General features: G+C 26.8%; 11 protein-coding genes across 14 annotated transcripts in view; 5 read left to right on the forward strand and 6 right to left on the reverse strand.

Annotated features, from left to right (window-relative positions):
- Positions 1-3,728: 3,728 nt before the first annotated feature.
- Positions 3,729-46,840, reverse strand: LOC134835250 (leishmanolysin-like peptidase). Its single transcript, XM_063850120.1, has 6 exons — positions 46,703-46,840; positions 9,068-9,199; positions 6,777-7,583; positions 5,627-5,814; positions 5,266-5,558; positions 3,729-4,674 (listed from the first exon to the last, which is right to left on the reverse strand). Exons 1-6 carry the CDS (start codon positions 46,838-46,840, stop codon positions 4,229-4,231), a joined length of 2,004 nt encoding a protein of 667 aa, XP_063706190.1. The 3' UTR covers positions 3,729-4,228.
- A 556-nt stretch (positions 46,841-47,396) lies between these two features.
- On the forward strand, positions 47,397-49,153 carry LOC134834341 (uncharacterized). The gene is made up of 2 exons (XM_063848973.1): positions 47,397-47,586; positions 47,652-49,153. Exons 1-2 carry the CDS (start codon positions 47,489-47,491, stop codon positions 48,883-48,885), a joined length of 1,332 nt encoding a protein of 443 aa, XP_063705043.1. The 5' UTR covers positions 47,397-47,488; the 3' UTR covers positions 48,886-49,153.
- A 560-nt stretch (positions 49,154-49,713) lies between these two features.
- Positions 49,714-51,080, reverse strand: LOC134834298 (probable electron transfer flavoprotein subunit alpha, mitochondrial). The gene is made up of 3 exons (XM_063848920.1): positions 50,886-51,080; positions 50,676-50,819; positions 49,714-50,619 (listed from the first exon to the last, which is right to left on the reverse strand). The coding sequence occupies exons 1-3, from the start codon at positions 50,931-50,933 to the stop codon at positions 49,813-49,815; spliced, it is 999 nt and encodes a 332-aa protein (XP_063704990.1). The 5' UTR covers positions 50,934-51,080; the 3' UTR covers positions 49,714-49,812.
- Positions 51,081-51,503: 423 nt separating this feature from the next.
- Positions 51,504-81,907, forward strand: LOC134834125 (ubiquitin-like protein 3). Its single transcript, XM_063848675.1, has 4 exons — positions 51,504-52,415; positions 75,993-76,101; positions 81,081-81,245; positions 81,691-81,907. Exons 1-4 carry the CDS (start codon positions 52,386-52,388, stop codon positions 81,753-81,755), a joined length of 369 nt encoding a protein of 122 aa, XP_063704745.1. The 5' UTR covers positions 51,504-52,385; the 3' UTR covers positions 81,756-81,907.
- Positions 81,908-84,511: 2,604 nt separating this feature from the next.
- On the reverse strand, positions 84,512-86,035 carry LOC134835251 (slit homolog 2 protein-like). Its single transcript, XM_063850122.1, has 2 exons — positions 86,030-86,035; positions 84,512-85,540 (listed from the first exon to the last, which is right to left on the reverse strand). Exons 1-2 carry the CDS (start codon positions 86,033-86,035, stop codon positions 84,512-84,514), a joined length of 1,035 nt encoding a protein of 344 aa, XP_063706192.1.
- A 4,185-nt stretch (positions 86,036-90,220) lies between these two features.
- LOC134835944 (filamin-A) lies at positions 90,221-130,076 on the reverse strand. Of its 3 annotated transcripts, XM_063850979.1 has the most exons (22): positions 129,840-130,076; positions 125,917-126,122; positions 122,635-122,956; positions 119,931-120,408; positions 119,838-119,861; positions 119,556-119,647; positions 117,206-118,649; positions 115,819-116,057; positions 113,006-113,976; positions 112,234-112,383; positions 111,818-112,119; positions 110,864-110,999; positions 103,528-103,692; positions 103,328-103,475; positions 95,749-96,059; positions 93,797-94,471; positions 93,461-93,734; positions 92,665-92,904; positions 92,161-92,354; positions 91,653-92,100; positions 90,919-91,122; positions 90,221-90,855 (listed from the first exon to the last, which is right to left on the reverse strand). In XM_063850979.1, the coding sequence occupies exons 2-22, from the start codon at positions 126,100-126,102 to the stop codon at positions 90,671-90,673; spliced, it is 7,188 nt and encodes a 2,395-aa protein (XP_063707049.1). In that variant the 5' UTR covers positions 126,103-126,122; positions 129,840-130,076; the 3' UTR covers positions 90,221-90,670. The 3 variants fall into 3 exon arrangements, with proteins under 3 accessions (XP_063707049.1, XP_063707050.1, XP_063707051.1); XM_063850980.1 differs by lacking the exon at positions 119,838-119,861; XM_063850981.1 differs by lacking the exon at positions 112,234-112,383.
- Positions 123,174-125,869, forward strand: LOC134833337 (uncharacterized). The gene is made up of 5 exons (XM_063847630.1): positions 123,174-123,256; positions 123,318-123,442; positions 124,989-125,062; positions 125,125-125,215; positions 125,278-125,869. The coding sequence occupies exons 1-5, from the start codon at positions 123,174-123,176 to the stop codon at positions 125,433-125,435; spliced, it is 531 nt and encodes a 176-aa protein (XP_063703700.1). The 3' UTR covers positions 125,436-125,869.
- Positions 130,077-135,326: 5,250 nt separating the features above from the next.
- Positions 135,327-136,491, forward strand: LOC134834734 (charged multivesicular body protein 3-like). Its single transcript, XM_063849490.1, has 2 exons — positions 135,327-135,460; positions 135,543-136,491. The coding sequence occupies exons 1-2, from the start codon at positions 135,416-135,418 to the stop codon at positions 136,161-136,163; spliced, it is 666 nt and encodes a 221-aa protein (XP_063705560.1). The 5' UTR covers positions 135,327-135,415; the 3' UTR covers positions 136,164-136,491.
- Positions 136,492-137,324: 833 nt separating this feature from the next.
- Positions 137,325-139,920, reverse strand: LOC134834111 (deoxynucleoside kinase). 2 transcript variants are annotated; one of them, XM_063848660.1, is made up of 4 exons: positions 139,649-139,920; positions 138,474-138,950; positions 137,810-137,961; positions 137,325-137,747 (listed from the first exon to the last, which is right to left on the reverse strand). In XM_063848660.1, exons 1-4 carry the CDS (start codon positions 139,674-139,676, stop codon positions 137,592-137,594), a joined length of 813 nt encoding a protein of 270 aa, XP_063704730.1. In that variant the 5' UTR covers positions 139,677-139,920; the 3' UTR covers positions 137,325-137,591. The 2 variants fall into 2 exon arrangements, with proteins under 2 accessions (XP_063704730.1, XP_063704731.1); XM_063848661.1 differs by lacking the exon at positions 139,649-139,920 and adding an exon at positions 139,250-139,443 and having other exon boundaries at positions 137,328-137,747.
- A 72-nt stretch (positions 139,921-139,992) lies between these two features.
- On the forward strand, positions 139,993-140,718 carry LOC134834113 (U1 small nuclear ribonucleoprotein C). The gene is made up of 2 exons (XM_063848662.1): positions 139,993-140,165; positions 140,232-140,718. The coding sequence occupies exon 2, from the start codon at positions 140,233-140,235 to the stop codon at positions 140,629-140,631; it is 399 nt and encodes a 132-aa protein (XP_063704732.1). The 5' UTR covers positions 139,993-140,165; position 140,232; the 3' UTR covers positions 140,632-140,718.
- Positions 140,719-143,855: 3,137 nt separating this feature from the next.
- LOC134835252 (uncharacterized) overlaps positions 143,856-144,179 on the reverse strand; it is a 64,925-nt gene continuing 64,601 nt past the window's right edge. Inside the window, exon 9 of the mRNA XM_063850123.1 lies at positions 143,856-144,179. This exon is cut by the window's right edge and continues 1,136 nt beyond it. Within this exon, the coding sequence (XP_063706193.1) occupies positions 143,856-144,179 (324 nt within the window).

Consider the following 144,179-nt stretch of genomic DNA (forward strand, 5'->3'; position numbering starts at 1 on the left):
GAAAAATTTCCTATTTAATTTTTTCCCTTTTTAAATTTTTTAAAAATAATAATTAATAATTATTTATTTAAAATTTTGAAAAAAAAAAATAATTTTTATTAAATATTTTTAATTAATTTTTATTTAAATAATTATTTAAATTAATTCAAATAATTTAAAAATTAATTAAATAAATAATTTTAATAATAATTAATAAAATTTTAATTATTTGATTTTTTATTTGAATTATTTTTAATAATTTTTTAATTATATAATTATTTAAAATAATTTAAAAAATAATTAATTAATTTAAAATTATTTTTATTATTATTATTAATAATTTTTTAAAAAAAATTAATTAAAAATATTTAATAAAAATTATTTAAAAATTAATGATTTATTATAATAATTAATTATTATTATTAATATTTGCACTTTTATTTTTTTCCTTTTTAAAAAATGCCACAATTGCCTTAAAAAATCTAGTAAAATTGGATCCCTTATTGCTCAATCCCTTTATTTAATTTATTTTTTAACTTTCAATAATAATTAATAAAGACAATGCTCAAAAAAACATACAAAATGAAACATATTACGTTTAAGACTCATCATCCATTTTGTAAATATTAAAAAAAAATCTTATAGTCTCGTATAGGTTGAAAAAAAAATGTTTAATTAGCATAAAAATATTTAAGAAAAATTTCCCCTTTTTTAAAAAAAAATCGTTATTGAATGCTGACAGTTTACGAAAAGTAGGCTTTGGGGTTCTTTTCTTCTTATTTTTTTTTTGTTGTAGTTTATTATTATTATAAAATATTTTAGTACGTCAGGTTGATTTCCGTCCAATTTTTGTCAATAAACAATAATTTTGGACAAAGTAAAAAATAATCATGTAAATAAATGGCACACAATATTATTTTACAATTTTTTCTTGAAAAATTTAAAATAAAATAAAATAAAAAAAATCAGCAACTCAGGTAACAACTTTTCAGAAGAAAAACAAAATAAATCAAAATTGAACGGAAATTTTTGTAAATATTTAAAAAAAAAATAAAAATATGTTTGTAAATTTATGCAATAATAATTTTTTTACAATAAAACTAATTTTTTGTAAAAAACTTCGTGAATAGAAAAAAATGAGAAAAAATGTTGAAAAGTTATAAAAATATTATTATATTAATACTATTTGAAAAAAATTTATTATAATTATACATTTGCAAAGAAAACCAACTTTTCAAAGACTTTATTTAGCTAAAAATAAATGATCGTGCAATTTGAACCAAAATCAGTTCGAAAAAAAATTATAAATAAAGTTTTTGAAGACTTTTCTGCAACAAAGCACAATCTAGTTATTTTTCCGGTAGTTAGAGAATTATATATGTTTATTATTAAAAAAAATATGTAAATATTGTAGCTAAGAAAATGAAAAAAAAAATTGTATGAATGCGTTTCAAATTTATATAACTTGTATTTCCTGGGAACTCTTTTGGTCTAAATAAATAAAAAATTATAATTTTTTCCTTTTCATTTAATAAAATCATACAAAAAAAAAATCAGTAAGTAAGTCCGTTTTAGCCATACTTACGAAAGCAAATTCACAAGGGCCAGCCATCTTTTTTTAAAATAAAAAAAAAGTTACCAGAGCTTTGATTTTCATCAAAATTTTGTTTTTCCTGTCTATCGTATTTTATTTGAACAAAAAAAAAAGAATAAAATAAAATTATTAATAGTATGAGAAGAATAAAGGATGAAAAATAAATAAATTCACACGAGATGCCTTAAAACTGAGAAAATAAATAAAATAAAAAATTGAGAGAGAATTGTTAATGTTAAAAAAAAAAAAAAAAAATGGAAAGTCTGTAGAAAACACACTTGCAGAATAAAAAAAGAAAAATCAACGAAGAATAAGAATTATTTAAAAGAAAAGAAATTTAATAATAAAAAATGAAAGAAAGGACGTTATCATGAAGCAAATATAAAAGAAAAAAAAATAATGGTAAAAAATAAAATAATTATTAATATAATATACTGTATATTGTTTTTGATAAAATATATGAAGAAAAGAGAATAAAATTTGAATTTTATTATTTTTCTTTGAAGACTGAAAAAAATGTTAATCTTAGAAAAAAGGTGTGAAGTAAGTTTTTGTACGAAAGCACTTGAAGTGTTTGATATAAAAGGTAAGTTTTAAAGAAAATTTAAAGATAAAATTTAAATTTAAAAAAATCATTTAGAATAATTTCTATATTTCTAAATAACTCATTGAAATAGCAAATATAAAATTGAAAAAAAAATCAAAGTTCTTTAGATTTAAAAATTAATATTATGATGTGATTTTTACCGCATTTTGAAGAAAAAATGCGATATTAAACTCGATTTTTTTTAAATATTTTCTCACATTCATAATTAAGTAGTAAAAAATTTTAAAAATTAATAAAAAAAAAATAATTAATTATTTTAAATAAAAATGTATGAAAAATGGCAAAATAAAACTTACAACAGAAACACATTGTAGTTATTTCTTAATCATTAATTCATTAATTTCTTAATGAATAAGTTTAATATTTCCATTTTTTGTCAAAAAAAAAAAATAAAAAAAAAAAAAATAGCGGGAAAAAAAAGAGTTAAAAATAAACTGAGAATTTTTTTCACATTAAATAAAAAAAAACATGAAAAATTAAAGTTTTTAAATCATAGAAAAAAGTAATTTAGAAATAAATATAAATATATTTAAAAAAAATATCAATATTAAACTTTTTTGCAATGGTCTCTAAACCGCGGTCTTTAAAGAGTTCTATTGTACTTTCAAAGGGTTTTTTAAAATGGTTTTTGAGCACGATTGAAGCTAGAATTTTTTTCATGATTTCGAGTCTTGAACGAATTAGGTTTTTTCAAATTAAAAGTATTAATGTGCTATATTTTTAATAAATAAATGTTATACAAATTAAGATCAAAAAGGAATGTTTTTTAAGACATTTTTAACTCAAGTACGTAGAAGTTTAAATAAATATTTTAAAAAAATTCTAGAAATTAATTATTTTAAATTGAGTATATGGAATTATGGATGGTTCTGGTGCTGTTCATTAAATGAAGAAATATACGGGTCGCTAAAGTACATCGATCTGTTAAAACAATCTAAAATCTAATGTTCGCAGGAACCTTGTTAAGCATGAGCCAAAAACTGTTTTCTAAAATATTTATGCATGGCTTCCTGTCCATCCTCACTGAAATACATGATAGGAAGTAGAAGTAAAGAAGCAATCTTAGTTTCGTGCTCCAACATTAGATGGAGTGTTGGACTTGTACGAACCCAAGGGTAAAGGTCTTCTGTAAATGGCTTTACAAAGCTGGTCTAATAGTTCCATATTTTGCTGGTTTTTGCTCCTGAATATTATAAGCATATCTGCAATCATTGTTACTAGTTCTTCGTCGATACCAAGACATTTCGCAATAATCTTCGAATAGGTATTTGATGTTCCGTACCCAAGATCGTACACGATCGATAAAATCATCAAACACTTGACGCAATTTTTTCTTCACATTTAATTTGTGTTATTGGAAACTAAAATGATTGTATTTTTTAGTTTATTTCTATTAATTTTCAATTAAGATTTCAAGAATGAATTTAAAAAAAAGTGAAATTTTCGCAAATTTATTTTTAAAACGAATTTAAAAAAAAAAATCATTTAATTCAATATTATTTTTATTCAAATATTTTTTTTTTATAATTTTTACAATATTTTTTTATATTTATTTATTAGATGAAAAAATGACTGTCACAATTAACACAACTTTGCTATTCACAAAACTTCCTTAAACTCACTACCTACGAGTAAACCTTAATCCTAAATGTCAATTTATTAATTTTCTGAGTGATTTGTTGTCATTTTCCTTTTTTGTTTTTTTTCACTTTTTAATTTTTTTTTAACTTAAAAATAGACTTAACACAATAATTTGCTTTGGCAGTTTTAACAAGTGTAGTATCCTTTTTTTGTTTGTCAAACCATTTCTGATCCTTTGTTCACTGATATGAGAAGTTTTTAACTTTAAAACAAGGAACTAAATGGGTTTTATGGCTTTTTCGTGTTTTTTTGTAACTTGGTCACTGGGAATGTTTAACGAAGATTTTGAATTTTGCGTTTAACAGCGTTTCAATCGCCGTTTTTTGCTTTGACCGTTTTTTTTTCTTTGTTGTTCAAGGAATTAAAATATATCACAAACAGGTAGAGATGAGACCGCCTTCGAATGATTATCTCAGAACCAAAGATGTGAGGGAGATAAAGGTGACGAGTAACGACAAAATTGCTCGTGTCCCGCTCGAACATTTCAATTCGTCGCGATGATAGTGATTGGCGGGCGGCGCTTCTTCAGGGGCTCGGCACGTTTCGTTTCGCGCGGCAAATGTTTCGCCGCAAATTTCCGAGCAATGAGGACACACGAGACTGCCACGATGGAGCCAGCCATTTTTGTAGATGCGAATGTGGATTTCCTGGCCCGGGAAGAAACATTCGAACGAGTAATTTGCTACGATGATGTGCAAGTGACCGTTGGCGCATTTGTAGTCGTAGCATCCGGAGCCCCAGTGCTGCCATTCGCGCGTTTGTTTGCACGAACGTTCCTCCCACATTTGGTTCGTGTGATCGAAGCATTTGGAATGTGAGCCGTACTTTTCGAGGGCAAAGTTTTTCTCCGATTCTGGAATGAAATAGAAAAAAAAAATTAAATTTTTTATGAAAAATTTTAATTTGTTTGACAAACAAAAACTATTTTTTTTATTAAAAATTTATTATTTCTAGAATTTTTTTTTATTAAAAAAAAACAATTATAAAATTATTTTTTAATATTATTATTAATTTTTTAAAGGATTTTTATATGAGAAAAAAATATTTTTTATAAAAAGTTTTGATTTTTAAAGACAAAAAAAATTTTATAAATTATTTTTTGTTTCTATAATAAATATCTCTATTTTCTGTTATGTGAAAAATTTTTTTAAAAAAAATTTTTTTAATTTTTTTTTATTTTAAAAACTTTAAATAATTTTAAAAATTTATATTTTTTTAAAAATTTATTCAAAATTTTAGTTTTGTTTAATTTTAATTTCTTTTTGTCATGAAAAAAATTATTTTAAAACAAAAATCAGATGAAAAATTTTTTTTCTGTTAAAAAATTAGTTATTTCTATATATTTTTTTTAAAATAATTTTTTATTTTTTATAAATATATTTTTTTAATTTTTTTCATTCGTAAGAAATATTTTTTATGATTTTTATGTAAAAAAAATTCTTACTTGGATTATTATCCTCAAACTGACACTGCGACCCGCGAACGACGACATTTTTGCTGCGCCACGTAAACTCCTGAATATACGGACAATGATCAGCCAACGACACCGAACCGCCATAATGGTCCTCATGACCCGATTGAACGTGACTCAGCTTATCAAAGTTCTGATATTGCAACGGAAGAGGATGCTCGTGCTTCACGAGATTACAAAGAGCAACGGAATTTCTGTCTTCCGTGCATTCCGTTTGCAACGGATCCGTTTTTACTTTCGAACAGAATGGATGACTGGACTTTCCTCTGCAAAAAGACAACAAAAATTACTTTTTATCACTTTACAGAAAAATAAAAATTTAAAAGCTTCCTACTTTTTGTGATTCAAGTGAATCCAATCCTTACAACTGCGCATCGCGAAATCGCATCCAAGGTTCTTGCCCCAAGATAAATCGGATGCCATGTCGTAGTTTGCTTTGTACCAACCGGAATCTTCCATGAGAGCCAACGTTATACGCGAAAAGACGGGATTTTGTGTGTGGGTGCCCGTCATTGCTTCGTTCTAAAAATAAAAAAAAATGATTTTTATATTATTAAAGAGAAATTCCAAGAAAATAATGTCAAATCAATAATAAATGATTTTTTATATTTCCTCTTAATTAAAGATTTTAGGAAATTCGTAGGAGGCATATTTACTATTGAGTATCTTAAATTTAAGAAAATGTTAAAATTTGGTACATTTTTATCTAATTTTTTTTTTAAATTAATTTTTACTAACTAGTTTTTTTTTTTTGAAAAAGATAAAAATTTTGAATTCATAAAAATTAAAAAAATTAATTTTAAAATTAATAAAAATTAAAAAATTAATTTAAAAATTAATAAAAATTAAAAAAATAATTTAAAAGTTAATAAAAATTAAAAATTTAATATAAAAATTTTAGAAGTTATTTTCTTAAATTTTAATTTTTTTTTAATATTTTATTAGAATATTTCTTTTGAAAATTAATAATTTTTCTCTAAAAATTTGAAAATGTATAAAAATATTGAATTTTGAACTAATTTTTCCCAAAGCATTATTTACCTAATGGTAATTTATTTTTAATTTAATTTTTCTTTACATTTTGAGCTTTTTAGTTTTTTTTTTTGAAAAATCTTATTAAAATCATTTAAAAATTCAAAAAAAAAAATGATTTTGTTTAAATGACTTTTTTAATAAATTTAAAAAAATATAAGAATGATTAAAAAATTTTTTCGAATAATTTTTCTTTTTTGGAAATCTTGTTAAAAAAAATTTTTTAAAAAATGATTAAAAAAATTAAAAAAAAAATAAATGAATAAATAAAAATTTTCCAATTTTTTTTTCTTTAAACATCAGACAAAAAATCAAATTTTATAATTTTATCGCCCTAAAAAAAATTTTAAATTTTTAAATTAATTAAATAACTAATTAAATTTAAAAAAAAAAATTTTTTTTAAATTTCTAAATTAAATAAAATTTTTAAATTAAATTAAATTAAAAATTACCTCTAAAATGCGTTTTTCCCAATGCGTCAAAGCAGTTCCTTCGCCTCCTTGATCCTCCAATTCAGCACCTTCCAGTTTCGAACAATTAAAATGTCTTCTTGCCTCTTCCCGCACTTTCGGTGTCACCATCATATTAATTGTCCGATTAATGTATCCCGATCGCACAGACCACTTTTCCCGCACAATTGTCTTGATCGTCGTTTCGTCCCACTGATGGATCTGCGATTGCTCGTTCAATTTCGGCTTGCCCGTGTCACTTTTCCTCTTGGTCCGCGGATTGCCTTTCTCGTCGCGGAAAAACGCATACAAACTCACACTAAATCCCAGCGCATGCAAAATCTCGTGTTTTACCGTCGAAAGCAACGTTTGCAACTCTTGCGGCTTCGTACTGATGCTATCGGGACACAAATTCGCATGACCGGCAATTGGTCGATCCATCGCCGCTTCTTGTTGACAATGAGCCGCATAGGCAACCGTTAAGCCGGTGCGACACCGATCCGTGGGATTGGCAGACACGTAAAACACGAAATCGGCATTTTCGACGCCGGGACCGCGTTTTGTGGTGCCGTCTTCGCCGCAACTTTGTCCGGTGCTGTTGCACGTGCGACACACGTCGAGATGCTCTTCGGGCACGCGAACTTCGCCGCACATCGTTTCCGCTTTGCACGAGTCGATGCAAAAGGTGCGATTGTGCTTCACGAAGACCTGTGTGCTGTTGCACTTGCGATTCAGTCTTATCACGTTCTCGGTTTTGCGCACCATCAGTGCTTGTTCCCAGAAACGAACGGCTTCCGGTAAGATTGTGTTCTGTGGAAAAATCATCAAAAATATCGAGGTCAGTAAAATTAAGTAAGAAAAATTTCAAAAAAATGTTTCACATTTTATAATAATTATTTCTGGGATTCTTTTCTGAAAAAATAAAAAATTTACATTGAATTTTATCTTTTTTTAACATTTTTTACCACAAAAAAATTGAAAATTTTGTAAATTTTTATAAATTAAATTTAAAAAAAAATTTTTTTCAAAAAAGATATTTTACTTATTTATTGATTTACTTTTGATCAATTTCTATAAAAAAATTGAAAATTTTCTTAATTTTTTTTTGCTGAAATTAGATAAAAAAAATTATTAAAATTTTATAAAAATTATTCAACACAATTTTTGATAAATTTCGACGAAAAATCGAAACATTTTTAAATCGAAAAATTGTCTTCTTAAAAATATTAAAAGTTAACATTAATTTATTAACTAATTATTTTTAAATTAATTTTTAATATTTTAAAGAAAATAATCTGGATAACTTTTTTTAAAAAATATTTCAATTTTTTATTGTCAAAATTATACAAAAAATTTTAAAAATTTTATAATAATTATTTTTTTGGGAATTTTTTTCTGCAAAAATTAAAATTTACGTTGAATTTTATCTTTTTTGACACTTTCTACCACAAAAAATTGAAAATTTTATATATTTTTAAAATTGAATATAATTTTTTTTTTCAAAAAAGACGTTTTATTATTTTACTTTTGATCAATTTCTACACAAAAATCTAAAATTTTATTATTTAAAAATATTATTAAAAAATTAAATTAAAAAACATTTTGATTTTCTTCGCCAACATTAGATAAAAAAAATTATGATATTTAAAAAAAAATTATTAAAATTTTATCATATCAGACAATTTTTGATAAATTTATACAAAAATTCGAAGCATTTTTAAATTTGAAATTTTTCTTTTTAAAAAAGTTAAAAGTTAACATTAATTAATTATTTTTTAATATTAGTCAATTAATTAATTTTTAATATTTTTTTATTTAAAGAAAATAATGTCGATAATTTTATTTTAAAAATATTTCTTTTTTTTGTCAAAATTAAACAAAAAATTGTTGAAAATGATATGCATTGATTTTTTTAACATAATTTTTTTTAAATTTATTTTTTTTTTATTTTCTGTATGGAAATCTCGAAAATATAGAAATTTTACAAGTTATTATTTTTTTTTGTATGTGTTAATTTTCTTAAAGGAATTATTTAATACATAAAAATATTTAAAGTTTAAGTATAAAAATTTCTATAAATTTTTTGACATGAGGTACCTAATAACTCAAAAATGATCTGAATTAGCAAATTTGACATATAGATCAAATTAGTTTATTTTCGCCTGGAGAAGAATTTTTTTGCCTTTACATTAAAAATTAATTAATTTTTAAGAATTATCATTGTTTTTAGGTCTTAAATATTGTGAAACATTTAAAAAAAAATGACTTTTTACAGAAAATTAAAAAATACTCACATTGATTAATTCAAATTTATCCTCATCTAGTCTATACACTGATTCATCATAATACAACAGTATCCTAAGTGGCTGGTCTATACTACGTTTCTTAATTATGTGTGCTGGCTCGATATGTACTCCATGTATCACCTGCAAAGAAAAAAAAGATAAAAATAAATAATATTTCCATTAATTCAAATCAAGCATAAAATCTGCGTCTCGAGACACTCTTTTGGAACTAATTAATTAATTAAATAAATATAATTAATTGATTAATTAGAACAGAAATAATTCGTCTGAACAACAACTCGTAATATTTATTTAATTCAAGGAGACGTGTTTGGAACAAAGAAAAGTTCTTTAATTACGCAAGAATAAATCGCAATAAATCTCCCAGATTATCGCATAAACTAAAGGAAAACTTTGTTAATTGACGCAAAAGTTGCACCAATTAGGTACAAACGTCAATCAAATTATTGCGAAATTGAGATTAGAAATATTTGAATAGAAAAAGTTTTCCGTTCATATCTTTTGTGCTCAATTCCTGGTGAATGAACAAGTTTTATAAGCGCATCAAATGATTCTGAGAAGGCACAATAATTTGGGATTTTCGATATTGTCGCATTTGTTAGTTTAGATGGATTCTATATTTAGTACTTAAGTTTATGAAGAGTACATGATATTGAGGGGTTTTGAGCAATCAAAAATGTATTGAATTTCAGACCTTCTTAAAAATATGAAGTAAGTATATTTAATAAATTTTAAGAGCTTTAGACATCTATTCAATCATAATTAAGATAATTTTTTTTGACATAGATAAAAAAATCTCTTTTTAAAATGTTGGGAAAATTTCATTTAAAATATCTTTAGATGAAAGAAAAAAATATGAAACAAATTAAAAAGGAAGACTTTCATATTTTTCTAGATTCGACTACTTTCATAGATTTTTCTAAGTCCAATGGGCGAAAAACGGGTTAGATTGATTCCTTAAGGGATCACTTTGACCCCTTAGGAGTCAAATTGATCCATAAAGGGAGTTTTTTGATCCCTTAAGGGATCAATTTGTTCCATTAAGGGAAAAATCTGACCCGTTTTTCGTCCATAAGGAGAACAAAAAAAAAAACAGGTCAGTTCAACTCCTGAGGAATTTATTGAACCCTTCAAGTGAATTTTTTAACCCATTATTAACCTTGAGAGATTAATTTTTCTCGTTAAGGAGTTAATTTGACACCTTAAGACATTGATTTAATCCCCTTAAGGAGTGGTTAGATCAATTTATCAAAAATCAACTTCTTGGGGGGTCAAATTAACCATTAAAGGGACAATTTATCTTCTTAAGAAATTAACGTCTTAAACCTAAGGGGTTCAATTAATTCCTTGAGAAGATGAGTTAATCCTGTTGGTAAAAACAGGCGGATCCAGAAGGGGATGGCAAGGGGTTTAATTGCACTAAAAGCACTAAATATGACCGTAAAATTACACAAATTTTACAAAAATAAGATGATTTTTGAAAAATTTTGCACCCCTCCCCTTCATGGTCTTCTGAGAGCCCTCTGGATTCATCCCTATGTTAAAATTCACTTTAAGGTTCAATTTAACTCTCGAGGGGTCAATTTGAGCCATTTTTATTGATGATTTTAAGAAAAAAAATTAGCTTTAATTAAAGAGCTCCTGTTGACCTTGATGAAGGTCAACATTAAATAGCCCCCTTTCATGTATCGAAAACTCTACCCTATGGGCGAAAAACGGGTCAGATTGATCCCTTAAGTGATCAGGTTGATCCCTCAGGAGTCATTTTGTTCCATTAAGGGTTTAATCTGATCCCTTAAGAGATCAACCTGACCTCTTTCGAGTTGGTAAACCTCAGACCCAAACAGTGGAACCCCCCAAAGAGATCATTTTAATCCCTTAAGAGATCAATATGAACACTTAAGAGGTCAACTTGATTCCTTCAAGAGGTCAAATTAACCTCTTAAAGGTTCATATTGATCTCTTAAGGGATCAGATTAAACCCTTAATGGAACAAATAATTCCCTAAAGAGTTCAAATTGACTCCTGAGGGGTATATCTGATCTCTTAAGGGATCAATCTGACCCGTTTTTCGCCCATAGAGTAGAAAATATAGAAATTCAATAAGCTATCATTAGTTTGATTGTAAAGATCGGGTCTTACTTTACTTTTAAACTGAAATAAGTTCAATACTTTGACATTTGCCTCATTTATACAGTTTCTAAACCCAAATGACGCGGCCAAATCTCGTGACATTTACCAATCGTGCATTACTGCCAATTTCTAATCAATATGGAAATATTTTAATTGCGCCACAAATTCACCATTTAATGATTGACATTTTTATTGCGCCAACACTATTTTTCAAAGCAACTACTGTTTCAATTTTGTTTGCATTTCCAAAGCCAAACTATTTCCTTTCACATGTCACTTTTTATATTTTTCAAGCATTTCTAGCTAATCAAATATTATTTTATTATTAACATTAATGTATTTATTAAATTGTATGATGCTCGCTTGACGAAGACGAAAACGTGCGATCGATGCACGTTTGTGAGGTGCTTATGAGTTTTATTTTTCTTTTCATCTTTGAAAAGAGTTTGAACACTTTGCACCGAACATACGAGTATTCAATTACCGAGAAATATCTTCACAATATGTACATTTTATGACATTTTCTTTTTTTTCTCTCGACTCGTACTTTTTGCACATTCATCATAACAAAATTGAATGAAATGTGGATAGTAAATATTGTTTAACGATATAATGTTAATAATTGTTAATTGTTACGTAATTGCTCACTTTCTTAGAGATTATTCACAATTTTTTTGTAATTTATTTTTTTTAAATTGCATCCGTTAAACATTTTATCGATTTTTTAAAATCTTTTGAAATATTAATATAAAACATTATGCTATAGAAATTTGATCTGTCATCACATCATGCGGTCCATCATCATCATTATTTATTAATATTAAAATATAAAACAAACGAAACATCCCCAGATTCTTATCTTAGATGCTTAATTACGGTTCCTTTCTTTCGTTTTCATTTTTTTTATTGTTTTCATGACACAACACTCATCAACATACATATTCATAAATTATATCTTTATACATTCATCCATAAAATTGTGTATTTTATAATATTCATAATAATTATAAAATATAATGTTGCATAACGAATATGTACAAAAAAATATTTTCATTAATAAATTTTGTGAACATTAATAATTACGATGAAGACGACTACTCAGCTTGAAAAATAAAATTAAAGAAGAAGAAGAGAGCAAAGGGTTCATGTTTACAATATGTTATACTACACAACCTTTTATACATTATGCTTTCACCAAATACGCATAAAATGAGCGTTGGCTGAACTCGAACAGCTGTCATGTAATTATTGTCTCTTTTTAAAGTTTTTGGCAGTGTACAAACAATTTTTATTTATATCGTAATTTTTTTTGGACATATATCTATTTTTTTCTTTTCGATTAATATCATTATTTTTAGTAGTTATTATCATTAAATCACGTTTATGTTTAAATTTACATTTAAACCGGTTATCAGAGTCTGTTTATTATTATATCATAGCTTGGCTTAAAAAATTTATTGGAAATTTGATTAAATGATTTTATTGGAATTGAAACAAAAGACGGTGAAACCGGTATTTAATTAATATATATAAAATTGAAATTTAAAGTCCAAACAATTTTTGAAATGAAATAACTCAAATTTTGATTTACGAATTTTTTAGAGAAAATATTTGCCCCAATTTTAATTTTAATTTTAATTTTAATTTTAATTTTTTTAATTTTATTTTAATTTTAATTTTAATTTTAATTTTAATTTTAATTTTAATTTTATTTTTAATTTTAATTTTAATTTTAATTTTAATTTTAATTTTAATTTTAATTTTAATTTTAATTTTAATTTTAATTTTAATTTTAATTTTAATTTTAATTTTAATTTTAATTTTAATTTTAATTTTAATTTTAATTTTAATTTTAATTTTAATTTTAATTTTAATTTTAATTTTAATTTTAATTTTAATTTTAATTTTAATTTTAATTTTAATTTTAATTTTAATTTTAATTTTAATTTTAATTTTAATTTTAATTTTAATTTTAATTTTAATTTTAATTTTAATTTTAATTTTAATTTTAATTTTAATTTTAATTTTAATTTTAATTTTAATTTTAATTTTAATTTTAATTTTAATTTTTTTTTTAATTTTAATTTTTTAAATTTTAAATTAAATTTTAATTTTAATTTTAATTTTAATTTTAAATCAACATTTAAAACCAATTTTAATAATTTTAAAATTTTAATTTTAAAACTTTTAATAATTTTAATAATCGTAATAAATAAAATAAAATAAAATAAAATAAAATAAAATAAAATAAAATTAATTGATCGATTTTTTTTAAATAATTAATTATTAATATTTACTTTTTTTTAATAAAATGTTATATTTTTAAACTTTATTTATTATCCAGGTCAATGTTGATTTGAAATCTGGACCAATGCAGTTTCGGATTATTATCTAATCCATCAATCACTCTCAAGTCGAAAATTTATGAGGATTAAGACAAGGGTGAGTAACGGTCAATATTTTATAACAAAAACTTTTTTTTTGCAATTTTAGCAAATGAAGCATGAACTTTACACGTCATAAATTTTCCGGAAGCTTTTAACAAGTATTGTACATTAAGAACATTTAAGGTAAGAAGAGAGAATGTGACCTGATTTATAAAAAAAAATATATATAAAATAAAAACTGTCCATAATTTAATAATAATGGAATTATGTGGGAGTCACACATTTTATTATTTTTATATTTACAAAAATTTAATGTCATGTCACGCTTCTTTTGTACTTTAATCTAAAACGATCAGATTTATTTTTTATATTTTTTGAAAAGAAAGCAAACGAAGAAGATTATCAATTAATTTTGGAAGTGACACAATGTTCCGTTATTATATTATATACATTTTTTTTGCATTCAATAACGAGAAGCAGTAGCATCAGTAGCCAAAAAAATCATCATTATTTTTTATCTGAATACATAATTCATTCATTTTTTCATCGCGTATCGTGTATTCTATCAAGTTATTTATATATAATGCGATACCATTTTATTTTTATTATTATAAACGATTTTTAACGCAAACTAAAAAAGAAAGAAAATTCAATTTAAAAACACTCACACACCCACCACACCTAACACAACACACAATATAACATGATGTATTTTCAATTCGCCAGAGTTCACAAAAGATAAATCATGTCCTATATATTTATTGCTATTATTATTAAAAAGCAGCGAATATTGTTAGCGGGCTTTGTGTTGTTGTTTTGTCCAGTAATGCAAAAACTTTTTAACGTTAATTTTGAGTGTACTTGCGGCGAGTAGCGTGACACGGCACATGGCGTAGCTGAACAATGGAAGAAAATAAGATCATAAAAGGTGGTGAGGATTTGAAACATTTGAGCGCATTTTATTATTTATTAATGATCAAAAACTTGTCAACTGACAAAATGGCTATTTTTAAGGCATGGGTAAAAATCTTTAATAGGAAATCTATATTGGAAATGTTGAGCAAAAGAGACTTTGGATTTGGATACATTCGAAAAGGGAAACGAAGACAAGCAATGGAACATAACAATCTTTTTGACGACCAATACCTTTGAACTAACGATAAGAATAGGTAAGAATTTTTATCGAATCTGTGTACTATTCTGCGTAATGAGCATTTGATAAAAAGAAAATTCAAAGTCAAGTAACAATCCATAAAAATTGTTAAAAATAATTGGCTTCAGGCTTGCAGAAAAAAATACAACGCTAAAGAAAAATGTTTTGTTAACCTATCCCTTGGAAGAATCAAATAGATGACCGAAAATTATTTACAATTTTGTCTTCTTCAGTGCAGAACACCTACCTTACCCAACACTTACAGCACCTTTTGACAGTCTCAAAATCATCACTGTAAAAGAACTGATAAACTACAATTTTGCCATGAACAACGGATTTATGAACACATTATGAGTCCTTTACATATTTTAATTCCAAGCTCCAAAAAAAGGTCCAGAACAAATCATAGCCGCAATAGTATTCTTCATGAAGGAACTGATTTAATTCTTTACCTGCACCAAACCTTTACCAGCTCACCAAAAGGGACATTTACATATTCCAAATCCAAGCTCCAGAATAAATCATAGTCGCAATAGTATTCTTCATGAATGAATCAACTGTTTTAGCTCTATATCTTCATCAAACCTTAAACAGCTCACCAAATGGCGCAAAAGACTTCGAAAAATTTACATCATATTTATCTACTTTCAAGCTTCTCTATCTAATTAAAGTCTCTATAATGCTACTGCAAATTTTTTCCTCATGGGCAGAGGACAACCAGCGCTTAACGACTCCTTCCATGTCAGTTACATTTTCTCCTCTCTTTTTTTTTCTTATTTACCAAAGCAACCCATCTGTTCCGAAAATCATTACATCAGCTTCCTCATAAACTTTGACATCATCTTTAATCATAAAAGTTTGAATTTGCAGCCATATAGGCTGAGAATATCTTTCTTCTGAATTATCCTTGAATGATTTTCAGAACTGTAGTAATTTTTTCAATGTTTGAATGCTTTTGAATGAAAAAGTACAGACAGACAGACTGACATCAAATACATTTTCTCAATAGAAACGCGTTAATATTTTAGATGATTTTGAACTTTTTGAAAACTTTATTCAATCACGAAGTTATCAAGGAGGCAATATTTAATAACAGTTGATAATGCTGCAAAAATAATAATAAATAAAACATAATTTTCGGGGTGAGATCTCATTTAATATTTTTTTCCTTTCCACCGTTAAACTTAAGGTGCAATTTTGATTAAAAACATTAAAATTAAACAAGTATGGCGCAATAACCGTTGCTCTCATAACCTTTATAACTTATTCAAAATAGCTTTAAACTAGAGCTCACGCCATCCGTTCTCACCTCACAAACATGTGTGTGCAACATTTGTCACGACGATAATCATTTATATTATTATTTTAATAATTATTTCACACTCAATTTATTTAACAAAAATGTACAAAAAAAATATTTCAGCACCACTCTTTTTTAGCATGTTCAACTCACATATTGTTCAATTTTTTTTGCAGTAAAATTCAAGACTGAGTCAACCATTATCTTCAACAAAGCATAACAATCTTAAACTGCTCCGTAACATACATAAAAAAAAATTATTCACCGAAAAAAGACAAAATGTAAAGCTTTTAAAGTTGTTAAAGTGACTGTTGTCGAGCCGGAATCAGACAAGTAGAAAAAAATTGCAGTTTTTAGTCAAAAGTTGTATCATAATCTTTTGAAAATGTAACACTATAAAAGTTTGTAACATTTTTTTTTTGTTTAATTATCTCGAAAAATTGTGTTATGATTGTCTTTATTGTATTTTAATTTTTTAATGTGTGTCTTATCTATTCTATAGGTTTCATGTAGTATGAATAAATAATATACAAAAGGTTTAATGTCATAATAATATTAAATTTAAACTGATCTGTCTGGCAAGATAGGTGTTATTAAAGTTGTCTAGTTAAAGTTCAGTCGCGCATTTCCTATATTTGTTTGATGGGAATTTTATGATAATTTTTGTTAAAATATCTTACGTGTTAATTCTGAAGAATTCTATTTTTTTTAAATAAGTAAAAAATTAAATTAAATTTAATTAATTAAAAAAATAATATAAAATTTTATTTCGTTAAAAAAAATTAAAATTGAAAAAAAAATTCAAATATAAAAAAAGAATTAATTTTTATTTTAATAAATAATTTTATTTATATAAAAATATTTAAAAAATTAAAAATATTGGGACGTTTTCAAAAAAAAGTCTTGGGACTTTATTGGCTAAATTTTGTTCTATAGCATGTCTTTGGGTCAATTCTTTGTTGTCTGAGAGTTTTTCAAAAATAAAGCTTTAATGAATGGAATGTGTTAATTTAAATCAGCTTGAAAATTTGTACAAAGATGATTATCAATAAAAGGCAATAAAATAACGAATTTTATGGTCAGATTAGTTGCATAAATTTGCATTTACTGACCGATATTGTAATGTGAGCTCTTATTTTTTTTAAACAACACAAAATATTTTGAAGCAGTGACAAATTGTTTTATAAAAGAATGGCTTGAAAACTGTTTTGGTAAATTTTAAGTCAAAACACGGTTTTTTTATTAAAAAATTTTTTTTTTAGATTTTCAACAAAATTTTCGATTTTTGTAATTTTTTTTAATTATTTAAAATTTAAATAAAATAAAAAAAATAAATTAAATTAAATAAAAATAAAATAATTATTTTTTTTTATTTAATTAAAATTTAATTTAATTTTTTAACCAATTTTCAATTGAGTTTATAAATTTTGAATTGCTAAATAATTAAATAATAAAAAAAATAAAAAAAATTTATAATAAATTTTAATATGTATTTTTAAAAATAATTATCAAGTTTAAAAAAAAAATAAATTTAGTACAAAAACTTGAAGTCAATTAAAATTATTCTTCTTTGTTTGACCATAAACACCAAATCGTAAATATCAAAGCAATTCCATCACTGAAAAAGTTCCAGATTCAGTTTATTACAATTTTGCATATAACTTGCATACAATAAATTTGCAACAATAATCATTATTATTTTATTTTTAAAGTTCAACCAAACCTGTTTTTATTAAAATATATTTTTTCACATGCAATGATTTTTTTAACTATGTTAAATATTGTCACGCCAGCACCACATCAACGTTAATAATAATGTCGTTCATCTTTTATGATTATTATTTATCAACAACAATAAAAATAAAAACTGCATTGCACAAATTCCCCTTTTTTTTTAAATGTTTTGGTTAAAATTAACCCACAAGCTATTCATAACCGTATTAAATCAAAAAGTTTATGAGTGTGACAGTTTTATCTCGCACTCTCGCGTTTACTTATTTATCATGTGACACAATTCGCTAGCGACCTTGACAAATAAGGCAACAACATTATTACATATTATATTGCCATTATCTCTTTTTATACACACAAAAAAAAATATAAATATATAATAAAACAAAGCACGAGAAAAATAAAATGAAGTGAAAAGAAAAGTATAACATGACATAAATATAATCTTGACGTGACATGGGACGAAATTGACACTTTTTTGATGAGTATTTGGGTGTTTTATTGATTTAATTTAATTTTTTTTTTGTAATTAAAGGTTATTAACATCGGTGAAGGTGTAAATTAATTATTTTTTTTACAATGTCATTAAATAAAATTAGCGCAGGTACCAATTAAATATTTCAAGTGCGATTTGATTGACTTTAAATTTAAATAAATACATTCAAAAAATGATTGAAGGTTAAATCCCCGCAAATTCTCAAATTTGATGGTTTCCGAATATTTGATACTCCTCGTTTAATCATAACAATAATCGAAATCATGAATAAACGATTGAGAAAAAAAACCTTTTTTTCCGTGTGTGAGCAAAATTGTTCCGGCTTTCGTCATAAATATACGAAAAAAACAATAAAAAATGTCAGGAAATTTATTTGTTTTATGAATATGTCTAAATCAAGTAACCGTACATTTGTTCAAAATGTAACGCTTTGAATATATTTGTATATTCAGATGTTGAAAAGGATAACAACATATCAAAATAAGAAGAAAATGATAAATATGCGAATGTTGTTTTATTTATTTTTGCGAGAATATTTATTTATTTATGCGATTATTTTTCGTATTTGAGTCTCTATCTAATTTTTTTATGATCAGAGGTGGGAATGGAACAAAAAAACTGAAAGGGCAATGAACTTTTATAATTTAAATTTTAAAATTTTGTTTTGTTTTAAAAATGAGAAAAAATTCATTTTAATTTAAATAAAATTTTAAATAAATAATATTAAATAATTTTTTTGAACTTTTTTTTTTAATTTTGAAAAGAAAAATTATTAAATTTTGTATTTTTTTTAAATTTAAAATTCAATTAATTATTTTATTTTTATAGCATTTTGCAATTTACGAATTTTTATTGATTATTTTTTTTAAATAAATTATTTTTTAAGAATTTAATTATTTTATTATAAATTTAAATTATTTAATAATTAAATAAATAATGTATGTATTTATAAAATTTTTTAAAAAAAATATTGAAAATTATCTAAATTATTGCTAAAATTATATTTAAAAAATTTATTTGATTTTTTAAAATTTAATTTATTTATTTTAAAATAAAATTTAATTTAAATGAATTAATTATTTTAGTTTTCAAACAATTTATAATTAAATTAATATTGTTTTTGATTAATATTTTTAAATTTTTACAAAAAAAAAATTAAATTTCAATTTTTATAAAATTAAATATTTTTAATTTTTAAATGCATTTTAAATTAAATTTTTTAAAATTAATTTTAAATTTAATTAAAAAAAATTATATTAAAAATGTTAATTTTTAAATTTTTAGACAATTTCTTAATTTTTATTAATTATGGACAACTAATAATTTTAATTATTTTTTTTTAAATAAAAATTAAACGCATTTAATTTTTTTTAAACAATTTTAATTTAATTAAATTTTTTTTTCTAAATATTTTTAAATTTTTACAAAAAAAAATTATTTTTTAAAATTAAACTAGCCCTAAAATTAAGCTCAAACCCATCTCTGTCAGTTCCCCCTTGCTCTACATTACTCTACACTCCTACTACGATACAGCAGGTGTGCGTCTATATATGTCACATTTGGTTTGCCTGCTCCATTTCCGCACTTTTTTCCTCTGTTATAATTGACGCAATAAATTTTTGTCGGAATTCGAGATTAAATTCTTGTTTGTTTGTTTGTCTGTCAGTACTACTACTCTTTTTTGCCAAATACAGCTAGTTTTGTATCGCGCTGTCTAAGTATCTATATTTTATTGCAACAACCCGCAAATAGACAGCGAGGAAGCTCTTACCAAAATCAAATAAATTTGGGTAGGTTTGACAAATATTTGGTACGAAAATTGAGATAAAAGTGAACGGATGCATCGCCAGTCGTCTCCACTTGACACGCCTTCGCACAAGGAAATTTTAATAATGATCGCTGTTAAAAAACGACTCATGGAACCGGAAACTTTAATTTTTTTTTCGCTTTTTTTCACAAAAAAAAAAAATGATAATGATGATGCAGCTGGCACTCAGGGAACAGCAGCAGTGGGTTACTAACATTGAAAACACATATTCCATCATCATCAAAAAAATTATATTTTATGAACAATGTGACGTGATGCAATATTGTATGCAATAATTTGTGTATTAAACAACAGCAGTTTGCAGCAAGAACATTTTTTCAGGCACAAAAGAGGCACGTTCAGCATGACAAGGCGACATTTTATAACAAAGTGCATATTTTCTTGTGAAATTTTGTTGAACAATACGAAATTTGAAAACTATAGAAGGAGACAAAAATTTGTAACAGAAGGGGATAAATTTTATAGAAAACGAGATGATGAGTACTTTTTTATTTTTTGTCATTTAAAAAAGTGTGAAGGAGCATTTTATTATAGAAAGAAAATATTTTAAGCAAAATTTCAAGCATTTTTTTAAGTTTTTTTTTTATTTTTTTCCTTTCAGTTATTTTATTTATTATTTTTTTTGTCAATTTTTAAATTTATTAATAAAATTAATTTATTGATAAATGTATTATTTAAAAAAAATTAAACGATTTTAATATTTTATAATTTATTTAAATTAAATAATTGATTATTTTCAATTTATTTTTCTTTCGTTAAAAATATTATTTAATAATTCCTTAAATTATATATTTTTTACAATTTTTGTTTTTTTTTAAATTTTTCACAAATATTTTTCATTTTTTTTTTTAATAATACAAATATTTTTTTGTATTTAAATTATTTTTTTACCTACATTCATTTTTTAATTAAAAAAAAATTATAGAATTTAAAAAAAAAATTAATAATTAAAACATTTCTATAGAGAAAGTGTCTCTTAATTTTCTTATAGAAAAACAATGAGCAGGAAAACGCACATTTAACTATAAAAAAAAGTCTAATTCGGTTTCAATTCAATTCAAATCAAACCAAATCAATTTTTCTCCCAATTTTATGGTTGATCTTAAATAATAAAACAATAAAAAGTGGCTTATTTATTGGTGAACGTGTTCCGGTCGACTAATGTTGATTAAATAATATAACATGTAGTTTTTTTCTGCACAATCCGATTATTCGTTAGAGACAATAAAAAATGCATTACGTTGAGTGGATTCAAATGTCAAGTGCATTCACTGGATCTGTCGATTCTTTTTTTGTGTGTTAATATTATTTAATTATTTTTTGCCTTTTTTTACGTAAGAGACTTCTAAATAAAATCAGTTCCGCAGTTTTTCTCGCGATTTGCGATGTTGATAGTTTTTTTTTGTTGATTTATGGCATTTTTTTGTTTTTTTTTTTATTTGTAAAAAAATATTTGTTGAAAGCGGATCAGATAAGAACCTTCAAGCGAACATTAGGAGTGCTCTGCCAACGATTTTTTTTTTTATTTTTATTTGTTGTTAAATCAAAACAGGTCCAGTTGTTTTTTTTTCAAAGGAAACAACAAAAAAATACGTGAACTTCTTTCATTTAGTTAGAGGCAACAATTGTGGAGGTCAGCTTTGCGTTGGCTTTACAAAAGACCGCAACTTTGTTTCAACTCGTCTCGCTCTCTTTGCAACTAAAGGTTAAATTTTTGTCATATTATAATTGAATTCTTTGTTATTCGATATTTTACTTTGTTTTGCATTTTCCATCATCCGCTGCGATCATCGTCGTTCATCGTTCATTATGTTAATTTTGTTACTTTTTTTGCATGAAAAAGTAGGTAAAGTGCCTCGAGAGTATTTTTTGAAGTTGAATTTAATTAAATTGAAGTTTATGTTTTTATTTAAGGGATTGTTTTATTGACAGATTCAATTTGTATTGAGAAACACTTTAAAATAATTGTTACAATTTTTTAATGGTTTTGAAGGAAAAAAAAAGGTTTTGGGTGTGTTACTGGTCTGTCATCGTTTGTTTTATCGGAACATCTATTTTATGTTGTGGACGAATAAAATGAAGCTTGAATTGAAAAAAAAAACGTGAAATAAATATTATTTTATTTTTTTTAAGACGAAAAAAAAATATTAAAAATATTATTAAATAAAATAAAAATTAATAAAAAATAAAGCAAAATAATATTTTAAAAATATTATCAGTTTCAATATATATATTAAATTATAAATTTAAAACGTATAAATAAAATATAAATATAATTTGAATAGTTATTATATATATAAATATAAATATAAATATAAATATAAATATAAATATTTAATTGTCATAAATATAAATATAAATATAAATATAAATATAAATATAAATATAAATATAAATATAAATATAAATATAAATATAAATATAAATATAAATATAAATATAAATATAAATATAAATATAAATATAAATATAAATATAAATATAAATATAAATATAAATATAAATATAAATATAAATATAAATATAAATATAAATATAAATATAAATATAAATATAAATATAAATATAAATATAAATATAAATATAAATATAAATATAAATATAAATATAAATATAAATATAAATATAAATATAAATATAAATATAAATATAAATATAAATATAAATATAAATATAAATATAAATATAAATATAAATATAAATATAAATATAAATATAAATATAAATATAAATATAAATATAAATATAAATATAAATATAAATATAAATATAAATATAAATATAAATATAAATATAAATATAAATATAAATATAAATATAAATATAAATATAAATATAATATAAATATAAATATAAATATAAATATAAATATAAATATAAATATAAATATAAATATAAATATAAATATAAATATAAATATAAATATAAATATAAATATAAATATAAATATAAATATAAATATAAATATAAATATAAATATAAATATAAATATAAATATAAATATAAATATAAATATAAATATAAATATAAATATAAATATAAATATAAATATAAATATAAATATAAATATAAATATAAATATAAATATAAATATAAATATAAATATAAATATAAATATAAATATAAATATAAATATAAATATAAATATAAATATAAATATAAATATAAATATAAATATAAATATAAATATAAATATAAATATAAATATAAATATATTAATTAATTTTTATTAATTATTTATCGTCGAGTAGTGTCATTTGCATATTTTCTTTCGTCACTTTTCATCATAAATTTGATTAAAATGGATGAAAAATAATTAAATATATAACAAGCACAACAGCTTGTTGACCCAAATTTTTAACATTTATTTTTTATTATTATTTGTTATCTTTTTTAGCGAACTAATTTTATTTTAAATTTTTTATGTAGCAAAATACAAAAAAAAAATAATCATTTTTCATCATCTTGCTCTGCTTTTGTGTAATATTTACTTTTTAAACTTTTTTTTTTAAAATACTTCAGACGAAGTGTCAGACACAACAAAACATTTGAATTAATTGTTAAAAGAAAAGAAAAAAAATGCAAATAATTTCCACTCCCAACATAAACATTGAACAAAACAAACAAATAACTAACTAAATGAAACAATTTAAAACTCGTGCATAAAAAAATTTGTAATATTTTTTTTTTGAATTTTTCAAATAAATCAGTAATTAAGTATGATTCATTTTTTTTAAAAATATTTTTAAAATTAATCATAAAAAAATATTTTATTATATAATACGTGATCGTATTAAATAATAATTAAATCATTTAAAAAAAAGACGAAATTTTGTCATCACTTTAAAACATATTTCATCATTTATGTAAAAAAATATTTTACCTGCGTTCGATTTAACATGAATATTATTATTAAATGATAAGCAAATTTAATCATTAAATATGTATCATTTGGATCAATCAATATTTTTCGTTCGTCTAGTGATTCATATTACGCGCCCATACCAAAAATGGGAGAAAAATTTAAAATTGCCTCAATTTTCGTTTAAATTTATTATTAATATTTATTTTATATAAAAAAAAAGTTAAACTATGTAATTGAATCATTTTTTCTTCGTTTTTATCGTTTCTTCTGTTTCGTTTTTTATATAAAAATAAATTTAATAATAACTTTTTTGCTTCGATATTTCTCGCTTCTTACTTGTGTCGAACACGAAAAAGAAATTGAAAATTAATAAATCACGCACGTGGTGCTGATGATATAAAAAAGTGATACTCAGAAGTGAAAACATTATTAACAATTTTGTTTACAATCATAATTAATATGCAGAGCGACTTGTGTTGCGGATTGTTATGCAATTTGTTTGTTTTTGACACATAAATATGAATTAACACATCCAAAGCAGCAAAAATTACGCAGACGATGCTATCGAACTGATTGATTGATGAAACTTTTGTGCAAAAAATATTTGATTTTTTTTATGACCTGAATCTCAAATTGAGACATTATGCAGCATAACAAAGTTTAACGGTTCATTTTTTGCCATGGAAATTTGTATGCAGTTGTCGCCTTTTATTGCATGCCGAAGACAAAAGCTGTGCAAAAATTCCTTGATTTCTTCATTTAATTTATCGTCTATCCGGGTATAACTTTGAAAAACGTTTATTACCTTAACCGTTAAGTTTGGATTTGTTGTCATGTTAAACCTTTTTTGTTCAATTTTTGTTCGTTCGAGAGTTTATTAACAAACATAACGGTAAGTAATAATTGATCACGGCACGGCCAAGTAATAATATAATAATAATAATGAGTTTTATGCTTACTAATGATTGCTAATAATATTATTTTTGTATACTTTATATTTGTTTTATACATAAATCACTTTGTAATACATATTTAAGAAACGTGAAAAATAAATATCAAAGTGCATTGGTTCAGTGGCGACCTTGAATCTCGTCAGTGAGTTCAATCGTCATCCGCTTGAAATTCGAAAATTGCATAAAACAAAAAAAAAATTATTATTTATTAAAATTTTATTTAAATGAAAAAACAATTGTTTTATGTTTGAATAGGAAAAAAATCATGTTTCGCCAGCAAAACTATTTTTTTAGAAGCAATTGTACCTAATTTTTTAAATGCTTTAAAAAATAAATTAATAAAAAAATATAATAATTTAAATAAATAATTAAAAAGTAGAATAAAATAAATAATTTTTATTAAACAATAAATAAATTAAATTAAATTAAATTAAAAAATTGAATTAATTAATTAAATTAAATTTTTAAAATCAAATAAAAAATAAAATAAAAAAAAAAAAATAATTAGTTTATTAATTTAAAAAATGTAATAAAATAATTAATTAAATTGTTTTTTAATTTAGAAAAAAAAAAATTAACTAAAAAATTTAATTATTAAAAATAAATTAAAATTATAAAAAATTATTATAAAAATTATAATAATTTAAATAAATAATTTAAAAAATAGAATAAAATAAATAATAAATAAATAAAATTAAACATTTTAAAAATATAAAAAATTATAAAAAAATATAAAATATTAAAAAAAATAATTAGTTAATAATTTTAAAATCATAAAAAAAAATCAATTAAATTATATTTTAAAAAAAATTAAATTGAATTGTTAAAAATTAATTAAATTAAACATTTATAAAAATATAATTAAGTAATTTAAAAAAAAATTAGTAAATTAATTTAAAAAATTTAATTAAATAATTAATTAAATAATTTTTTTAAATTAGAAAATAAAAAAAAATAAAAAAATAATTTAGCTAAAAAATAATTTTTTTAATCGATTTTCCAGTTCAGTTTTTCTATTATTTAAACAAACAGAAAAACGTGTCAATTCTCTATAGAACTGTTGAAAACTTTATTCAAAACATATAACATTAAAAAACAAATAAAACGGACATATAATTATTATTCATACTCCAAATTATTGTCAAATTCATAGCATTTTAAATATTAACAATAATGAGAACATTTGTGTCTGCGTTGGTGCATTTATTTTTTTCAACTATTATTATTATATTTGTAATTATTCACTCCCATCTGGTTTGGTCAATTATAGCAAAATAAATACACAAAACTTGTGGGATTATATTCATAAGGTACTAATATCATTATTATTAACATACATAATGTTAACACAAATAAAATAATAAAATTAAACATTAAAGAGCCGCATCCTGTTAATTTATTTAAAAAATATTTTCGTTTATGGAATTCGGGATCGTGATTGTTGAAAAAAATCATCATTATTATTTATTATGTTTCAGAGTTGATTACATTACAGGTGTGTCGGTATGTTCTAACTCACAATATTTGTTTAACTAATAACAAAAAATTACATGACATCAAATAAATTACAAAATGACAAAGATTCACGATTTCTTGAAAAAAATGTTAAAAAGATTGTTAAGACAAAGATTTCTTGTTTATAATGAAGAACAAAGTTAACAATGATAATCCAATCACTTTACAAGTCTCGACTTTGGCCATAATCGGCAAATGTTTTGTTTTTTTTTTCATTGACATATCTCACAATCTTTTCTCGACAAATAATGAGTACCATCGATTCATGACATCGTTCAGCGTTCAAGTGTAGTTTAAAGTAGTGAATATTGTAATTATGATACTTGCCTAAAGGTGTGAATTAATTTATTTATTGCTGTTTATGACACCGTGCGTGACATGCAAAATTTTTAGACAAAAATTTTTAAGTGTTGATTTAGAACTTGTGAATGCAATTAGATGGAAATTTGAATGCTCGAGAGGTAAGAATAAATGCAAGTTTTAGAATAGAGGTGAATCTAACTTTAATTTGAAAATTTTAAAAGTTTATTTGGTAAGTTTTAACATTCTAATTTGGATTATTTTCAATAAAAGTTTTAAACATCAAATTTTAGGGTTCAATGACATCTGTCAATGTTAAAAAAAAATAAAATTGATCATCTACGTTTAACCAATGAAAGAGAAAGACTACAGAATTCAATGAGGATAAGATTTAACCATCAGGATCAAAGGACATTACTCTTTACAGCAACTGGTGAGTTTTTCAAAAGTCACAGTCAAAAGAAAATTTAAACATAAAAATTAATTAGAGGTAATCCAACTGAACTTTCTGTCAAACTTGAAACTTGTCTCTAACATATCACCCGATTTCATCATTTGATTGAAAAAAAATGTGGTATGAGGTTTTTAATGGTTTCGTGTAAGTTGAAGTAGTCGAAAAAAACTAGATACAAAATTTTGGAAAAAGCTTTAGTTTTTTTAGGTATTTTTAGTATGGTTTGGTATTCCAAAGAGGTATACCAAATCCACTAAGAAATGTCTTAAACCTCAAAATTTCTTTCCAGAATTTTGAACTTAGATTTTTTATCGATTACTTTATTAGGTCTAACTAACACTAAACCATCCAAAAATCTCATGTCATATTTTTTTATGAAATCGGATGATTTTATATCAAGTTTGCTATCTACAAGACACTCATAAAGCCATTCGAATTCTACGAGTCTAAAACTGAGCCAACAAACAAGAGCATTGAAGTCCTGCTTCTCTTTTTTGAACTCAAAGTGGTTACATAGATAGATTGTCAGAAGAGTAAATTCACCCGAGCCTCATACGTTGGGCTCATTGTGGGCCTGTTGCTAGAAAAATCCGTAAAAAAGCAAAATTAAGAAGTAGATACAATTTCCAACTTCAGGAACCTTTCGAACTTAAGCTTTGTGGAAAATGTTAGGTCTTCGGACCGCGGTGATGCATCCTCAAACCTAACTTTAGCTAGTGACTTAGTACGAAAGGACTTACTCACATATTAAAAAGCTATATATGCAAATTCAAAAATTGATCCTTAAGCTTGAACTTACATAGGTTAGGTTAGGTTTGAGGATGCATCACCGCGGTCTGAAGACCTATTGTGATCGCTATGACAAAATGTCATAGCATGCTCAGGTGTAGATCTTACGAGCTACACCTGTCCTTATACCTTAATCAGTCAGTCCAATTTCATTCAAAAACTTATAAATTTTTCTAAGCCGATGTCCTTCAAGTTCAGGTGGATCCAAGAAATAGTTCAGCAAGATTTCTTTCCTTTTGCCACAGAGTCTATACGAACTTACATAATTAAAAATATAAAAGTATTTCTATGGTTCGAAGAATTGATTTTAGGGATGTTTGTATTCAATTTCCAAATTAGTTAAAATCGATTTTCAATTGTTGAATATTTAAAGCATTAAATTCCAAAAACTACCTTCACCAAAGTTGAAAAAATTTCGAGCTCTTTATTAGAATAACTCGAGCTTTAATCTACCAAACTTCAAACCATTCAGAACAAATTTCAAATCCATTTCAAGGTCCAACATGTATTAGAAAATTTATTAACGCACCTTCGCCAAAAACAAAAAGTTTCAACAGTTTATTGTGTCAACTTGTCTCGCATGTTAGTCCAAAACCACCCAAATACCACAAAAGTGTTACACTACGTGTGGATGTTCCCATAATAGAGAAACAGCAAAAAAAAAAAAACAATGAACCTGCTGACTGGTCATTATTAGTGTCATAATACGATTACAACATGTTGTATACACGCGAGTTTTGCCGGAAAAGTACTCCTACACTCCGACAGCAGCATTGTCATCATCATTCACATGAACATTATTTTATTACGATTAGACAGGTAACACGATATGACAACGGATGGGAAAGCAAAGAAGATGATGATGATGATGATGATGAACAAGCATCAAATCAAAGTGTAAATAAATAAAATTAAATGAGATTGAAATTCTGTCATGATATTGCCTTCTAGGTACATGTGACATGGATTTGCTTGCCTTTCATTGCATTTCATTTCACTTTCATTTGTACGCTGAGAAATTATTCGTGGGTAGACAAGACACTCACGACGACCTATATATGTAAAAATGTAATTTATTATTTTTGAGATAAAAAAAAAATTATTTTTTTTTACACACATTTGTTTACATTACACTATTAAATAGGTAACAACTACTACAACTCACTATAAAGTAGTAAAAGTAATTATTTTTTTCACATTTAATCATTTTTTATTTTCTTTCGTTATGCAATCGTAAGTAAGGCAATTATTTGTGTAACTCTCATGACGATAAGATTTACATTTCGTTCAACTTTTTATTACGGTCATTACTGTCAATTCACGTACTAACAAGGAATCCTGCAATAAATGCAATGAATGGGCGAAGGAAGTCATGAGCTTAAAGCCGTTATGTCAATCAATCATGCAAAATCTCGTAATTTGCCTTAAAAGTGTCTTAAATGGGTAACAAATGACTCTTTTCATTCATTTCAGCTTTTTGAAAAAGAAAATGTGTAAAAAATGTGTATAAAAGTAAATTAAGGTGAAATAATTAAATGGCGGAAATAAATAAATGAAGTATGAGTGTAAATAAAGTGTTGAAGCAGCAAATCATACAAATTAGAGCCAACATGTTGTTAGTACTCATTTGGTAAGTAAACTTCCATTTTTTTTTCTTTTCGTAAAAATAAGGTACGGAAAGTGTCACCTCATCACGCATGGCATGCCAAAAGCAATCATTTGCACGAAATATTTATGTTTTATTTTCTCTCAGTTTTCGTGAAAAAATAACAAGTACAAAAAAAAATTTTTTTTTTTGTGAAGAATTTTCGTTTCTCAGAAGATGGAAAAATTTGAAAAAAAATAAAATTAGGTTAATTTTCAGGTAAGTTTAAAACATTCTTAATTAATCTTAGTTTTTTATTTTAATTCAATTAATTTTTAAGTTGCTAAAATTTTTATATTTCTCAATTAGATTTATTTTTTTAACATTAAAGTAAAAATTTTTTTTCAAAAATTTTGTTTCTTAAAAATTTTAAATTATAATTTTTTTGAATTAAAATATTTTTTTTAAATTTTCAAATTAATTTTAAATGTATGTAAACTTAAAAAAATTATCTAAATTAGGCATTTAAAATTTTTTAAATTTTTGGCTTTTGTATGAAAAAAAAAAATAAAAATTTCAAAATTTTTCTTTTTTTGTCTTTTTCCAAAAAATTTTTGGAAAAAATTATTTTTTCAAAAATTTTTTAAAAATTTTTTTTCTTTTGGGAAAAAAAAAAAAAATTAATTTAGTTTAAAAAATTTTTTAAATTTTTTAAAAAAGACGAAAAATTATGAGAAACACTATTTTTTCACAATTATAATTGCACATAAATGCGTAGTCACCAACAGCATTGTGGGAACCATATTCTACAATTTCTTTAACATTTCATGCAAATTTCTTGTTTTATGGGTGTGACAAGATCACCGGACAAGAGAAATTCACGATACCTTTTTTCACAGGTCAATTTTCGAATCAATCATTTTTAATGATAATAATTGAATCAACTACAATAAAAAAAACTGAAATTTGTAAACACACACGTTTCATTATTATATCATTATAACATCATATTTCCAAGTCATGTCTTCATCGGCAAGCAACACTACACAAATTTTGCACATCAATAGATCATGTAATCAATACATTTTTTTGCGACATGACCACCATAATGTTGACTCGTATGTCGTCTCGTGTGATGTTTACTGGTTTTGTTTGGTGAGTAACGAGCATGTTTGACTTTTGTACCTTGCTATACGTTTCATTAATGCTTTTTTTAGCGTCACGTTTGTTCTTTTCACTTATTGACTCGGATCGAGACGTGAATTTATCATTTTTCTGCCAGTTTTTCCGCATTTTGTTTACTTTTGGATTTATTATCCAATATTCATGTAATTTTATTGGAAAAAAAAGTGCCTACGCCAAATGCCGCGACGTGATACAATGTTGTCGTTTCGTTCGCGAAGTTGTGATCTGAGATAATTATCTGATCAGAAAATTTATGATGATGATTTGAATTGGACTAACGATCCAATTGAAGCAGACAATTATATTTTAACACACAAGAAACTTAATCAATCATTTTTTTGGCACTCGAAATGAGAACACAGAAAAATTTGAAACTTGACGGAAAGGAATTTGATGTTATGGCTTGAGCGCTTTTTCCTCATATAAGGTAAGAATGTATTTTTTATTTTACAAGTTTAATTAAAAAATTTATTTTAATGATCAAAATTTTTAGATTTTAGATTAACGACGATAATGATGAAAAGGAATTATTTCTGATATTCTAGAATTGTAAAGAAAAAATTGATCCGTATTGGAATGAGAAACCATCAAAATTGTGCTATATTATTATACTGAGAACAGAAACTTCAAGCAAAACGGAAACTACATCTTTAGTGCTTTTTATTACTATATTTGTCAACATAGTTTGATGAACAAACCTTATGTCAAGTTCTTTCTTTGGAAAATCTAAAAGCAGTCGAACATGATCACGTTATTCCTGAAGCAATAATTTTTATTAGCTCTCAAAGATTTAGTTCGGATCATCCTTCTTGCCGATGAATTCATTAAAGAGATGTCAAAAAACTGGACGATATAATATTTGCTTTCGAACTTTATAAAGTCATTCAGAGACATTCATAGGGTCTGGATATTTTCGATGAGTTAAAACGACACTTCGACTGAGAAACAAAAGATTCTTCGAACTTGAACTGTTATTATAGTGAGTTTCGTGCCTCATAAATTATAAGTGTGAACATATAGTGTTAATATATAACGAAAGAAAGTAAATTGAGTGCATCTCTCGAGCTATACGGATAATAAAGAACACAACCTTCTTAAATGAGTTCAAAATTAAACAGACAGACAACCATTCCAGAGCAAATTCAAAAATCAAAAACACTTTTAAAAAAATATACAATCAATAATACCACAAAAAATTGGTGCTGAGTCAGAATTCTTGCTGCGAGCTGCTTGCTTGCTCGCTCGCCAGATTGAAGTGTATCATGTTCTTTTGTTAAAATCTTTGTCTGCGTTTGTAATAACAATCGATCCACGTTATACATTATTTTTTATTATTAATATTTGTTTGACCGAATTTTATTTTGTTCGATTCCAATCTCAATACAGAAGTATTTTTATATCAAAAAAATATTTTGAATTGCTAGAATTCGTCTGACATCACTTCACACTAAGTTATATTTTATAGCAAAAAATTCCATCTCTATTTTATTCGTTTTTAAGAAGATTACGGCTGTAACGATGACCCATCTTCACGAGACTATAAAACAGCAAAAAAATAACGAAAGCTAGCTAAGCGAGATACAGACACATTGAGAGAAAGGTTAAATAGCTGATAATGACACCATTATTTGTCCACATTCATTTTTAATGTTAGTCACTCTGAAAGGTGTTTTTTTGTTATCTTGACAGTTGTATCTTGATGATGTCTTGCTTCAAACGGTTTGATGAGAAGTCTTTACTGAGAAATCAGGTGTAACTTGCTTCCAAGAAGGACTGATTTGCAGACATTTTAATCTGATTATTTATTCACATCTCAAATCATTTTACAATCTTTTACTCCTTTTCATAGCATATTTGAAAAAAAATTGTAAGGATTTCGTCCTTGATGTTAAGTGTTGCGAAAATTTTATGGAGATCTAACGTATAATCAGAGATTTTTTTTGCATTTCACGAAAAAATTCAAAATCAAAATATAAAAATAAGAAATAAATAAAAAAAACAGTTCAAAAAAAATTTAAAAAAATTATATAAAAAAAAAAAAAAAATAAAAATATTTTTAAATTAATTGAAAAAAAAAGAAAAATTTACAAAAAACATGAAAAATTTAATTTAAAAAAAAATAGGAAATTTTAATTATTGAACTTATTAAAAATTATTATTTAAACTATTTTTTTTATTTAACTTTTAAATTAAATATAAAATTATTTTTTAAATTGATCTGAAAAAATTATAAAAATTAAAAAAAATTCCTTTAAAGAAGAACGACAATTATTGTCATTTCTTACTTGAAAAAGTACAAAATCTGTTCTACGCTCTTCATTTTATCGCATTTTATACACAAAAAATACAACAATAACCACTCACTTAAAGGAAAAAAAGAAAGAAAAGAGATTTTTCAAAGTTATCTGGTTAAACTCGTTCGTGTGCGTTTTGCGAAGAGAAGTGCATCCATTCTTCCATCCACGTTCGTTATTGTTGTATCCTATTTTTTACCGCATTTTTTTTTTTGTATTATTAGTATTATTATTGTATATTTTGTACATATATGCCTGTTATTTTATTTTATAGTTTCGAGAGACACGATAATGTAAAATATATGCGAAACTAGAGGCGACCGTAGGCGTAAATGATAAAAAAGAGCCATTTATTTTATTTCATATTCTTGCGTTGTTCAACTTTTGTTGCAAACGATAATGATTGATTGTCTTTTTTTCCTCATTTATTTTCTAGTTTAACGAATCTCGTTACAAAACAACATTTTTTGTCAAAAAAAAAAGCATCAGTGGGTCATCAACACGCGTTAGCAATTATGTTAAAGTACTCTCCAAACACTGCAACTAAAATAAAAACTAAAAGCACTCTTATAAAATGATTATATTTTCGCTTTTTTGTTGTTCACTTTGGAAACAAGTTTAAAATAAAATATATTTATAGCGAGTGCGCGTTTATTTTTGTATGTTTATTCGCAAATAAAGTAAACATTAAAAATATCAACATAAAAGTAGTTACAAGCAATATCTAGTTTACATTTATTTCATACTTTTAGAAAACGACGACGACGACGACAAATGCACTTTTCATATAAATACAAAAGAGGCACACAAAGGAAAGTAAAAAAAGATCCAACAGAGGATATTTTTAAAAGCAACTTTTTTTCACCTATTTTATGTGAGTTTCGTATGAGTTGGAGATAGTCGCATAACGTGGTGGTTGGCAGCATGCATTCCGTACAAAGCCACGAAACAAAACTTGTTTTAAAAGCATCGCATTGGTCGTGTACGTTTGCGTTTTGTTTTTGCGGGTTTTGAGTTTAGTTTAGTAAACTAGACTTTAGGTCAAGTATATAGAAATTGAGAAATTAATTTTGTGTAATTTTAGTTTTTTTTTGTTGTTTGTTTGGAAGGTAAATGGAAAACAAAAAAAAAGTGCGAGAGAGATAATAATAATCTTGCTTGTCTAATTAATCTATACCATTAAAAATTGCCTTGGGCTGGAGAAAAAGATAAAATGTGGAAAATTATCTTGTCTGCAAGAACAAACATTTTAATTTACACTTGAACTTCAAGTCAACTTTTGAACTTTTGCGTCGACGTCGTTGTTTGTAGAGCAAGGTTGGTGTATTAAAAGTTATTTGTTGGGAAAGTAAGTGGGATAAGTATTCGAGAATATTTTGTTAGTAGAAAAAATATTCGAATAGAAATTTTAGTAAGAAAAATATTTTAAGTTTAAGGATTTTTCAAAGTTTTTAATTGATCTTGAAAAATTAAGCGAAAATTAGACAAAAATCTGCAATTATTTTTTTTTACATAAAATATTTTTCCGAATAATTTACTTTAATTTAAACTAAAAAAATACAAGACTTAGTCTTGAACTTAAATAATCTAAAAAATGTCTTAAAAAATAATTTTTTAACTCAAAATTAGTGAAATATTGAATATAAATTATTTTAATTGATTTATTAATAAATTTTAATTTATTTTATTTAATTTAAATTATTTATTCGTCTAATAAATGATACTTTCATCCTTAAAAAAAGTTCTGGGCCCACTAAATATTTCATATTTTCTCATTTGTACTTAAGTCTAAGAATGCTTTTCAATTCGTTCTTAATTTCAATTCTTTTCTGAAGTCCATTGAAGTCGACAAGATTGGTGAAATCATTGTAGATTTCGATGCAGATTTATTTTTAAAAAAATATTTAAATTAATTAAAAAAATTAAATTTAAATTATTTATTTAATTTTTATTTTTTTAATTTTTATTTAATTATTTATAAATTATTTATTTTTTATTAAATTTATTTAATTAAATAAATTAAATAAAAATTTTTTTAAATTTAAAAAAGAAATCGCCACAAAAAGAAGAATAAAATTTAAGTAAAATTAAACGAAATTTAAAATTATCAATTTAATATTTTTTTTAATAAAATTTTTTATTCACAAAAACCTTTCAATGAACCAACAAAAAAAAACTTGTTGCTGAGTGCCACTTGACAAAAATTCATCTTCTCCATTTAGTGCGTCTGCCAATTTTGAGTCAACGACCAGTTAATCATATTAGCATAAAATAAGAGTGCTAACAAGACTCTTCGTGTAAATTGCATAATTAACAGACGTCTTCTTCTGTCTCCTTTTTCAAGAATAAAAATGTCGTTTACGGAAAAATCTCATGAATGAACATTTTCTGAGGATGACATTTCAACAGGAGAAGAAAAATATCATTAATTAATTAAAATTGTCTTTCCGAGCTAATGTTTTTCTTTCCTCTATTACAGAGGTGGATGGACAAATTTTTCAGAGGTAAAAAAATAAAGTTAGGAATTTAAATTAAAATTTAATTAATTCATAATTATTTAAAAAAAATATTATTATTCAATAAATTCAATTATTATTTAATAATTTTTTTTTAATAGATTTAATTATTTTTTTTTAATAAATTTTATTTAATTTGATTTATTCATCTAAAATTTTTTTTTTTAAATAAAAATATTTTTTTTTATTTATTTAATTTAATTTAATATATTTTTTTTAATTTAGTAAATTTTTTAAAAATAAATTTTATTTATTTTTTTAATTATTTTTTTTATAAATTTTATTTAAATATATTTTTTTATTATAATATTTATAATATATTTTTTTTATTATTTTTTTAAATTTAATTTAATTTTATGTTATTAATTTTTTTTAAATTTAATTTAATTAAAAATAATTTTTCCTAAAATTTTTTGATGGAAAAATTTTTGTAAATTAAAAGTTATTTACCACTTGTTCACAATTAAGGGAACACTGACAAAAATTGAATTAAAAATACAATAAATTCTTCAATTTCGTAAAAAACTTTGATTGAATCATAAAATTTGGACATTTTCCTTGACAATTAACTTAACTTTTGGTCTAAAATATGGGATTTTCCTTATTAAATAAAGAAATTAAAAAACTCTATTTCTGTGACAGTATGTGAACAAGTTATACATTAAGTGAACACCACTGAGCAGTTTGTGAACACAACTGATTTCGAACAAAAAATTGATGAAAATGCTTCGAAATCGGCTTAAAAATGCTTTTTGAGCAATTATTTACAATTATTTTACTAAAAAAAATAATTTTGTTTGATATTTTTTATTTGTTTATCAGAAATATCGCAATTTTCGGTTTCAGTCTAATTTCTTGTATTTGAAGCAAATGTTACATTATTTTTTATTTAAAATGACGTTTTTTACTTTTTTTTAACTATTTTCTTGCAATATTTGCTCAAAAAAATGATTAAATTAATAAAAATATTTTTTACGTCACAAAAATTCAGAGATTTTCACAAACTGCTAAATTGCGTTTATTGCTTTTAAAGAATTTCTCACAATAAATTTTTTGTCAAGAAACCTTGGAAAATTCATTAAATTATTTTTTATAAGATTTTTCAATAAAAAGTCAAAATTTATTTATTTTAAAATTAGATTGAAATAAGCAAAAACTAAAAATTTTGTTCGATTTTCATTTTGATAATTTTTATTTAGAAAAATTGAAAAATTTTTCAAGGAATTTAATTTAATGTAACCAAAGTTAAGAAAACATTTTTTTTTCTGAATTTTGTTTCAATGAAAAATTTTTTTCATATATTTTTTCACTAACTGGACACCATCCGCCCCAAATTAACTCTTCCGCCACTTGTTACTCTCCACTCCACTTGACATCATGATGAAATTTTAATAAAACGCTCCGTTAAATATTTCAATTATGAGAATTAAATACATTTTCATCGTCACACACTCGAAAAATCACCCGTAGATTATTTATCGCGTTAACTACACCGAAAAAAGTACCGAGTGTTAAACTGATAGATAGATTATCATAACATTGCCGCATCATGTTCAAATTCAATTTTCCAACGTAATTTAAGTAGATTCAGTTTGAACGGAAACCGCTCTTGCACTAAATTAAATTGTTTTGCGCGCAGCGATAAAAATAGTGTAACTTTTATGAGCTTCACTCATCATCATCAATCATCGTTATGCTATTCGTGAATTGTTTGTTGCTAAAGAGCTCTCTTGTTTTAACTTTCATGCATCATATGGGACCCTCCCATATAAGCCCATATAGCAAAAATCACAAAATCGACCATTTACCATTGTTGTTACGCTTCTTCTTTTGTTCATAAATGCTGTTGATTGTTTATGGAAATTGTTTCACATCCATGAAATAACAAAGATTACAATGCACTTTTTTTTTCGTAAATTTCAAGATCAAATTTTTATTGATAAAATTTTTTTTTAATTGAATTAAATTAAATATTGACAACGTTCAATGACATTTTCTTGAAAAAAAAAAAAAATATAAAAATTACAAATTAAATTAAAAATTCCATTAAATTCACTTTCTTTTGTTATTTTTTTCGTTAATAAATAAATTCAAATCATGCACATGTTTTTTTAAAAAAAGGGAGAGTTTTTTGCTCTAGTTTTTTTTTCGCTGAATAATAAAACATAATTTAATCATAAAAGCAAGTTAATTAAAATTTTTGCTAACATGAACTTGACAGACTGTGATAAGAGAAAAAAAAACGAAATAAATTTTCATCTCACACTTGGTTGATCACTTTTTCTAGTTTATGAGCTCAAAGCTACTTATAAGTTGTAATTATATCAAGTGTGAGATTATAAATACAGTTTCATTATCGTCGTCATTGTGCAAATAATAACGAGTTTCATGACAATTTAATCCTGAACAAAATTGTGTCTTTCATTGTCCATGGATGAGGAATTGCGGTGAAATTTTAGCTCAATTAAATGTGATTATTTTGTGGAAAAGAAAAAATAATAAAATTAAATAAAAGTAAAAATAAATCAAACGAAAGTTGCTTGTTTTGTAAATCATTAAATAAACATACTTTTACACACAAAATTAGACGAGCAGTGTAAGTGACTTTTTAAATGCGATGTATTTAATTGCAATGACAGGAAATTTTATTGAGCATGCCTAATTTGTTCAATTTGTTTGACAAGTTGTCGAGAAATTTTGCGATGATTTATTTAATGGGTTTTCGTTAGTTTACTTGTTTTTTAAATTATTTTTTATTGTTTGAATTTTTTAAGATTTTTTTATTTAATTTTTATAAATTTTTTTCAATAATTTTGTCCCAAAAAAAGATTTTTTTTCAAAATAAGGGGCAAAATAAAAAAGTTTTGAAATACATTTTCATACTCACAAATTTGTGCCCTTTTTAATTTTTAAGTAGTTTTTTTTGTATTTACATTGAGATTTGAAAGTTTAAAATTTATCTCAAAGTATTTCAAGTTAAGAACTTAAAAAAAATTTTTCATAAAAATAATTGTCAATAAATTTTGAAAAATAAATTTTTGAAAATATTTTTACAGAAGAAGATTCATGTAAAATTTTGTTTTTTTTTTATACAAAAATTCTTAAAAATTAAAAATTTTTTGAATTTTTTTTTTAAATAATGGAAAAAGATCGAAAAACGGTCAATTTTGATAAATTTTTATTTTTTTTTTTATTTTGCTCAATTTTAATTTCGGCTTTTGAAATGGAGCATAAGACAAAATCATAAAAAATTTTAGAGCGGCCTTAAATAAAAAAAAATTATTAATCATTTAAAAAATAATTAATTAAATTTTAAAACCTTTTTATTTATTTTTTTTAATAATTTTTTTTAATTTATAAAAAAAATAATTTATCAATTATTTATTTTGTTATATAAAATTTAATTGTTTTATTAATTATTTAACTCAAATTATTTATTAAATTATTTTTATTAAATTAGTTTGATTATAAGCTACTCATTCCCTAAATAAAATATCTTGACTTTTTTGTGATCATAAACTTGATTTTTGCTTCATTGATTCCCTTTTATTGATCATTAGTTTTATTTTTGTATAATTTTAGCTTCTTTAATGAATGCATCAAACCTAACAACTTGTTTTTCTACATTTTTCATAATTTCCCATGAATTTTTCTCTAAATTTATAGAACATAAACCTTCTTCGAGTGTATAAGAATATTTTACATTAAACCGCAAATTAATTCAAAAATCTGAATTTAAGTTATTGCGTTACAAAGTTTTTATTGAAATAAAATTTAAATTAATTTTTAATATTTAATTAAGAGAACATAAATTTATAGTTTTTGCCTCGGTTTTTGCAAAAAAAATGAGTTAAAAAAATTAAATTAATTTGTATTAAAAAAAAACAGTTAAAAAAACTTTTTAGAGCAAACTGATAAAATAACCATAAAATATGATTTACAAACATAATAAAACTCAAAATGTTGCAAAGTTTTGCAAAAATGCAAACAAAAGCATCTATTATCGCCTTTTAAATGCAACAAATGTTGCGAAAATTATATTCAAGATTTACTTCTGATATCTTTTCATCATCAGTTTTGCTGTATTTCTACTTCGTTTTGTATATGCGAAACAAACATTCGAGCATCCACAACAATAACTTTTACAACCTATATTTTTTGCACAAAATTTGCATATAATGATGCAAATATTCCGAATGTGGCAACAAATTGTTCCAATATCTCTGTTTTTTCGGTATCACTGCGGTGGGAATTCATGATAATAGGGAACTTTATATTAAATGCAAATCCTCGTTAAGAATCTGGGAAGTAAACGACTTCTAATAATAGTAAAAATACAGGAATTTACTTATTGTGCAAAAGACCGGTGAACCATTTAATTCTAGGTAAAAATAACTTTGCAATAAATTTTCGTGATTCTTGGTCACGTTAACATTTTTTCTCCGCTATTATTTGCTTGAGTTACTTGAACTTATGGATTTTCTAACGAGAGACGCAGATGTAGCGGCACCCCTGCTACTCTAACAACAAAATGCTCCGAATCCATATTGTACACATTTATTGTTGCAATAAACCGGCAATGGGCTTGGTTCAGCAGCAAAGTAAAGTAAAGTAAGTCAGATAAGTTTCGTTTGAGGTTCATTAAAATATGTACGAGCTAGAACTTTTATGAACACGGAATATCTGTCATGGGACATTCCTGCGTGTGTGAATGACGAACGAGCTAAAATAAGGTGTTCAAGGCAAATAACTTTTCTATCTACATGCGTTATGGGAATGGAATGAGAAACATTGAGATGATACAAATTTCCTATTTTATTTGCCTTTTACAATTTGTTATATTACGGAAATTTGTCAATTCAAACATTTTGTCTTTGAAGGACTTTCGGGGGACCAATTAGTTTTATGATAATGACAATTAATTAAAAATAGAAAAATTTTAATTAAATTAAGAAGAAATCTCTCTCTTTTTGCTCTCTCGTTTAATTAACTTGTTGTGACAAGAAATAATTAATGAAGAAAAATGTTGTGAAAAATTTGTTTCCATTATTTTTGTTTGAATTTAACTTTATTTCCGCGATGATGAATAATTTTTTGTTTACTTTTTATTTGAAATTTTAATAAAGGCTTGTTCGTGTTCGAGAAAGATATTAGAAGGTCAAGTTTTCAGTTATTTTTAGATTTCATTTGATAATAAAAATTATGCTAAGAATGGAATTTTTGCATATATTTGAATAATATTTTATTGCAGTGTTTAAAGATCTATTTTTACTGGAAAATTTGTAATTTAAAATAAAAATAGAAAAATCCAGAAAATTATGGAAATTGAAGTGAGTTCGAGAAACTACTTTAAGATTTTTTCATATTTTTTTTAATTTTTTATATTTAATTTTCTATTTAAATATATTTAATTATGACGAAGGCATTTAATAATATAATTAATTAAATTAAATTAAAAATTCATAAAATGAGACAATATTAAAATTTTTAAATGTAAAAATAGTTTTTTTTATTTAATTAAATAATTTTTTACTGCTTATATTTTTTTATATTTTCGTTTTATTATTTTTTTTTATATTTAATTAAAATGTTTAAATATAAAAAAAATATAAAATGAAAGTATAGAAAAATTATAAATAATATATATATAAAAAAAATAATCCAATTTGACACAAAAAAATATTTTTTTTAATTTAAAAATTAAAATACCTCATTTTATAAATTTTTAATTTTTTTAAATTAAACCTTAACTTGTAATTTTAGAAAAAATTGCAATTTTTTTTTAACGTGTTTTGTTGAGTCTAAAAAATTTTCCTATTTTTCCTTCTAACCCCCTGAAGTATCGCAAAATATTCATAAGGATTCCACCAAAACATAAAAGCAAAATGAAATTTTGTTCGATAGCTTCTAGCTTGAGCTAATAATACACACGGTTCAATAATAAAAGACGAAATAAATGATGATGAAAGTCATTTTGAGAGCAGAAAGTATAACTAGTAACATAACACTACTATGCATCTGCAATATTTCCAATATCACGAATATTTAAACAAAGCAACCAATTTAGGTTTTTCTCCTTCTTTTCGCTACATTTTGTGATCGCTGAACGCTATGTGTGTGTATTATTATTAAAATGATGAACAAAACTGGATGGATAATACATGTTGCATAAAATAATAATAACAATAACAAACAACCAGCAATGTTCATCTTCTATCTGCCTACTTTCTTTTTTTTCCTTATGAATTTCGTACGTTCGAATTCTTCTCTTCTTCTTAATATTATAATAATATAATAACAAAAGACATTTTTTTTTCGTGTGTGTGGTTTGGTAAGCAAATGTGTGGATGATACCAATCGAAAACCGAAGCAAAAGATGACGAAGGTGTTCGAAAAAAAAAATTGACACGAACTTTTTTTTTTGTTACTTCTGGGAATCAAATTTGTGTTTCTGTGTTACTTTTTTATCATCATGAATCATATAATGAGAAACAAGTTCTCTTGATTAAATTTTGTCAATTTTCTGATAAGAAGTTAATTTGTACGTGACACATACGCATCTGCACCTCTAGGCATCAAGGCAACAAAAAAGGTGTATGAACTTTTAATGACAATCTATTTTTCATGATCTATAGGTGAATGTCTCGAGATACATAAACCTTTTTGCAATAATCCGAATAATGCAATGAGAGAGAAAAATACCATAAGTCATATTTAAATGTCAATTTTTTTTACCTAGTACCCTTATTTTTACATTACAGTTACTTTTTAAAAGTAAATTTTGTGAATACTACGGTCTATTGGAGTTTTTTTATTGTTTCTACATTAACACCCGTACAATATTGTACGTTTTTATACAATTATTGTGATTTACCATTATTATTATTAATGCTCAAATTAGTTCAAATGGTGCAACATTTTTATACGGGTGTGTGGCTAGCTGCAGTAATAACTTACTTGTAAGCTCATATTACTATTTTTTTTTTATAAAAAAGTAATAAGTTTTTTTTTTCGAAAAAAAAATATAATAATAATGTTAAAATAAACATCGCAGAGAAATTATGTAAAAAGTGCGAGTGAGTAGTAAATTGAATTCAAACCGTCATCATTATTATTATTATTTTTTTCATAATTTTTCAGACGATTTGTACGGAATGTGGTGAACAGCATATTTTGACTTTTATTTGATGTTTGTTCCTGCTTTATTGATTGAATATTTATCGACATTCATTGAACTGGGAAAAGGTGAAATATAAAATTAATGTTGACATCAAAGGAGATGACATGAGTTGTGATCAAATCTTTAATTCAGTGGAAAAAAGGGTTGTTATTTGATTTTTATTGGCATAAAGACAATCTTTTGAAATTGCTTGATTCTAAGAAAAAATTTGTTTATGGATTTTATGACTTTTACTTGTGCAATAGTTTTGAAGTTGAATTAGGTCAGTTATTCAAAAGTAAGTTATATGATGACTTACAATGGTTAAAACGACGATTAAAAAGTTCAAAATTGTATCAAAATAAGGTTTCTTGACTCGTGGAGAAGCAGGCTTTTATAATCTAGATCAAAATAAAAAAAAGATTTGATCTTTTTCGAGGTGATAGATCAGATTATGATTTGATTTTTGATCTGATTTGCAAATCTAATCAAAAAATTTTTAACCCTCAACTTTTTTGATTTGATCTGATCTAAAAATTGGTTGAAATCAAAATTAGATCAGATCAAATCAAAAAAAATTGAAGGTAAAAAAATTTTTTAATAGATTTGCAAATCAGATCAAAAATCAAATCTTTTGTGATTTGATCTAAAGCATGCAGCATCGTGATATGATTTTTGATTTGATTCTTAGGTCATTGATCTAGATCGTCAATATGATTTTTGATGAATGAATCTTGTCATTACTTAATTGTCTTCGATATGTGAAAATTTAATTTAGTCTTTGTCCTAACTTTCATTAAATAACATGGGGCAAGCTTCACATATTTGTTTTATGTTCTGGACAGTTTCACCACACTCGCAAAAAGGTGAATCAGCCTTTCCCCATTTATGAATTAAATGATTGCATTTGCCTTGGTTGCATCTAATTTTATTTAGTTTTGACCAACAATGTCTTGGCCAGTTAAAACCGTTGAGCTTTTTTGATGGGTCAACAATAAGATGATAATTTATTGGGGTAATGTTGTTCCATAAGTCCATCCAAGCACTCATCCAAGACCCATGGCGGTATATGGTTATAGATCTCCCGGTTTATTGATATTAGATTCTACGGGGTCCTATAGTTACTTCAGAACATCTCCATGCCGAAAAATTATTTTTTTTATTGATCTTATTCATGGTATTCTTTTGAAAGATTTGAAACTAAAAAGTTTTTTTTACAATGGATATGATGAGTGATGACAAAATGGGTGATGATTCCAAAAAAACCAGATTGAACCTGATTGAATGTAGAAATAATTTTAGAATTAAATGTTGAAGTCCCAAAGTTTCTGTCTTTTTATGTACCTAATATTGAGAAATATTAAGAAATACGTCTTAATTTGTCTGTTGTTTCTCTCAAAGTGAGGAATTCTCGTTCAAATTGTGACTTTTTAACATTCTTGAAATTCTTTAAATGCTACTAGGGAAAATACAAGCAGTTATTTCTTGTTCATGCAATTTAAAAAATAAGTTAATTCTTTTTTCCTTTTATTTCATATAGGAAAGATATTTTTAAGAATTTTCTTTTTAAATTTAAAAAACGAAGAAAATTTAAGTTTTCAAATATAAATAACCACAATTCAGTCAGATTTCATAAACAAAAAAAAAATCATTTCATGTGCTGTCTATCACTTTGACCACCGTCGCGATCTATAAGTCCATTTTTCGTTTGCTTTTATATCGCTTATGAATTCACAACATTATACCTGCGCGATTTTTTTATTTCGTAAAATTATTATTATTATTTTTTGTCTGTCTTTCATTTCTTTTAGTGCTTTTTTTCGTACGGTATTTTTTTTTTTTTGTTGTTATTATGAGATAAGAGTTGGACAAGAAAAATTAAGGGCAGTAGTGTCAGATGTTAACAATGTACATTATGCAACATTATAATAATAATGTTTATAAAGAAAATAACGAACAAAAAAAGTTTTGACACAGTTAGTTAAATATAAACATTAATAATAAATAATATCAAAAAATTATCGGAAAAAAAAGTTCTTAGACTTGTGGGCGACGTAGCAAATGTAAAATTGACCGAAGGTCATTTCTATGTGTTCTCTGCGCATTAGCTGTATCTAAGCACTGTTTTTATATATTACATTAGAGGAAAGAAGTGTGTTAAGTGTTTTCTTTTGCTCCACTGTTCTTATGTGAGTATAAATAATAAATTCTACCGCTGGTGTTTTTTTTTGCACATTTAAATAAAATATAGAGACGTAATAAGGTAAGTGGCTCATAACTCGTTTTATCATTGTAGCGCAAGGTAATGTGACAAAGACGATGAAAACTTGAAGGAAATCCTTTTAACGGGAAATTTATATTAAGATTGACAGAAATGTCTTTTGTGATAAAATAATAAAATGTTATACATTGTCTACTTTATTTATTTTATAAAACAATAAGTCTCATTTAATAAAATGAAAATTATTTTCATTCTTAGAAATTTGTAAGAAAGTTTGTGTAGGTGAACGAAGTTTCTTGAATACTTTTTAGTAAAAGTATTTTTCTTTAGATTTCTCATGAAATCTATATTTTTAACTTAATTCAAATTTTAGTATATAAGACCTCTAAGTACTGTGTTTTAATTTTTTAATAATCTTAACCTTCAAATTTCAATTTGAAAAAATTAAAAATAAAATAAAGTTTTTAAAATCAGATTTAAAAAAAATAAAAATTAATTAATTTAAATAAAAAATTAATTTATTTAAAAAATAAATTTAATATATATAAACAAATAAATAAAAAAAATAATTAAATTAATTTAAATTTTTTTTTATTTAAAATTTTATTATCGAAAAAAAAAAATATATAAAAAATAAATATAAATTAATAATAATAATAATGTCTTTATTGGCGTATTCTATTTCTTTTTTTTCAATCATAATTTATCGCGGAGGGCATTCAACTAATTTCATTAATTTTTCATTTTTCAGGAAAAGCTCTATTTCTAACATTTTAATTAAATTAATGTAAAATTGAAATAAAAAAATTATTTGAAATTATTTTTTTTTTAATTTATATTATTTTATCAAAAATAAATAAATAAAAAATAATATAAAAAAATAAAATTAAATAAAAATTAAAGAACAAATTTTGACGAATTAAAAAAAATATTTAATAAAAAAAATTAAGTAAAATTGAAAAATAAATGAAGACAAAAATCATTTTTAAAAAATTTTTAAAATCAAAATCAATTTAATTATTTTTTTATTTATTTGTTTATATATATTAAATTAATTTTTTTTATTTAAATTAATTAATTTTTATTTTTTTAAATCTGATTTTAAAATTATTTTTTTTTTAAATTAAAATTATTTTATCAAAAAAAAAAAAAATAATAATAATAATAATAAATAATATATAAAATAAAATAAATTAAAATTAACGAATAAATTTTGACGAATTAAAAAAAAATTAATAAAAAAAAAAATAAATATTTATTTTAAAATATTTCAAAATTTAAAAAAAAAATTAATAAAATTTCTATTGGGAAAAAAATTATTTATAAAATTTTTTTTTCTTTAAATTGAATTGCATTTAAATTTTAGCACGTTGTAATATTTGTAATATTTTCAAAAAATCTTAAAAAATTAAGTTCTTTAAAACTCTTTAAAAAACCTCAACAATTGTAACAACCATGTAATTAATATATCCGCACAAAAGATATCACAACACCGAGATCAATTAAAAAATTTATTACGATTATTATGCATGCACGTTCAATATTTCAGCATTCAAGGTAAGCAAGTACCAGACAGTTACTTTGATTTTAAACCATTTTTTATGTACGGTTCTGTTAATTATTCACTTTCAGAAGCACTTGTCGCCGCCATCAGTAGCGGTGAATGTGTGCGTGGGTGAACAACATCCTTTGATACTTTTATAGGATTCTAATAAGAATTTTTTTTTCTTAAATTTAATTAATGCAAAACTGTACAAACCTCGTCCGCCTTTGCATATCGATGTTCGCATTGCTGATGTGAATTAACACTTTGCACAATTGTCGTTGTGATAATAAATATTATTACGGCTAATTTATACATATTTTTTGTTGGTGTCGCAAATTCACTTGTCGTCATATGTTTTTTATTATTAAACATTTTTTATTTTTATCTGTTATCACTTTTCTTTTTTTATGTTTTTTTTTTTATTTTTTTTTACAGGGCTCTGTGGTAAAAATGCCCAGTCACTGTGTCCTGATGACTTATTTTATCATATCCGTTACTGGATTGATTTTTTTTCCAGACAGCCGGAACAGGATTCGATATCCTCCCTTTTATCGATTGGAATTCTCAGGATGGTCCTTGTCAATTTTTGTTGGAATGATTTTTGGTCCTTAATTGATATATTTACCAAGGAAAAGGAGCGAAAAGCCTCGAAAAAAGCCTTCGTGAGCCCAAAAACGAATAAATTCACGTCTGCTTCGGATGAAAACTAAAACGAGACTGAGACTGATTTTTATTTTTGCGACAGTATTGGCGACATTTCTTGTTCAAGTCGGTTGTTATCAATTTCATACGACTCATTTTAGCTCTAATTCATGCCGCATTTCCGTTTTGGTGGCGCCAAACCGGAAATGATTTATCATTTTCATTCGTCTCACAATTGAATCAGCAGGGGAACTATTTAAAACACTTTTCATAACAAAAACAGCGTCCTGTGGTCCTTTTAGTCCTGTTTTCGGGGCAATTTTGACGAAATAAAGGAAAAATCCGAGACGCCACACGATGGGAGGTTGTCGCTGTACCTTCCGCGGATGTGACAACGCCTCAAATAATCGTCCTGGCATGCATTTCTTCCATTTTCCCACGAAAGATGCTGAGCGGTAATTTTTTAAAAAATATTTTTTCAATGAAAATTCCTTTTAAAAAATCAAAAAATTTCTTTTAGTTGCGAGAAATGGATAATTTTTTCCAACAACCTGGATTATCGGGACATGGACGAGAAAAAACTGCGAAATCGTAATGTCTGCGAGGAACATTTTCGAATAAGGATGTTCATGAATATCAAAAAGGAACGTTTAGTAAGATTTGCTTATCCGACTCTCCTGAAGACGAAAATTAACGGAAAAGTTTATGACTTGGAAAAATTCCAAGATGCCAAATTTCCGATCGAAGATATGAACATTGAGAGTGAGATGGATGAAGAATTCGATCAATTTTTGGTTGATGATGCGGAAAATCCTTTACTTCATGAGGTCTCGAGAAATGACACAAAAGCCGTACCTGAAAATGAGCAAAATTTCAGCTTGAACGAGGACAATATTGGCGACATTCCAATCGAATTTGAGGAAAATGCGAAAATTTCACCGAAGAAAATTGTTTTGACTCCCGTGAAATTTACAGCGAAAAAGAGAACTTTGCCAGTTGAGAAAGAAAAAGTGGTTATGACACCAGTTATGATCAAAAAACCAAAACCTAGTCCTGCGACTGCGGTTAAAATCCTAAATAGCACAAATTTGATCAAACAAGTCCCGGTTGAGCCAATCGAGATAATTCAAAGCAGTATTACTGAACCTCCTGTAAAAAGTGAGCGAAGTCCCCCGGTGAAAAAACCAGTGAGAGTTGAATCTAAACCTGAAGATCTTGAAAAAATCAAAAAACTCACAGAAGAACGCGATAAAGCCCTAAAAACGCAACAAAATTTAAAACTAGAAGTACGCGACGCGCATTCGCAAATAAATGTCCTCGAACAAAAAGTAAAAATGCTTCAAAATCAACTTAGTTTAGCGAAAGAAGCTGCTAAGCCGAAGTCACCAGTGAAGAAAGTTACGGGAACAATTGCGACTCAAACTGATCCCGAAAAGAAAGAAACGCCAAAAGTTAAAGAGTCTCCAGTTGCGAATTCGGGCAAACCAGCTCCTCTGACGAAACCTCAGCTCTTTAATGGGATCAAGAGATACGTTTCGAATGCCATGGCAACTTTGCTGAAGATGGAAATGTTCGGAAATAGTGAGAGAGAATGGAAAGCAGATGAAAAGAAAATCTCGTGTGAAGTCATGCGACTCGGAAAAGATGTTTATGAATATTTCACAGATGAATGGCGACTAAGGTTACCATCGAAATCTGACGTTAGTACTTGGTTACAGGACAATGCCGACGAAGATGACGACGATTTGTTCTGAGTTTTCTGTGTTTTGTCAATAAAATTTTTCATTTTATTGTGAATTAGTGGACCTGTAACTCGGTTCTACTTGTCGAAAGTTTTTTTTCGTTCAAAAAAGTGAAGTTTTGCTGTGTTTAGGCAATTGCACCCCCCTTTTAAGCTTAAAAAGCATTAAAAATCACAAAAATGACACAAAATTTAACAAAAAAGGTGATTTTATATAGATTTGCACCTACCTTTGTGGTCCGCCCTTGTATTTAGGAAACTTTGCGCTCCAAAACCTTCTTTAAGCCATTCTTGATGAACTACAAAAAATCCCAAAGAGATTCGTGAAGCAGAATTTGAGTTATTGCGTTACAAAATTATTTTTGAACTTTTAAGTTCAACTCCAATTCTTAAAATTTTGGCTCCAAAACCTTCTTTGAGCCATTCTTGATAAATTACAAAAAAATCCAAAGAGATTCGTGAAGCAGAATTTGAGTTATTGCGTTACAAAATAATTTTTGAACTTTTAAGTTCAACTCCAATTCTTCAATTTTTGGCTCCAAAACCTTCTCTAAGCTAATCCTGATGAACTACATGGATGGCAAAAAATTGCCAAAAAGTTATTCATGAATTTTTTTCGAAGAACTTTCTTAGAAGGCTCCAAAACCTTCTTTGAGTTATTGATAAATTACAAAAAAATTTATGAAGATTTGAAGCAGAATTTGAGTTAACAAAATTTTTTTGAACTTTTATCTTCAATTTTTGGCTCCAAAACCTTCTCTAAGCTAATCCTGATGAACTACAAAAAATCCCAAAGAGATTCGTGAAGCAGAATTTGAGTTATTGCGTTACAAAAGTCCAATTACGTATTGCAAATTTTTATTTTTTCCTTAGGAAACGTACCAAAAATTCGGAAGAGCTATTTCGTGATTAAAAAAAATTTTAAAAAAATCTCATTTTCTTAAACCTTCGATGTGAGTTCGGGCACAGCTTTGAACAAATCCGCAACCAATCCATAATCCGAAACCTGGAAAATTGGCGCCTCCGGATCTTTGTTGATGGCAACAATAACTTTGGAGTCTTTCATGCCAGCCAAATGCTGAATCGCTCCCGAAATGCCAACAGCAATGTAAAGATCTGGTGCGACAATTTTTCCCGTTTGTCCAATTTGCAAGTCATTTGGCACATATCCAGCATCGACAGCAGCCCGTGATGCCCCCACCGCTGCTCCAAACTTATCTGCCAAGTCGTACAACAATTTAAAGTTGTCGCCAGACTTCAAGCCACGTCCCCCGGAAATGATGACTTTGGCAGCTGTCAAACTGGGGCGTTCGGATTTTGTGAGTTCCTGTCCCACGAATTCCGTCAAGTCTGTCTTGTAATCGCCTTCGGGGGCTTTTTCGATGGCAGCGTTGCCACCTTCTTTGGCTGCCTCGAAATTTGTGCCGCGAACCGTGAGAACTTTGACGGGATCCTTTGCCTTCAACTTGAGAATGGCGTTTCCGGCGTAAATTGTACGGACAAAGGTGTCTTCGGAAGCGACATCTATGACCTCGGAAATGGGCGAAACGTCTAATTTGGCGGCGAAGCGTGGTAAGACGGCTTTTCCGAAGGCAGTTGCACCGGCAACGATGTGTGTGAATTTGTACTGATTTTGGGTGGCAACTAACAAGGCTGTCATTGCTTCGGCTGTGAATCCATTGAAAGCGGGATTTTCAGCTACCAAGACTTTCGAGACACCTTCCAACTTGGCAGCAGCTTCAGATGCCTTGAAAAAAAAAATTATTAAAAAAAAACCAAAAAATTGATAAGAAAAAAACTCACCGGTCCACATTTTGTTCCAGCAACAAGAACTGTGATATCGCCAGCGCCGCATTTCTTCGCTGCAGTCACCGCATTCGCCGTAATTGGGTTCAATGCTTCGTTATTGTGCTCAGCTAGCACCAAGGTACTCTTCAAGCGTCTTATCTGCAAGTCAAATCAAGAAGATCGGGTTATCATTTTCAAGGACGTGAACCTTGGACCCTTCGTTACCTGTTGAGTGAGGACCGAAGATGAGAATTTCACGCGATTCATGAACATTTTGACGAGTTTTTTTGTTAAAATATTCCCTCAAACGTGGATTTTTCGAAGAATTTCGTGTGAATTGGCAACTAACGACACAAAATCGTCCAAAAATGCGGAGAAAAACAAGAGCAAAAGTGTTGTCGTGTTATTCCGAGCAACCAAATGACGTTTATGAAATTTTCTGTCACCTGGAGATAATTTGTTTTAGTTTAAAAAAAACTTTAATTCGAAAAAATTTTACTCAAAATTAATTTAAAAGCAATTTTTCATACGAATTTTCTCGTTTTTAAAGAAAATCAAAGAAAATTTTCAAAAAAATCGAAAAATCAAGTAAAATTCTTATCAGTAACGAACTTTTTAAAATAACCCTAATGCAAATTTTCACATTTCCGTACTCCTCAATCAGCTGTTATTTCATGAGGAGTACAAAAATGTAATTCAACTTCAAAACCGAGGCGTACTAAATTGATAAAATTGACTGTAGCGCCCCCTACTTCAGTCAAAAATGCAATTTGGGGAAATTTAGTACTTTGCAACCTGGCCATTCATTTCCTAGCTCACAAAGCATTCAGTATTGAAAAGTCCACAAAAGTGCTCGGTCGAGAAAATCACTTTTCCTCCGTCGATCCAAGGTTTAAATCGGGATCAGCTGCCAACGAGGGTCAAATTGAGCTCAAAAATAGTCGATTTTCTTGCTGATCGTCGTCCGTGTCCCATTTTCGTTCTCCAATAGCTCCGTTCCTTGGCTCATGGAACGATAATTGAGCTCGTTTCGTGTTGCATGAACAAAGCCAACATTCACATATAAGCACAAAAAAAAATAAAAATACAAAAAATCAGGAATTTGGCCCTTTCGAGAGACTAATTTTGGAGAAAATGGCTCTGGAGTTGCCTCGAAGCGTGTCCTGATATTGTCGCAGTTGTTTAGTGCTCAAAAATCGCAGTGAAAGTTTCTAAAATTTAAAGAAAAAAAAAATTGAAGGAAAAAAAAACAACTCACTCGCACATACATAAAAAAAATATATAAATACGTCGTAAAAATAAATGCAGAAAAATTGCAAAAGTGAATCGTTGGAAGCAGAAGGAGGAAAAATAAAATTAAAAATAAAATAGAAAAGGAATAAAAAAAAATTAGGTCGAGCCCGAGTGCTTTGTTTTTGTCTTTTATGTTTTTAATTGTTACAAAATAAAACAAAACAAATAAAAAAAAATCTAAAGGGCCAACAAGAGAGAGAAAAAAAAATAAATGGCAGGAATTGCATCATAATTGTGTGTGGAGATATTTTTAAAGCAAGCACAAGTGGAATTAAACGCCTACTGCTTACTACAAAGTGGTGCAATATTAAATTTTAAGTGAAATCCGTTCTAAAAAAAAATAAGAAAAATACAAAAATCGGATTATTTTCAACAATTCAACACACAAAAAAAGGATAAATTACTAAGGATTACAAAAATAAACCATCAAAAATGTCTTCAAAGCACATCCCGTCTGATAAGGTGAGTATTTTTCGTTTTTCTCCCAAAAACAAAAAAAAAACTTCAAAGTCCAAGAGAAGACGAAGAAGAGATGACTGACCTTCAAAGAGAGATTACAAAAAAAAAATTCGACTGTTGCTGTGTTTGTTTCGCTCGATTGATTGCTCGATGCACTTGGATTTATTATTAAAATACACGCGCGCGCCGCGATTAACGAAGGAATTGAATTGAGCGACCTTCCTTCGATCACTTTTTTTTTATTTTGTGTGTTTGCGTAATTTTTATTTGATAGCAATTTGTGATCAAAACACTCGAGCTGCTGACAGAATGTGTGTTTGTCAATGTCATTGGATTACATTCGCATCAAAAAAAGGACAAAAAAGGATGTTAATGGCCCATAAAAAGAGCATCAATGCTGATTGTTTATGCGTGGCTGGCGAGCCAAATGTCGACCAAAGGCCGAGTTGTGTTTTTTTTCTGGTGGGTTAACGGGATGAGAAATTTTTTTACGAGTTTTTGAAGAGATTTAAAAGGGAATTTTCAATTGAGTGTGGAATTTTATTGAGATTTTGGTATCAAGGACTTGTTAAAGTTAAAGGAAGAATTTTGACATTAAATAAAATTCTTTTAAGATTTAAAAAAATCTTGAAGAAATTAAATAAAAATCCACTTTTGAGGGACTTTTTTTTTAATTTCATCAATTTTTTTTAATTTTTTTTTTTAATTTTATTTGACGTCAAAGAACATTTTTTCAACTTTCATCTTTTCAAAAACTTTATAAATTTCTTTTCAGATATTTTATAAAATTAAAAAAAAATTAATTAAATTTTATAATTTAAATTAAATTAAATTTTCAAAGATTTTATAAAAAACTTTATAAAATCTTTGAAAATTGCATAAAAGCCTTGAAAAATATTTTTAAAAATTGGGTTAGTGACTCAATAAAAAGCTTCAAGGTCATTCAAAACTTAATGTTCGACCACAATTCCAAATTTAGAACACGGAACATAATTTTTTAAGATCATAAACTGAGATTTCACTACTCAAATAGGGACCAAAAAATTTAAAAAAAAAATTTTATAGTTAATCCACATGGATTAAAAATTGATTTAAGAAAATTTTAATTAAAATTGAAAAAAATCAATATCGGGAAAAATAACTTCAAAATTTTTTTTGAAAAAAAAACATATTTTTCATGAAAATTATTTTTTTAAAGTAAAATTTTCTGGAAAATTTTTGAATAATTACTAAAAATTAAAAACTTTCTTGAAAATTTCTTAAAAAATTATGTATAAAATTGACTTAATTTATTATTTTTTTAATATCTTGGAATAAATATAATTTTGGGAAATTAATTTGGATCCCGGGAAAAAATAAACTTTTTCCATGTCTGGACCAAAAGTTAAATTATTGCACATTTTTCTAATATTTGAAGCTCTTTATGAATCGTGTCTTAACAATAATTTTTTAAAAAATCTTTTTTAAAAGTTTTTTTTGTCGTTCAAATTATTCTTTAAAAATCCAAAAATACTTCAAAAAGTTCTTTAGCTTCAATTTTTTTTAACTCATCAATATGCCAAAGAACCAACAAAAAGGTATTTTTTCTTTATATTCATATTCGATTCATAACTAAAGTTTTGTTAAACAACCTTCAAGCCTCCTTGACTCCATATTTGCCAAATAATCGCCTCAATTGCATTCACAAAAAGTATCAAAGCTCATCGTTTTTGTGCTTAAAATTTATTGTTTTGCAATAATCCTGTCTCTCAATGTCTAGACAATGCCGCGCTGCTGCTGCTGCAGGAGCAAAACCTGTTATTGACGATTATCCATATTGGAATTGGTGTATATTATACATACCACTTCATTGGCTCTGAATCCATTCTTCGTGTTTTTTTTCTCCTCTCTTCGCTCTCAATACTAATCCAATTCACAACTTTTTTTTTTATTTGATTTCCTCTTTTGTTGATGCACTTTTGCTTCATTTTTTTTTTCGTGTTGTTCGTATAAAAAGAACGAACCGACAAACGAAGCAAACGAAGAATCACCAAATAAACTTTTGTTTATTTATTTATTTTTATTCTTTTTTTTTTCAGTGAGAGAGTGTTTTATTTAACTCAGCTCGATTTGCTACAAAAAACAGTCGAGTAACTCATGGACGTATTTATATCAAATTAAGTTTTTTTTTCGTAGTATTGATTTTCAATGAAATTATTTATTTATAATTAATTATCTAGGCATTCGACCATTCACAAAATGAATTGATTGCATTGACGTGCTGCTAGTTGCACACTCAGTATTGATTTTGTGTTTGAAAGTCCTGAAAGATAGACAAAAACAAAAGTTTAGTTTTGAAGTTGTCTGTTGAGACTTTTTACTAACGAGCATCAAAAGAAAAATTTCTTATATCCGTCACTTTTTGACAAACTCCCATATTTTCTTCCTTTTCATTTTGCTTTTCTTTATTCTCAGTGGGAGAATTTGTTTTTTGGTACGCAGGAAATTGATAAAGTTTACAGAAAATTGTGCTAAATTTTGTACGGTAAATTTTTAGAGAAAGAAAACATCTCGTTTCATCTTTTTCTCTACTTGGGTAGTCAAGGATCCAAACATGTAATTTTGTACTATTTGTTTACTAAGAGCAAGGGCGGATCCAGAGGGCTCTCCGAAACCTATGAAGATTTGCCTCCTTGTCATTTCTGTGAATTTTCAGGTCTTTTTTGTAATTCTTAGTACATTTTGAACTGAAAATGAGGGCGGGGGCAAATGCCCTAATGCCCTCCCCCTGGATCTACCCTTGACTAAGAGGCTAATTGATTCGTGATGATTTTAAGGATTAAGGAACCGTGCCCCTAATCCTCTTCATTTGTGATCATATGTAATAGAGCCTTCCATATCCCATCCTCATGATCAGCTAAACCCTTCTCTTCGTCTCTGAATTTTCCTTAAAATACCTCATATTGAACTTAAACTCGCAAAGGTGCTGTGGAAACTTTGTAAAGAGCAGTTGAATATGAGGGAGTCTAAGGCGCCATCCATTTACGGCGTCGGAAGTTTGAGGGGGGGTGGGGGTCTATGAGTTTCCGATGGATTTCGACGAAGGGGGAGGGGGGTTAAAAGGAAAATACGACGTCGCATAAATTCTCTATAGTTAAGATTTTTTGTTCAATTTGTCAGTAATATTTAAGTGCTTCAAAATTTTTTGATCTGTTTTTCAACTTACTGAGTAAACATGTACAATTTTTCACAAATTTCCATATAAATTTGAGCTAATTTTTAACAATTTTTCTTGAAAAGGGGGGGGGGTATTTTTCTAAAAAGTACATCGTAAATTAGGGGGGGGTCTTTAAATTCCGACGGTTTCCGATTATAGGGGGGGTGGGGGTCAAAAAATGTCCCTTTTTATCCGACGCCGTAAATGGATGGCGCCTAAGGAAAATTTAGAGATGGAGAAAAGTGGCAAGAAAATCATGAGAACAGGTTATGGGAGGCTCTACTACAGACGATCGCAAAGGAAGAGGATTGGGGGCACGGTTTCTTAATCCTTAAAATCATCACGAATCAATTAGCTGCCCACCGTTGTTCTAAAAGTTAACAGTACCGAGCTCCTAGTCTACCCTGTAACACTAAAAATTTATTATTATTCGTGGAAATTGTTTTTCTTGTTGCAATATGATGGAAGGAAATGTGTTTTTACGTCAACTATAATAAAGTAATATTCAGATGTTGCACGCGGCTGTCCATACACCTTTAAAGGGGGTAATAAATCGAGGAGTTTACGACGCACGTTTCGTGTCGTCTCGTCTCGTTCTGGGATGAACAGGAGAAAAAAAAAAAGAAAAAAATTATATCGCTTAACTTAATTCATGGATTCCCAAGAGTTCCATAAAAGACATTTAACTCGACTTATTGCATTTTTTTGTCCGTTTGCCCCAAATGTAGACTGCTGCCACGATTGAATAGAGACGACCAAGCGCTTCTTTGTGTAACTAATTTTAATTAAGATAAACTTTTTCTTGCTTTTGGTTTTTCCGTTCAGCTCGTTCATCCAGGAACTAAAACTTCACTTATGTAATTTAGTGTGTAGACGGAGAGTAATTGAGTTTCGTCCGAATTTTGTTCCCCTTGTTTTTTTTTCCTTGTGTGGATGTTGTACTGGTACATCACATGAGTGACACATCCATTCCATTCACAAAAATTAAATTATTAATAAAATAACATTCACTCGTTCGTTGGTACGTTTCATTTGCTTTCTTGTGTGACTTTCTTCTTTATACCAATTTTAGCTTGGATGCTGTGTTTACTTTTCTTTTGTAACTTTTTGGTTCTTCATCTTCTTCAACGTCGTCGTCGTCGCCAGTTAAGATTCGAGACCCAAGATAGAAAGAAGGGAAACCGAATGAAAGAAAAGAACCACATAAATAAAGTCTGTACATTTTATTTTTCTTTCATGTCGTGTGGAAATCAAGAGTGACAGAGTACACCTTTCTTCGAGCGTGCATTCGGTAGCAGCAAAAACGAACGAAAATTAGGATAAATGTCACATTACTGTGTCATTTGTCCCTTGCTGCTATATTAGTTTAGTATGACGACGACGACGAAAAAAAAGAAACGAAAGAAAGATGTCAGGTCTTTTTGTGTGATTTTTGCGGGGTAGTAGGGGGAATTGCTGTTCGTGTTAAAGAGATGTGATGGTGTGTCTCGGATCCCCTTTAATCGTTTTATCATCTCGGATGATAGTGAACTGTAAATGGCTTTAATTTAATTTTTGAAGAGGGATGCAATAGAGTAATGATTGTAATTGAAAAAGATAGCACTTGAACCTTTTTTCTGTCGTGTTTGTCAACTTGTTACGGTGATGATTTTTTTTGTTTGGAAATGCAATTGTTTTGGGATGAAATTTAAGATTTTGTTTAACTGAAAACTATCTTGAATGTTTTTGGGTAAAAAAAAATCAGTTTTTAAGGTTTAAAGGCAGTCAATTCTTCTTTACATTGTCATGTATGGATGATGATTAGATTTTTCATGCCTGTGGTATTGATATAGTTTTTCAGGGTGTAAAAAATTTGTTATTTACCCTATGGGCGATAAACGGGTTAGATTGATCCCTTAAGGGATCAGGTTGACCCCTTAGGAGCCAATTTGATCCCTTAAGGGAATTTTTTGATCTCTTGAGAGATCAATCTGTTCCATTAAGGGATCCATCTGACAAGTTTTTCGCCCATAGTGTACTTCTCCAAACTTAATGCTAGAACTTGGGTTTGGTCTGTTGAAGAATATTGTCCTATTCAGATCGATTTTGAGCTACAGTTGTTTAGTTTCTCACATTCAGTGCATTCAGATAGGCTTTTCATCACATCACCCGAACGAGCCTCAGTGTTTCTATGCATTTTTAGTGAGATCGGGTATGTCAAAGAGGTACTTGAATATAACCAAATGCACTAAAAAGATCTAAAATCCGTTTGGTTCGTTCCAGAATTTTAAATTTAGGTTTTTTGGACTAGTTTAGAACTAACTAATACAAAACCATCAAAAAATTCATGCCATTTATTTTTCGATGAAATGCTGATAACGGGTTTTGTTCTTAAAAAGCTAAAAACTACCAAAAATGGGTCAAAATTGTACATGAGACTTTTTTTCGGCTTGTAGACAATGTTTGGTTGCTCTGACTAGAACTATATCCTGGCAACCTGAAAATCCAACATGAATCCAATTATAGTTCATCTTTCAATAAGCTACCTAAACAAAGGATGAAAACGAAAAGTTGTTAAAAGAACTGACCTACTTACCTTACTTTTGAAACATTGTAGATAAATGAAAGATAAACCAATTTATTTGTTGAGGTTTATAATTGATTTAAGGTACCATCCGCTTTCAGAGACAGTTTTCAGCCACCTTGGTTCTTTGACATCCTATCAAAGTACAAAAAGTATTAAAATTTAATAAATTTTAAGCTATGGTTGATAAATTTTCTCACCTAAATGTCTACCAAACTCTAAAAAACTTGAAGCACAAAACATCCCACATTTCAAGTAAATTACATCTCATTCACCGCAATTCTCGACACAATAGTTCCAATAACATCATCATCGTGTCGTCAGAGAATCATTCGAGAATTGGTTTTCACCTTCAATGAATCGAAAATCCATAAATTTACTTTTGTCAATAACATTTGCTTACTCTGTGGCATATACCTTGTTTGTATTTCATCAAATACACAAACACAATAGCAGCTACTACAGCACGAACCCGAGAGATGAATTTCGGTCTGAAAACTTTATGTACAAACAATAAACAATGGAAACCATATGTTTGCCATTTTAATCAGAATTTCCGAAAATGCACATAAAAAATAATAATTTATGTTATTTTCGATTGTTTTTAATTCAATTACAACATGATTCATATGTCATATTTATGTGAAATCTATCCATCATTTACAGTCACAACAAATTAAAATTTTACGTATTGAGTATGCTGAAAAAACAGATCAATTGATTGCAATTGGTTTCGCTCAGAGGTATGCTCAAAGGTTGCCAGCTAACTGCAGATATTTTAAAATAATAATCATAAAAACTGATTGATTGGCTGGTATTAGAACCCGCATTTGTTTTATGTATGTATGGAACAGACAATTTCGATAAATCTCGATAATTGAATGGAACAAGGAAGGTCAATAACATTCAAAAACTAAAAAGAGCATTAGAAGAGACGTGATTTATTTTTATGGATATATGGGAATGTTGGCAGTGGTATTACGACAGGACAGAAGACTTGTTCAATTTAAAATGGAATATTCATTCAATTTGTGTCGTAAAGGGAAGTGAATGACTAATCTAGGAAATTATTCATGTTTTAAGAGGCGTAATAACATTTTTACGTCTTTCGTTTATGGATTTAAAAGTGAGAAGTTTTATAAAGTTTTTGCTTGGTTTGGATTAACTAATAAAATAATTTAGATTTTATGGAAGCTCTGAAAGAAAATCAGTTTAATACTTCCAGTCAGCATATCTGACTGATGAGCTTTCGAAATCATGAAAAACTTTTCTGATTCCAATCGTGCTTAAAATTTACTGAGATCTTTTAGAACCCCTTTAAGACCATCTGGGAGAGTTGAATGAATTTTGAAGGTTCTTCTACTGAGGAAGCTTCCGATTTCATAGTATGAAGTACAATCTGTCATCTGCTGATAGACGACCTGGCATCTGAACTACAACAAGCAGGAATCGACAAAAACATCCCCATATGTGACATTCTTGGATACAGGACGTTCAACGCCCTCCCGATAATTGCCAGCTTTTTGAAGAAGAACAGAAAAATTATTTAAATGTCGTCCCTAAAAATTTTATTTGTCTCCGTCCTTTCACTAGACCAAGTATGCCATAAGCGATAAGTCAAATTGATGTAAAACATCCTTAATTCTAATAAATTAAGAGGAGAAAAAAATATGAAGTACAATAGGAATCTTTAAAAACTTCGGTGCGAGTGACTACAGACCTCAGCCAACCCGAGGCTCAGATCAGTCTTGAAAAGACTCCCTGTTTGGATCACCTGCAAAAAATGAATAATCGAAGGTTGTTAGCCTCGTGTCAAAGAAATTACATACTTACAGATCTATAAAAGGCACGAAATGCATTCACCAATCATTTTTGGATATTTTTTATGAGCATCGTTATCCAAATTTGGCCTTTTAATCACGTATCCGCGTATTTTTTTCCAGTCTGTTGCGATGATTCAATCATCGCCGCGTCTTTGTTTGTAGCAAGTCAGTTGCTGCTCATTTATTTTGCTCTTTTTCGCTTTGTTCGAACATCATCATCATCATCACAAAGAACCAACAACTCGTCATCGTTGTTGTTAGTGAAACTGCACAAACCACTTTCTAATAAACGCGCCAAATGAGTGCCTCTTGCCTACACACATATCGCGAGCAATCGAACGGAATGAATGAATAATAAAATAATAATAACAAAAAGTCTTTGCCGACAACTCGTCGGGTATAAACTTACACGAAAACAAAAAAATTGCACTTCGTATCAACTTTAGCAATTTGCGCGATGATTGCATTAATGTTTATGACCCTAAAAATCGTATCGCTGGCTGGCTGGCTGTTTGTGGTGGTGGTGAGGAGTGTTTCTTAATCTATCTGTATCTGTTTTATTTTTCGTTGTTGAAATCCAGCCGGTTTCTGTTGTAAAAAACTTCGTTCGTTGTTGTTGTTGTTGTTGTTATTTGGTAAATTAACGCAACAATAAACCTTGAAATGGTTTTGCCCCTTTTTTTCGTTGCTATTCATGTGTCGGTGTGTTAATTTTTCTTACAAATGCTAATAAACGGAGGTGAAACTGTGATTGAAGCTGAAGTTTACCACAGAAAATGCTTTGGGTTTTGTAATAAAAGCAAAAACAAAAAACAAGCAAAAAAATTAATGTAATAACGACGTGAGTGAATGACGTCGTCGATTACGGCAATAAAAATAAAAGGAAATATTTTATTGACCTTTAATATGTTTTTTGTTTGTTTGATGATTTTAATTGGGTTTTGAGACAAGAAAGACATGATCAACGATTTTCGTGACATTTCAGCGAGTTTTGGTGCGTGTTGTGCGTAATTTAGGTCGCAAGAAAGGTAATTTGAAGAAATTCAATCAAAGGTTAGGCTAATTTACGCAAAATGGTCCATTTAAGTCTTTTATGAACAGAAAATTTTTTAGTAGAATGTTAAAATGGCTAAAAATAAACAGTTTTATCTTAAAAAGTATTTAAAGCTTAGAAATTTTTTTGTCTACAAGCTGTTGAAATTTTTATCAATAATTATGCTAATAAAGCATTTCAAAAGCTTGCAGACAAAAAAAACTCAAATTCTTAAAAGGTGACAAAACTGTTTAGTATTAGCCATTCTATCATTCTGCTAAAGAATTTCTCTGTTGATGAAGAAATGGGAATAGCTCCTTAATATTATTTCAATTTCTTGTAAAAATTTGAAATCTCACTCAGCTTTAAAAGTTACTTTCTTTTAATAAACTTTAATTTTTTGAATTTTTCTAATTTTTGGGAGTTTAAGTTCAACACTTTAAAATTTAAAATCAAAGAAATCTGAAGCTTCTTTGAGTTTATTCAGAAAAACCTTCAACTTTCTTTTATTTTAAATTATTTAAAAAAATTAAAAAATCCCCAAAAATTAAAAAAAATAAAAAAATTTAAGTTTATTGAAAGGCAATTTCTTAAAGTGAGTGAGATTTTTTTTTTTACAATTTACAATTTAAAAATGATTCTGATTTCATTCATTCGTGCAAAAAATGACGAAATCCACCGCATCAATTTATTTAGCACTATCATTCACGGTTATCGTCTGTCAATCACTCGCGAGAGTTCATCAAGTTCACTCGTGTGTTAATTGCCTCTAATGAGCTGCAAAAACACTTGTCACCATCACGTCTGCCGTCACTACCTATTTTTTGCATCGCCATCTCAAAAATCCCACCCGCAATTTCATCATCGACGAACTATTTATTAAATTTATTGGTGCGCTTAATTGCATTTTACTTTTTTTTTTCATTTAATTTATTGTTCTATATGTAAATATTTTTCGACTCATTTTCGAGATATTACTGCAAAGTGTCGTCGTTGTCGTGCTCGTTCAAAAATTATAGCAGAAATAAATAAAACAAAAGAGGAACGTGACCCAATTAAAAAACGGTATTTCACAACTTTACCGCTATGAGAAAAAAAAAGTTGATTTTTTATGTTTAAAAGTCGCTTCCGTTCCTCTGATTTTTACAACGCACCATATTCCAAAAGTTGATCCTTTTGCGTCGTAAAATGCATTGCGACACATGTTTCAACATGTTTAAGAAACATTTTAACACGCAGTATTTCCTGTGAATTTTCGAACGAAATATTAGATTTTCATGACCTAGACATGTTTTAACGTCAAGAAGTTTTTCTGTAAATCCGTCGTTTGACGTGTCTCTAGTAAGAGTTATGATTATTTGTTTTTTGCCGCTGCTGCACCTGTTTACGACAAATCAATTTCGAAATACAATCTAAACGTCAACTAAGCAAGAGTATATCAAATCCGAGTAAAATCTAAATGATTTCGAGGAAAATTTAACGATAAGCCGTTCCATTCACTTCTGAACAATACAAAACGTGATACGTGAGTCACCGTGAATTTTTCTGCTTATTGTTCGTCGTCGTCGTCGTTTGGATTAAGGTTTATACTGATAACGTTTTTTATGACTTGTTGCTTTAGCAGCTAGTCTGCCTTCGTCGCTGTTTGTTTGTTACGACTTATAGGACGATAAAATACAAAAAAAAATAATAAATTAGACAAACATGTAATTAACTTGAACCTTGACCATTCCATTCTTTCGATTTTTTTGCTCATAAAAAGCTTCTCGTCGGCTTCCTCTTCGACATGGTCAAAAAGCTCTTTCTCACGAAGCAGTCCCTAAATGACGTAGAAAGAAATTATTTATCGAATATCTATCAAAACATCTGCTGTTGTAACTATAACTTCTGTCAAGGTCTTGCTGGTAAAGAATTACTTGGTCTATGGCATGGCATGGCGTCTTTATGTCCAGTTCAGCAATCATTCATCACCACAGCTGTGCTTTATTTATGTTTTTTTTTGTCTCCTATGTTCTTTATCTCTTCGCCTTTTCTTCTATGCATTGTGAAATATTGGTGTTTCGAAAATTTTAAAAAATTGAAAGTCATGTTGCGATTTTTGTCATTTACGATTAATTGTTGGGTCAACATTTTCTATTCTTAAAATAATTTGTCGAATATTGTATGAGACAAAATTTAATTAAATAAGGAGTAGAAAAGTAGATCTCCATATTCTTGTCGATTAATAAGACTCATGTATTCTCACAATTCCAAGATTGTACTTCCTGTTTGGGCAAATCTCGCAAATATGTTTGATAGTTTGTAGGTCTCCACAGTCATAAAAAGGTGAATCATGCTTTCCTTATTTGTGCATTTTAAGTCTTATTCTGTTTAACTTCGACCAGCAGTGTCTTGACTAATCACATTTATTCAGGTGTCTTATCAAATCTTCAATGAGCTGACTATTTGTTGTTATGTAAGTGGCCGGGAAATCCCTCCATGAACTTCTTTGATAAAAGTTTATGATATTATGTAAAAGCTTCCTTCTGGTTTAATAATTTCCGATGTGATAAAACAATGATTCAATATCCGTCAAAGGAGATTAGAAGGTTGGTTATGACTTAATATGAAAATACGAATGATTTTCTTGTGATAATTTGAAAAAGTGAACTCGTGATACTTTGACCTTTCGTATTGGTATGTGGTAAAGTCGGTCCTCTGCAAAAATTATTCCAACTTATATGGTTGAAATGAGAAGTCAAGTACTTTGGGGTAGACCTAGTAACTGGAGACTATTACTGCTGTCCTATCATTCTCTAATGGGATATCGTTCTAATACAAACCATACATCGCTGGATAAATCTGATCATGTCTACCTTAGTCTTAGCTATTTCAAGGTATCCGGTTCTCGTATTTTATTTATTTATTTTCATCAAATTAAGATTACATCATTGTAGTTGGAGGAACGAGAAACACACAGTGATTGGGCCCATTCAGATTAAAAATTTCTCTCTCACCTGTAAGGTGCAAAGAGTAGCTTCAATTTCTTCTTAAAGCTAATCTTTGGTAATTCAATGTCACTCATATCACAGGTTGAATTAAAGATGCTGATGCAACGGTTTAAGGTGGAATTTGCCTCGAAATCAGTCTTAGCTCTCTTCTCCACAAAAGGACGTTGTTTTCTTAAGTTGTAGGTCACGGGACGTAATTCAAAAGCATTGCAAATATGACTAGAATTAATTCTATCGTTTTTTATGAAGTTTCTCGAAGCTTCTATGAAGTCCATTAAAGATGAAGTCCATTAATTAGATTCTCACAGTCAAAAGCTTTGTCCTAAAGAAAATTTCAAACACAAAAAGAGAAGGAAACTTATTTTAATGAGATTAATTTCTTACCTTCCAAAATTTCCGATGAATCTTTCATATCATCTAATTGCAAGAAAAACTTAACTTTGATTTCTAGACTTCTCATAGATGTTAAAAAGTAGCTTTGGTTGCGAAATATAAGTTCTTCACAGTCCAATATAAACTCCGTATCGGTATCGTTCCAAACTAGAAAAAAAACAGATTTTTTTTATGTTTTCCTTAATGACGTTTTGTCTCAATGGGTGACATTGTCGTCGTTCCATTCAAAATCTTCCATTATGTCCTCACTTCATGCACATAATCTACGAAGCTATCCAAAAAGCTGAAAGAAAAGAATACTGCATGCATGCCAGAAACACGTAATCGTAACTTTTCTAACCGATTTCCTTTAGAAATATAAAAAAAAATCATTGTACATAAAACGTATTTACTCACTTATGAAAAGAAACTTGGCCTTTTGTCTATTCGAATTGTTAAAACAGCGCAGGTCTCTCGTATACACCGAGTTTTTGTATAGCGCGAGAATTAGTTCAAGTTTAAAATGAAACAAGCCAGAGGATGTTATTCAAGTACAGAAACTGCTCAAAAATCAATTTTATACACCAAATTTGTGTCGTTCTTTCACTCTCTATTAACTTAATTATTCATACGACGAACAATAGCGACACATTTTTGTTTTTTTATGAAATATGAAAATTGATTCTCCATGATTGTACTTCAGACACGAGAATTGACATTTAAGTGATCTACAACGCTAACGCTACATTACTGCCATGCCATGATTATAACCAACAAATTAATTGTTCTCCAGTGCTTTAGACTTGTTGACCTCATTCAAATGTTACACACACACAGTGGCTTGGCAGCGGCATTAAATGCGTCATTGTATCATTCTCAATTGGTCTGTGTGCCGAACGCGTTGCAATGAAAATGAGTCAAGTGCTTGGATATTATCCATATCGGAGGGAAGCCACAGTAGAAAATTACCAATTTAAAGTGAAATGAGCCACTTGTGATGCATTGTGTGGATGTCCTTGTGCTTTATTTTCGTCGATGTTGTCGTCGTCGTCGTCGTCATGGAGGGTGGAGAAATGGAGAACGTAATTAGATTATAAAATAATGTTTCTTTAAAAGGTCGAGATTTTCTTTTTGTGTCAAATGATGATTTTGGCATAAACGCCCATTTGGAGAAACTGATGTTTCGGAAGAAAGTTACAAAAATGTTCAAAACACATCCGAGGCAGCGAGATGAGACGACAAATGGTGTCAGGAAAAAATAATGTTAAGCATAATTGAAGTTAACAAAGACAAATGAGAAATTCATTTTTTAAAGCGTTACGATGTTGAAAATGTTAAGATTGACTTTCGTTTGTCTGTCTGAGGAAATTTGAATAGACAGAAAAGTTTTGAGCTAATTAAGCTCTTAAGCTCAGGATATGGGTTTTAGACCTTTTAAGGACCCGATTTCGTGAGATTTTTCGCTGGTTTAAGTTAAACCTAAGATAGTCGAAAAAACCTTAGTTTAAAATTTTGGAATGAGCTTTTCAATCAACACATCGAAGAAGTCAGCTTAGAATTTCAACTTCATTTTCGATCCTGAAAACTCTAAAGGATTGCTTTATTTAGGAGAGTTTGTTTTAGCTTTTAGAAGAATTTGGTGAATTGAGACTTAGAATTCACCAAATTCTCCTAAAAGCTCATATTATAAAACAATTAAAGCAATCATTTAAAGATTTCAAGGTCGAAAACGAAGTAAACATAAGCTGACTTAAGCTTTTAGTTTTGACTTAAAACTTCAACTTAAACGACTAAAATAGTCGAAAAAAACTTTAATTCATAATTCTGGAATAAGCTTTTCGATAACATATCGAAGAAGTCAGCTTAGAATTTCAACTTCGGTTTTGACCCTGATAGCTTTAAAGGATTGCTTTAGTTAGGAGAGTTTGTTTTAGCTTTTAGAAGAATTTTGTGAATTAAGTCTAATAATTCACCAAACTCTTCTAAAAGCTCATCTTAAGAAGCATTAAAAGCAATCATTTAGAGATTTCAGGGTCGAAAACGAAGTAAAAATGAACATTGAACAAAGTATTGAAAACTTAAGCTTTTAGTTTTGACTTAAAACTTCAACTTAAGTCGACTTAAGCAATTCAAACAATTTTTAAGTAATAAGCTTTTACTTTGTTCAAAGAAAATAACAAAAGTATTTGACTTTTGGTTTAAAAATTGTTTGAATTGTTTAAGATGAAGTTTTAGTCAAAACTAAAAGCTTAAGTTTTCAGAAAATTCACATTTCGAATCTCTACTCGACGATCAAACTAAGTTCTGATAGTCCTTCAAATGCTATCAACGATCTTATTCCTGGCGCCAAACTGATACGAAAACGATTGTATGAAACTATTCCAATCAATCAGGTCAGTTTCATACAGTCTTTAACGTATCAGTTTAGCGATAATAAGATCGTAGAAAGCATTTGAAGAACTATTAGAACTTAATTTGACGATCTATGAAAATACGCTTACGTTAAAATTTCCTTACCTCACCAACTCCTTCCATCTTTCCCATCGCTTTACCATTTTGCGCCATAAATTACTGTATTTGTCTTCGTTAAAACTCACTCGCAAGTTAAATCGGATCAAATTGAGTGATCGTTAGATGATTCACACACAACATTTTGTCTGCCTTTTAAGTGTATACCTACACAGAGCTCAAGTGTGCGTTGTTTGAATCACTTACAATAACGAGAGAAAGTCACATTGTAATTGGTAACACAGGTGGTTGCGGCAACAACCGTTTAAACAACAATCAACAACAGTGTTGATGCCTTTGTTGTGTTGCGAAATTATACGATTTTCTCTCTTTGCCGTTTTTTTTAATGATTGTCATTATTAAATTCAAAGCAATCTTAACAAGAGTCAATTGACGATTTGTCTGCGAGTATGTTGCGATGTTGTTACATACTCATTTTTAATAAAAAAATTGTATTATTGCACTTCCGCTTCCTATCTCGCGCTCTCTTTCAATAAAATACTTGTTCCAGACCACAATAACAATTGCATCGATTGAATGCGTTTCTACAATTATTCATTTTATGTTTCTTTGGTGGTGTGGCATTAAAGTCATGAACAGGGCGGGAAAAAATTTTAAGTCAAAAGTTAAGTTAAAATTTTATTTGGAATTTTTTAAAAACATTTTTCAATAAAAAAATTATTTTTTCGTTAATTTTTGTAGAAAAATCTAAGGTAAAAAAATTTATGACTTAAAATTAATCTTAAAAAAATTTAAATTAACCTTAAAATAGAAAAATTTATGACTCAAACTTAAGAAATTATAATTTTAACTTTGACTAAAGCTTGAAAAAATTCATTTAAATTTTTTTTGATAAAAAAAAATTTTCTGACTTAAATTGGGTCTACGATTAAGTCTACGACTTAAGTCAAATTAAAGTATCTGTAACTTAAGCTTAAGTCACATTTTTTTAATTTTATAACTCAAGTTAACGTTTCTACCTGAACTTAAGTCTATTAAGCAGAAAATAACTTACGACTTAAACCAGGGCTGCAAAAACTTATGACGTAAACTTAAGCTTCAAAAACTTATGTGACTTAAACTTTAACTTAAGTTTTAGTCAAAAAAACCTTTTGACTTAATTGACTTTTGACAAAAGCTTAAGTTAAAGTAAAAGTAAAATTAAGTCTAAAGTTAAATGAATTTTGGAATTTCGACCACTTTTTGGGAAGAAAATCCTATTTTTTTGAACATTTTTTAAAAATTTTGGAAAATTTAGTCAAATATTTTGACTTAAGTCAAACTTTTGTGACTTTTACTCAAACTTAAGTCATAAGTCAAATGAATTCGACTTTTGACTTAATAAGTTTTCCAGCCCTGCTTAAACTTGTGTAATTTTAAGTTAAAAGTTTAAGTTAAGTTAGAAAAATATTTTGACTTAACAGGATTATTTGACTTAAGCTTAATTTAAAGTATAAATTGGAATATGTCAAAAGCAATTTTTTAAAAATATTTTTGACCAAATTTTAAGAAAAAATTATTTTTACTTTTGAAATTAAAAAAAATCGTAAATTAAGTCAATTAATTATGAACTTAAGTCAAACTTAATTGACTTAAACTTTTAAACTTAAGTCATAAGTAAAATAATTTTTTGACTTAATAAATTTTTAAACCCTGCTTTTGAGCGAAAATACATAAAACGATACCTTTCAATTTTTAAATTGTGGCAATTTCCTAGTTGTGAAGCGAACTGTCATTTGGGTTAAAGCACATTAAAGGCAACAAAAAAAACTTTGAACTGTTAACTGCCAGAGAGAGTAGAAGCAAAAAAAAGTTTTTGAACACATTACCCTACATTTCCATTCAATTAAGTGAGTGAGCAAAAAAAAAATGACGAAACATCGCCGCCTTTCTATACAGCGAGAGTAAAATAATAAAATAAAAAATTGTAGAAAAAAACTGGAATAAAAATAGAAAATAATTTAAAATGACTCTCCATCCATTTCTCTTCGTTGTTTTTTTTGTATCTGCATTTGTTTCAACCACAACTGAAATGACGGTATGGCACTTACGATTAAATTATCTGAGAAATGGTCAACTACTGAGTTCAGATAATAACACAGAAAAAAAAGTTATTGAAGCCTTTCACTGTTTTCTGTTGTTAAGTTGATGAGATTTCTCTGATGACCCGTTTTTTTTGTCTTTTTTGAAAACTTTAATCGTGAGTAAGATAGCATCGAAAATTCCCATCGCATGGCGACAACTCTCAACAAACACTCCGCAGAGTGAATACGAACAAAAGACATTTTTAGTAGATTACTTTTTTTTTCTCCAGAAGTAATGGCTTGAGTTCAGATAATAATAATAATATTATAAATATAATGTATTTTCTCCGTAAATGTCATCTCTCGTCATATACGTTCTGAAGAAAAAAAAATAGAACGCACTCTGGTTCTCACACATTTCGTCATCATCACATAACTGGAGACTGGTGCGAGAGAAATAGAGCAATGACACACACTCGTTGCTCACTCACTCAATGACAACAACAAAAAAAGTTATTACTTCAAATAACATATTTTTACAATCTGTTTTTTTTTGTGTGTATGTGCGGTTCTCTGAAGTATGTGGGGAATCTGCAAGTCTGCGTCGTCGTCGTCATTTGAAGTAGATGGATGACATAGCAAAGGACGACATTTTATTTAGATTATTCTAACGTTGTGTGTCTCGCAACTTTTTTTATGGGTTTTTGCTAGATGTGAAGTTTATCTCTGTTATAAAAAACATTTTTTTTTTCATATACAAATTGACGCAAAATATTTTACGAAGTTGTGGGGAGGATTTTTAGTGCGGAGAAAATATGTAAGGGGTTTGATGGTGGCTAAAGTGTCTGTCGGAGGCTTGGGTGTCTAGTGAAATAGGGGTCAAAAATTTCAAAAGTGATTTTTTTGTTCGTGAAGTAGTTTTTAGAATTTTGGAAGTTTTTAAAAGTGCCAAATTTTGGTTTAAATTAGAATTAACTGACTTTTAGATAAAATTTAAGAATTTTAAAAGAGTTTTAAGATGGAAACTAAATGAATTTTCAAGCTCAATTGTTTAAACTTCAGCTTTAAGTACCTCAAGCTTCAAAATGAAAAGTTTTTAATAAAGTTTGACTTCGAATCAGTTGGAAATCTGTTGTGTAAAAAATTGCCTGGTATCTCAACTCTTAGGCTAAAGCATCTTCAAGTAATCGAAAGTTAATACTATGGACGAAAACCTATACGGGTTAAATTGAATCCTTAAGCTTTAAGGAATCATATTGACCCTTCAGATATCCCTCAGAAGTAACATTGACTCTTTAAGTGAATTTTCTCATCCAAAGACCTTTACTCTCTAAGAGGTAATTTGATCCCTTAGAGGTTAATTTGATCACTTGCCAGATTATAAAATTTAACGGCGTTAAATTGTTTTCTTAAAAAGGGATCGTATTGGGCTCTTAAGGTTTAAAAATGAAAGATCGAGAACTTGGGTTGACGATATCTCATTTTGATCCATTCAAGAGCTCAATTAGATCCCTTTTTCAAGAGACAATGTAACACCTTAATTTAAATAGGCAAGTGACCCATTAACCTCTAAGATAAGGGATCAAATTACCTCTTGGAGGGATTAATTTGTTGAGATTTTGGATGAGAAAATTCACTTAAAGGGTCAATATGATCCTTAGAGCTTAAGGATTCGTGTAAACCCGTATAGGTTTTTGATCCATAGTATTAACTATCGATTACTTGAAGACACTTTAACCTAAGAGTTGAGATACCAGGCAATTTTTTACATAATAGATTTCCAACTGATTCGAAGTCAAATTTTATTAAAAACTTTTCATTTTGAAGCTTGAGGTACTTGAGGGATCAAATTAACTAACGGGATTAATTTTTGAATCTGCGGATAACCAACTTCAAAGTGTGAACTTGAAAGGGTGTAGAAAATTTACTAATGAGGTCAATTTGATTCCTCTGGAGTCCGTAATTAAGCTGAAGTACCTTTTCATAATCTTCTTGAATCTTTGAACTAAAGGAGAAAAAGAACCAAACCAAGTTGAATCTTGCTTTTTCAAATTCAGTTAATTCAAATCGCTTAATGATACCGGTAAAATGCCCCGTAAACAGTTTCAAAAATAGAAAACAAAAACCTTCTGCAAGTTGTAAACCTCATTCACTCAAGGCTGTTTAGATAATGCGCTCTTATCTCCCTTTATCAACTTTCCGTCAAGTATTTACCGAACGTTGTCTCTTTTCAAGCCTCTTTCCCACAAATCGTACAACATTTCACTCTGTTTATATTTTTTTTTTAACTCTGACATTGTTGGATGGATGATGATGAACCACAAAACGGAAGCAAAGTAGGTCAACCTCAATTTTTCTTATCAAGTTAAATACAAAGCTCATCAGAGTGTCTGCTGTTTTTAATTGCATTCCTATTCATGATTCGAGTAATTTTACTTTTCAACTGCAACTTTGTTCAAATTATGATGAAATTCGAATCCTTTTGGATGTTATTTACTGCGCGAAACAGATGACATGACAACACATGTCTTTTCTGTTCGTCGTAAAAAAAAAAAAATTTTTTTCTAGTCGATTTAATGTTTCTGTTACCTCCCAGAGATTAAAATATTGCATATATAAGTATTTCGTTCTCTTTCTCGCTCACTCGAATGCTTAGTCATGTGCAAGTTGTTACAATTACTTCGCACATTTATCGACCCGTATTTCGTCGTCATCATCATCAATGGCTGCTGTTGCTGTTCTATATAAAGTGCATCGATTGCACATCAATTTTGTATTTATGGTTTTGACGACGATGCTCGGAAATTATTTTTATCAGTGGAGAAACTCTTTTTTTTGTGCGGATCGATTGCGACAATGCGGGATGACTGAAAAAAAAGTTTGTCTTCGTGTCACGATCCTTTGGAGATGCAACAAGGAAAATATTTCTAATCACATATCTTATTGTTCGAGGGAAATTTCCATCATTTTGTATTATGTTAAGAGACAAGTAATGGGTAAGGGGTGTGGAAAAAGTGCAGTGAGATAAAAATTTCAATAATTTTTTTTTAGATTATTTTTATAAAAATTCTAAAATTGCCTGAAAATTTCAAAAATATTTGACAAAATATTAGTTTTTTTGTGAAAACTTCTTAAAAAAAATTTAATTAAAAAAAAAATTAAGAAAAAAAATAAAAGTTATTTTAGGTTTCTCAACGAAACATAAGCAAGCTTAAGTTTTCACTTTTGACATTATATGTAAAAAAATTATGCTCAAGATTTTTTTTTCGAAAATAATTTGAAACTTTTTTGATTTTAATAATTAATAATTTAAAAATTTAAATATAATTAAAAAATAAATTTATTTTTAATTAAAATTATTAAAAATAAATATATAAATATATTAAATTTTTTATTGAAAAAAAATAAAACATTTAAAAAAAAAAGGGAGTTGTAAAAATTTGAGTTTTGAATTTTGATTTATTTAATTTATTAATGGAAAATTATTAATTAAATTTAATTTTTTTTTGTTTAAAAAATTAAAAAAAATAAGATAAAAAAAATTTTATAATTTTTTAATAATTTAAATAAATTAATAAATAAATTAATACCTATAAGTAACAAATAATTAATAAAATTAAATAATTAAATTTTTAATTATATATTTAATTATTTAATTAATTAATTTAAATTCAAAAATTCATAATTTTCAAAAAAAAATGATAACTTTTTTTTTATTTAATTTAATAATTTAATGAAATATAATTGAAAAAATTTTTTAAATATTTGAATTAACGAAATCGTATTAAAATTCTGATTTATTAAATTTATTGATGGAAAATTATTAATTTGATTTTTATTTTTTTTGTTTAAAAATTAAAAATAAAAATTAAATTAAATTATTAATGATAAATAAATTAATTTAATTTAATAAAAAAATGAATATTTAATATGTATAATTTTTTAATATTTTTTTAATAATAAAAAAAATTTAAATAATAAATAAATAAATATAATTAAAAAAATGATTAATAAAATTAAACAATTAAATTTAAAATTAATTTTATAATTTTAAATAAATTTAAAATTATTAATTAATTTAAATTAAATAGAAAATAAAAAAAATACTTCCATAAAAATGTCCAAAAAATCTCATTTGACACCCCTTTAACGCACATAACTCGTGATAATGCCTTTCAATTTGTGTCACTGGCATACGATTTTCAATTTAAATTTCACATGAGTGCGACGACGGAGAGAGAGACTGATATGTTGTAGAAGGTAATTGAATTGAGGACCATCTAACGACGACGACAACATCCGTTCTTGTTACATAAGAAAACGAGGAGGAAGAACGACATGTTCGCTTTTTGGGGCCTCGTTACAACGATGTCTGCATATTTCACTCTAATAACACTAAAATTTTATGAAACAAGAGTGCATTTTACATTCAATGTGTTACACAACGAAGAAAAAAAAATTATATAAAAATAAGATTTATTCTCTTTGTGCAAGTTCCAGCGTGTTCAAACATGCATCGAGTCGTCGTCTTGAGTGCGATTTTTTGCATTTTATTTTCGTATCAAAGCAAATTCGCTCTATTAACGTTTTTTTCTGCTTCTCTCTCGCCTCGACACTTGATATGCCCTCCGGCAATTGTCTTACTGACTCGTAGTTTCATGATTTTGCACTTTTTCTGAAATTTATTTCATTTTTTTTTATAACGACGCGAAACAACAAAAATTTTGTTAATCGTCAAGGTCATATGCATTTTATTTTTAGCCTGCATGCGTTTTGCATTGATTATATTTTTGAACATCGAGCGAGACGAGCGAACAAGAGTGCATAAAAAACGTTTTTTGTCTTGTTCGGTGAGTTACTTGAACATTTTTCGTCGTGTTGGCAGGACAAGAGAAACGGCATTTAATGGAAAAGTAGTGTTTAAAATTATTATTTAGGAACGTTTGAAGGTCAAAGTTGTGTGTGGACGTACCTGTGAGAGAAAAAAAAGTATAAATAGCAGGAAAATTTATTCGTGCTTGAGTGGCTGACATAGAAAATTTTCCTTTTTTCTCGATGTTTTTATGGTTTTTACCTCAAAAGCATGCAGCGCAGTAAAGTTGAGAGGATGGGGAATGTGTGAAATTGGAAATCTTTGTTTTCCGTGGAAAGAGATTTAAGCGGCTTGGAGGATAAATGGAAGCTTAGGAAGCATTTTATGGAGGCTTTTTTTTTTGAAAATTATTAGAACTGAGATTTTTATTCATTTAATAAATTAAAAATAAAAATAATTAATTTAGATAATAAAAAAAATATAAAAAAAATTAATTAAATAAATAAAAAAAATAAAAATTAAATTAAATATTTTTTTTTTTTTTTTTTAAATAAATTGAAAAAATGTTTTTTAATTTTAATTAAATTTTTTAAATAATTTAATTTTAAATCAATATTATTCTTTATTAAAAAATTTCAAATTATTTTTAGAAAATTAATTTTTAAAAATTTTCAATTGAATTTATGTCTTTTCAAAAATTAATAATTGATCAATTTTTTTTAATTAAATCGGATATAATATAATGAAGAAAAAATATTAAATTAAAATATTTTTTAAAAATAAAAAAAAAAATAAATAAATTAAAAAAAAGTTATTATTAAATTTAAAAAAAAAAATAAATTAAACAAAATTAAAAATAATTAAAAATTGAATTAAATATTTTTTAAAAAATAAATTGAAAAAAAAAATTTTTTAAATGAGAAGAAATAAAATTATTAAAAAATTGAATTAATTAGTGTAAAAAATTTTAAAATTATTTTTTTTTTAATTTTATTTGTTAAATAATTTAATTTTAAATCAATATTGTTCTTTATTAAAACATTTCAAATTTTTCTAAGAAAATTAAATTTTAAAATTTTTTAATTGAATTTTTTTCAAAAATTAATAATTGACCAAAAAATGGTCAATTTTGATGAAATTTTTAACTTTTTTTTTATTTTGCCCCATCAAAAAATTTTTTTTAAATTAAATCGGATATAAGTTAATTTTTTGAAGAAAAAAAAATATTAAATTAAAATATTTTATTTAAATAAAAAAAATATGAATAAAAATTTAATTTTGCTATTTTATTTATTTATTTAAATTTTATTTTAATTTTATGATTAAAATTAGGACTTGATAAATTATGTGCAAATATTTTTTATTTAACAATTAATTTTTATCAAAATTTAAATTAAAAAAAAAAATAATTTAATTTTAAAAATTATTTTTTATAAAAATTAAAATTTTAAAATTAAAAAATCTCAGTCAATTAATTTTCATTCAAAATTTTATAATTTTTTAAAAAAAATTATAAAAAACCTTCATTTTAAGTTTTCAAGCTAATTAAAACAAAAACCAAGAAAAAGGCCATTTCCGCGTCTAAAACCGCACTTTCATACCGCGACGAAAATAAAACCTTCGTGCTCAAGCACCTCTCCAGTTGGCCACTTACTCACTCTTTTTAAACGTGATTTATAGAACATTTTACGTAAAATTGCATCATCATCGTTAAAAACGTTTTTTTTCTTCTTCTTCTTTTTTTCCATTCGAAAGCGAAATGTGTGTCATGCAAGTTCTCGTGTGGCCGTTGTTGTTGTTTAGTTTGCGCTTTAATCAACTTTCATGTTGTTTATGGACAAAAACATCGTCTTGTCTGTACTTTGTCGGGCAATCAAAAACTACTTTTTCACATGTATGAATCTGTTCTTGATCGGCACGGACACAAAAAAAACTTCTGTTTTCCTTCACATTTCACACACAAACATGAAAAACCGTAAATATTAGCACTCCATATAACATACGATGGAATCAATAGTCTCTTGACCCAATTTTCTCGATTATGTGTTAAATTTCGTATTCATAACAAAAAAAAAACAAGAACGCTCTGCATTAAAGATTCATCTCTCGACGAAGGAAAAATCTTCGCAGCTGATTTCTTTGTTACGCACGCACTTGTTACAAAATTCATCATCACGGGCAATCTGTTGAAAGATAAATATTTACAAACTTACGAATTTTTGATGTAATATCTGTTTTTTTTTCTTGTTTCATTTCAGATTAATCTGCGTTTAATACTTGTGAGTGGCAAAACGAAAGAATTTCTGTTCAGTCCCTCGGATTCCGCTGGTGATATCGCACAAATAGTATTCGACAGCTGGCCTGAAGGTAAGTTTTTGCGCGTTTTTTGCAAAAAGGTTGAGGCAATGAGGAAAAATGTTTCATGTTATAATTTTTTTTAGTTTTATTTAAAAAATATTTTTTTAAAAATAATCAAAATTATTTTAAAATAATTTAAAAATAATTTTTCTTTTTAATTATTTTTAAAATATTTTATAAAAATTTAAATTACATATATTTATTTTATTTTTCATAATTTTTTCAAATGAAGAATTTTATTATTAATAAAATAATTAATTAATTTTATTATTTAATTAATTAATTAATTAATTGAAAATTCATACTAAATGTTTAAATATTTTAATAAAGCTTGAAAAGATGTTTTTAAATATTTTAAATTTTTTTATATAGAATTATTTAATATTTAACTACATAAATAAATTAATTGTTTTAAATTTTCAATTATTTTTATAACTTTATTGATAATTAAAAATATAATTAAATATCAATTAAATTAACATTAAAATTTCTTAAATTTTAACGGTCACTTTTTGAATTGACATTTACGAATTTTTATTTTTTAAATACGCCAAATTAAATTATTATTTTATGAATTCTATTTATTATTAAAAGATTTAATTTATTTATTTAAAAAGTAAGTTAAAATTTTTAATTGAGCCGTTAAATAATAAATAAAATTAATAAAACAATAATTTAAATTTTTGACGTATTTGAAACAAAAATTCGTAAATGTCAATTCAAAAAGTGACCGTTAAAATTTTAAAATTGCTAAATTTTTAATTTAATTGATATTTATTATGAGAAAATATATAAAAAAAAATAAATTATTGAAAAATTATGTTTTTAATTAATTTAATTAATAGAATATTAAATAATTTTATATTAAAAATTTAATAAAGTTGACAGAAACATCTTTTTTATTGAAAAGCTTTAAAAACATATTAAAATATTTTAACATTAATTAATTAAAGAACTTACATAATTTTTACATTACATAATTTTTGAAATTAAGCATTGATATTATATTTTTTTTTTATTATGAAATATTTTTTTCCATTGAAATAAAATACAAACAATTCCATTTAACTCTCTTGAACAAATTATTATTTAGAATGAAACATGAAACTTTGTTTGCTCGTTGCAGTTGCCTCTTGTTTTTATTCAATTATTGTCAAAGTCAAGTTCTTATCAAAAACGCAATGCGATACAATTTTTAACTACATATCTCGTCAATGTGTCGTCATAGTCGCTCCATTACCAATAAATAACGAAAGCACGTGTTAAATTTGTGTCATTGTGTCATAACAATTTATCAATATACAATTTTCATGTCGTGATGCCGTGGAGGGAAAATTGATATAAAATATGATTATCATGTACTTTGTTGTACGCTTTTTGACAGGGAAGTAGCTTGAGGGCATTTATTTGAGAAAAATGTTTATATTCAAATTTTTCTTTATGTTTTAAAAAATTAAATAATTCTTTTCGGAGCGTTTTCAAATTTTTTTCAACATTTTAAGAAATTTTTTATTTTAAAATTAATTATTTAAAATTTTAAAAATTTATTATGAATTAAAAAAAATTATTAAATTTATAAAAAAATCTTATATAAATTTTAAAATTAAAAAAAATTAAAATTTTAATTTTTCAATTTTATAAGATTTTTTTTTAATAAATTTAATTTTTTTTTTTTAATTTATAAAAATTTTTAAAATTAAATAATTTAATTTAAATAATAAAAAAAATTAAAATTTTAAAAAAAAATTTGAAAACGCTTATTTTTTTTAAACATACAGAAAAATTTGAATATTAATATTTTTTTTTTCAAATAAATGCCCTCATAATTTGCTTAGACATTTATTTTTATAAAAAAATAATTGATTAATTAAATTAAAATTAATATAAAAATTAAAAAAAAATATTTAAAATTTAAAAAAAAATATTTTTAAATTTAAAAAAATTAAATAAATTTATTTATAATCAATTCTAATTTATATTAAATTAAATTCATAATTTATTAATTAAAAAAATAATTTAAATTTTTATTTTAAGAATTATTTTCTCAAATAATCCTAAAATTACTTTAAATTACGTTTCGGACTCAATTTATGTTAATTTCAACATAATTTTCATTTTAGAATTAATTTTTCAAAAAAACTGTCAAAGTTTTGTCCATCAAAATAAAATGTAATTCATAAAATGTCTTTTTCAAATGGTCTGATCCCCAATAAAAAATTCATTAATTTTGAAACAAAGGGAAAAATTCTTCTCAGCTACGTCACTGCTGCGTACATGTGTGATGGAAAGTGTTTTCCGTAAGATAAATTTAATGGTATCGCTAAGTGATTTGTCATTTAGTGGAAAATTTTCGTGTAATGGCAACTTTTTGTCTTTGTATCGTCATCATCATCACCGCCGTCGTCGTCGTTAACATCGTCAATATTTAATGGATCAAAGGTTTTTATTGAAATTGCACTCATCCTCCGTTATTTCTCTTTTTTCTATTATTTTCCTTTCTTTTTTCTTTGACATCGTCGCTTCAACTCATAAATAAATCTAAAATCCTTTTTTTTTCGCAACGATTCAGTCACCACTTCCGAGTAGAAATTTCTTTCCTATTTTTTGCTGATTCGTTGCCCGAGGAAACAAAAAAAGAGATACAAATAAAGCTCAGTGAACGTGTTTCACTGTCACAAAATGCTCGTCACACGAAAAATATAAAAAAATAGGTAACAATGAAGCAAAATTTGCGGCACGTTTCTGTCAGTTGTATAAATAAAATAAAATACAAAAAAAGTGTCCGTTATTAAAAAATAAAATAAAAATGAAAAGAAAGAGGAATCAGCGAAATAATCGCCCTTATATATGACTAGACCACTCATGATCACCATTATTATTGCAAGAGAGAGCAAACTAACAACAACAACAACAAAAATATAAATAAAAATTGCCTACACAAGCGTAAGTTGAGTCAATGCGAGGCGCGCGGCGTATGGTAATGGAGTGTCTTGTAGGTGGGGCACTTCGTGATTATTTATTGCTAATATTTTTTTTGTTTAGTTTTTATTTTGTGCTAATGTTAGTCATTTGATGGCATTGCTATATGGGTGGAAATGAAAACTAGGACTGCGAGGAAGTCATACATAAAGATAAAGTAATGAACGTTCTAGAAGACGAAAAAACAGAGAGAAAAATGAAAGGAAATGAATTGCCTGGCAATAACTTGTACTTACTGCAGTTCACTTGCCTTTGCTCGATTGGACGTTCTTACAGGTTGATTTTGATAATTTTGCGATTTAAAGACAAAATTAGATTTTTTTTAGAAAATTAAGTAAATTTTTAATTTACAAAAATCAGTCCGTTTATAGAAATTAATGTATTTCTTGATTAATTTTTAATAAAATATAAGCTTTTTTTATTTTTTTATATCAATATTGCGATTTTTGGCAACCCTGTTCATGATTATTGATTATTGAAAATTTCAAAATAAAAAGTTTAATTTTCATATTATTATTTTTAATGAACTGGCAGATAGTTTTCTGAATCTCAACTAGATTTTTAATTTTAATATTTTTGAAGAGATTTTTAAACAGGGTTGCCAAATATTTTTTCAAAAAACATTTTTTTTAAATCAATTTGTATCAAAGTTGCTTTTGTGTAAAATTTGTTTAAAAACAAAAATTAGAAATAATATTTATTAGCCTAAATAGTTTTTGAAAAAAAGAAAAAGCTCAGGGTTGCCACATTTCCCATTAAAAAAAAATTTGCAAAATTTTTGTTTGGATTTTGTAATGTAAATTTTTTTTTTTAGAGAAAACCATTGAAAAAAACTATTTTTGAGACTTAACTACAGCTTTTTTTAACAAATTTATTTTAACAAAATAATTTTTAAACAAATAAAAATACTCAGGGTTGCCAAATTCACAAAAAAATAGGTTATCGTCTAAGAAAAAAATATTAGAAGAAATATTAACTAAAGCTCCCAAGATAAAAAAAAAACTAGCAGATTAAATAAAAATTGGCTATTTTCCAACGAAATAACTAAAAATTGCGGAAACTCAGGGTTGCCAAATTTTCCCTAAAAAGAATTATTTATTTTTTTTATCAAAGTTTCTTTATTTAAAATACTTTTTTTAAGAAAAATATTAGAAATTTCATTTTTCATAGGCCAAATTAGAGTTTTTTTAACAAAATTAAATTTAATTTAATTTAATTTATTTAATTTGAACATTAAATAATTAAAAAACATTAAAATTGTCAGGGTTGCCAAATTTGCTCAAATGAAATATTTGTTATCAATTTTTTACAGGTTTTTTTTGTAAAATTAATTTTTTCAAGGGAAAATATTTCAAAAACATTTTTTCAAGGCTGAATTAATGCTTTTTCTCTTGAAAATAATTTTTCTTAGAATTAACTAAAAATTTCTTGAACTCAGGGTTGCCAAAAATCAAAAATCGTCTTAATTTTTTTTTAACATTTAAATAAAATTTTGTTTTCAAATAAATTAATTATTTGCTTTCAAGGTTTTTTTTTAAATCTGGTTTAATTTGAATCCATTTTTCGAAGAAATTACAATTATTGAGTGCAAAACGTAACTCTTCGAGTAATACCTTGAACGATAATATGATTAGTAATTTGACACACATTTCAAAAGAAAATCTTCTTTGATCTATCTTTGCAGCAAAACGACAAACTTTTACAAACCAAAAAGAAAAACATTCTTCAATTGTCTAATAAAAGATATCGATCGTCTGTAAGCAGCTTTCCTCTTTTTCTCTATTTTTTCCCCGTCTTTTTTCTCGGTACAAATTATTATTTGATTATATTTATCTTTTCCATCATCATTGTCGTCATCGCCATAAAAGAAACAAGAAAAAAATATTACGACACGCCATTCATGTGTTGAATGCTTAAACAAGAGCGTGATCCTTGACTTTGATAAATCCTATTAAATTAATCGACATTTTTATTAATTCCTCTTTTTTCTCCACTTTATTTCCTTGCAGATTGGGAATCCGAAGCTGTCGCAAAAGCAGAAATTTTAAGACTAATATACCAAGGTAGATTCTTACATTGTAATGTAACGTTAGGTGCACTAGGATTACCGCTAGGTAAAACGACAGTTATGCATTTGGTGCCACGTGATAATCTGCCCGAGCCTAATTCTCAAGGTGAGTTTATCAAAAAAAAAATAAAATAAAATAAATAAATAAATAAAAAATAAATAAAAAAAAATAAATGAAAAAATAAATATTTAAAATAAAAAAAAAAGGATAAAATAATATACATTTTTAACAAACTGAGAAAAATCGAATAAAAAAATTTATTTAAAAATATTTCTTCATTAAAAAAAGTAAATAATTGGCCACTAAAAACAATTTTCTTATCTATAATAATAAAGGATATTCATTATATTTTTAATAATTTCAAGATTTTTGCATTTTTTGGTTCAAATATTTTTATGCAATGATAAGGCATATTAATTATATTTTTTCAAAATAAAATCTTTTTTAATAACTTTTTGTCAAAAATTAATTTATATATTAATTAATTTAAATATTTATTTATTTAATATTTAAAAAAAATATTTTCTAACGATTAAAAAAAAATTTTCAGATCAGAGACAAAAGAGTAAAGGTGGATCCAGTAGATGTTGTTCCGGTACTTGTTGCATATTGTAATTGATAATAAATAAAATTAATTAAATCGTTGTAATTATAAATATTTTTCTATATATTGAATATATACAAAAAAAAATTAAAGAAGAACATTTCTATTAGTTAATAAAAATTTTTAACACACGCGCGGTCGTCGTTTCTCATTGATTGAAATTCAACACAAAAAAACCGAGAGATTTAATAAGTAAGATTATTATCATTAATTATGAAAATTTTTAATTAAAAACAAACAAAAGCATTATATATCATTAATAATAATTGAATTCGAAATTTTTTTGTTATTTCAACTTCTTACTTACTTACTTACTCTTCCTTGTAAATGCGTTGTACAAATTAAATTTTATTAGAAAAAAATCTATTTTTATGAAACTTTAGTAAAAAAAAAAAATAAATAAATATTTCTTGTTTTTAGCGAAAAATAATAAAAAAAAAATAAATTATCTTTATCAAAATGAATGTATATGAAAAAAATATCAAATTCCTTATTTATCTTCTCAAAACAATAAAAAATAATTAAAACTAATAGTCTAGACAAATTATAACAATTTAACCGCTTCTATTGAAACTCTATATAAAAATATATATTATGATTATACACAACAACCAACACTACATACTCAGACAAAAAATATGGTTCAATTATGTGCTTTTATTTGAAAAGAAAAAAATTTAATACTTACAACACTTAATAAATATTTAAACAGAATTTAATGAAAAAAAAAACTCAATAAGAAGAACAAGTTATATATGATGTATGTGACTGTCGTGTGACGCAGAACTGAAAAATTTTACTTTTTTGTCCCAGAATGTGTCACCATTATATATTAAAAAAAATTTACAAAATAATTTTGATAGTGAATTTAATTTTTTTTAAGAAAATTTAATTTTTTTAAATTAATTTTAAAATTATTTTTAATTATTAAATATTTTTTAAAATATAAAAAATATTTTTTTTAATTAAAAATAATTTTAAAAATATTAAAAAATTAAAATTTTACAAAAAAAAAATATTTACTATCAACATTATTTTGTGAAATGATCCGGTAATACTTACACCTTTATAGCATATATTATATATGATACTAGAATATACGAGGGATATAATGATCGGTTTTTAAACTTACATACGACTAGAAAAAAAAATGAATTAAAAATTAATAATAAATAAATAAAATTAATAAAAAAATGATAAATTTTTATCTAGTTACTAGAAGAAAAAGAAAATGACGAAAAATGAAGTAAGTAGTTGTACTTGTGTATATGAGACGATATAATGTGACACATATTATAATAATAATAACCCTGTATAATGTAATAGATATCATGATTATATTGTTAGTGAAGCGGCAAAGTTACAAGAAACACTCACACTACACCACATACAACAACAATAACAAAACTGAAAAAAAAAATAAACAAACTTTTTTATAAAAAAAAGTCATGAATGTTGATGATTTCACATTAAAAATAAATAACAACAGCAAATAATATATATTTAAATGTGTAAAGTACATTAAAAAATAATAATAATATTTCAAAAGAAAAAAAAAGTTATTATTATTATATTATATTGATGAAGTCTCTATTTCAAGCTACATCGAAAGGTACATATAAATATATTATTTAAATATATATGATAAAAATAATAAAAATTGAGAACGTTAAAATTATTATTATTACAATATATATATTAATAATTAATTAAAAGAAAAAAAGTTAGTATCGAGAAAAAAATATATATATACTAAATTGAATGAAAATAAAGAAAAAAACACACACACCTATGTAATGATTAAAGTTTAAAAAGAAAATAAAATAATTACGTGGATAAATACAATATTAAAAAAGTAATAAATTAGAAAAACTCTTTTTAGTGTGTAGAAGCAATGATGCATCATCTGTTAGACTTAAATAATAAATATATATATATTAATTAATTAATTGATAAATATAAATGATGTGAAATATATAATAAAAATATATATACAAAAAATATATTTAATATTGTTTGTTATTTAAATTAATTTAAGATTTTTTGGGTAAGTAATTTTTTTCGAATTTTCATAATTTTAATTATTAATATTTTTTTTTTGAAAATCTTCTTTTTTATTTTTTTAAATATAATATTTTTATTATTATTATTTTTAAAACACTGATGAAGATATTTGATTGGGTTTTAATTAATTAAATTAAATCAATTATATTAATTTTTTAGCTTATTATTTTTTAAAATTCTGATAAAGTTTTGATTAGTTTTGAAAATTAAGATATTTGATTTGATTTTTTTAAATTTTTTAAATTAAATTTTTATAAATAAATTTTAAAAAAAAAAAAAAAATTTTAAAATTAAATTTAAATTAAATACTTTTTTTGCGATAAAAAAATTAATAAAATTTTAAAAATAAAATAAAGTTTTGAAAAAAATTTGAAAATTAAAGTTTTTTTTTGATTTTCAATTTATTTAAATTTTTTTTAAATTTTTCAAAATCAAAAAAGTAAAAAATTTTGGTAAAAATTTTAAAAAATTTTTGAAAAAAATTAATAATAAAGTTTTTCGTGGGTTAAAAGAAATTCAAAAAAAATTTTTTGATTTTTGAACCTTTGATTTAAATCATACAAGCCTGGCAAAACTTGACTTGTAACATTTCAAAATTTTTATTTATTTTTTTTTGCTTCTTGATATTCGATACTTCTTAATATTTTAAAACATTATGAAACCCCAGAAAATTTTCACCATTAATCATTCAAACAGTTAAAAACTAACATTTTATGTCTTCCAAATTAATATCCATCAAAGATTGTTCTTTATAATTATTGCATGGAACTTCCCACATCAATGAAATTTTAGTATTAGTATCTTGCAAAATTCTCAAAAAAGGTTTCAAATCACAATCGCAAATTATTGGATTCTCTTTTAAATCAATAACAACTTGCTCCTTTCCTTCTACAAAGTTTTCTACTTTCACGGTTTTTATCTTATTTTCATTTAAAGTCAGAATTCTCAAAAGTTTCAAGTTTCCAAAACTCAAAGTTTCCATCTCATTATTTCGCAATCCCAAATACTCCAGAGCTGGATAATGCTCAGTCAAGCTTTCAAAAGCGAAAGAATCTGTTAATTTGTTACTCATCAAGTTCAGTTCCGATAAATTTGGTAACTTTTTGGTTATTTCAAAATGAGATATCAAGTTGTTGGATACTTGCAAATTTACAATACTTTCCGGCAAACAGGAATTCGACAAGGTCATGATTTTGTTGGCATGTAAGTAAAGTATTTTAAGCACTTTCAAATGAACAAAAGCATCTTGCGAAATTTCCTCGATACCGTTTCCCGTCAATATCAATTTTTGGTTTTGAGAAAATGTTTCTCCCGTTATTTTTGGAAAACTGAATCTATGAATGACCAAACTTTCGATATTTGGCAGTCCAGGAAGGAGTTCGGAAGAATTTTCAGCATGTTCTTCTGTTTCATCTGAAGCATAAGCAGTGAGAGTACGAAGACTTTTGCATTCTCCAAGAATTGGAAAAACCTTTTTGCCAGTATTCAAATTTAGAACTTCAAGATTTTCTAATCCTGCAAGGTTAAATTCTGTCGAATTCGTTCTCACAACGATTGTCTTGAGCTTTGGACAAAAGTCTCCCAATGTTGAGTCGATTACAATATTCGAATTTATCGTAAGTTTTTCCGGTTCTTGAAATCCTTCCAGTTGAGAAATTTTAAAGTTACGGATCAGTTTAACTGTGAAGAGCTGGACAATTTTTGATGGATCAACTCCCAGTTTTGACAACAACTGAGGATAAGTCTTGCCATTTACCAAGGCAAAATTTTTGAATTGTTAAAAGATACGAATCGTACAGTAAATTTCCTTCAAGGTTAAACTCCTGATTTTCATAGAGACTGACAATTCTTTCATCGTTAAAAGATTCGAGGATGATCCTACCAGTTTTTCCTATTTCTGTTTCTTTGTTTGTATTGATCTTGATAGAAAAACTGGAACAGTTGAAGGTGTAAAAACGCTCTTGAGGTTGCTCTAAAGCACATAGAGCTGCGACATTTTGAGTAAAAATCCCGAGAAAAACTATCAAAAACAACATTTTACTTAGAAATCCTTTTGAAAACTAATGAATGTTTACTACGACGCAGCTTAAAAAGTGTTTTGAGCTTAATGCAAGAGTGATTTAGAAGAATCGTATTGTTCTGAGTGGTGAAAAAAAGTAGATTTTTTTAATAGAATCTAATTTTAGCGCATTTCAAATTTATTTTGAAACAAAGGACTTACCTGCATTTTAAAAGATTTGACTTTCTACTTTTCACAATTTCAAACTTGGGGTTTAATTCGACTAATTTAGGCTTAACTAACACAAACTATCAAAAAATCTGTCAACTATCAAAAAAGACCAAAATCAAGTTAAATCTGACCATTTAAAGGTCACTTAGAGGTCAATTTCTTCCCTTTAAAAAATTAAATCAATCACTTCAAAAGAGATTAAATTGACATCTTGATGGGATTAAATTGATAGTTTTAAGGGATCAAATTGACCTCTAAGTGACCTTGAGCTCAAAGGGGTAAATTTTATCCGTTTTTGGTCCGTAAGGTACTTTGAAAAATTTTGTTCTTCATTTATCAATAATTCACAATTTTTTTTTTCTTTAAAAAATGCAGCACCTGAACTTTTCTTCAACAATTTACAATTTTAATTAAAAAATAAAAAGACAAAAATGTACTAACTTCACTTCTTTTCCAGAAGGTACATCATTTTCTTATTCTTCACTCGAATTAGGTCAATAAATGACGAAAGAATCTTGTGTAACTTGCACGTGCCACCTACACAACTCTTTCAAACAATTTGATGATAACAAGAACTGAAATTCTCGGTGTGAGAAAAAAAGAGCAAAAACTTGGATAAAGTAATTCTCTATATGCTTGCGATGAGTGAAGCAATAATTTATCGTAATGCAACGTTAAATGAACTCATTATCAATTAAATTATTATGATTATCAACAAAACACTTCATTTATGTGTGCATAGTTCAAATAGACGCAAATTTACAAAGAAAACTTGCAAAACAATGCAAAAGCGTCAAAAAAAGAACAAAGGAGAAACCTTTGTAGTTTCATAACATAATAGGATGAAATAATGTATAATGAAGTAAGATTTTTTTTGTGTTGTTTGTTGTTTTTTTCTTTGTAACCATACACACTTGCATGCAACTTTTGTTAATTTTTTTTCATATATCATTGTTATTATTTTTAGTTGTAAGTAAATTAAATCATTTTTTTTTGTGTTTGTGATATTAATCGTCATCATGTGAATGTGTGTGATGATAATATCAACATTGCTGTTTTTTTTAATTGAATTTCTATATAGTCAGTGTACCTGGAAGGCATGAGTAAACCACTCTGTGGACAAAAAACGGATTAGAATAACCCTTTAAGGACCCTGTGGGGTGAAGCCTCCTTTAGGACCCTGGGGGCTTGAAAATAAGACCCTCTAAGTTTAAATTTATAGCAGATTTTTCCAACTTTTTATTTAACAAAAATTGGAAAGTTTTTCTATCAGAAAATAAAGAGTCTTACTTTTGAGACCCCAGGGTCTTAAAAAAATATTGAATTGTCTCAGTAAGAATTAAATTATTTCATTAACAGATTTTTTAACTTCTTGAGATATCAATCTTCTAAAGGAATCGTTACCTTATCGAACGGTTCGATCCTTAAGCCTTATGAAGTTAGTTTGACCCCTTTCGGACCCCAAAAATTAATTTGAGGTTCATTTGACTACTCAAAGCTTATATGGTTCGAATATTTCATCAAAAAGCTTAAATAAATTTAAAAACAAATTAAATTAAAGTTTTATTCTGTTAAATTAACCTCAAATTAATTTTTGGGGTCCGAAAGGGGTCAAATTAACTTCAGAAGACTTAAAGAGTCAGATTAATTCATTAATAAGGCTCTTAAGTAAATTTAACTGTGAGGGATTAATTTTTACTCTCTAAGTTATCAAAATGACCTTTTAGGAGGTGACTTTGACCCCTTATGGAACCTTTATCCCCTAAAATTGTAAATGGCTCAAATGGTTAGATTAATTGTTTAAAAAGGGATTAAATTAACTTCTTAGAAGGATTAACTTTTTAGGGTCGAAGATGGTAAATTAAAAAGAGGACTAAGGGGTTAAATTGATCTCTTAAAGTGGTAATTTGACCCATTTTTCATCCACCGGGTATTTATAAACTAAAATTATTACATAAAAATGTTCCGTGTTACTCATAAAAAGTCAATTTACTTACTTTATATAATAGCAACCAGAAAAAAAAGAATCTTTTTTTCCGAAATTGAAAACGTGGAAATATTTCCGTAAATGACATGCAAATATTTTTCAAAAATCTCGTGTTTTCCTTCAATTGGATTTTTTCCCTTCACATGTGATGTGATGTGTTGTGTGTTTGTTTGACAAAATAGTGCATGTCAGTCGCCTTCTATTGTGTTGGAAGCACAAAAGCAAGCAACACACGACACACGTCGCTTTGTTGTCGTCTCCAAGTCTCGCCGATATGCAATATATGGTAATGCCATAACCAAAAATTTTTACCTAGTGCGTGCGATGAATAACAATATGTCGTTTCTCGGTGGATTTTTATTGTTTGTTTATTAAAAAAAAGAAACATCCGAATGGGTTTTGCTAGGAGAAAGGTAAGGCAAAGGCGGATATTGAAAGATGGGAGATTTTTCTTGGGAAAATTCGCAATTGAAAAGGATGGCAGAAGATGGACATAAATAAGGTCGTGACGGATTAGAATTTAGTGAGAAAGAGAAAATAATGAATAATAAAGAGGAAATGGAAAATTCAGTGACAAAAGAATTAACATGAAAAAGTTGGTTGTTAGGAGTAAACTTAAGAATTTGCCTTTGAGTTAATTCAAGTAAGATTGAGGTAAGTAACGCCATCTATGATCAACGAAAGGTAGTTTAAAAAATGAGATTATTTTTTTTCATAATTAGAGCTAGATGAAATATTACGAAAAAAGCCAATCTTTTAGAATTAAACGAGCCTGCTATCAAGAAAATAATTGTCAATATTTTTCTTTCAATATTTTCAATACTTTTCTTTCATAACAAGACCGTCTGAAGCGGATTTTATGTGGATCCAGAGACCAAAAAACGTAAAGGGGTTAAAATTTGGCATGGTTTCAATCAACGACTAACAAACACTAAAAGTCTTATATAACTGGACTACATCAATGACGGATCCGTCTCAAATGTTTAAGAAAGAAGACGGTACAGAGATCTTGCCACCGAATCATCCACTCGTGACTTGCTTAGAAGAAAGTTTAAAACAGCATAGGCAATATTTGGAAACCGTGTCATGTGCTGAATTGAACATGTCACTTGAACATATCAAGGAAAAAGTAAATGAAGACCCATCGTTTTGGGATAAAATGTTTAACAAAACTACCAAAGGGACCTTCGTAATGAAAAAATTCCCTGTCAAGAAGATTCTTATTCCAAGTAAGATTTTAAAAAACTATATTGATCAAATAAGTCCTTATTGACTTACAATCATAATTTTGTTTTTTTTTTCACGATTTCCCATATCTCCTAGAGATTTGCTTATAGATCATCTAACGCTAGAACTTTCTTTGAAATATTAAAGATATGAAATTTGTAACATTATACACGTTACGCCGATACATTGAATGTAATCTAAAATTTGTTTTGGACCTAAAAAAAAAGAGGTGAGACAAAACAGTATTTTCAGTATTTTTAATAATTTTAAAATTCAATTCAAAATTCCAAAGAGATTTTAGCCCAAATAGCCCATGATACAACTGGATTTTTTAACCCAGTGCATATTTTGATTAAGTTTCCAAAGTATTATACACTCAAAAATATTTTCCCCAATGCACATTTAATATTTTTAACCCAAAACTTTGACCCAATGCACATTAACCTTTTATGCTCCAGTTGATATTTTAATATGATTGACCCAATGTAAATTTTGATAATTTGAACCAAAACACATTTAAAACTTTCGATTTTGAAATCTTTACCCCAATTATTATATAAGATTTTCATCCCTATGCACATTTCAGGTTTCTAATTTTGCTTCTATATATGGGAATTCATTATATAGCAGTTTCGTTATATGGGAAGTTGTACGTTATAAGTTTTTGAAAAAAAAATGTTACAAATTAAATTATTTTTTTATAATCTATAAGTAAATCTCCAAGAAATCTTGAAAATTAAAAATTTGACCCGATTTTACTCTTTAATTTTATCGAAACCAATTCTCCATAAAGTTTAATTATTTTAAAAAAATAAAATTTTATATAAACCAAAATTATTTAAAAAAAACATTTTTTGTGTGATTTTTATTTATTTTTATTCATATTTTATTCCGATACATTTTGATATTTTTTTTTAAGTAAACATAATAATTATTATAAGTAATAACGATAATTAGCATAAAAGGAGATAAATGCGTGGCGCTTGGATTCTTTAAAATACTATTTTTTCAACATTTTTTAAAACTTTTTTTTTAAACTAAAAAAAAAATACGATAAAACTCAAAAAATTGTAAAATAATAACAAACTATGCTTTGAATAAGATTTTTTTTCTCGCTTGAATGAACCAAGGTGACAGGAGCTTTTGAAGGATAAAAAGCGTATCTTTTGTTTTTTTTAATTAATTTTATTTTTTTTTATTGAAATAACTCTAAAGCGATAAATTCTTAAAAAGGCCGCTCATCGCGTATTTTGGCAACCTCGTATTTTTTTGTGTAAGTAAATATGTTTTCGATGTCTTTGATCCTGTGTGTGAGTTTTTTTTGTGTGTGTCTGTATTTTTTTTCTTATGAGTATATTTCTCATGTCATATACATAATAAAAGTTTGCGCAAAAAGTAGAAAGTTGGCACGTCATCGTTTAGCAATCGATTTTGAATGGTGATCCCGGAATGTGATCTTCACCCCATTTTATGATCATAATGTACTCTCCACGATCTTTAACCATGTAATTGACGTTGTAGATGCCACGTCCTTGATGCTTTACGTGCAAGTCGTCAACGGGAGATTTTGGCCCATAGATACCGACATACAGAATGTTGCTTCCTGTGAATTAATTTTTTTTTAAATAAAAATTTAAAATAATAAAAAAATAAAAATTTCACTTACCAGCATCGAAGGTATTGAGGTTAAAGGCATTTTGCTTGCCAATGTAGGCCTTCTTCAATCCCATGCCCTTTGGTATGACTTTGCTAGCGTCTGATCTGAAAACTGGGAGAACGGCGCCGCTTCCCTTGTTCTTGGAGATTTTCGTGATGGTTTCAAGAGTGACCGTGGATGTTTCTTGGGCACCTTCCTCAGCGAGCTTATCAGCTGGAATGAAGATAAAAATTATGAAAATTTAATAAAAAATCATAAAAAATTTTTTAAATCTTAAAAGAATTTTTTTTTTTTTTAGAAAAAACTTATTAAATTTTTTTTTTAATTTTTTAAAATAATTTTTTAATAATTTTTAAATATTTTTTAAAAATAATTTTTTTTAAATTTATTTCATTAATATTATTTTAAATTAATTTTATTTTAGCCCATTTATTACCCATTTAAAAAATTAAAAAAAAAAATTAATTAAAAAATTTAAAAAAAATTTTTAATTTAAAAAAAAATAAAAAAATTTAAAAAAAAATTTAAAAAAAAATAAATAAAAAATTTTTTGAACATATTCTTTAAAATTTTCTTATTTTTGAAATTTTTATTTATTTATTTTTTTTTTATTTATTTTATTTATTTTTTATTTTTTAATTTTTTTTAAATTAATTATTTTTTAAATTAAAAAATCCTTTTGAAAAGAAGCAATTTTTTAAAAAAATATATTTTTAAATTAAAAAAACGATAAAAAATCTTACTTTTTCCTTGACAAGTGATTTTGTATGGCGATCCCACGATATGCATGTGATTGTATTTAACTGTGATGTAATAATCGCCAGGCAACAATGGTGTATAACGCACTTTGTATCCCTCCTCGACTTCCGTGCAATCCATCGATACCTTTGACGGACCATCGATTGTGACTTGTAAAGTACCGGCGCCAGCATTGCACGTGTCAATGATGAAATCGGTCTTTTGGCCCGTACGAGCGCCTTGCAAGCCATTTCCTTCGGCATGAACGGCAGCCGGATCAGCATCTCCCTTGCCGACGATGATGCGGAAGGGCGATCCGGGAATATGGACACCATTGAATTTCACGTGGATCGAGTGAATGCCGTTCTCGCGTGGATAGAAACGGATCGAATAGTTCTCGGGATCGATCATTTGGACGAAGCAATCGTCTTCGGCGTTGGATGGTGCAATGAGCTAAAAAGGAAAATTTTTGTGAAAATGCGAATTTTTGAAAATATGGGGGGAAAAACTTACTGTAGCAACCAATTTACCCTTGGCACCTTGTGTGCGAACCATGAATTGGCACGGTTTGTCGGGCAACAAAACTCCCGTGGGGAATTGGGCAACTTCCAATTTGTGGGCGTCGCCTTGTGCGTGTGAGATGTAGACCTTCCATGGTGAATCGGGGATGTGACGATCGTTGAATTTCAAACCGACACGATATTCACCTGGAAATTTGTTAAAAAATCATTTAAAAATTTTAAAAATTAAAAAAATAATTTTTAAAATTAAAAAAATAATTTTTAAAAAAATTAAAAAAAAATTTTTTAAATTAAAAAAATAAAAAAAAAAAAATTTTAAAATTAAAAAAAAAATTTAAAAAATTAAAAAATGAACAAAAATTTAAAATTAAAAAAATATTTTTAAAATTAATTAATAATTAAATAATTATTAATAATTAAAATAATTAAATTAATAATTAATTTTATAAATTAAAAAAAATAATATAATTTTTTTTGTAATTTAATGAATTTTTACCTGGTTCACTGACTGTGTAGGAGACATCACAAGAGCCATCCTTGCGATCTTTGAAGTCAATGGAGGCCTTGCTGGGACCTTCGACCGAAATGGCAAGACTTCCGCTGCCAGCTTCACGTGTCCATACGTTGAAGGGTGATGGGACACCAACTTCACCGAATTCCAAACCATTACCGCCGGCCTTTACCAAGTGAGAACCGAAATCCTTGAGGGGACCAACAGTGTACTGGAATGGAGATCCTGTGAAAAAAAGGTATAAAATTATTTTTTTTGTCAATTTGAATAAAAATTTTTTGTAATTTTCTTTTAGACAAATTTAAAGAAATTATTTTTTTTTAATTAATTAATTTTTTAATTATTTTTAAAATTAATTAAAATTAATTTTAATAATTTAATTTAAATAAATTTATTTTATTATTAATTATAATTTTTTTTAATTTTTTCAAAAAATTTGAAAAAGAAAAAAGTTTTAAGTATTATTTTATAAATAAAAAGTAATTAAAAAATTAATTAAAAAATATTAATTAAAATTAAAAAGAATTTAATTTAAAAAAGATCAAAAATCAATTATTTTTTTTTTTTAATTTTTTTACATTTTTATATGAAACATTAAGGAAAAAAATAAACTTAATTCAAATAAAAATATTTGAAAAAATTTTTTTTTCGCATTTTCGATTTTGTTTTTAATTTAAAATTTAATATAATTTAATTTAATTTAATTTAAAATTTAAATTTTTAACTTTTTTTAAATTAAAATCTTTTAAATTTTTTTGATAAATCGAAAAAAATCACTCACCAGGAATATGGATTCCCTTGTAGCGAACTGAAACGGTATGGCAACCAACTTCCTTGGGTGTGAATTGCACCGCATAGAGCCCATCTTCAATTTCCGAGATGATGGCGTCTTCAGTGACGAATCCAGGAGACGTGATTTGGGCACTCAAATCGAATCCAGTCAAACCGGGCATCTTGAAGGTCAATCTCGATGGATGTCCGACCTCAGTGATTGGCGCAGCGTCACGTTGACGTTGGATTTTTTCACGTTGACGGTTGGAACCTTCACCAGCGATCTATTAAAAAAACCAAAAATTTCAATTTTTTGTTTTAAAATTATTTTTTTTTCTCAACTTACATTGACAGTAAATGGCGATCCTTGGACATGATGATCAGCAAACTTCAAGTTGATGATGTAATATCCGGGTTCCGTGGGTTTATAGGCGATTTTCAAGGTGCCGTCGTCGTTATCGGTGCAATGAATCTCCGCCTTGCTCGGACCTTCGATGGAGACGGACAAACCGCCGAAACCAGCGTTGCGCGTATCCACGGAAAAGACGTTGTCGGTGTGCGTGGCACCACTTTCCAAGCCCTTGCCGCTCAATTTGACCTTTTTGGCGTCGCCGACTTCGCGTTCGCACACCGTTACCTTGAAGGGCGAGTTGGGGATGTGTTTGCCCAAACGTTTTACGGAGACAGCATGTTCGCCAGTTTCGCGGGGCGTGAACGAGATACCAATGTTGCCGGATGGCAAACGTTTCAAGAAGCACGGCTCTTCGAGACCCGATGGCGCCGAGATGGAAGCGTTGAGTTGCTTCAAATCGTTGTCCGTGATTTCGCCGGGGAAAGTGACTTCGGAGCAGGCGCCGACACTGATTTGGTTGCGTTTGCGACCCTCGCCCGTGATTTTGGCAAAGAAGGGGGAGCCCTTGATGTGTTTGTCGCCAAAACGAACGGAAACCTTGTACTCGCCGGGAGCAGTGGGCAAGTAGTTGACGGAGACGGTGCCGTCTTTGTTGTCAGTGTATTTGATCTGTAACGGGAAAAAATGTAAAAAATTAATGAAAAATTTCCTTTCAATTTAATTTTTTTTAAATTTAATTTTTTTAACTAAATTTTTAACTAATTTTTTTTTTAAGACATTTGATAATTTTTTTTTTTGTGGTTTCTTTGAATTTTATTTATTTTTAATTTTATTTTAAATTTTGTTCCTAATCATTTTAATTTTTTCTAATTAAGAAAAATTATTTTTTATTTTTTTTTTTAATTTTTAAGCTTATTTGTTTAATTTCTTAAATTGATTTTAATTAAAAATTATTTTTTTTTGTTTTTTAAATTTAAAACCTAAAATAATTAATTAATTTAAAAAAAAAAATTTATTTATTGAAAAATTTATTGAGAAAAATTAATTTTCAATTAAAAAATTTTCCTATTTTTCCTATTTTCACTAATTTTAATCTTAATTTTATTTGATTTAATTTATTAAATTTTATTTTTATTAATTTTTTTTTAAAAACATTGAAAGAAAATTGAAGGAAATTGAAATTAATTTCTCTGATTAAAACTGATGTAATTTTTTTTATTTATTTTTTGCTACGAATATTTCTTTCTTTAAAGATGAAAAAAAAAATGTTTTTTTGTAAAAAAAAATATTTTTATTTATTTTTTTATAAATTTCTAGATTTGAAATTAAAATATTTCAATTAAAAAAATAAATTTATTTTAATAAAATAATCAAAAATTAAAGAAAATATTTTCTTCAAATTTTCAAATTTTAATTTTAGTATTTTTTTTTTAATATTAATTTTATTAAAAATTATTTTTTTTGGAATTTTATTTTTTTGTTTAATTTTTTAAATTTTGATTCGGAATTAATTTTTTTCTTGCTTTTTATTTTTTCAACCTAAAATAATTAATTAATTTTCTTTATAAAAATAGTATCTTAATAAATAATATCTTGAATATTTTTAATGAGTCATAGAAAAAAAAATTAAATAAATATTTTTATTTATTTTTTTTATATATTTTTAGCTAATATTTTAAGCTTTGAAATAAAAAATAATTAAATAAAAATATATTAAATTTAATAAAATATTAAAAAAAAAATTAAAGAAAATATTTTTGTTTTAATTTTAAGTATTTTTTTAAAATTAATTTTCAAAAATTTATTTAATTAATATGTTTTTATTTCAGAATATTTTGTATAATTTTAATTTAAAAAATTTATTTAAATTTTTTTTTTCAAAATTCGCAAACTCGAGTAAAAACCTTGCCTTTAAAAAAATCAAAATCACTCAAAAAATTACTCACGTCAGTTTTGCTGGGTCCCTCAACAGCCATGGACAAGCCACCAGCGCCAGCTCCCTTCGTGGAGATGACAAATTGCGCTGGCTCACCACTGACGCCAGACACCAAGCCAGGTCCGTAGGCCGTAACGTGCCCCGATGAAATTTGATCTACGTGAAATTTGTAGGGAGACCCGTGCACATGCTCGCCATTGTACTTGACGGTGAGCTCATGAAGACCCTCCTCACGTGGATCATACTTGACGGAAACCGTGCCATCACGATTGTCCTCAATGAGTGGCTTATCAACGTTTCCACTTGGCATCCTTACTTCGGCTGAAATGGCAATGAAACGAAAAAAAAAATATATTTTTAGCAACTTCTTCTTCTTCTTCTTGTTTTTCGTCGTGCGAGAGATGAGTGAGATTGGCTTATGTAACAAAATTTTTTTTTTTAAATTCGAAAAAAATTCTGGAATTTTTTCTGTGTGATCGTGCGCGCGCGTGTGTTGAAGTGTAGGAGTATGAAATAATAATTTTTTCTCGCGCCTGGAGACATGGAATTCATTTCATTACCAAAAATCGCGTATCTTGTTGTGACATTCTAACTGAAATATTTATTAATATTTTTATTTTTTTTTTCGTGATTTATGGAGAAAATTCACCACAATGACAGCTGGAAGGTGACGCATTTTATCTTCTTCGCAAATTCATGTCAATCACACGACGGCGGAGAGTTCATTGATTTCATCGCGAACGCAGAAAAACAAATAAAAACAAACAGGTCAATAAAAATATTCCACAGACAAATTGATTTTTATTTGGTGTTTAACGTTTTTTTTTTTGACTCACACAAAAATATTTTTTTCTCAATTTTCATATTTTTTTTGTTCATAATAAAAAAAAAAATATATTGCAGAAAATGCAATTGTTAAAAATTATGCGATCAAAAATTTTATTTTTCTTATTTTTTTTCGTTTTTGATTAAATGGAGACGCCTGGTTTATTTTTTTCGTGTTAATCATTTAAAAGCAACCCACGTCAAAAAAATTATTTTTTTAAAAAAAAGTATTTTTTTCTTGCTAAAAATATTTTTTTTTCTCCAGATATTTTTTTTCAGTTCAGATTTTTCTCAAAAAAAAAAAAATAAATAAAAAATTGGTCGTCATTTTCATTAAATGTGGGTAATAATGTATGAAATATAACATCAAAAAAAATGAGTGTTCCAAATAATCCAACGGGAAAAAAGATGCAATAAATTGTCAAGATTAATTAGAAAAGTATGTAAAATGTCGGCAGGGAGACGGCAGGTGCTTTTTTCCCCACTGACTCACAGTTCACATTAATTTTCGTACATTTGTCGGTCGCAAAAAAAAATTTTTTTTTGATTGCAAATAAGCAATTTAATTTTCATTTCGAAACGCGAATGAATGAACATTGCGCGTCATTTCGTCGTAAAATATTAAATAAAATAAAATAATAAAACGCCCCAAAATAAATACAAGATAAAACACTTAAATTACAGTAAATTATTAGATTTTATGCAGCAATGCGGACACATACCTCTTCGAGTATTGACAGTATATGATTGAATAAAATTTGTTGGAATAAATGACATGGAACGCGCATCGACGTTCGCAGGGATATCTACTTCGTAGAAATAGTAACCAGGTTTTTCGTGCTGATCGAATTCGGAAAATGTCACGGATTTGTATAAATTCTTGTAAAAGACAATTAAATCATCCCACTTTGCTTCTATTGGTGTTTGAGGGCGTCGGTATTGCCAACAACCACCATCACTATCTCCAAACATGTGGGCAAATATTTAGAAATTTTTTAATAGTTTATTTTTTTTTGCCCCTTTTTTAATTCTTCACTAAACGAAAAATAATAAAAAATCACTCGAAAAAATTCTTTAAAAAAATTAAATAAATTTTAAAAATTATTTAAATAATTTTTTTTATTAAGAAAAAAAAATAAAAAAATAATTTTTAAAATTTATTTAAATTATTTAATTCAAAATATTGACAATTATTTAATTTTTTTTAATTATTTATTTTTTTTAATTATTTACACTTGCAACAAAGTAAGGAAGACTAACCGAAGAAAAATTAGGAAAATCGCGTCTTAACGAATCCGCAGACGGTCCACTAATGACTGAAATTTTGTACTTCTTAAACAAGTTGCCCAATGTACGCACACACAGACACATGCTCGGGCATCATCAAAGTTAATGTGTCCAAAATATGATGTTTTATATTTACACACATTTCTTTCATATTTTTCCTGGTTCGTGTTCAAAATTTATTAAAATGTTACACACAGCAGCAAAAAAAAAAGTTGGAGACAAAAATATGTTGATCAAGTAATTTTTTTTTCTTTTTGCAATTTCTCTTCTTTTTTTTTGTCCAGGAAAATTTTTTTGTAATAAAAATATTATTTAACGCGTTTTTCACGTCTAATTTCCGGCAGTTGTTTCAATCAAACAGAAATTATTATTGCATCAAATTTATCAATAAACTGACGAAAATGTTAGATAATTTTTTTTTATGATTAAAGCAGATAAAAGAAATGAAAATTTTGGTTAATTTTAACAATAAGCAGATGTTTGGAAAGTTTGTTTTCAGTACATTAACACGTTATTTTCTCGCACTTTGCTTTGATTTTTGATGATTTTTTAATTAACTTTGTGTAAGATTTTTTTTCTAATTCAGTTTTGAGTCAAAAATATCATTAAATTATTATTTTTTATTTATGGTAAAATTGCATTTTTAATAAAGAAATTTTTGTGAAAATTTTTTCACTTTCAAAATTTTTTGAAAAATTTTTTTTTCAATTCTTATAATTTTAACTAATGTATTTAAAACATTTTTTAAAAATTATTTTGATATTTAAAATTAATAATAAAAAAATTAAATAAAAATAAAATAAAAAAAATATTTATAAAATGATTCATATAATTTATTTTTTTAATTTTTTTTTTATTTTTTAAATTTTTTTTATTTTTTTTTAAATTAAAAAATTAATTAAATTAATAATTAATTTTTTTTAAATATTTTATTTTTTTATTTTATTATTTTTTTATTTTTTTTTTTTAAAGTCGAAAAAATAAATTTTTTTTTATAAATTTTATGCTTTTTATATATAATTTCAATTGATGAATCAATAATTTTTTTGATTTATTTTTATTTTAATTTAATAATTTAATTAATTATTTTTATTTATTTTTAATTCAATTTAATTTTGAATTTAATTTTTTTTGTATCAATTTTTTTATAAATTTTCTGAATGATTAAAAAATATATATAAAAATTAAATTGCGTAAAAAATAAGATATTAAAAAAATTTCCTCTTATTTTTTAAATTATTATTTTTTTTATTTAAAAAAAAAAATTTAAGGTCCATCAAAGGAAATTTCCTGCCAAAAAATTACAAAATTCACGTCCTTCAACATAAACGCAAAAGAAAATTCGTTCCAGCTCAACAACTAATTTGCAACCTTGGTTTCCCCATCAAACTGTTAAATGAGCGCATAAATGGATTTAACCGGAAATGCATTTAAGCATTTGATATTTGAGAAGATTCAATCTAGCATGCTCCATTGCTGGAAGCAAATCCAACTAATTTGTCTGCAGAGCATAAAAATTCAAATTAACTCAAATTAGTTTTTTTTTTGTTTCGACTTGAAAACTCGTGTCTCCAGAAGTTTTTTAAGGTGAATTTTCCTAAAAATATCGTTGCGTGTGTTGTTGTTGTTGTTGTTGAAAAAAAAAATCAAAGCGCGAAGCAAAACAGCAGAAAAAAAACGTTAAAGTAATATTTTATTAAAATTGACAAAATTCCAGCCAAACGGCTCAATGTTGTTGTCGTCGTCGTCGTCGCGATCGTGGGGCACACACGAGCAAGTAATTTTCACGTTACATAAGTAAATATTATTTATATATTTTTTCTTTCTCTCGTTTTTTTTATAATTTTCATTTTTTTGCGTTAAACAACTATTAAAACATAAAAAGTTACACATATTAACGACAACGGATTAAGTGATTGAGGTAAGAAGAAAGATTCCAGCGAGTGTCGTGCGAGTTATTTTTGGAATGATATATTCGTCCGAGCACATGTTCGCACGAAAAAATATTCAAAAAGTGGGAAAACAAGTGTGCGATCATAATGATGATGATGAAGAAGAAGAACATACCAAAAATCAACTCAACATGCATTTCCCATGTTTCCCCGGTTTTCTTATTCTTGTATTTCGTGACAAATAACCCAATTTCTCGCCAATCGTCAATTTCTTTCTCGTCATCGTTGACATTCAACTCGACTTTGGTCCAACTGTTCAACGGTGGCGGAATGAATCGATGTCGCGGCGCTTCGGCGTTCTGTTTGCATTTTATGGTAATAATTTTGAAAATTTGCTTAAAAATTAACACCACAGACATCCTTCGCAATATAAAATCAACTTTCGCGAAAATTTTAAAGTTAAATGGACCATAAACGAATTTGAAAAAAAAAAAAACGAACGACGCAAATCTAATTTAATCGACAATTTGTGATGCACCAAACTTAACTGACTCGAGCGAGCCAAAGAGTTGACGAAAAAAACGTCGATCGAAATTTCTCCAGAAAAAAAATATAATTTTATGTAAAAAATGTTTCGTGTGTGTAAAATAAAATTTTTGGTAAGTACTCGGACTGTACAGAGTGACATGCCAGTCAAAATCAAGTAGAGTAATGTAGATGTAAATAAAGTAATGTATCGCGTCGCACCTCGTGTCGTTCATTGGTTTTTATGAAACAGGTGTCATTATGAGATTATGTGCTGATTTAATTTGTCAAATTTTTTTGCGCCGTTTTTAATGTGTTTTTTGGATATCTTATAGATTTTTTTTGTCGCTACCGACATTCCAGTAAATTTTTTTGTGATGATTTTCCAAGGAGACAGCGGTATGAGGAAGTGATTTTTTTTTTAGTTGGAGATAAATTTTTAGAGTGAAATTATTGAATATTTGTCAAATATGATCAACGGAATAAAATTTCTGTTGAAAAAGTCACTTTTCCTCTATTTTATTTTAGATATTAACATTAATTTATTTAATTTTGCTTATTTTTTTTCGAAAATTTATTTTTTGAAACCAGAAACAAAAATTGAAAAATCAATTGAGGTTCGTTTATCTTTTTTATCTATGTGTAAAAAACATTAACAGCCAATTTGTTTTCATTATTAAAATTTTTCTAAATTAATATGCTACTAATCGCAGTTTAATGTCTTTTCAAGTCGTAAAAGCTTGAAAATGGTTTGTGATGAATTTTTAGTGACAATCGCCAAAAATATTCTACCACAAATTTCAGTTGTCATAAAATCATGAGTTCATTGAGAAATTCAGTGAAATTCAGTAAAAAGGTCATGGTTAACTTGTTTTTAGCTTGGTCATGTATCATCACACACAGCTGAAATTCTTTTGGCGTTACTGTCACTGATACTATCCTGAAAAATAGTAAACTGACCCTCTGAGTAAGCCTTTGTTATCCAGTCAATTGTATTTTGGTAGAATCCAATATTTACGTTAATTGATTTTCCGTCATCCGAATATGTGCTTGAGAAGATTACCGTCCCTCCACTGATATCAATATACATATATTGAACATTTTTCTTTAATATTTAATACGTCTAATAAAGACTTCATTTATTTAGTCAAAAATTATCAAGTTTTTTGGAGGAAAAAGCCTAGGGTCACAAAAAACCTCATCTTTTCTTATTTATGCTTAATTCTAACAATTCTTTTTAATTCGTTCTTAATCACTATTTTCTTCTGAAGTGCGTTAAAGTCAATGTCGTTAGAAAATTCATTATAAAATCTAATGCAGCGCGGGATTGGGGCATTATCGAGGTATTTCCTTGTTGTGGTTGACTGTTGAAGCGGTCTCGGATTTCTAAGGACATACTGGAGGTTCCTTTCAACGAATTTATTTTTTATGACGCTCGACAAAATGTTGGAGCTCAGTATGTCGTGAGTGAAAGTGGCGCAATTTGGGCAGTTCCTTCAATAAGTTTTGAAAAAAAAATTTCGTGATAGAATTTGAATTGATTCTGCATTTTAGTCAGTATTTTGTCAGTATTTTCTTTACGATCTTTACAATGATATGGTAGCTTCTCACTAACTCAGCCCGATTACCTTTGGTTTAAAAAATAAATATGGCAGCGCTTAAATTTTTATCTATAAATTGTTGAAATTGTTCAAAAATTTTTCCTCGACAAAATTCATGAAGTCACTGACTATGTTGTAGTTGCGTATGAGAAATTCTGAAGCAATTCTTGATTTGCTCCTTATATTCATGTTGTTACATCTAATTTGTCTAGATTTGCATGGCAAATGATAAAACTCTTTTTTTTGTATTCAACAAAAGCAGCAAAATAGGTACTTTGATGATCTTGGCCCAAATAAAATTATTGGTAGAGGCTTGATGAATCTCTAGTTACATTAATCTATTATAGTTAATGATTTTTATGTCTTCTAGAAACATAGGTGTGTTCATTTTCAAATTTTTAAGTTCGTGTTTAAAATTTCCATGTGTTTGTATCGCAATTCGTTAGATCTTTAAAATAAGCCAATGAATGCAAATAAGTTAAGGAAGATTTTCCGATTTGACCAAAATTATTGACAATGTGATAAATTCCAAACAATTTATGTTTTTTTTTTTGATCCAATTGGATTACAAATTTCAAATTCGTCGTCGTAAAGTCCTGTTATTGAGACAAAAAAAATTTCGACATCGATTGTTTCGTAATGGACTCATCCTACTATAATCTTCAAAATTTTCTTCTTTCACAATATTCCGAAAACTCTCTGAAATAGTGCAATAATGACTGTTCATCCTGTGAAAAGAGTAATTCATTTTTCATAAAATTTGGTTAAAGAGTACAACATCATTTCAAAAAATATTTTCTAAAACGAACTACCCTCAAAATGTTAATTTCTAACACAAAATCATTTTCCATTCAAATAAAAATCTTTGTCGATAGCTTCACATGATCTTCAAAACACGTCTAAAAATAAACTTATCCGATGTTTTTCTGGAACGAACATATTCTTTTTTTTTGTCACCTTCCATGTTTTCTCACTTTTTTCACGCACGAAAAGATTTCCTTAAATACCGGAAAATGTTAAGAGATGGCGCGCCAAGTTCAATATCTATAGAAATTTTTACACACATCAATGAACAAGAAGAAAAAAAATTTGTTTAATATGCAACACAAAGAGTCTTTCTCTCTCTATTATTAAGTATTATTATGTGCAATCTAAGCGAATAAAATTAATTGGTTCATTTATTTGTAATACAAAAATACGCGGTAGCGTCAAAAAACATGTGTTTAGATTTGTAGTTGCTGTCATTGTTTGCAACAATTTTTTGTGTGTTTTCGCTTAATTAAATAATGCAAGAATTTCAACGAGAACATAAATCATCCGATTATTCGAGTACTGGCATGTGAGTAATTGTTTTTTCTTAGAGGAAATTGAAAATTCATTAGACGACCACACACGCGCTCGCGATTTTTTTTAGAGTACCAGACGTCTCCATTGATATGAAAAATTTTTTTTTTCTTACCTGTAACTTCCTTAACTGAATGTGGTAGTAATAATTTACTTAATTGTACTTGTCTAAAGGCACTACTGCTTGAAACGTGCGACGAGTCGTGTGCGTCTTGGTGATTTTTGTGCGAATTTCCGTTTTGATGGACAAATTCCTGGCGGATCTGTAAAAAAAATTATTTAAAAAAATAAAAATTTTATTTTTAAAAATTTTACCTCGTATTCTTCTCTTCGAATAGTCTCAAGGAACTCGGATGTCTTGTTCAAACTGTGCGAACCAAATGATTCCGATAAACTTCCGTTATTGTTGATGGAATTTCCGTGACCTCTCTTTGTGGACGATGTCGACGTTCGAGTGACGTGTTCAAACTTTTCACCAGCCTAAAAAATGCAGAAATAAAAATCGTGTCAATAACAAATGAAACTTGTCGCGAAAATTTAAACATCATTAATCACGAAAATCACGCTGGATATCACTTTCATTTGTAACTTTTGCACACAAAGAAACGGGCAAAAAGTGTCAACTATTCAAATGGAACCAATTAAGATGTTGCACTCGCGCACTCGTTCAAACAGTTAATCAAACAAACAAAAATACAACGATTAATATGTTGAATGCCTCAATGTTAGGAATCATTAAACTCTTGGCTCGGAGGAATGCCGTTATTCAGAAAATGATGTACTTAAAATTTAATTATTTAGTTTGTCGTCGTCGTTGTTTTTTTTTTGTCATTTTGTGAAGAATAATGAAATGCTTTTGAAATTCATTAAATTTTGCCGTGAGACGAGAAAATTACTGCCGGGCGGCTCCATTTCCTTAATTATATGAGTAACATTGAGGGTAATGAAAAGTATTTTAGAATGAAATTACTTTTTTTTTGTCTTTAGTCGCAGACATCAATAAAATATTTTTTTCCGGGAACCAAACTCTTTTCTTAAAATTATATTTACCCCAAGATATTGAAAAAAATCATAAATTAAGTCAATTTTATACATTTTTTAAGTAATTCTACAAATTTTAATTTTTAAATTATAAAATTTCCCCATTTTTCTTTTAAAAATTCAATATTTCTTTATGATTTTTGTAAATTTACCGAGGTTCACGAGGTTCCTACACTTTTCCAGGACCGCTTGAGTGATAAATTTATGAAAAATTGGTAAAATTTGAACTTAAAATTTTAAGAAAAAATAAAATTAAAATTATAAAAAAGTTAAATTAGTTAAAATCTTTTAAATATCAATAAAACTGTCACAAAAAAAATTAAGTAAATATTTTAAAAAATAAATAAAATATTAAAAAATTATTAAAAAATATTAAAAATAAAATTAAATAATTAAAAAATTTATAAAAAAATAATTAATTAACTATTTTTTATTATTTTAATTTTTTTTAATTTAATAATTTTTTTTTATTATTTTTTAAAATTATTTAATTAAATTATAAAATTATTCAATTTCATAAAGGTTATGAGCAAGAGGCTTCCTTATAGCAAAATCTGCATGAAAGACAATTAAATTAAGTATTAATTTAGAAAGTTGAATGTTTCAAAAAGTTTTAAAAAAAATATTAACTTAATTTTTTTTTTAAATCTAACTTTAAATTTTGTTTAAAATTTATTTTTAAAAATTATTTTAAATTAAGTATTAAATTACTAGATTTTTTTAAAAATTATTTTAAAATAATTTTAAATTGCTTCAATGTGAAAAAAATAATTTAAAAATTTATTATTTAAAACATTTTTTTATTAAAATAAAAACTTAAATTTTTATTTTTTTTATTAAAATAAAATCTTTAAAATTATTTAATGACAAAAAAAATTGAAAATTTTGAAAGATTCATAAGAAATTTTAAAACCATTTGAAAATTAAACAAAAATTGTAAAAAATCAAGAATGGAAAGTGATCAACTAAAAATAGTCAAAATTATGGTAAATTTTATAAAAAACTTAAAAAAAAATTTTAATTCAATTTAATCGTATTTTCAGTCGACATCTGAAGATTGAAATTTTAATAAAAAAAAAAATTCATTAATATGATAAATTTGATGAAAAAATATTCCTTTAAAAGTCAATTTATCGAATTTTGACCCATAAAAATCAAGTGAAAGTCATTCAATCAAAACCCCATAATTTTCTTGGCTCAAATCACGTAACTAACTACAAACTTGACGAATGATGTGACAATAAAATTTTCTAAAAATTGGGTCCATCAACAACTGACAAAGTTAGACACAACAAACATGACATGAAATTATTGATCGATCGTGACCGCTCGAAAAATTTTAGAAAAATATGTCGCCCAAAAAAAAATCTAACCGTGAATTTAGCGACAAAATTTGTCCGAATCCAAAAAATAAAAAATGTCGTTGTGGAAAAACATCCAAGTAATCATGCCGAGATATGAAAATTAATAAAGCAGATGAAAATTAAAGATAAAAATAGCGCGCCGTTGAAGAAGAAGAAGACGAAGACACGCGTTCCGAATGCGTGACAGTTAGAAGGTTGAAACTTTTTAAAAATAAATTTCTTTCTTCTTCGAAAGCGACTGGAAAACGCGCACTGGAAAACATAATTAACGCGCTTCTGACACATTATTACATAAGAAGACCGCGTTTTAGTTTTTTTTGTGTTCCATAAATCTTCCGCTTCACAAGAATAAAATAATATTACGAGGTAATAATAACATTACATCGGTAATTACCTTCCCGCCAATATTTATAAAATAAATTTTCAGTTGAAATCAGCGAGATGCGCTCGAAATGAATCACTTAGATTTTCGTGTAACGCGCTATTATGAAAACAAAAGTATTAATTAAAATTTTATTGCGGCGTGTGAGCTCATACGATCCATCTGTTATGTGCCAAAATCCGATTTTTTTTTGGTGTTTTTATAAACTGTGAAAAGATTGTTGTTTATGCGGGGCAGAAAATGACCTTTTTATTGAGGAACGGACTTTGGAAAGTTTTTTTTATTGACTGTTGACATCATAAATTGTGGTCACACCCCGGAATTAACTTAAAATTTTTAATAATTTTTTTTTTTTAATTTTTTTCTTTTTAGCAAAAAAAAATATTTTTTAATCCAAACTGAGCAAAAAAAAATTTCCAGGATAAAAAAAAAACATTTTTCATCACTTAATGGATGTTTTTTGTAAGTAGCTGTCACATGCGAGTCCCATCGAGACTTGAGACAACAAGTGTCTCCAACAACTATACTTTGATGTTCCCGAAAAAAGAAAAGAAGCGCTGATGCTATTTTTATTTATATGCTTGATATTTTATTTGAAATGACATTCGTCGTCGTCGTCGTTCTTGTCGGTTTCGTGTTCGGTGGACGCTTTTTCAAAGAAGAAAGTTTAGAAAATTTTTTTTTATCACGATAATTTTCACTATTTCACTACTTTTGATGAGCGTTAATTATGAAAATTTATTTTTTTCTTTCTTTCTTATGTAAGAAGACTTCCTTTACATCAACGAAATTTTTATTACATTTTTTTTTAGATAATTTTTTTTTCATCACATTTTTTTATTTGCGCGTGAAACACATTAACTTCCAGTATTTTTTTTACTTCCTGATTTATTTTTTTTTTATTTTTGGAAAAATTTTTAAAATTATTCACACTGCACGGTTTTCGTTTTTTTTTATCCAGCATGAAAAAGTTGTCACGTATGACACACAGATTCTTACCCAAAATAACAAATAAAATGGTGATTAATTGATACGCAGGTGATGCGTTATAGCAGTAACTGATGTGCTTTCTCAAATGTTCAAGCAACGACTGAGTTTAAGTGGTCGGAAAATTTTATGAAAAAGTCTTGTATTTTTATGTGCAACTACCACATATTAACTGAGATTTTTTTTTTCGAGAAAAGTGAGAGATTTGAATTGACGTGTGTTGAGTTTTAGGTGCTGGATAATTTTCGTTTTTTTTTTTACTAAATTTTTAATTAATTTTTTTTAATTGAATTATTTTTTTAATTAAAAATTTTGAAATATAATATAAAAAATAAATTTTAGTTGCTTATTTAATTAAAAGAAACGAAGAAAATTTTAAATTATTCTTTAATTTTTTTTTTAATTTAATAAAAATTTTTTCAAAATTATTTTATTGACAGAAATAAAATTTAAATTATTTTAAAATATTTAGAAAATTAAAAAATAATTAAAAAAGTCAAGTATAATTATTTTCTGGGGTATAAAAAAATTAAATAAAAAAAAATAAATTATAAATAAAATATAATAAATAAATTATTATTAAAAAATAAATTAAATAATTTTTTTATGAATTTTTTTTTAATAAATTCTCATTAAAAAAAAAATTAAAAAAATTTAAAAAAAAAATAAAATAAAAAAATTAATAACCTATTGATACAAAAATTTATAAAAGTTACAGAAAAGAAAATTTACATTTGACTTTTGTTTAAAAAAATTACAAAATTGTTTTTCCAAATTTAATAAAATAAATATATTGTAATAACTTAACAAAAATTAACTGCCAGAACTTGGCATTGATAAATAAAATAAAAAAAATAAATTTTAAACAATAAAAAAAATATTTTAAGTAAATTAATTTGATAGTAAAAAATCAGAAATTTACATTTTTTTAAAAATTGAATCTTAATAAAAAAATTTTTTTTATTGATAACTTTGAAAGAAATTTTATATAAAAATTATAAATTTGTCAAATGATAACTTTTAAACTTTTTTTTTTAATTAAAATAATAGTATATTAAATAATAAAATAAAATAAAATAAATAAATAAAATTGACAAGTTATCCTTAAAAATTTTACAAAATCTGTAAAGAAATATTTTTTAGAGTTTTTAAAATTTAATAAATTTTTGACACCTGTCAATTTTTCGAACTCTCAAAATTATTTTATGAACATAAAATTAAAAATTTTCTGAGAAATTTCAAAAAATAATTTTAATCTCTTTTATTTCTCACATTTTTTTCAGCTGGAATCATGTGACACACGTCTCTCAAAACTACAAAGACGAACACTATTTTCGCGGAAATTCAGAAGAAAAAAAAAATCACCTTTGAATGTGTGAGTGAGGAAAATATGAAAAATTTTCATGATGGAAAAAAAGAGGAGGAACAAAATTAATACGTTTATAATATGAACATTAAATACGACACAGAAGCGCGCGCTCGATGGAGTGTGAAAAAACATGTAGGATTAACGCGATGTCTCTCAAAAGACAATTGTTCTCAGCTCGTTTGACATTTCGACTTAAAATTTAAAACAAAAAAAATATTTAGTCTACAAAATTTCACTTTTTTAGTTGTTTTGTTCAATTTTTATAGAAAGTAATAAAAATTAAAGTTTAAAATAATTTCAAGAGAAAAGTGACGACAAAACGCAGGAAATGCTACAAAATAACGTTATTTTCGTGATTAGGTGTGTCATTTATGACAGCAAACGCTGTGACATCTTCATGATTCGTTGAACAAAATTATTAGTGTTTAATATTTTTTGAGGCCCGTTAGAGGAAATTTTGAATGTACTTACATTTGAAAGGAGCTTTTTTTGTTAAAAAATTTGTACAAACAAAAAAAAACAATAAAAGCATCAATAAATCGAGAATTCTTTTTTAAGAAAAGAAATAAACAAAAAAATAAAACAACAAAAACATATTACGTCACACATGAAAATAATAATAAATTGTGTTAAAAATAAATTTAAAGTGTTTCGTCATGAAAATCTTTCATTCAATGAAGGGATTTGTTACAAAAAGGTGAATAATTTTAGAAAAAATAAAAAAATTATGAATAGAAATTGCAACTTTTTGACAGCTGTCGATCATGTGACAAGTAATTTGCCAAAAAACATGACTCCTGTCATAAATTTGAAGATCAAATGTCAGAAAATATCGCAAAAAATTATAAATCTTAATTTTTTTCAAGTATGTATTCAAAATCAAGAAAAGTTAAAATAAAAAAAAAATAAATAAAAATTAAATTAATTAAATAAAAAAATTTATAAAATTTTGAAAGTTCAATTTTTTTTATCAGAAACTTGAAAGTTTTAAAATAATTTTTAAAAAATTCGATAAAATGTTTTAAAAAATTAATTAAAATTAAATAAATTCAAAAAATGTTGAAAAAAAAAATTAAATTTACATTTTAATTTTAAAAAATAAATTTTTAAAGATTAGTTACGTCAAAAAAAATATAAAATAATATTACAAAAAAAATATTGAAAAAAATTTTAAAAAATTTATAAAAAAAAATTTAAAAAAATATTTAAAAAAATTAAAAAAAATATTTAAACAAATTCGTTAATTTAAATATTTGTTTTTTAATTTCCATTTTTCATGAAAATTCAAAATATTATTTAAAAATTTTATTTTTTTAAAATTATTTTCAATATTTAATTGAAAAAAAAAAATAAAAAATAAATTTCTTCGGCTTTATCGATTTTTTGTAATTTAATTTAATTTTTAATTTATTAATTATTTTTAAAATTTTTTATCGAAGTAACGCCGAAATATTCGACATATTTTTCTTTTTTTGAAAATACAGTTCAATTTTCGTTTTGTGAAAATTAAATTTTTAGAGCTTTTATTTTAAAAATTTAATTTAATTTTTATTTTAGAGCTTTTAAAGATTTAACAAAACTTTTAAAAATTAAAAAAAAATAATTTTCATATCAGCTGTTGAAATTTATCAACATTTTTCACGAAAATTCATAAATTTGAGCTAATTACTCAATACTAAAATTTTTAATCACCTCATTTGTTCAAACATCACATATGACAAACATGACAATTAAATAAAAAAAAATAACTTAAAATGCCATCAGTGTCAATACATCTCAATTCTACGAAAATTCTCGTAAAATTCCCTGATTGATGACAACAACAACGCATGACTCACACGTTATCATCACAAAAAGCGGCAATAAACTCAAAAATAAATCTTTGAACCAATAAATTATCGTCTAAAAATAGCAATTTTTGTTAAAAAAAAAACATCAAAACATATTATTGTATTGTTATAAATAAATAAAAAAGCGTGAATGAATGTAAAAAGCATGAAAATCGTAAAATGAATGAACAACAGAAAGTGAAAATGCGAAAAATGTTACAACAAAAAACACAATTGGTTAATAAATAATAAAAAAAATTAAAACTAAACATTTACGAAGCTCAATAAAGTGTCACATGGCGTTAAGTAGCGTTCTAAGATTACAAAGACTGACAACTATTTTGCGCGAATTGTAATGAAAACAAACAACAACAGGCGTCAAACATTAGAAAACACATGCATAATAATAGAACGTCGGTGTTTTCTTCATTTTTTTCATATATTTTTTGAAAATAAAATATTTTTGGTATCGAAACTCATTTTTTTTAGAAAAATAAAACAATAACAAATAAATAAATAAATAAGGAGACATCGAAACAGAATTTTTGGTTTGGGAAATTAAAATTACGGGGAGTCGATGAACAACATGTGAAAAATACAATAATATGTTTGATCTTTTTTTTTTGCATTGCCTGAACGTGACTACTTGAGAAAAGAGATTAAGGGGGATTTATTCTACCTTTATCGAAAAAGCACCATCTGGAATCGATCGTCCGCCGAATTTAATGTCAAAGTCATACTCTCCGGGTTCATCCAAGGTGTATTTGATGTCGAATAGACCGGGTTTGCTTTCGGTTACTTGGACATCGATGGGACTGAAAAATTAAAATTTAAAAATAAATTTTATTAAAATAATATTTAATTTAATTTAAATTTTATTTATTTAAAAATTATGAAAATTGTCAGATATTAATTTAAAATTTTTTTTTAAAATTTTAATTTTTTTTAAATAATTTTAAAGGTTGCAATTCAAGTTTTTAACAAAATTAATAAATAAATAATAATTTGTTAAAAATATTTATAAAAAATTAATAAAAATTCAAATTTGTCGGTCTTACAATTTTAAAATATTTAATTAAAAATAAAAAAAAATAATAAATTTAATTTAATTAATTTTAAAAAATAATTATTTCAAAACTAAGATATTTAAATAATTTTTTAAATTAAAATTTAATTAATTAAATTAATGTTGATCAAATAAATTTTTATGAAAATGGAACAAAGTTTTTAATTTTTTTTTTAAAGAAATTAAAGGTAGGTTCAAAAATTACTGTGAAAGAAAAAAATACTAAGAATTATTTATTTTTAATAATAAATTCAAAATTTAATTTTAAAAAAATTGTTAAAATTATTAAAAAAATTAATTTAATTTAAAAAATAGAATTTTTATTTAACAAAAATTAAATTAATTTTTTTTAATGTTATTTCTTAAAGATTTTGAATTAAAATAAATTAATTTTTATAACTTTTTAAAAATATTTTTGCGTAAAATTTTTTAAAGGTGCTCAAAAAATTGAATTAAAAAATAAAATAAAAAAAAAATTAAAAGATTTTTACTAAAATTTTTAAATTTTTTCATCTTTTTAATTATTTCCTTATTTTTTTTTTAAATAATTAATAAAATAAAACTTACGTATTATTATCCATTTGCACGATGTTACACGTGACAGCGCCAGGTCCTGCTTGTCTCGCATCTACCGTTAATACACTTTCCTTGCCGAATTCCAGTTCATCGGCATCCATTTCGAGCAATTGACATTTATCGGCATTTCCACTTGGCAACGCCGTCAGATGGAATGGCGATCCTACGACGTCTTTTCCATCGAATTTAATGTTGACTTGATACGGACCTTGTTCGTCGGGGATGAAGCTGACGTCACAAACACCTTGACCAGTTGGATGGATTTTCGGTTGAACCAAATATTTTTCGGGATTCTATTCAGGAAAAAAAATATTTTTTTTTTTAGAAATTTTGATTAAAAAAAGTTTTTAGAGGAAATTCAAGCACATTGAGACACAAAAACAGCACGAAACGCCACAATTTCTAACCTGATCGCCCAAATTTTGTTTTTTAAATTTTTTGAAGACTATCGGAAAAGTGTCTTTAATCGTTGTTTTCTTATAAATAACCGTCGTTTCGATCGTTTCCATCCACGATTCGAACCATGTTGAATTTTTCATCATTTCTTCTTGTAATTTCTTCGTTAGTAGAAAAGCGGTAAGCATTAAAAAAAGTGCAAGCAAAGTATGAAAGTGCATAAATATTAATTTATTTCAAACTTTTTGTACCATTTTTTAAGAAAAAAATTTTTTGAGAACCCTTTTTATTAATTTTTTGAAAAAAAATTTAATTTTTTAATTTAATATTAATAAATTTAATTTAATTAATTTAAAAATTAATTTTAATTTAATTTTTTTTTTATTAAAAAAAAGTAATTTTAATTTTAAAAAAATTAAATAAAATTTTAATTAATTTAATATTTTTGATTTTTTTAAAATTTTTATTTTTTTTATAATTTTTATATTTTTTTTAAATTTAATTAAATTCATTATTTTTTAAAAATTTATTTTATTAATTTTGATCAATTTAATTTTTTTAAAAATATTCTTGACTTGTACATTATGAAATTAATTTAAAATTAGCAGATTTAAGTAAAAATGTTTGAAAAAAAGTCATTTAACGGTCAAAAATCGTTAAAATTTAGTCATCTTTTATAAAAAAAAAAATTAAAAATTAAAAAAAAAAATCCAGAAAAATATTTTTTGGTACAAAAAGTTATGAAATAAATTTTAAATCACCCAAATAAAAAAAAATTCTTACCACAATCGACACTGCAATATCACCCTGTCCCGCTTTCTTGCTGTCAACTTGGAATTTCACCGGCAACGAAGCCGGAACTTGTTTCTTCGCCAAGTCTCCTGTCACTTTAACGGCTTTTACATCGGTTTTCGGTGCAACTTTTACCACAAACGGACTTCCAGGCACTTCCTTATCGGCAAATTTCACGTTTGCCGTCAATGTGGCGCCTTCCTTCGGAGCCAAATAACTCACGGCATAAACGCCTTCCCCCTTGTCGTAAACTTTGACATCTTGCACTTGTTTCCCATCGGACGAACTCAATTGCACGCCAATTTTTCCCGGTCCTGCTTCGCTACAGTCGACATAAAACTCCGTCGGAACTCCATCTCGCACTTCGCCGTCTCGCACGCCAGGCCCGAAGACATTTACTTGCCCCGGCGTGACCACATCGGTGACGAGAACCTTGAACGGCGATCCGGGAATGTGTTTTTCCGCAAATCGAATGGTGATGTCATACTCTCCAGGCTCCGTGGGGGTGTATTCGACGTCGCACGAGCCATCTCGTTTGTCCTGACACGTGATTTTAGCTTCGGAAGGACCTTCGATGGCGAGGGATAAGCCTCCGGTGCCAGCTCCCTTCGTTTCTACGGTGAATTTGCAAGATTCGTTACGAAGACCGCCTTCTAAGCCGGGTCCGAAGGCACGAACGCGTGACGGATCGCAACCAGCTTTGACGTTGACGACGAAAGGAGACCCTGGAATTGGGACGTTGTCGTATAAAAGCTCGATTGTGTGACGTCCTGCTTCGAAGGGGGTGTACATGATGCGGAAAATGTCGTCAGCGATGCCGGGCATAATTTTGCTGGGGATCACATTACCACGAGGATCGAAAATTTGACAAGTGAGACGACTAGAATCGATTTGCGCTAAAGAACTGCTGGCAGCTTGCGACATATCCACGCTGAATTCCGTTTGGGCGTTCATTATGACACCTGAAAAAGGAAAAAAAAACGTTAAAATCTTGAAAATATCGAAAAAATATTTTAAAAAGCTTAAAAAATTAAATTCTTTTAGATATTTTTGAATTTTTCCAAAGTTTCGAAATTGTGATAAAACAATTTTTACAAATTTTCAAAAATTATTTGAGGTTTTTTTCAAAATTTAAAAAAAAAATCTTTAAGTTTTTTAAAAAATTAAAAATGTTTTTCAGAAGTTTTCGAAAATGTTCTAAAATTAAAAAAAAATAATTTTGAAAATATTTTGATTTTTATAAAAAAATATTTTTTTATATTTTTATTTTTTTTATTTTTCTTTATGTTGAAAAAAAAAATATTTATTTAGAAATGTTTCAAAGTTTCCACACAATTTCAATACCTAATTGATTAAAAAAAAATATATTAAAAAATTTCGAAACATTTTCGAAAAAAAATTAAGTTTTCAAAAATTTTACAAAAAAAAATTGTTTTCGAAAATATTTCGAAATTTTTTTTATTTAAAAAAAATTTCTTTAAAAAATTTTGAAATATTTTTAAAAAAAAAATTTAGAAGTTTTCGAAAATTTTAGAAAAAAAAATTTTGAAGTTTTCGAAAATTTTAGAAAAAAAAATTTTTTCCAAAATATAAAAATTTGCACACAATTTTAATAATTTATTTAAAAAAAAAAATGAAATAAATTTCGAAATATTTTCGAAAAAAAAAAAAATTTAGACGTTTTCGAATATTTTAGAAAAAAAAAATTTTTTCCAAAATATTTCTTTTGTAAAAGAAATGTCTTTAAAAAATTTTGAATTTAATAAAAATATTTCTTTAAAAAATTTTGAAATATTTTAAAAAAAAAAAAAAAAAAAAAAGTTTTCGAATATTTTACAAAAAAAAAAAAAAAAAAATTTCCAAAATATTTAAATTTTTTTTATTTTTATTTTTTTTTACTTTTTCTGAATATTAGAAAAGAGTTCCAATTTCAATTTCGTTTTAGAGAAAAATTCAAAAAAATTAAATTTTCGAAAATCGAACACCTGAAAAAAAATTAATATTTTTCAATCACTTGAGAGGGCAATTAACAAGGGGAACGACACTCGTCATGCAACAAAATAAAAAAAATCAAATCAAAGCGTTAGAAACTCGGCAAAGACAACATCAAGGCAACACTCCAGCAACACAAGTTACCATGAGATTGCACTCCCATTCCGCTCACTTTGACCTTTTTCAGGTCCACTTCAAGCGACACCTTCGCTTGGAAAGGCGATCCACTGATGTGACTGTCGTTAAACGTGATATTTATCGTATAATCGCCAATTTCTGTGGGCAAATAGGCGACATTGCACGTCCCGTCGCCATTATCGCGACAATTAATCGCCGCCTCGCACGGACCTTCGATCGTCACGCCGAGTCCTCCTTGCCCTGCGCCTCGCGTATCGATCAAAAATGTCGCTGGATGTCCCAAAATGCCGCCACGCAATCCGGGACCCGAAGCGCGAACCTTTCGACTGTCACTGCCAACCATGCACTGCAAGCGGAACGGCTGCGGCGAAATCGGAGTGCCGCCAAAACTGACACTGAGCAAATATTCGCCGAGCTGCGTGGGCGTAAAATTCACGAGAAATCCTTCGGACGTGGGAATGACATGGGCTTTGATGCGATGTCCCGAGGGACTTGTTATCGTTACCGCTAAATCTGCTTTGTCGAGTCCGTGCGTGATGACACGGAATTGTTGCAAACTATTTATTGGAGCAGCTAATTTTTCGTGTTTTTAAGTAAATTTTTGTCAATTTCAAGAATTTCAAAATTTTTTGGCCTGAAAATTAAAATTTTCTTAAAAAAAGGAAAATACTTACTTGGTTCGAGACCATCAACTTTGACTTTTGTGACGTCAATTGGTGGATTGACGATCGTTTTTGGGGATGTTGGCACTTTTAGGCCGCCATAGAAGAGATTTGTTGTGTAAGAGCCAGCTTCAGTAGGAGACAATTCCACAGAGTAAGTATTATCGCCGTTGTCCAAAACACGAGTTGGGATTTCTTTCTTTGTCTCGTCGTGGATTACTTGGACTTTTAAGTCTGCTTCGCCAGCGTCACTAAAAAAAATAATTAAAAATTAAAAAATTGTTTAAATTTGCTCATAAAATAAATTTTTCAATCTTTTTTCAATTCTTATAATTATTATTTTTTTTTAAATTTATTTAATTTTTTTTTAATTTATATATCTTTTAAAGAAATTTTTAAAAAAAAATAAAAAATTTTAATTTTATTTTTTACGATTTTGTTAGTTTTACAAAAATTTTAAGAAGGAGATTTTAAATTTTTCTTTTTAATTTTTAAAATGTTCAAAAAATTTTTTTTTAATTTTTTGGAAAATTTTGTTAAAAATTATTTAAAATTATCTAGATTTAATTTAAAAATTTATTAAGCCTTTTTTTAATTCTCATAATAATTTTTAAATTAAAAAAGTCAGATATTGAAATTTTTTTAAATAAAAAATTCAAGAAAATTTTGAACTTAAAATTAAAAATCAAAAATTATTATCCAAAATAATCAAAATTTTTACAAGAGATTTTTAGAAAATTTTTTTAAAACATTCTCAGAGTTGTAGGAGAAGTTTCGATTTTTTTTTAATTTCTGAAATTTACGAAGATTATGTTTCAAAATGTTCTAAAAATTTTATAAATTTTTATTTTTTGCAGTATTTTAGAATTTTTTAAGAATTTTCGATAATTTTTAAGTACTTTTTCCAGTATTTCGAAAATCTTTAAAAAATTTCAAAAATTTATAAAAATTTAATTTTTTCATTTTTTTAATTATTTTTTTAAAAATATTTTAGAAATTTTACTAAATTTTCAATTTTCGAAAAATTATAGGAATCATTAAGAAATTTTATAGGTATATTTGCGAAAATGATTTATTTAAAAATTTTCGAAAATCTTTCAAGAATGTTTAAAGTTTTATTTTTTTTAACACTAATTTTTTTTTTTAATTTAAAAGAAATGACAATATTTTGAAATTTACCAAAAAATTTGTATGAATTTTCGAAATTATTTCTTTTTTGATTTTTTAAAAATTTAAGCACAAAAAATCTACGAAAAAATCATTTGGATCTTTCAAAAATTTTTCGAAATTAATTAAAATTTTTTTTTCAAAATTAAAAAAAAATATGAAAAAATTTTCGAAATTATATTTTTCAAATTTTCGAAAAACATAAAATTTCATAAAAAAAATTAATAATTACCGTGCATCAACATTAAAATGAATCGCTTGATTTGGCTTGACACCGCCTTCCAACCACGGTCCAAACGCCTGCACTTTCGCTGGATTCAATGGCGCCGCAATTCTCACGCGATACGGCGAATTCGGCGTCGGCACGTTGCCGTAATTGACCTCAACCGTGTGTGGCGACGTTGTTTTTGGAATGTAGACACATTTCTTCGTGCCGTCGTTCTGATCGATAATATTCACGGGCACATTGATGCCAAAGCAATCTGAAACCCTGACTTCCAGCGGGGCATTTCCCGCCGTTTTTGTGTCGACGTTGAACGTTGCCGGCACATCGATTGTCACGCCATTCGGTTGGATGCCGGGTCCGTAGGATTTGACGTTTTCCGGATAGAAATCCGCTTTCGGCAGGATTTTCGCGATAAACGGACTGTTGGGGATGTCTTCTTCGTTGATGAGAACATGAACGGCATAGTCTCCGGCGACAGTTGGCGTGTAACGGACACAACAGGAGCCGTCTTCGTTGTCTTTGCACGAGATTTCCGCTTGTGAGGGACCAGCCACACTAAAACTGAGGTTTCCTTGCTCGCCATTTGTCTCGACGGTGAAGGCAGCGGGATATCCGACGATGCCGCCACGCAATCCGGCACCATAAGCGACAACGTTTGACTGAATTTTGGGTCCGACGGTGACATCAAACGGAGATTTCGGGATTTCTTGACCTCCGAATGTGATCATGATGCGATATCGACCCTCCTTGAGTGGCACATACCGAGCTTCGTACGTCGTGCCGTCGATTTTTCGCATCTGAGCGTTATAATTGACGCCAGCCGGGCCAATAATGCGAACTTCGGGCACTCCTTCACCCGCTCCATCGGTATAAATGTTGAAAGAAGTGTCTTCGTCGCCAACTCGAACGCCCGTTGGTTGCAAGCCACGCCCACTGGCCCGAACTTTCTTCGCATCTGACACCGGACTGACTCGAACGCCATACGGGCTTTGCGGAATCGGTTGCCCCGCGTAAAAAACGTTGACGGAATGAAGTCCCAGTTGTTGCGAAACGTATTCGCAGCGCCAGTTATCTTTGCTCATTTGACGCACTTTGGCGGGAACGGTAGTTTTGTGACCAGCTGGGTCGAGAATGATCACCTCGGGGACTCCCTTGCCCGCATCCACGGTACTGATGTCGAAATATGTCGGACGATTGATGCAAACGCCTTCCGGTTGTAAGCCAGGACCGCTGGCAGTTACTTTGCTCGCGTCGCCAGCATGACCTTCGACACTCACGGCATAGGGGCTTTTGGGGATGTCTTTGCCCGAATAACGCACGATGACTTTGTGCGTTCCTTCCATTTTGGGGATGTATGACACGGAATACGTTAAGTTTTTGTCGTTGTTGAAGCGAACGTCGACGGGTTCGTGACCGCCATGCGGGTTGATGACTTCGATTTCGACTTTTCCTAAAAGATAAATTTAAAATAAAAATGGTAAGTTTACTTTTTTTTATTATTTTTTTAAACTTTTTGTTTAAAAATTTTTTTTCAAGGTGAAAAAAAAAATTTAAAATAAATAAAAAAAAATAAAAATTAAAAAAAAAAATTAAAAATTAATTTAAAATAAATTTTTATTTAAAAAAAAATAATAATTTTTTCTAATTTTTCATAAAAAATAATTTAAAATTTGTCAAAACAAAAAAAAATAAATAAAAATTATTTTCTAAAATAATTTCTCGAAAAACTTTGTAAAAAAACTAAAAAAGTGTTTAAATTTTGATGACTTTGCCTAAAAATTATTTAATTTTATTTATTTTATATTAATATAATTATTTAATTTTTTTTGAAAAGCAAATTTGACAAAAATTAAAAATTTCATTGAAGATTTTCATTTAATAAATTTTTCAATTTAAAAAAATTGATTTCGAGCAAAATTTCAGTTTTTAAAATATTTTCTCGTAAAAAAAATAAAAAAAAAAAAAATTAAAAAATTAAAATTTTTATTTAAAAATATTTCTCATAGTAAAAACTAAAAAAAATAATTAATTTATATTTTAAATGAGTAAATTTGACTTTGACGAAAAATTCGGGCAAAAATTTAAAATTTTGCATTAAATAATTTTTTTTTACATTTTTCTGAATTTTTAATTAGAAAAAAATTTAAAAATTCCAATTCAGATAAACAATTTTTTTTTTTGAAAAATTTTAATTTTGAATTTTTACGATTTACGGTCAAAAACGTTATAAATTACATGAATAAAATTAAATTATAAAATTATTTTTAAATTTTAATCATTTTCAAATAATTTTTCTATTAAAATTTTATGACCAAAAAAAAATTGTAAGACAAAAAGTTGTTTTGTAAAACTTTACCTTTGCCAGCAGAGAAAGTTTCAACCGTAAAATTAGCTGGAGCATCCACCACAGGGCCTGTTGGCTCAATTCCGGGACCATAAGCACGAACTCTGTGAATGAAAAATTGAAAAATTAATTTTCCTATCAAAAATCTTTTAAAAAAAGCGACGTTCGTTAAATTCCACACATGAAAAAATTATTGAATGAGACGAAATTTGATTAATTTTGGCATATGATCCCACAAATGGCACTTTTGTTAATTCGCATTGATTTGCAATTCTAAACACACCTCCGACTTACCGAGGAGCTTTAAACGAACTATTTCTTCAGAGAAATTTCGAAAGACAGAAAATGATTAACGATGAAATTACATTTAAAATTTTATTTTCTTACCTGTTCGGATTGGCTCGTGGTCGAAGCGGTGCCCCGGGCTTCAATTTGGCATTCGGATATTGACTCAAGTACGTCATCATTGATTGCTCATCAATATTGGGGTTGACCAAATCTTCCGGCTTCAACAATTGTCGCACATTCAACCAATCGTCAGCCAGTGCCATGGCTTCTGTGGCATTTTGGAGGGCATCTTTCGGGTCCCATGAGGGCCAATCGGGACACAAACCTGGCGCCACAGCGTCGACCAATGCACCAACAGCTCTTCCGTTGTTCCAGTCGTTCGTGAAATTGCCAATTGGGAGGTCGGGGACTTTATTTTGGATCCAGTGCATCAACCGCTGCTTCGGCGTTGGACCACTGCCGTTCTGCGGAGCTTCATCACCTTCCCACATGGGCATCGAAATCGAATAGTGCAGAATTAGGGTCCATATTAAGCCGAGAATTAGCTTCAATTTGCAGTCAACGATGTCCGATGAATCTAAAAAAACGGAAAAAACGTAAGTAATATTTTTTGCATAATTTAAGGGGCAATTCCCACGAGAATTCATCTCCAAACCCGCATTCGCATCTAATTTCTCGCAACTTTTGTACATAAAAAGCTATTCAAACATGAAATGTAAATGGAAAAAAACTAAGTCCATAAATGGCAGTTGAATGCCGATATGTTAGCGCAACATTCATGGTCAAGACTTTGTGACGAGTGAAATATTGCTCGCACGATTCTCATGAAAAAAGTTGCAAAAATCGACTTTCGAGTTGTAGAGATGCAAGATGATGTCACACTTTGATAAGTTGGTAAACAAAATCAGTGCGATGTCTGGCACGTATTCTCGTACTTAGTACTAAAAAACGTTTTAATTGACACTTATTGAGTTTCTCTCATCTCAAAGTACGAGAATGTTCATGTTTTTGCATGCAAGTTGGCGCAATACTACCAAATATGGTTCATATTTGTCATTATTTTATTACATTTTATTAAATGTTGTTATTTTGATTTCAACTGGATGCTCTTCAATAAAATAAAAAAAAAACAATTAAAGTCGGGGGCTAATTTACATCAGAAAGCGCCATATTCATGCTTCGATGCATTATTTGAATCGAAAAATAATTAATATTTAAAAATTTTGAATTTAAATGTTGCTAAAAAAAATCTCGTTTCAACTCTTATCGCAAACTGTGGGGAACATTAAATTACTTAGTCATGCTTAAAAGTGTAAAAAGAGTACGAAATCTCGCGATTTTGAAACAATTGAACTCATGAATAAATTTATTGTCTTAGGATGGGACAATTATGAAAAGTGTTTCATGTTACAAAAGGTTTGAAATTTTTTGAAAAAAATTTAGAAAAATTTTTTAGAAACTAAGACTTTTTATTTTTAGGAAATTCTATGAAAGTCTATGAATGAAAAAACTGGTTTAGAAAAAAGGAATATTCTGAAAATGGATAAGAGGAAGAAAAGAAAAAACAGGGAAAGACTAAAAAGCAAAGGTAAGAAAACTTATGAAAAAGCTAAAAATAAATAAAATTATTGTTACAGGTTTGAAGCTGAATACTGAAGTAACTAAATTTTCGTGCTTGGAAAATTGATCTATGTTTATTATGAACTATTCGACTCGATACAAAAGTTCGAGAAGTTCATACCCTAAGCTTATCGACAAACAATAGGCAAACCAATGGAACAAATATTCTGTCGCTATTTCTGGTCGGTACACTTGATGATAAGTTGACATGTCAATAGAGAAAAACATGTTAATAACTAATACTGCAAAGAAGGTTCGATTGCTGTTTTTTCAGGATTTTAAGAACAAAGAAAATAAGTACCAACATTTCTAAAATCATACAAATTTAATCCAAATACTTCAGCTTTAGTACTAAATGAAAAAAAAAATTGAAAGACAAAAATATTCGACTATTATTAAATTAGAATCTTTTTGTGATAAAAATAGTTTAAAATTTTTTGATATCTTAGGTTTAAGCTACGATTTTCTTTGTCTCAATCCAGAGGAATGGAATCAAACCAGAAGTTTTTTCACTGCACAACGTGTCGCCTTTACTCTTCTTTCAGTTAATATTATAGACAAAATGTTATATTGACTTCAATTGGACACAAAGAAGCACAAGGGAGGAAGCCAATTACAGTAATGCATGTGCTTTTTTGAATGTAAACAATTATTTTGTACTATTTAAAATATTATTAAAGGTTAATAAGGTAAATAAATATCACCAAAGATGTGTATTCTCTTGTGGCCGGTCACCACTTTAAGCTACCTAAGTGTACCGAAAAAGAATTCGAAAATATAGAAGCACAGGAGACACTATCGCAGAAAGACATGAAAGTATAAAGATCTAAACGTTTTCGTATCTATTCTACTTTGATTAATATAGTTTTTTAATATTGAGCTGAACGGAAGCACGTGGATCACTGAACTCATCATTATTTTTTTGCGAGAAATTTAAAAAAAAACTTCAGGTAGTTGCCATTTGGAAAAAAAAGTATCTGCCTTATGGTTATCAACATTCAAAAATTTCTAGAAATTGAAATGGATTTAACCTCATAAGAACAATTTTAGACAATTCGTTCGATAAATTATTAAAATGTAACATGAAACATCTTTGAAAATTGTATCGACCTTCTAGTTCCGCAATTGCGAGAGAAATTTATATGTCTAAAATTTATTACAAGAAAATCTGCAATTCACTCACCTATATTGATAATTTTAATGCCCTCACGTTCCAAGAACTTCAACGCAATTTCCACATTTTCGCACTTTTGACTCCGAAAAACTGGCCTTTTGTTGTGTTTATTCATGCGTTTTTGCGACAAAACTTCAATCAAGGCGATCAATCGCAGGCCATCCGACAAATCTGTCTCCAGACTTCCGATATTTTTGTCAACAATCTTCAGATGCTCATTTGCCCATCGTGTGAAGGTATTTTGCTGGATGCGTTTCCACATGGCATCCTCGGCCAAATCGCGCTCTGCTTCGATCATTTCTTCTTCTTCGCCGCCTTCACCGACAATTCTCTAAAAAAAAAAATTAAATTACAGAAATTAATTAAAAATAAATTCGTGCCTCCGCGACACATCATCGGATATGCTAAATTTCTTTATTTTATTCGTGTATTTTATGAGATAATACGTTACGTTAACTAATGCCTTACGGTAGCACAAGTGCGAGGGTCGTTGTCAATTGTCACAGAAGATGTTTAAAATGATAAAATGCTCTATTTATTGAGATAGCATGGCCAATTACGGACAAAATTTACAAATCTATGCTTGTGATAATGTCGACAAAACTGGAAATTATGGCACTACCCTAGCTGAGTTACGTTTCTAAATCTACAATTCTTCATTAATATAAATTAATCCAATTCTTCAATTGAAGCTTTTTCGGTTTAGTCGTGTGTTTACCTAGATTATCGTCGGACCTCGAATCAGATCGCGCAGCAAAAATGAATTATTTGAGTGTGATTTTTAGTATTTTCCTCGTCGTCCTCGTTGCGAAATCAAGTAAGGAAATTTTTCAAGGATTCTGATGGGATTTGAATCAGTTTTAAAAAGATTTTTGAGAAAAATTATTACAGTGCAGTCAAAAAATAACAAAAATAGTTTTTTCAAGGTCGAATGAGTGCATTTGTAATCAAAGACTGTATATAATTGAATCAAATGTGAATTTAAAAAAGTTTGAAAAATGCCTAAAAAATTAAATTTCTTATGAAAAAAAAATATTTTTGATCATTTGAAGAATTTTGTTGAATATAAAAGTGTCCTAAGTGATTAAAAAAAAAATAAAAATACGAAAAATTTTAAAATAAAAATTTATAGAAAAATTCTTTGAAAATATAAAAAAATCTCAAAAATTATAAAAAATGATAATTTTTTATCAAATTTACTGAATTAAAAAAAAATAAAATGAAAAAAAGAGTTTGATTACATGTAATGAAATATGACACGTCTAGATTATCATAAAAAGTACATTTAAGTTGAAAAAATTATCTGATTCACTCGTTATGTGATTAAAATTCATACAAAAAGATTCGTGTTCTCTTAAAAAATGATTCATAATGACAAATATTGATTCACCTGAATTTAAACATGAGACTTCTCTAAGCTAAAATTCGTTAGCTTTAACTTTAATCATCAACTTATCATCAAAAAATAAAAAAAAAAATTTAAAAAATGAATAAGAAATAAGCTTCTTACTAAAATTAAAAAAAAAATTCTGAGCTAAGACTAAAAAATTTTTTTCGATTTGTTTTTGCGAATATATTTAAATTTTGCGATTAAATTTAAATAAATTGATCGATTTAAGAAAAAAAAAATTTAGAGATAATTTTAAACTTGGTAAAAATAAATCATTAAATAATACATTCTTGAACTTTAGAATTTTTTGAAAAAATATTTATTTTTCTTTCGTTTTGTTTATTTAGACCTGATGAGACTATTTTTTCTTAATTTTAATTTTTTGATTAATTTTAAATAATTTAATTGATTTAATTTTTTTCTATTTTTTTTTAAATTTATTTTTTTTTCTTGATTTTAAATTTAAAAAGATTATCAAAAAAAAATAAAATAAAATAAATAAATAAAATAAAAACAATAAAAAAATTAAAAGAATTATGCTTCTTACTAAAGTTTAAAAAAAAATTCAAAACTCAAAATTTTTTTTCAATTTAGAGGTTTTTGCGAAATTTATTTAAATTTTGCAATTAAATTTAAATAAATTAATCGATTTTATAAAAAAAAAATAATGAAAATTTTACACTTATCAAAAATTAATTGTTCCATTTTTTGCCTTTTTTTTCAATTTTTTTTTGTGAAATTTATTTAAATTTTTTTAAATTTAAATAAATTGATCGATTTTAGAAAAAAATTTAACGATAATTTTAAACTTGGCAAAAAGTAATTTTGTCTAATTTTCCAATTTTTTCGATTTTTTTTTAAAAAAAAATTTCTAAATTTTTAAGACTGAGGCTATTTTTTCCTTTTTTAATTTTTTTTTGCTTAATTTTAAACTTCCCAAAATTTTTTTTTCACATTTTTTTTTTATTTTCAGGCACTGCCATCCAATGTTACAACTGCAACAGTTACGAAGACACCAACTGCGTCAGTGGTCAATTGTCTGATTCGGTAAATCCCTTAAAATTCTTTCCTTTAAAATAAAAATTCACTAAAAACTTTAAAAATTTCAGTACAAAGTCTCCTGCGAGGAACTTCACGGCAAAAAAGGATTCACCGCTTGTCGTACTGTCATCCAAGAAATCAACGCCAACATCTTAGGACGTAAAAATTTACAAAAATTCATTTTTTTTAATCAAAATTTAATTTTTTTCTTAAAATTTTAGTTGAACCCCACACCCGGATCATCCGTCAATGCAGCATGGTCAAGAGTAATTACGGAAAACCATGCCGGCGATCCGTTGGACGAGGCTGGCGTCGCTACGATTGCGATTGCTTCACCAGCGACTGCAACACTCTCAACTCTCTTGATGAGATTAATTAAAAAAAATTCAAACAAAAAAACAAAAGAAAAAGAGAGAGACCGAAAAAATTCGCAAATTAATTCAAAAACCGTTTTTAGTGTTATTTTTATGAGTAATGTAAATCATTATGTCATCCGTTAGCAATGTTTCCAGGAATTTCGGTGTCTGTCCCGCGATCATGCCATGTAGCCGGCAACATGCATAGAACCTGATTATGTCCATTTCATTCACATTTTTATTTCACCTTCTTCACTTTTTTTCAATATTTTGTTATTTTTTTTTGTTTTGTTATTTTTTGTGTACAAAATACCTCCGTATGTAGAACAGGTTTCGGTATTTTATTGATATATGGTTCTGTGTCTGTCTGTTACTTTGTTTAATTTTAACTAGTCGAAAAAAATGCATGATCACTCTTTTTAACTTTAAAATTATTTAAAATAAAGAATTTCGTTCACTTGATTTTTTTTTCTTCGGAGAAACTTTTTCTGCGGCTCAACTTACCTGTTGTTGTTGTTGTTGCTGTTGATAAGGATCTGCAGAAGAATTAGTGTAAACAACTCCACCTTTATTATCCGGTATATTTGCGTTATAGTCTGTTTTATCTCGCGATCCACTGTCAACTGGCACATAACCAGCGTTGAATACGTTGCCTCTCGCTAAGAGGTCTCTCGTTGCTTGATCCGTCATATTTTTATTTACTATTTAGCCTGTAAACGCGTCGTCGTACAATGTAGCGACATGCGAGAGAGAGAAACTTTTGTTACTAACACTGTGAAACTTTGTGAAGCTAACGACATGAAAAAAAAACGAAGAATGGAAGAACAAAAGGGAGTGAAGTTTTGTAGCGAGCGCGCGTGATCGTCATACAAGAAGTCCCATTCACCTGTCTTGGTTCTTATGAGAAGCATGGGACGACAAGGTGAAGTTATCTTCATACTTGAGTGAATCCTTCGTTAATGTGATGTTCGAGTTGTTGTGTGATTATTTTGGTGAATGGTGGAGTTTATTACATAATTTTAGGCTTTTTAACAGGTGGTTTGAATTATTTGGAGTTTAAAATGATTTTTTCTCATAGGATTTTTTTAAAATTTATTTTAAATTAGGCCGCTCCAATTTTCCTCGCACATTTGTCCCAAGAACTTTTTTTCAAAATGTAAAAAAAAATTACAAAATGACAAAGTTCAAACAATTTTTGGTCATTAATGAATATTTAAGTTCTTTTATGGTATCTATATTGAAATTAGATTATTTAAAATTGATATCAGAATTTTTTTCTAGAAGTTATGAAAAATTTTTAAAAATAATTTCAAAAAATCAATACAAATTATTAAAATAAAATTTTTTGACAAAACTTTTTAAAATCTCTTGAAAAATATGAAAAGAAGCCCAAAAAATGGTCAATTTTGATAATATTTTGCCCCATTGGATTTTCGACTTTTGGACTTTATAGAAATTTAAATTCATATTTTCTTTAATTTAATTCGTACATAAATTTAATACAAAAAATTTCTTATCAATTTAAAAAAAAATTATATTGTATTGAAAAATTCTCTTTGTACGAGTTAAAACAATTAATTTGATAAAAATTGAATTACGACCAAGCATATCTGTAAAAATCATTAAATTATTCAAATGAAATTTTCAATAGGTGAATTTGATTAGTTTCTTTAATATTTTTTTTTTTCAATTTTTATTTTATTTTTTATTTTTTGTTTTTGTACACTTTTCACGCACTGGCATAATGCATTATCGTAGTCCGGCGAATCCGGAGTCGCAGACTGATTTTTCAGAGGTTTGATTGCTTTTACTACTTAACTTTAGCGCTACATTGCTCACGACCAGGCATAGTACTTTGTACTGAACTATAAATTTTATTTTTAAAAAAACTTTTTACCAATAAAAATTTTCTGTTTTAAAAAAAATTATTTGAATAATAAAATATTTTTTTTATTAAATTATTTTTTTTTTATTAAATTTACATTTATTTATTTATTTAAATAAAGATATTTTCAACCGTTTTTTTTCGGTTTTTCAAAATGGGTGATTCGATTTTTGAAATGGAGCATTGGACAAAAAAGTTCAATTGCAGGATAAAATATTTTTTAAATTTAAATAATATCTTTTTTAAATAAAATGATAAAATTTATTAAAAATATGTTTCTATCTTTTATTATATTTTCAAAAATATTTTCGAATAATTTATCCAATTTTCCATAATTATTTTTTAAATTGGTTTTTAATAATTTTTTATTTTTTTCGGTTTATTTATTTTAATTAAATTTATTCTTTGTCCCTGATTAATAAAACTTAAATTTTCTACTACATTTTTGTTCAAATAAAGACATTCTGTAAACGCAAACATTCGTTTACAATTTATGCATCATTTTTTTTTAGATGAGCAGAAAAGAATTTTCACAAACAATAGTGAAAATTAATGCTTAGCATCGAATTCACGAAACGATAGAAGACTTTAAGTTCGTTTCGATTTTTAAAATTATTACAAATTTGCTTTCATATCACGAAATATAGGAAAATTATCTTTAGGGCATCAAACTGCAGCTGAATGAATTTCTTGTAAAATTTTGCTGAATAAAGCTAAATTCTATAATAATTTAAAAGAAAATTATATCAGACGATTATGATTTTGATGAACAAAAATATTTTTTATTTACCAAAAATTTTTCTTGAAAATTATTTTTTTATTAATTCTATTAATATATCATAAAATTTATTTTTCTCAAAAACAAGACTTTTTTTTTCAAATATTATTTTTTACCAAATTCATATTGAAATTTTATTCAAATTTTGATTAATTTATTATTTTAATCGCTTGTATTTTAATCGTTTTTAATATCGATCAAAAATACTTTAATATTTTATTTAGTTTTTTCAGAAATTTTTAAATAATTTTAAAAAAATTGATTTATTAGCAATTCAAAAAATGTTTTAAAGTTTTTTCAACTTATTGATTCAAAATTAAATATATTTATTGAAGAAAAATTTTTAAAGATTTTTCTCAAAAAAAAGTAATAATAATTTTTCTTGGTGAAATATTTTAATATTCAGATATAAAAATCCATAAAAAACTTTTTGTCATAAAATTAATTTTTTTTTCACCTGAAGGATTTTTCACCCTTTTATTTATGAAGGTAAATCGAACAATTTAGAAAACTAAATTCTATTGAGAATTACAAATAATATGCAAATAGTTTTATTTTCTTTTAATAAATTTATAACTTTTGTCAAGTCATAAATTCAAATTCACACAAAAAAAAAACTTTCTTCCCATATGATTTAAAAAAAAACTCATTCACAAAATTTTCTCACATATTAAAAAAATTAAAAAACGCGCCTTTTTGCCAAAAATTCTCTGTTGACATCTCAAAATGAGAAAATTCAAGAGAAAAATTTTCAGTGGAAGTCTTTCAATTTATTTCTCATTTACTCAAACTACCAACAAAAATTCGTGGAAGCCAAGCCAAAGTTCTTCAACTCTAGTTTTCCATCTGTTTCCGTCACTCCGTTTGTCACTTCTAATCACCAACAATTAGTAATTTTTTGGCACCTTTTCCTTTTTCTCATTTGAAAGGCAAATAAATAAACAAATAATTGATTGCATCTTTCTTCTGCCTTTCTTCCTACACATGTGTCTAAATTTTTTTCACTCATTAGTAATTTTTAGTGCAATGCACACGAAAAAAAATCACAACAATCGCAACATTGACCGTTCATTGTCTGTTTTTATAAATAAATATTTTTTTTTATTTTTTCTGTACACAGAGTTCGGAACTAAAATAACCACCAGATGATTCAAATCTAAAATTAGGTGACAAACTCATCTAACAACTAATCAAATAATAATAAAAAATGATTAAATTCGGCATTTCGACACGATTTGTGATTAATTATTGGCAATCAATTGAAAAAAGTGACGCATTTTTGATGAAATTCGTGATTTTTCATTAAAATTTTAAATTTTTTCACTGAGATTCAAAAGTTTACGGAAATTTCGTCAAAAATTATGTAAATAACACGCGAAAAGGCCACAGATCGACATTTACTCAATACATTATTATATGAAAATGTAGATTTTAGCATGGAAAATGGTGTGTGACCACATAAAAAATGAGATAAATTATTTTTAGATCACATGTGTTTGTAGACGTTTCATTATTTCAAGTATGAATCGTCGTCCACGTTCTTACTGAAAATCTTTTTCTTCTTCTTTTTCGTATTTTGAATCACTTTACAATTATTATTTCGTATAAACAAGTGCACGCAATTGCGATTTATTTTCATTTTTTGTATAAATTATTTATTTTTTAATTTTTAATCGATTACTTCACTCCCTTTTAATTTATTTTATTAATTTCAGGTCGATCCTTTAATGAAATTTTCGTCATTGAGACTGATTTTTTTTTTACCTTTGTTATTATTTCAATAATTTTTTTTTTTTTTCCTTTTATAGATTTTTTATTTATTTTCTAGAAACACTCAAAAATTTACAACAAATTAATCTGTCAGTCAAGTAATTTTATTTATATAAAAATTTGTTTTTTTTCTGTAATACACTTAAAAATCAGAGACGACGACGATGAAAATAAATAAATTTGCTTTAAAAGTAAGACAAACACGCGGTTTCTTGAGGAAGAACCGAACAGTACGACGTGAGAAAAGAGACTGAGCTCGAGTCAAGTTGAAAATTGTTATTATTGGAAAGCAACGTACACAGCACTCGGTGGTTGTTAGTGACGCAGCTCGTATACATGAAGGAAGTGACACATTGGGGAGGAATTTTTAGTGAGATGTCAACTGTGATTTGATTTTTCGTTAAATTGTCACAGTTTGAGATATTTTTTGGCATTAATTCAGCAATTTTTTCAATTCAGCAAATTTTTTCAATTCAGCGAATTTTTCCAATTCAGCGAATTTTTCCAATTCAGCAAATTTTTTCAATTCAGCAAATTTTTTCAATTCAGCAATTTTTTATAAATTCAAAGAATTATTGTAAATTCAGCTTTAATTTAGCAAATTACTCAAACTCAGCAAATTTAGCATAATTTTGAAATTCATCAAATTCAGCAAATTTTTAAAATTCTTTTTACTAATTCAGCAAATTTCACTAGATTTTTGCAAATTCAGCAATTACTTCATAAAATTAATTTTCTATAAAATTATTTTTGAAATTCAGCAAAAATTTCTTAATTCCACAAATTCAGCAAAAATTTCATAAAATTAATTTTCTCTGAAGTTTTAACAAATTATTTCAACAAAATTTGCGAAACAATTTTTTTCTGGAAATTCAGCAAATGTTTAATGAATTCAGTAAATTTTAGTCAAATCGAGCAAATTTAAACAAAATCTGAATTTTTTTTTAATAATTTTCACAATCTTTTTAAGATATTTGCTGAATATGTCAAAAATTCGCAGTAATGATGAGAAATTTGCTGAATATCAAGAGAAAATTAAATTCAAGATTTTTGCTGAATTTGAAGAACTTATGAATAATTTGCTGAATTGATAATAAATTCGCTGAATTGAAAAAAAATTAAGCAAATATTTCATAAAATTTTTTTTTCTGAAAAATTTTCTTGAAAAATTTAGCATTTTTCTCATAGATTTCACGAATTAATTTTTTCTTCAAATTCAGCAAAAAAAATAATAAATTTAAGCAAATTTTTGTAATATTCAGCAAGTTCCTAACTCAGCAAATTTTTTCATACTTTCCACAAATATTTTTCAAATCCAGTAAGTACCTTAAATTTCTCTTGAATTTCAGAAAATTCTTTATAAATTTAGTAAAATTTTCAAATTTCTCTTTAATTCAGCAACTTTAGTTCCAATTCAGCAAAATTAAAAGCTAAATCGAATTTTGTTAATTTAATTCAGTCAAAAGCTCAAAAAGCATTTTCAAACAAAACTTGTGAAAAAAAAGTCATCAAAGTAACCCGGAAACCTCAGACAACTTTCTTCTCCTTGTACCAAAAAATCAAAATAGGAGAAACATAAACAATGTTCAAACCGTCTCCAATGCTTACTTTGATCCGCAAATTCTTATTGTGAAAAAGTGTTGAAAGTGTCTCTCACTCTCTCCTTCAAAACGTTCTCATCATCACGTCACGTCAGCAGCGACGAAGAGGAAGATTAGTTCACTTTCCTCACCTGTAACATTATTTTTAGACACAAATCGTCACTCTAAAAATACGTAGCATGAGTCGGTCGTTCGCAATACGTGAAATCGGGAGACTTTGACCTTCAATTTCTATACCGTATAAGGAAGAAAACCGTTAAAATCGCGATAAACAGACCTTATGTCATATGGTTGTACAAAAATGGGTCATCTCAATAATAATTGCAAAAAAAACTTGTGATAATCACACCATATGGCTTAGTAACTGTTAAATTTACAATTAGAGAAAGATCAATTAATGTTAGAGGTGATGATTGTTATCAAGGCGCCAAATATTGCAAAAAAAAAAAACGTTTTTAATGAATTTTGAACATGTAGCTTGTTTCCTGTTGTTCCTTTTGGCAAACGAATAATATTTTGGGTAATCGATCATGTCAATGTGATCGACGAGTGTTGAATTTTTGATGAATTTATGGAAAGAGTGAGAGAGATTTGGTGCGAATGTTGTTAAGTTATGAATAAACATTGGCAATGCAAAAAGGTAATGCAGTACAACTCTATTTACAACTTCAGCGTAAATTGTTACCTTAAATGGGCATCGTAGTGTTTGTTCGCACAACATGTCAATTAATGCGATTTTTTTTGCGTTATCTTAAGGCAAAATTTGTTATTTAGTGGATTTTTGTCTGTCTGACATTTTATATCATTGCCACAGTGGTTGCAAAAGCCAAAATTTTTCCAAAAACTCTTTAATGACATCTAGATGCCTCCACATGTGATTGTTTAGCTTAGAAATTGTTAAAATAAGAATACTTACTTGATATGAGCCCGATCGGACCTTCGGGGGTCTCCATGGGGTTCTCCGAACTGAACTTAAAAAATTAAAAAAAAAATATTTTTTTTTAATGTAAAAAAAAAACTTTTTTGAAGCTGTTGCAATTGATTTATTTTTACAATTTATTTTAATTTAATTTTTGATGTGAAGAGTTTCATGACCTTTGAACGGCTACTTAGTTCTTATAAATCATTTATTAGGATAATTAAAAATTTTAAAGGTTGCTACGACCAACCAACACAGTGTCGTTAAACACGTGTTGGTTGGCCGTTACAAAGCTTCAAGTTAAGTTTAAATAATAACAAGCATATATCATCCAGATTTAAGGCATTTTGACGAATCCGCGTCGTCAAAAGTGCTCAAATTATTCATTTAATTTTCAGGCGATTAATACAAAAATTTAATTTTAAAAAATTTAAAAATAAAATTTCAAGCGGATATTTTGAATTTTAATAAGATAAATAAAAAAGGCTAATTTATAATTAAAATAAAGAAAAATTTAATCATATTAACATATCTTTCACTATATCAGGAAGAAGAATATCATTTTCTGTTTTTCGCTTGTTGTTATTTATACTCGCAATCACAGGGTCGCTTGAATCTAACTGTCTGTTAAAAACGTCCCCCCAGTTAGCTTGGTGGTTGCTTTTCCTCGAATTGTGCTCTCTAAAATACCTATATAAAAATAATGAATTAATTAAAATTAAATAAAATGTAATTTTACTCGATGTCTTTAAAAAGTTTAAAAAAAATAAAGGCTTCAACAGATTCAACAGATTTCTGTCATAAAAGACTTAACCATTTGGGCATTTGCAACACTGTGCCGAAACTTTTCCAAAAATTCCTTCCTGACATCCAAATGCTCCAAATGACATTTTATTCAAAGCCTACTAAAAGTCCTTTAAAAAAAATATGCTGAAATAAAATTTTTGACTTTGGTACTTCAATTCGATTTTTTTTAAAAGCTTATTGATTTATTTAATTAAGAGAATTTTCATTTTTTTATTTTTTTTGTTTAATTTTATCAAAAATCTTAATTTATCAAAGGTAAAAAAATATTGAATTTTGACTTAAGCTTAAATTTAAAGGCTTTTATTTTGAGAAAAATCAAAAAATGCTTTGACTCAAAAGACGTTTAAGTTCAAAAGTCAATCAATAAAAATTAAAAAGTAAAAAATTTTGAAATAATTTTTTTTTCATACAAAATGCAAAATTTCAAATAATTATCGAAATTTTTGTTGTTTTATGTTTTTAAAATTGATTTAAGAACATTATTATTAAAATTGAAAAAATTATATCATTAAAAAAATGTCAATTTTTTTTTTTGAAAAAAAAAAATAAAAGTAGAGTAATTCCACGTTTAAAATGAGGTTTCAATTTTCCTAAACTTTGTGTTTCCTTAATTTAAATTTTCATTTTCTTTTCCGAGATAATTTGGGCAATTTCTTAACTTCCGTTTGGATAAGATAGATTAAAAAGGCTAATTTAAGCGTCTTAAAACTCAAAGAAATTTTTCAAAAATTTGAAAATCAAAATCAAACAAATTTTTACAACGTGGTTAACATTTTTTTCGAATTTTCATCGCTTATTGTTGATAGCAATTTTTTAAACCCTTTAAGAATGGTAAATTCGCCTATTTTTCATTTTCCGCCATCTTACGCCTTTGACTTTTTGGGGGTTTTTCCGCCCGCTTTTCCGATAACTCTAAAATCACAGGGTATGAAAGATATATCGTTGAATTATAAAATTACAATTATAAAGAAAATTTTTTTACTCGATTTGCATGGGAAAATAATTAAAATTTTAACTTTAACCAGGCGTTTCCATAAAAAAAGGATTTTCCGGTCATTTTGGCACAGATTTTTTTTAAAAAAATTTCTTTATATAAAACTTTCACAAAAACGAGATATTGTTGAATAAACTAAACACAAACTGAAAATGAAGGAAAATTCACTGTAATAACCCACGTGGTTATTGGCGGGTAAACTCATTTTTGAGTATTTTGACTTGTTTTCCGGTTTTAGGCGCTAAACTACTGTAGTTAGGTATAAACATATATATATCAAATTAAAGAGGACAAAAAATGCCATACAATTTGTGACAATGACTTTGGAAAATTCATAAATTTAAAGTTTAACGCCTGGTTAAAGTTAAAATTTTTACATTTTCTCATGTCTCCTAATTTTTTTTCACTAAAATTGAAAAAATTTTAAAAATTATTGTAATTTTATCAAGACCTTAAATATTGATTTTCATTTTGAAAAAATTCGGGGAGTTATGCCCGGAAAAGCGTGAAGAAAAACCCCGAAAAACCGGTTTTTGGGAAATTAAAAGTGAAGATCAAAAATGAAAAATTTGTTGTTTTAAATAAAGGTTTTAAAAAATGCTTTTTTGAGACATACGAAATGCAAAATTTCAAAAATTAACCACGTGAAAAATTTGTTGTTTTCCATGTTTTTCACTATTTTTGAAATTTATTCTAGTTATGATTTAAGAACATTTTAATTAAAATTGAAAAAAATTATATCACTAAAAAATTTCAAAATTTTAAAGTAATTTTAAATTAATTAGTAATTTTTATGAAAAATATTTTTAGAAAAGAAAATCTGACTAAAATAAAATTTTCAATACAAAGCCCTTTTTAAAATTCAAAAATTTTTTAAAAAATTTTAAAAATTTCTTAAAATGTATGAAATTATACTCATTTTTTGATGAAAATTTAAACTTTTTTATTTTTTTTTTGCCCCACTCACTTTTTGAGCGGCCTAAAAATGAAAAAAAAATACCTAATAATATTTAATTAAAAATAATTTAAAACTAATTTTCCAATAAAAAAAATTTAAAATTTTCGTAATTCAAAAAATTATTTGTGCCACTATTACAAAATTTCGCCACTAAAATTTTCGCCCCAATGCACTTTTGTAAGCAATATAAACAAAGATGATATCATCGTCGACGCAAGGAATCCCCCAAAAGACGAAATAAACCCGATTTGAAACGAAACCAAAGAAACATTTGAATTAATTTTACCAAAAATGGGACTTTTTGGCAAGACTCCGCAAAAGGCGCCCAAAGATCAAGTAAATTTCCTCTTCCCTTGACTTTTTTCAAGCATCACTAACCAGATTTCACTTTTTTTCACTGTCAATTAATTTTTTTAAGGTCAACGAATGGTGCAGCAAATTACGCAAGGAATCCTACAAACTCGATCGTCAAATAACGAAAATCAAGCAAGAAGAGGAAAAAGTCAAGAAATCTCTGAAAGACGCTGCCGCCAAAAATGACAAGGAAATTTGCATCATTCTCGCGAAGGAAATTGTTCGTTCGCGTCAAGCCACGAAAAAAATCTACACATCAAAGGCAACGATTAATTCCGTGCAGATGCAAATGAAGAGTCAGCTGGCGACACTTCGGATCGCGGGCGCCCTGCAAAAATCCACGGAAGTGATGCATTTGATGCAAAATCTCGTCCGGTTGCCGGAAATTTCTCAAACTATGCGCGAAATGTCGATGGAAATGACAAAAGCGGGAATTTTGGAGGAAATGATCGACGAAACGATGGAAAGTATGGAAGATGTCGAGGAGTTGGAGGAAGAAGCTCAAAAGGAAATTGACAAAGTTTTGTGGGAAGTCACGGAAGGCAAGCTCGGGGAGGCTCCGGCAGTGCCGGCGGGTGCGATGAGTGTGCAGCCAGAAGCGGAAGCGGCGGCAAGTGAAGAACTGGAAGACGCTGAAGACGACATGAAGGAAATGCAGAAACGTTTGGAGGAGTTGAGGTCGTAATTTGAGCCTCGAATGAGGAGTGAGCTTGCTTTTGCTTGAGATTTTTATGCACGATGGCTTGATTAAGTGTTCAATGTACAAAAAAAAATTGTTCAGTATTGTTCAATAAAAAATTGAATTTTGTGTTGTTTTAATAAACTTTATTTTGTAAATAAATGTTTTATTTTTTAAGATTTGTATAAAATGCGCTTTATAGGTAAAGCTTTCCACTCTCACACAAAATGATATTAATTGTAAAATATAAGGTAATTCATAAGTAAATAAAGGTAAAGATGGATTTTGGTTACTTTTAGCTCTCGTTTTCGAAAAAAATCTCGTAAAATCACAAAATTTGGTAAAAAAAATTACAATTTTTAAGGTTTTTTTTTTTAATTTTTTATAAAAAAAATGTCAAAAATTGTAATTTTTTTATATAAAAGTGTCAAAAAAAAATTTTTTTTTGCTGTTAAAAAAATTAAAAAATGTTGAAAAAATTCTTAAAATAAAAATTTTATGAAATTTTAAAAAAATTTATCTTAGTTTTAGTAAAAATAGTATAAAATCATTCAAAAATTGAGACTTAAATTTTTTTAAAATTTTTTTTGTGATTTTCAAGCTGATTTAATATTTTTTTTTTAATTTTTTAAAATCAATAAAAAAAATTAATTTTGACAGTCAAAAAAAATTTTCGAAATTTTCCGATTTTTTTTTCATTTTGTGTCAAAAATTTAAGATTTTATCAAAATATTATTTATATTAATTGAATATTTATTAATTAAAAATTTAAATTTATTTTAATTCAAGTGTGATTTTTTTGAAGATTTTAAATTTTAATCTGATTTTGAGGATTTTTTAATTTTTTTTACATAAAATATTTTTTTTAAGTACAGAAAAAATAATTTAAAATTATCGAAAAAAATGTTAAAAACTGACTTTTTTTAAATGAATTTAAAAATTTTCACTGAATAATCCAAAAACTTGAAATTTTTAACAAATTTTTTGACACTTTTCATAACTTTTGGATTTTAGCTGACAATTTATTTTTTTTTTTGACAAAAATTTGCAAATTTTAATCCAAAAATCTGTCAAAAAAATAATTTTGACTCATGAAAAAAATTCAAAATTAGTCAAAATATCACTTTTGAAAGTAAAAATTGATAATTTTCTATTATTTTTGGTCCAAAAAAACCTGATTTTAACTGTCAAAAATTTAGTTTTAAAGAATTTTTAAACATTTTTTGATTCTGCAATTTTTTTCCGACGAAAGCGTAAAGAAAAAAAAATGAACTAAATGCTAATTTTTCATGTTAATATGTCCTAAATATTTAACTAAATACTAAAAATTTACTTATAATTGGGTAATTTTTTCCAAATAAAATTGATACTAATACATTATTCGACAAATGTTCGACCGAACGTTCCACGTGTTCTTCCAAAACACGAATCGCTTTAGGAATAGTCGCCTTTGGCATTTCTCTTGCTCGGTGATGCCATAATTGGCATGTTTGTGTTGTCAATGAGGATCGGCTTGAGAATGCTCGTTTCGCTGCGTTCGTATTCCGAACCGATTTCGGTCAAGTCGAGATTGGCATCAAGGACCAAGACCTAAAAAGAGCGAAAAAATTAAATTTTAAATGAAAAAAAATAGTTTAAAGTAATTTTCTTACAGGAGCTGGTCGATAATGTTGTCCATGAATGAGCCAGTTTTCATGTAACTCATGAAGCTGTTTGAGATACTCGAAGGGAACGAGGGTTTCTTCGCTGCGTCCGCGTTTTTTCATGCGCTCGTAGACGATTTCCGGGGTCGTTCTTAAATAAACTGTGGGAAAAAAATTTTGAAAAATTAGTTTTCTTAAAAATTTTCAAATTATGTTAATTTTTAAAAATTAAAAATTTTAAGACTAAAATTTTAATTTATTTTTAAAATTAAAATAAAATTTAAAAAGTTTAGAAAAATAAAAAAAAATAAATTAAAAATTAAATAAAAGAAAATAAAAATTAAATAAAATAATAAATTAAAGCTAATTAAACAAAAAATTAATAAATTAAATTACAGATTGAAAAAATAAAAAAAAAACAATTTTTGAGAAAGTTTTTAATATTTTAAATATTATTTGAATTATTTTTTTTATTTTTTTATATTTTTCATTTTTATTTTCATTTTTGAAATTTTATTTTTTTTTTTTAATAAAATATCAAACAAAAATCAAAATAATTATTTTTGACTAAATATTTTACTTTAAATTTTATTTTTTTTTACTTTTTAATTTAAATTTTTTAAATTTTGTGAAGATTTTTCCTTAAAAATTAATTTTTTTCATTCAAACTCACCAATTAAATCCGCCTGAATGTGAACATTCGTCGTAAAATAATTAAACCAGTCTTGCAAAATGTTGTACATGCCTTCATGCAAAACGCCCGTGCTCCTCATATTCTCGACGAAGCAATATCTCGCACTATACAACGACCGTTCCATCAATTTAACGGGCTTTTCGGTCTTATGCGTGTGCGTATTGAGCATCGTGAGCGTCACATACGTCTGGAATGGCATGGCCCAGCGATAGGGCTCCGTGTACAACATTTCCAGCAAATTTACGCCGCCACAATTGCGCCAAAGGTCAACGGGCTCTGCCATCAAACAAACACTATCGTACTTGTTAAAGTGATTGAGGAACGTAGTTTTGCCGCTACCGATATTTCCCTCGATGAAAACGGTGAACGGCTTATTTGGGTCATCGGCGCCAATTTTGGTGCTATTTACTGTCACATTCATCGCCATATTCTTGTAGTATGTGGAACAATGACGCCCTAGAATGAGAAAATATTAATTTTTTTTATTTTTTTAATGAAATTGAAAAACCAGATGTTTCTTTTTTTATCACTTTAAAATTAGGGCAACGACCTTGACTTCATTTAACGCCCAAAAATGACCGAATTTCGTTTAAAAATCGAGAAATAACCTAAATTTTCGTGCTTTTCCCGCCTTTTTAATTTTCATAGACGCTACTTAGTCATTAAAAACCCATAAAAAACGCATTTTTTCATAACACACATTGAATATTAATCTATTTTTATCTTCATTATTCACTTTTCGCGGGAAAATTTACCTTTTATTATTTCACTTTTTGTCGAATATTTCAATTAAAATTACTTTTTCGATGAATTTATGCACAAAATTCCACCAAAATTGTCGCAAACTTTTAAAATAATTCAAAAAATCGGATTTAAAGTACGATAAAAAGACGACTAGACCCCGTCAACGTCAGCGATGAAATGAAAAATTTAGCGTGATGTCTCTAACGGCGGCTTCCCGCTAAAAACAACCGAATTTTGCCTCCTTTTTATTTAGTAAACAAACGTACGTTACATACATGCGCACACAGATCGTATGTGAAAAAAAAATTACATATAAGATTTTTGTTTTGAAATTTTGTGCACGAAATAATTTTTGATAAGCTTTTGACTTCTAATCATGAACGACAAATTAATTGCCGAAGGTTACTTACTGATTACACGAGAAAATGTCGCAAGCATGACTTTTTTTAGTGCGAAAGAATGTTGTGAAATTCCAAAAAATGGTGAGATTTCTGCGTCATTTGAGTTTTTTCAAAGCTCTATCACAAGGCGAGGTGATTTTTGGTGTCTTGAGATCTTTAGGCGAATGTTAGCTTGACATTACAAGTGAATCAGTGATTTGTTAAGTACGATTTTGCGTTGAAATTTAATTAAATTATTTGATTTCCGTGTTTTTGTTGTTTTTTCTTGCAGATTTTGAAAATTGCACTTGCTGATTCAATCGTGGTTAATATTGAGACGAATGAAAGTGATAAATTTTGGATCACAGCCCTGCGAAATGTCATTAAAGTGTCAAAAATTGATTTGTTTTGACGATTTGTGAAATTAATTTCCAAAAATTTTTATTAAAAATCCAATTTTTCTGGATTTTTTAAGTGAATTATTTTAAAACCAGTTCAAATTCTTTACATTTATCATCGGGGCAGTAATAAATTTTAATTAATTCAGGTAAATTTTCATAAAAACTTTAATTTCTCGACTTTTCTAAACGTTTTCCTTAATTTTTTTTTCCAGGATGCCCAAATACTATTGTGACTATTGCGATACCTACCTCACGCACGATTCCCCGAGTGTCCGAAAAACGCACTGCACCGGGCGCAAACACAAGGATAACGTAAAATTTTACTACCAAAAGTGGATGGAGGAGCAAGCACAGCATTTAATTGATGCGACCACGGCTGCCTTCAAAGCTGGCAAAATTGCTCAGAATCCGTTCTCGGCAGTTCCGCCTCCCGTTGCCGGAAAAGTTACAATTCCACCGCCAAATATGGCAGGCCCGCCGCCACGTGTGCCAATGGCTGGTTTGCCGCCACCGGGAATGCTCACGATGCCACCTCCAAACATGGCTGGCATGAGACCCATGATGCCGATGAATATGCGACCGGGAATGGGACCGCCGCCAGGCATGAATTAATTTTAAGAGAGTTTATAAGAAGATTTTTTATTCGATTATTTCATTTTGAGATAAATATGATGATAGGAAAGTTTTGTTTTTTTTTTCGCGGAATAATCAGAATGAAGGTGAAAAAGTTACGGGTTTTAAGAGAATTTTTGCTTTTCTGAAGAGATAAATTTAACCCAAATATAAGGAAATCTGAATTCTTTTTGAGATTCTTACCATAAATTTTATTTTCTAAAAATATTTTTTCGATAATATTTTAAAAAACTTTTAAAATTGCTTTTAATTTTTAATTTAATCATTTGAAAAAATAATGAAAAGCCCAATTTGTCCGATTTCCTTTTTTTTAGAAAAATTCTTTTTATTTTTGTGAAACTTTGGAAAATTTTAGTTCATTCAAAATTCTCTCTTAGGCGAATAAATTTAATATATCCATTTCTTAGTTAACTCAGTCGATTTAGTTGAAAGAATTCAGGGAGAAAATCAAAATTAAGTATAAAATGGAAATATTTTCTGCCATTATATTTCGTTCTAATTAGGTAGACAAATTGTAGAAAATAAAATTTGTTAAGTCACTTGACCAAAATAATTTTATTTTTTCAAAAATTTTTATTTTATGACATTTTGATTATTTTTTCTCCATTTTTGAGTTCAAATTTAAAAATAATATAAATTAAAATTTCAAATTAAAAAATTAAATTAATTTTATGTTAAGAATTGACGTTTAACGTCCAAAAACGTTAAAAATTGAAAAAAAAAAATCAAAAATTTAATTTTTTTTTGCCTTAGTTGATATTTATTTTTTTTTTCATAAATGTTATTTAAAAACTTTTAAAGAAGATATTTTTAATTAATAATTTAAAAAATTTTTACTTTGTCAATATTTTTCAACAAAAATGCGATGTGTAATTAAAAAAAAGTCTTTAAGAGTTAAAAAAATTACTTACCTTTTTAATAATATCTTGCTTTAATCGAGTTCTTATTGAAAAAAGTCTTTTTTAGTCTATGATTGCTTTTCTTCAACCTTTTAACGCATTTTAGATAAATGTGTTATTTGGTTAGATATTTTGGTCAAATAGTTTGTAAATTTTAGATTTTTGGTTAGATGAAAATGTAATTTTAGCAGTTCAATTTTTTTTTTGGTATGTGCAAAATATTTTACCCTTTAAAAAATGTCATCAAGAAATTTCATTTTTAATAAGAAAAAAAAATATAAACAAACTTGTTAACGGTCAACGTTAACGGCGTATGTGGGAAAGCAAGTTCTTCACGTTTTTCATCAATCCACATAGCAATAGGAATTTTTCATTGTCCTAGAGCAAATTCTACAATGTTCTGATTAATTAAAGTTTGTTCATCTCTATGATTAAACTCTTCATTTTCATTGAAACATCAAAATTAATATTCATTTCTTTTCTAACCGTCAAGTGAAACAAACTTGGATAAAAAAAAATATATAAATCAAGCACAACACTTGTTTGTTCAAATCAAAGCCCTTGTTCTCAACAAAACTCAAAGTTCAAAGAATTTCAAAAATTGTTCAATTTTTTGTTTAATTTGGCAGTTTTGCTAATTTTGATGAAAATCAAAACATGAAGTACACTGAAGTATTAAACCTTTAAGAAAATTGTAAAAATTTCACAACTAAATTAAAAATCGAAATTTGTCGGAAACATAAAAAAAAAACAGATTTGTTTGCTGTGTAAAAGAAGTTTCTCAACATTCATTTAATTTTGTCAAAACTAAACCAAGAGAAAAATATTTCAGAGAAATTTTATACTTTTTTAATTAAACATATTCGTAAAATTTGTTAAAAGCTAACATCGAAAGTATGGAAAAAATTAGGTTACTTTGCATTTATATTTTATTTATACTTGCATTTATTTCAACACATTATATGGTCATATTTTACTTAACTTTTAAGTATCGCTTTTAGTTTAATCAAGTTTTCATTGAAACAAAAGAAATTATTTGCAAGCATGGCAAGCTTAGATACTAAAATAAATTTTATTTTCTATGGTTGCTTTTCTTAATTTTTTTCTTGAAAGGAAAAAATATAAAAACCAAAATGAAAACAACAAAACTCGGCCAAAGATTTGTCAAAACAAAGCATTTTTTAAACTCACCATAAGAATATAGTATGGATGTTCAAAGATAACGATTGTGATTCAAGAAAAAAAAAATTTTAAAAATTATTTGAAAAATTGTAAAAAAAATTACCTTAGAAACTTCCCTTAGACGCAGATCATCAAAAATTAAAATTAAAAAAAATATTTAATTGTTTGATTTAATTTTTATTTGATCTCTTCAATTAATAATTTCATACAACAATAGTTTTTTTTTGTCATTCATAACTTAGAATAATATAATAATAATAAATACGTTTCGTTAATTGTTTTTTTTTTGCTGATGTCGTTGAGAGATTTTCGAATTTTTCTCTAATATTTTTTTTTATTTTAATAATATTTTGTAGTAAAAAATTGCAACGACTTAAATTTCTATCTTGTAAAAATTTTCGCTAAGCTTACTTTGCTAACAAGGAGTACAATATTCATTTCACATTAAATAAATAATTTTGAAAAACAAAAGGGAAGTAATTGACATTTCTAATAGTATTTTTTTTTTTGTAACGAAAAAAAGCGTCAAAAGCAATTTTTTTGGCTCTCTACTCTATTCATTGTTTTTTTTTATATTTAACATTTATTTTTTTGATATAATTCCATGTTTTCTTTTTTTGATAAAAATCGATCAAAAAAGACATCTATATTTTAACGGATTAGTTCATAAAATTATTTTGACAGTGACAGGTGTCAAATATTTTGATGAAATGTCTTTTAAATGACATTTTGTTAAAATTTTTGACACCTGTCACTGTCAAAATAATTTTTTGAACTTGAAACTTTGATAATTTTGTTTTTTTATTTTTGTGGGAAGGGTTTTCTGATTCATTCGTGTTTGTAAATTTAGTTCTACTTTTAAAATTGTTCCAGTTTTGCTTAAAGTTTAAAATGGCAACAGATGTCGCTCTCGTATTTAGGTCGTCATTAGAATTTCTTTCATTAATTTACTTAAATATTTTCGTATCTTTCTGCTTGTTCTTCCTTGAACTTTCGCAGCTCTTGCGGCGTGAATCCCATATAGAACTCGTTAAACTCTTTCATTAGGTCCTGCGACAAATAATCGTAATCTGCGTAATCGGGTCCTTCATCGCTCTGAGGACTTATCGCGTCGTCCGGATATCAAAGGGATGTTTCGAGTGTAGGCAATGCTGCATCTGTGGCGGCAACAGTAGCTGAAGCTGATGTTGGAGACGTTGCCGCTTGATCCTTGAATTTAGAATTGATCAGTGATTTGGCGCCATTTGTAGGGTTGGCATTCCCGCCAAGCAGAAACTGGGCACGTTGCGCTTGCAAATGAGCTCGTGAGTAAATTCCAGTTACAGGTTGCTTATTTTGTAGTAACTCGTGTTTCATAAAGTTATTTTCTTCAGTCTTTAGGAAAATGTTATCACGAACACTCATTTTCTCCTCGACGACGACACGATCGTCCTCTGGTTCACGCGG

Source organism: Culicoides brevitarsis, chromosome 3 (assembly GCF_036172545.1).
Source record: "Culicoides brevitarsis isolate CSIRO-B50_1 chromosome 3, AGI_CSIRO_Cbre_v1, whole genome shotgun sequence".
Classification (NCBI taxonomy): Eukaryota; Metazoa; Arthropoda; class Insecta; order Diptera; family Ceratopogonidae; genus Culicoides; species Culicoides brevitarsis.

Excerpts from the sequence above, each read along its gene's own strand:
- LOC134834125 (XM_063848675.1), top strand. The coding sequence starts at position 52,386 with ATGTCTTCAAAGCACATCCCGTCTGATAAG. Across the intron at positions 52,416-75,992 it reads AGCACATCCCGTCTGATAAG|ATTAATCTGCGTTTAATACT; the intron begins GTGAGTATTTTT and ends GTTTCATTTCAG. Across the intron at positions 76,102-81,080 it reads ATTCGACAGCTGGCCTGAAG|ATTGGGAATCCGAAGCTGTC; the intron begins GTAAGTTTTTGC and ends ATTTCCTTGCAG.
- LOC134834113 (XM_063848662.1), top strand. The coding sequence starts at position 140,233 with ATGCCCAAATACTATTGTGACTATTGCGATACCTACCTCACGCACGAT.
- LOC134835250 (XM_063850120.1), bottom strand. The coding sequence starts at position 46,840 with ATGACGACAAGTGAATTTGCGACACCAACAAAAAATATGTATAAATTA. Across the intron at positions 5,559-5,626 it reads ATTCACTTGAATCACAAAAA|AGGAAAGTCCAGTCATCCAT; the intron begins GTAGGAAGCTTT and ends GTCTTTTTGCAG. Across the intron at positions 4,675-5,265 it reads GTTTGAGGATAATAATCCAA|AATCGGAGAAAAACTTTGCC; the intron begins GTAAGAATTTTT and ends ATTTCATTCCAG.
- LOC134835944 (XM_063850979.1), bottom strand. The coding sequence starts at position 126,102 with ATGACGGATCAAGCAACGAGAGACCTCTTAGCGAGAGGCAACGTATTC. Across the intron at positions 111,000-111,817 it reads GTGCAAATGGATAATAATAC|TCCCATCGATGTCCAAGTAA; the intron begins GTAAGTTTTATT and ends TTAATTTTTCAG. Across the intron at positions 94,472-95,748 it reads AGGGACCCAGCAAAACTGAC|ATCAAATACACTGACAACAA; the intron begins GTGAGTAATTTT and ends TTCCCGTTACAG.
- LOC134833337 (XM_063847630.1), top strand. The coding sequence starts at position 123,174 with ATGGCCAATTACGGACAAAATTTACAAATCTATGCTTGTGATAATGTC. Across the intron at positions 125,063-125,124 it reads GTGGTCAATTGTCTGATTCG|TACAAAGTCTCCTGCGAGGA; the intron begins GTAAATCCCTTA and ends TAAAAATTTCAG. Across the intron at positions 125,216-125,277 it reads CAACGCCAACATCTTAGGAC|TTGAACCCCACACCCGGATC; the intron begins GTAAAAATTTAC and ends TTAAAATTTTAG.
- LOC134834298 (XM_063848920.1), bottom strand. The coding sequence starts at position 50,933 with ATGTTCATGAATCGCGTGAAATTCTCATCTTCGGTCCTCACTCAACAG. Across the intron at positions 50,820-50,885 it reads CTTCGGTCCTCACTCAACAG|ATAAGACGCTTGAAGAGTAC; the intron begins GTAACGAAGGGT and ends TTTGACTTGCAG. Across the intron at positions 50,620-50,675 it reads CTGGAACAAAATGTGGACCG|GCATCTGAAGCTGCTGCCAA; the intron begins GTGAGTTTTTTT and ends TTTTTTTTCAAG.
- LOC134834341 (XM_063848973.1), top strand. The coding sequence starts at position 47,489 with ATGGGAGGTTGTCGCTGTACCTTCCGCGGATGTGACAACGCCTCAAAT. Across the intron at positions 47,587-47,651 it reads CCCACGAAAGATGCTGAGCG|TTGCGAGAAATGGATAATTT; the intron begins GTAATTTTTTAA and ends AATTTCTTTTAG.
- LOC134834734 (XM_063849490.1), top strand. The coding sequence starts at position 135,416 with ATGGGACTTTTTGGCAAGACTCCGCAAAAGGCGCCCAAAGATCAA. Across the intron at positions 135,461-135,542 it reads AAAAGGCGCCCAAAGATCAA|GTCAACGAATGGTGCAGCAA; the intron begins GTAAATTTCCTC and ends AATTTTTTTAAG.
- LOC134834111 (XM_063848660.1), bottom strand. The coding sequence starts at position 139,676 with ATGCTTGCGACATTTTCTCGTGTAATCA. Across the intron at positions 138,951-139,648 it reads GACATTTTCTCGTGTAATCA|GGCGTCATTGTTCCACATAC; the intron begins GTAAGTAACCTT and ends TTCTCATTCTAG. Across the intron at positions 137,748-137,809 it reads AACATTATCGACCAGCTCCT|GTCTTGGTCCTTGATGCCAA; the intron begins GTAAGAAAATTA and ends CGCTCTTTTTAG.